Genomic DNA, 138499 nt, shown 5'->3' with positions numbered 1-138499 from the left:
ATTCCCAACCCTTCAACATGCTCATCAAAAGCTCTTGCCTTAAGGACCTTAGTGAAAGGATCTATAGGTCATCACCTGATGCAATCTAGGCGGCAACAACTTCTCCTCGTTTATACGATTTCTCGTATTGGGTGGTACTTTTACTTGCCTTGTAGACTTATGGTTTCTTTGAGTTTGCTACTGCACCAACATTATTACAATAAATTGTAATAATCTTTAGACAAACTAGAAATCATATCTAAGTCTATCTTGAGGTTATTGAGTCATTCAGCTTTTATGGCTACCTCAGAGGCTTGCCATATACTAAGCTTCTATGGTGGAGTCCATAAAAACACATATGCTTATCACTTTTCCATAGTTATGACTTTACCTCCTAAAGTAAACACAAAATCCCGAGGTTGACTTATTATTGTCCCTATCCGATTGGAAGTCAAAATCCATGGGACCAAATTAATCGCCTTGTAAGCTAGCATATAATCTCTAGCTCTAAGGTACTCTAATATATGCTTTATGGCTCAATGTCCTTGTCTAGGGTTACTTGATATCTGCTAACTATGCCCTGCGCAAAATTGATCTCGTGCATAGCATACATTAGATTGTCTAACTGCCGAAGCATAAAGAACTGTCTACATGTCCTCAATCTCCTTTGATGTCATCGGAGACATCTCTTTAGATAAAGACACTCCATGCTTAAAAGGTAAGAAATCTGTCGAGGAGTTTTGCATGCTTAAAACGAGCAAGAATTTTTCGATGTATCAAGCTTGGGATAAGTAAAATATATTTTTTCTTTCGATCCCTTATTACTTTGATCTCAAAAATATATACATTCTCCCAAGTCCTTTATATCGAATTATTTAGACAACCATACCCTTACTTCTGACAACATTTTGATATTGTTTCCAACTACCAAAAATGTTATCTACGTATAGTACAAGAAATACCACCACGTTTCCATCACACCTTTTGTATACACAAGACTTATCCGTTTACTCAATAAATCCATAGGTCTGGATTACTTTGAAAAACCGGATGTTCCAAGACCTTGAAGCTTTACCTCAGTCCATAGACTGATTGAGCTTGCACACAAGATGCTCTTAGCCCTTTGCAATGAACCCTTCTAGTTGCTTTATATGGATGCTTTCATCAAGACTTCCATTAAAGAATGATGTCTTGACATCCACTTGCCAAATAGATAAAAGAATTCGGATAGACTTAAGCATGACTACCAGTGAAAAAGTTTCCTTTTTCATCAAGTCTTGCTTTGAAAGTTACTACCTTCCTTTCTATCCCTCTTTTCCTATTATTGACGTTTTTACACCCAAAGGCTTTTACACCATTTGGTGGTTCTACAAGCTTCCAGATTTTATTAGAATACATATATTCTAATTCTGTTATTCATTACTCTTTGCCAAGATGTTGCATCTTTATCTTGGAGTGTTTCGTCATATGTCCGGAGATCAGGTTCATGTCCTCCAGGGATCGAGTCCAAAAACTCTCCCAAAACATGAATCTTTTTAGGTTGCTTAACAACCCTCCCACTATGACAAGGCATTTTCTGCAATTGTGTATCATTTGTGATACGTGTTGCAGTTTCCTTGTGGTATCTCATCTTGTACAGTTGGTACTAGATTAGACATGCCTTTTATTACTTCCTTAAGAACGAATTTTCTTATGGGCACATGGTTTATTACATAGTCCTTTTCTAAAAATCGGTTATTGATGCTAACAATGACCTTCTGATTTTTAAGACTATAAATCTACTTTCATTTCACTAGGATAACCCACAAACAAGTGAATTCCTGTCCAACTTATCATTGTCTCTCTTCTGCATATGTGCTGGACTACCCGAATCCGAATATGCTTCGAAATAAGCTTACGCCTATTCAGCAATTCTATATGAGTAGAGAGTTCTGACTTTAGAAGGTACTATATTCACTCTTGTTTCCAGAGTATATCCTTAAAATAATTTTGATAATATTCTTAATAACTCATCAATCTACTTATTTCCATAAGAGTCCTATACCTTCCTTTTCCTACACCATTCTGTTATGGTGTACCAGGTGCAGTTAGTTGGGATTGAATCTCTACTTCTGATAAATGACTCCTAAATTCTCCCAAGAGGTACTTGCCACTACGATCTTACCGTAGTGTCTTGATACTTTTACTTTGTCGTTTCTCCACATCAGCCTCGTATTCTTTGAACTAATCAAAGCACTTAGACTTGCGGCACATCAAGTAAATATATCCGTATCTCAAATAGTTGTCTATAAAATAGATGAAATATTTGAAACAACCTCTTGCCTGGATGCTCATAGGATCACACAAATCAGAATGAACCAATTCCAATATATCTTTGACTCCATACCTCTTAGACTTAAAAGCTTCTTGGTTATTTTTCCTTCCAAGTAAGACTCGTAGGTTGGAAAGATTTGCACTACTAATGAACCCAAAAGTTTATCAGCTACCAATGAATCCTACTCAAGTTAATATAACCTAGCCTTAGAAGCCAAAGATATAATTGGTTCATTTTCGAAGGTTACTTTCTCTTAAAGTTAGTAGATGTGTTACTAATTTCCATTTGTTGCATCGTGAGAGTTATTGGATTTATAAATTGCCAACCAACGTACCAGAACAGATAACTTCTCTCTTTTTCTTAATAACAATTTTGTTATTTAAAAGAGGCAGAATATCAAGTTCTTTGAATAGTTTAGAAACTGAAAACTAGTTCTCTCTAAACTTGGTGCGTAAAGACAATTACTCAAAAATCCATGTTTTATTCTTATCAAAAGATAAACATCTCCCACTGCAACATCTACCATTTTTACAGTAGTGCCCATGTAGATGGTGTTTTAATTTTCATTTAGTTGTCGGGTTTCTTGGAACTCTGCAATGAATTGCGGACATGATTAATGGTATTTGTATCTACACTCCAGGTTCTGGTAGATAACACCACTAAACATGTTTCAACTAATGAATTAAATACACCTATATTGTTCTTAGTTCTAAGAAGACAGTCTACCTTAATGTCCAAGTCCTATTTCCAATCATTACAATTGGGATTACTAAGTCTTTCTTATAGTATGACTACTAGGGGATTGACAAACATTTTAAAACCTAAGAATCACAAAAATACTTGGTCAAGATCAACTCCTTAAAAATCCCCATGAATTTTGTGTATACAAAATCGAAGAGGAGATTTTATTCATTAATTTTATTATCTCGTCAACTTTACTTTATAACGAATAAAATTAATAGTTGATCTGTCTTTGATCAAATATTTGGTCAAAAACTTTTGAATTTTAAAAAAAATATTGATTTCTCAAACAATATTATTTAAATTCACCAACACCTCAAACACCGTGAATTTTGCATGTCACGTTAGTGTGGACGTATACAAATTCAACATTTGTAAAAGGAGGGTTTAAACCCATTAATTTTATTATCTTGTCAACATAACTTTTTGACAAATAAAATTAATAGTTGGTATCATTTGGTCACACAAATAATAGCAGTGACTCCGATGAGGAGGATACTATTAGATATGTCTAGGTGTATACCATTACTTGACACTAAGTCCATTAATAAGATTATGCCCCTTCCGTTGGGGAAGATCACACGCTCTTAATTAACTTCCTATAGTCATCCAAAAATGGAAGTATGTTCTCGTGATCCACAAACAAGCTCATCCGTTATGGAGGAAGGCACTCAGAGCCAACGCGCAAGCTTGTTTGCATCACTTACAAACCAGTAATGGAGACCATGGGATTTACTTAAAAATCCCTCTCCCACTTAGTTATTTATAAATGAGGAATTTTAACAATGCTAGCCTACTAAATATGTAAACTAACATGCACACACAGCACAATATAAAAGCAATAAATAGAAAATCTAATTTTCAACTATTATGGCTTTTATCTCTTTTTGTCCTCCGTGTGTTGTCATCCCAAGCTGCTGCCATATTTGGCCACTGCCACCGGGTCTAGCTGTCGCATCCATCTTGCTCCTAGTTCCGCTGCGCCTCTGGTCCTCAAGATTCGATCCGCGACATAAATAGAATTTTACATTTTGATCCTATATTCCTCAAAAGAATGTACATGTAAACTAGATCGAATATAAAATAAAATTTACATCCATCGATCCTATATTCCATAAAAGGAATGTACATATAACTAGATCAAAAATAAAATCCTAATAAAACTAAATACGACTCTGTATTTTATAATACAATCATGCACACACAATAAAATGCCCTTGACATGTCCAAGGGTTCAATCACACACATAATAACTATAAGCCATAATAGTTGGATCCTGCATCCACAAAGTTAACACATCCTACTATTAACCTGCCTAAATTATGTATGACATGTGCATAATTAAACTAATACCAAATACACAGAGGCAAAACCCTAGCTCTGATACCAATTGTTGGTTGCTACTCGGAAAGCCTAGAGGTTCCACTGTACAAAAATTTTGTACAAAGGTCTGAACCTTTTCCTAGTTACCATGTGTTCTTTTAAATTAAATTTTGGATCGCCTGCGGAACTTAACACGTTTGATCGAAAACTTAATCTATTTGTTCTTTTAGGTTTTGACTTGGATCTCCTGCGAAACTTAACACGTTCGACCCAAATCACCTTAAGTTATTAATTCCATTAAATATTAATTTCCATAATCGGTTCCCAGTACTGACGTGGCGAGGCACATGGCCTTCTTGGATATGGGAGCAACCACCACCGACTAGACAAAACCTTTTATAGAAAGCTAATATTTAATTTCCTAAAATAACTTTAGGTTAACAGAAAAGAACAATCAAATCACAAGGAAAAGAAAAAACAAAAGAACACAACATCGAAAAACATATTCGAAATTTTAGAATCGTAAGCCTCTTGTATTTGGTATTATTTTCATAAATAACTAGTATGATGCGGAAAAGGAAAAACTACTAGTTATACCTTTTAGAAAGATCTCTTGATCTTCTACCGTATTCCTCTTCTAACCTCGGACGTTGTGTGGGCAACGATCTTCCGAGATGAGAAACCACCAACCACCTTCTTCTCCTCCTAACTAGGTTCGGCCACAAAAAGCTTTACCAAGGATGAAGAACAAAACATCAACCAAGCTCCAAGAGATGCTAGCTTTCTCTCCTTCTTATTCTTCTTCTTCTCCAAGTAGTATCCGGCTGCCACAAGAGCTCCAAGCCTTTGAAAGTTTTGGCCACCACAAAGAGGAAGAGAGGAAAAGGATGGTCGACCACTCCAAGGAATAAAAGAGGGAGAGAAAATAATAGAGGTTATCTCTCATGAAGGCACCCTCACCCCTTCTTTTATATTCCTTGGCCTAAGCAAATTAGGAAATTTAATTACAATAAAATTTCCTTAATTCCCTTGACATGATTTAATTGAGAAAAATAAAATAAAATTTTCCCAATTAATCTCTAATGGCCGGCCACATCAAAAGAGATAAATTAGACAAGTTTTAATCAACAATTAAAACTTCCTAATTTGTTTCCGAAAATTTTAAAAATTAAAATTTCTTTTTAAAAATCTCTTCATGGTTGATAAAAAGAAATTTCTATAATTTTAATTTTATCAACATGTGGATAATTTCAAAGAGAAAATAAAATATCTCACCAATCTACAAATAAGGAAAGAGATCTAATTTCTTTCTTTAATCTTTTGTAAATTTTTTACAAGAGAAATATTTTAATTTTAATTCTCTTTAATAAATTATTTCTTCCACATAATAAAAATTAAAATTAAAATTCTTTTTTAATTTAATTTGGTCGGCCCCCACTAGCTTCGGCCACCCTATTTTATACCTAGGCCGGCCCTAGCTTGGTTCCCAAGCTAGCTTGGCCGGCCCCTATTGTGGGTATAGAAGGTGGGTATAGGTGGGTATAGTACTCTATAAATAAGAGGCTACGATAGGGACCGAGAGGAGGAATTGGTTTTAGTCTCCCGATAAAATTAAGCATCCTGTGTTCGCCCCGAACACACAACTTAATTTTATCAATAATAATTCATTCGACTAGAGAACTATTATTGAACTACCGCACCAATCCCAAATTACATTTTTGGGCTCCTTCTTATTATGAGTGTGTTAGTCTCCCTGTGTTTAAGATATCGAATGTCCACTAATTAAGTGTGTTACTGACAACTCATTTAATTAATATCTTAGTCCAAGAGTAGTACCGCTCAACCTTATCATCATGTCGGACTAAGTCCACCTGCAGGGTTTAACATGACAATCCTTATGAGCTCCTCTTGAGGACATTATCAACCTAGTATCTCTAGGACACAGTTTCCTTCTATAATCAACAACACACACTATAAGTGATACCATTTCCCAACTTATCGGGCTTATTGATTCATCGAACTAAATCTCACCCATTGATAAATTAAAGAAATAAATATCAAATATATGTGCTTGTTATTATATTAGGATTAAGAGCACACACTTCCATAATAATCGAGGTCTTTGTTCCTTTATAAAGTCAGTATAAAAGAAACGACCTCAAATGGTCCTATTCAATACACTCTGAGTGTACTAGTGTAATTATACAGTCAAGATAAACTGATACCTAATTACACTACGACCTTCTAATGGTTTGTTCCTTTCCATTTTAGTCGTGAGCTACTGTTTATAATTTATAAAGTACTGATAACATCATCTTCTGCATGTGGCACCACATACTATGTTATCTACAGTATAAATTAATTGAACAACTACAACTAAATGTAGATAATTTGACCAAATATGATTCTTTATTCATAATGAATGTTTACAAAGCTTAGGCTTTCAGTATACACTCCAACAACTTGTTCATGAACGCTTGGTTCATTTACAATTTTAAGGGTCAATACGGAGAAGGTAAATCATGAGTAATCACTTTCTTGTCCATAATCCATGCATGATTAGCTCAATCGATTTTTTTTTAATATAAATATATTCTATATAGTATTTTTGGCCTAATTAAATTTAAAAAATATTTTAACACCTTATAATAATTATAGTAATTAATACAATTACATTGTAGCTCCTATGATAATATTAAAATAAAATATTTTTAAATAAAAAAATGGCAAGGTGTCCTTTGATTTTTTTTAAATGTACTTTCGAAAATTTAGTAATTAAGAGTGTTCTTTTTTTTTTTTCTTAAATTTTAAAGTTTTTTAAAAGAATTTACGCTGAGTGAGGCACACAATGCCATCCCGACGCAACTTGGCCACCATCGTGTCATACGAGGCTGAGATGATCATTAATTATTTGTTCTTCATTTCTGAGATTATTTTTGTCTTTTAGATTCAATAATTTGCCTGCTGAAAGTGACATTAAATACATTAGTGTTAGAAAGGAACACAGCAGAATAGAAGGGCTACAAAAATAGAGAAATCAAAGTGAACATTCGAAACTTGAAGTTTACTTAGTTTAATGAAAATTGACAAGTCAATATTCATATAGCCAAAGGAGACTCAATTATACAACTCTACCAAAAGAAAGTGGCACGAACTTATGACAGTGAAACCTTACAAGTTCCAGTTCAAGGTACATGTCCACCTCTCACCTCTCACCTCTCACCTCTCACCTCTCACATGGATTAAACTAAAGACCTTCATACTTGGCCAAGTTCTTTCTTTGTAGGCCAGAGTGAACCAAAGGGAAAAAGAGTAGAAACTTGAGAGGGAAGAAAAATTTAACAAAATCATAACTTAGCATATCGTTGAATTATCGGTAAATTAGAAAAAAATCTTCAATGGTAATCATAACTTTGCATGCAATCCCCATGCCTACAAAACTTTGTTTCCACTCCCTGCATGCAAATTATTACTTGTTGTTGGGATCTCTTCGTACGGCTAGAGAGGGGGTGTGAATAGCCGACCCCAATCTTTCGCGTTTCTTCCTACGATTAGGTTAGTTGCAGCGGAAATACAAGGAAGAAACTAAGAAGAAGAAAACAAACCTCAAACGCAAGGATGTAACGAGGTTCGGAGATGAACTCCTACTCCTCGGCGTGTCCGTGAGGTGGACGAGCCCTATCAATCCGTCGGTGGATGAGCCCCCGGAAAACCGGCTAATACAATATACTCCTTGTGGGTGGAGAAACCTCGCCACAAACGTTTGCAACAGCAGACTAGAATACAAGGAATACAAGTAGAAAGACAAGAACAATGTATAAACACTAACTCGCCTTCTCGCCGATCACCGTGAAGCAACAACTTCTGACAATGGCCGATCGGAAGCTCACACGGCTTTACCGGGAGAGCTCAACAAAGCTCGGATCGCTAGCAAGAAGCTAGAAGCAGAAGAAGTAGAAGAAGAGCTGCCTCAGAGAAGCTCTCACCTTTATACCGCCAAGAAGAAACAACGAAGAAACTAGCCATTGCGTCGCAACTAGAACCTCGATCGGTCGTGGACCGATCAGTAACATCCCTGATCGGTCCGCACTAATCGTGAAGAAGCCTATGCTTCGTTTCCTCGATCGGTCCATGGACCGATCAGAAACCTCCCGATCGGTCCACGCATCGATCAGAACCTCCGACGGCCTACGGACCGATCAGCTTCTTTCTCCGCCGCCATCGATCTCCTTCGATCGGTCTCTAGACCGATCGATAACCATCGAGCATATCGATCGGTCACCGATCGGTCACCGGACCGATCAGATGAGCCATGTATCATTGGATCGGCCCGATCCAAACCTTTCAACCCTAAACCTAAGGCTTCCACACCAACATCCGGTCAACCTGACTGTTGGTACATCATGCCCAGCATCCGGTCACCCTTGACCTGCTAGCACTCTCGCTAAGTGTCCGGTCAACCTTTGACCCACTTAGACTTTTCAACACCGTAAGTCCGATCATCCCGATCCATCTGGATTTTCCCTTGCCTGGTTTCACTCACCAGACTTTTCCAACCGCCTAACATTCCCGCTAGGACTTTCCCACCGCCTAACATCCCAGCTAGGACTTTCACCTGGCTTCACTCACCGGGACTTTTCCACGCCTGGCCTAACATCACCAGGACTTTCCTCGTGCTTTCCTCCCAGGACTTTCACATAGCTTCACTACTTGGATTTTCACCTGACTTTACTCTCGGATTTTCACTGCCAGTCTCCATACTGGACTTCCAGTGCCAAGCTCCTGCTTGGACTTTTCAGGTCAACCAGTCAACCTTGACCTACGATTGCACCAACAATCTCCCAAGTTCGTATTCTTGTCAACACATCAGAATACAACTTTTCTACTCTCGTCAAACATTGTCAAACATCAAAATACAACTCGAGTCAGGTCACCCTTGACCAACTCGAGTCAGGTCAACCAAGTCAACCTTGACCTAAGGTTGCACCAACAATCTCCCCCTTTTTGATGTTTGACAAAATCCAAAATCAAGTTAGGTTAACCTGATAACCTAACTTAGGTTTTCCAACCATCTTCCAATGTCCAATGTTCTTTCCTTGAACATTCTCTGGACATTCTCCCCTTAGGTTAACCCGATAACCTAACTTGGGTTTTCCAATAATTCTCCCCCTTTTTGACACACATCAAAAATAATTCCAATGTTCTTCCTTGAACATTCCATGACATTCTTCCCCTAGCTAAGGTTAACTCGATAACCTAACTTGGGTTCTCCAATAATTCTCCAATGAACACTCTCCCCTTTTTGACACACATCAAAAAGAAAAAGGAGGGTATCAAGGTCAAGAGTTTCTTCCTAATGAAAGTCTCATACCTTTCATTGAAACTCTTAATTTCCCCCTTGATACTAAACTCAACAATCAACTTAGTGATAATCCCATATCACTAATCCTCAAAAGTCTTAAGGAGTAAAAACTCCCCCTAAAAGTCAACTCCCCCTTGACAATTAGGTAAAGACTCCCCCTAAAGGTCAACTCCCCTTTGACCATTGCACCAACAATGTCTTGGAGAGTTTCAAACCTTTAGAAATCCACAAAACCCAACGTCCAGCTGAAATTTCAGACCAACAGCTGAAAATCAGAAACTGGCACGTACTGATCGGTCCCCAGACCGATCAGAAACCCCATGGATCGGTCCCCAGACCGATCCATGCTTTCTGGATCGTCACTGATCGGTCACCAGACCGATCAGGCCTTCGCCAGATCGCACCAAGCTCCCTGGATCTCACTGGATCGGTCTGCAGACCGATCCATGCTTCACTGGATCGGTCCACAGACTAATCAGGACTTACCTGGATCGGTCCCCAGACCGATCCAGACTCTGATAGGCCGATTTCTGAAATTTCCTTCCCGAAATTCAGAAACTTCTAGAAAATTCCAGAAAATTTCAAAAACTACGAAACTTTGAGGATACATCCCTCATATCATACACTATCATGGAAAAATAGTTTTCTATGAAAATAACTTCCATTTTTCAATCTTGATACAAAGTTCAAAAACTTTGAAATAGTTCAAAGTTAGCTCATCTTTGTATCACAATGTGCAATGATGAATGCAATCACTAAGATGACTTCATCAAGGTTTTCCAAATCAATTTCAAAATGATTTTAAACCTTTTAATTTAGGACCATAATCTTAGGGCTAAATGTACATGACTTGTACACAAGCTTTCCCTATGATCCTCCATTTCTTGAGTTAGGCTCATCTAGGCACAAGAACTATGCACCTTGATCCTAATTCATGATCCTAATATCTCACACACATCTAAGGTGTATCAAACACATCCATGGCAATTTTGATGTGAGATATGGGTTTAGGTATCTTAGACTAAGGTCTCATGCATTTTCTAAACACAAATTTGATCTCAATATCAAAATGTGTTTTTCATCCTTAAATCAATTCAATTGATTATTAATGCAAGAGATGATGACATGGCATATGGCAAACAACCATGGTAAGTTAACACAAATAAAATACCTAGATTACCTATCTAAGTATCCTTAATCACTTAGTTAACTTAAATTCTAATCCTAGATTGCCCAAAGTGCTCTAAGAAAATGTCAAAACCCAAATTGGCATTTCTTGATCTCTTGTTTGATTTATACCATTTAAAATTTTACAAGAGTAGCACTTCTAAATTAAGGCCCGGATTGCCTTGATTATCTAAGAGAATATCAAAATCCCAATTTGATATTTCTCTAGGTTTTTCCAAATTGTGTCAATTTAAAGTAAGATTAATATATTCTCACTTTGGCACACTTTACTCTTCCAAGGAGTGAATGATAAAGATTATTCCATTTCATTTTCAAAAGTTCCCAAGAACCTTGAAAATGCTCCTTGAGTATCAATTTCCTCAAAGTTGGGTTAACTACCCTTCTTATTGGAGTTGACACTCTCTAACCCATCTATGGGGTAGAGAAAATGCTCCTAGGAACCCAATACCTACTTGAGCTCATTGGGTTCACTAAAAATTCACTAGGGATAACTTCCCTAGCAACCCTCCTAATGGCCCTCTTAGGCTTTAACGCCTTGGTCATTTGGGTCTCATCAAGGTCAACTCTAGGGGTGACTTCCCTTGTGACCTTGGAGGTCTTCCTAGCCCTAGGTTTTGTTCCATAATCGAATGGAACATTATGATAAGTGGGCTTGACCAATTGGGACTTAGGTTTGTGACCCAAACCTTTCTTGTCCTTGGACATTGGTTTTTGACCCTTAAACCCTAGAGATGACTTCTCTATGTTTTTAAGAGCCTTTTCCAAATTATCAAGTCTTGACCTCAAGACTTGATTCTCCTTCTCTAATACCTCAAGTTTTAATTTATCATTGTTCTTTGAGGCATTCCTAGGCATGTGTCTAGTTGATTTAGGATTCCTACTTAGGTTATCCTTAGCCTTAGATGGGTTGATCCTAGGGTTAGCCTTTCTAGAATCATCCTTATCTAGATTCACATGTTTAGCTCCTAAGCACATGTATTGATTCCTAAGGTTATCATGCTTGTTATTATCGACAAGTGCAATAAAATTCCTAGCATGCATTTTATTAGAATTGCAAAAATGAACCTTAGAGGTTACCTTAGGGTTTGCCTTAGCTCCCCCTTTACATGTGTTTGGCCTCTTGTCCTTGTGAGGTTGCCTCCCCCTTGGACATTGACTCCTATAGTGTCCCCTTTGCTTGCATTGGAAGCACACGATGTGCTCCTTGCCCTTGCGTTTCGGGACTCCGGCTTCCTTGACCTTTGGCGCCGGTGGAGTCTTTCTTACCCTCTTTGGACACTTACTCTTGTAATGTCCATGTTCCCTACACTCAAAGCACATAATGTGTAATTTAATTGAACTTAAATTGCTTGAGTTACCTAGGGTTGAGGGTGGATGCGAGCTCTCTTCTTCATCCCTTTCGGAGGTAGAAGCTTCTTCTTCTTGCTCCGAACTTGAAGAAGAACTCTCCTCCTCTTCGTCTTTAGATGTTGAGTAACCCTCAACTTCTAATTCCTCTCCTCCATGATGTGAGCTACTTGATGACTCACTTGTCTCCTCTTCATGATTTGAAGTGGAGCTCTCCTCATGGTACTTGGCCAAGTTATCCCATAGTTCCTTGGCATTGTTGTAACCTATCTTACACAAGATGTTAGTAGGCAATGAAAATTCAATTATTTTGGTTACCTCATTATTGATTTCGGATTTGTGAATTTGTTCTTTGGTCCACTCCTTCTTCTCAAGTGGTTTTCCTTCCTTATCCACCGGAGGGGTAAAACCTTCTTGTACACAAAACCAATTCATTATGTTAGTCATAAGAAAGTACTTCATCCTTACCTTCCAATACGCGAAGTCGCCGCATTCGTAGAAGGGTGGAATGGTGACGTCTTCTCCATAGAGATCCATTCTCTAGCTTTGCTCCCACGGGTGTTGATCCGATGAAGAGCAACCTCGCTCTGATACCACTTGTTGGGATCTCTTCGTACGGCTAGAGAGGGGGTGTGAATAGCCGACCCCAATCTTTCGCGTTTCTTCCTACGATTAGGTTAGTTGCAGCGGAAATACAAGGAAGAAACTAAGAAGAAGAAAACAAACCTCAAACGCAAGGATGTAACGAGGTTCGGAGATGAACTCCTACTCCTCGGCGTGTCCGTGAGGTGGACGAGCCCTATCAATCCGTCGGTGGATGAGCCCCCGGAAAACCGGCTAATACAATATACTCCTTGTGGGTGGAGAAACCTCGCCACAAACGTTTGCAACAGCAGAATAGAATACAAGGAATACAAGTAGAAAGACAAGAACAATGTATAAACACTAACTCGCCTTCTCGTCGACTGCCTGTGAAGCAACAACTTCTCGGACAACAAAGAAGAATGGTCGATCGGAAGCTCACACGGCTTTCGGGAGAGCTCAACAAAGCTCGGATCGCTAGCAAGAAGAAGCTAGGTGAAGAAGTAGAAGAAGAGCTGTCCCTCGAGAAGCTCTCACCCCTTTATACCGCCAAGAAGAAACAACGAAGAAACTAGCCATTGCGTCACAACGGCTAGAACCCTGATCGGCCTGCGGACCGATCAGTAACATCCTGATCGGTCCGCAGACCAATCGTGAAGAAGCCTAACTTCTGGTCCCCGATCGGTCCATGGACCGATCAGAAACCTCCCGATCGGTCCACGCATCAATCAGTGGAACCTCCCGACGGTCTACGGACCGATCAGCTTCTTTCTCCGCCATCGATCTCCTTCGATCGGTCTCTAGACCGATCGATAACCATCAGTAGATATCGATCGGTCACCGATCGGTCACCGACCGATCGATGAGCTATATCATTGGATCGGTCTCACCGATCCAAACCTTTCACCCTAAACCTAAGGCTTCCACACCAACATCCGGTCAACCTTGACTGTTGGTACATCATGCCTAGCATCCGGTCACCCTCGACCTGCTAGCACTCCCCGCTAAGTGTCCGGTCAATCCTTTGACCCACTTAGACTTTTCAACACCGAAGTCCGATCATCCCCGATCCATCTGGATTTTCCCTTGCCTGGTTTCACTCACCAGACTTTCCAACCGCCTAACATCCCAGAGGACTTTCCCACCGCCTAACATCCCGCTTAGGACTTTCCCACCGCCCGGTTTCACTCACCAGGACTTTCCACACCGCCTAACATCCCGCTTAGGACTTTCCCTCGCCAAGCTCCCCGCTGACTTTTCAGACTCAAGTCTCCATACTTGGACTTTTCATGAATCAGCTCGACCTTTTCCAGTGCCAAGTCTCCATACTTGGACTTTTCCAGTGCCAAGCTCCCTGCTTGGACTTTTTCCCGAATCAGGTCAACCAGGTCAACCTTGACCTACGGTTGCACCAACAATCTCCCAAGTTCGTATTCTTGTCAACACATCAGAATACAACTTTTCTACTCTCGTCAAACATTGTCAAACATCAAAATACAACTCGAGTCAGGTCACCCTTGACCAACTCGAGTCAGGTCAACCAAGTCAACCTTGACCTAAGGTTGCACCAACACTTGTTTCAACTCCCTCATGCAAATATTGATACCTAAATTGTCCCTCAGATTTTTAGGTACAAAAAATCCAAAATTGAGTACAAAAAGTCTGAAAACGAGTATAATTCTTCTTAAAGTCAGTACTTTATATTAAAAATCGAGTATATTTTCTATCAAAATTGTCCCTCTTATTTTTTAGGTATAAAAAGTCTAAAAATAAGTATAATTCCTGTTAAATTCAGCACTTTACATTATAATCCAGTACTCTATACTAGGATCGAGTATATTTTCTATTGAAATTAACCCATATTTTTTAGGTACAAAAAGTTAAAAATTGAGTACAAAAAGTCCGAAAATGAGTATAATTCTTCTTAAAGTCAGTACTGAATTTAAGAGGATTTATACTGATTTTTGGACTTTTTGTACCTAAAAATATCATGGGCAATTAGGTAAATATGTTTGGCTGGGGAGTGAAAAGAAAGTTTTTTATGGATGGGGACTGCATGTAAAGTTATGTTTGCCAATGGGGAGTGCATGCAAATTTACCCTTGAATTATTGGTAGATCATTGACTTGGATAATAATCTGATTTAGTTTTGCAAAAGTTCTTGAAAAGGTTCTTTGAGTTTACCTAATCCTATCCGAAAGTGATAAATGTGACTGGCTAAGAACATGACTCTGAAGTTGACCAAACGAAAATTCCTCACTGTCCTGCTTGTCAGGGAGCGTTAGCGACCGGGCCAGAGAGAGGGTCTTCGGCGCTAACCCTCCGACACTCAAGTCAATGATCGATTTTTAGGAAAGGAACAATGAAACGAATAGTAGTAATGAGCATGTAAAATTATGTAGCCTCGCGTACCTCCTCTACCTGTGAATGAAGACTTTCTTTTAAAATGTCACTGTTGTGTCTACGTATGAATTTCAAAGTATTCCAAAAAAAGGACAGGCTGGAAGGTTCGAAAGTGTGATTTATCTATAGAATATTTTCTATTCTTTGTGGCACAAAATGTCAAAAAAGCATATTAATTTGTTGGGATGTGGGGTCTGCAATAGACTACTTTGACCAACCAATCGAATTAATAATATAATCCGACCAACCCTTACTCCCAAGAGGTACCCGATTGGTATTTATGAATACAGTTGGTGACTCGGCTTTCACTCAACTTCTTTATTTGAACCGCAAGCAACCAGGTATGTAGCATGTTTGATCATCTAGAGCACTCGGTCGGGATAAATAATACTTGGCTCCATGCTTCATCATTGTTTATGAAATCGGGCTTCGAGGCTTGACCAGTTGGATAGCCCGATCGGGCAAGCCCCTAGCTTAACACTCTGTTCGTGCACAAGATTGGAACTCAAGGCTCGAAGGTCTGGTTGGGTGTTCTCATATTTCGAATGATATTGACCACCCTTTGATTTAGACTTCCATGTCAGCTGGAATCCTAGACTTTGACCCTATCAGAGAGACCCACTTTAAACACCACACATCATTACTAACTTAAAGTGAAATCCGAGTAGTGAGATATTGTTCTGTGTTTCACCTTATTAGCCACTGAGGTGTCATAGCTTACATAATGAGTAATGATATGTAGAGGGAAAAAAATCATAGGGAAAAACTCAAGGATAAACTCATAAATTCATGGTCCACCATTGTCACTTTTGTGGACCTCATCACTTTATGTGTCTATCCTTAAGATTTTTCCCCCTCTGCATATCATTTTTTTATCAGTATATACGTTCAAATGTTGAATCAAAAAGGAGTCACCGCCCAACATCAAGTTCCGACCAATAGTTTGACTAGACTCTTCTTTGGCGTCGTCTTCTTCCAAGAGTCGGTCAAATGTTGGCTGATCTGACCTATTCATTCGGCCAAATGTGGATGGACCTCTTTTTGGTGCCACTAGATTGCAATTGTCCTTGGGCACCAAATCGGGCAGTGGGTTTTTCTCATATCTCGCGTTGTCTCTTCCCTTTAGCTAGTACCAAAACAGAGATGCAACTTATGGCTTTGCGAAGTCGTCTTGAAGACAACTTAGCATGGATACTAATAGAGGCTAGCTAAATGCTCTCTTCATTGTTCAATTTCAAACTCGAAGGTATAACATCTAAACAAAGTTTTAATCTACGGATATGTCTTGCACATGTATGATCCTGTGGTTTTGTTTGATGCGTGTTATAATAATTTAAGAAATTATTATGCTTCCGGTTTATGTTTTTTGAAATCATATTCTTGCACATGCATAGAAACACCCAACACTTTTGGCTAGAGTCTTGCAAGGAGTCAAGAACTCTATGTGATGAAAAGCAAGAACAAGAGGAGGAAAAAATCCTTAAGAAAACCTTAACTCTCTTGTTCTATGAAGAAGTATTTATAAGCCTCTTCATTAAGACTTGGATAACAAGTCATAACCCAAGCCCAAGCCCAAGCCTACATCATATATGTGTTAGGACCAAAAGTAGCTAGAGGGGGGGGTGAATAGCTCGTCGCGTTCGCTCGTTGCTCGACGTTGCTTGTTTCTTCAAAGATGTGCAGCGGAAATAAAAAGAAACAATCACACAATGCTAACACGGTTGGTTTACTTGGTATCCACCTCACAAGAGGTGACTAGTCCAAGGATCCACACCACGCACGCACCCTCCACTATGAAAACACTCCTTTTCGGTAACTACCGAGGGCGGAGAAGCCCTACAAGACTCTCAGTACAAGAAGAAAGGAAAGAGAAACAAAATACAAGCGCAAAGCTTACAATGAGTACAGAAAACCCTAACCCTAGCTTCTCTTCTTGCCTTTGATCCGCCTCTTGACTTGGAAAGCTTCCAAGATCCTTCAAGAACTGGCGATCTGATCTTTGAGAGCGCTGTGGAGGAGTTGGCGAGAGATCTGAAGTGAATCTGCGAAGAGCTGCCGAAGACAACGTTCGCCTGCGGCTATAAACCCGACGCAACGGTCGGATCCCGATCGATTAGAATGTTCCCAATAGATCGGGGAGGCTTTGGATCGATCCAAGGATCGATCCAAAGCGCCTCTGTGCTCTGGGAAAAATGCCTGGATCGATCCACGGATCGATCCAGCGCTTATCGCGCGAAGCAGCATCGTCCCGATCGATTCACTGATCGATTGAGACATCTGGATTGATCCACGGATCGATCCAGAGGCTCTCTGTTCGCTAGAAAAGGCCTGGATCGATCCACTGATCGATCCAACACTTGGTTTTTGCCCAAAACCAAGTTCCAAGCCTCTCAAACCAACATCCGGTCAACCTTGACCTGTTGGTACATCATGCCTAGCATCTGGTCACTCCTTTGACCTGCTAGGACTTCCCACCAAGTGTCTGGTCAATCCCTTTGACCCACTTGGACTTTTCTATTCATGCCAAGTATCTGGTCACTCCCTTGACCTACTTGGACTTCCATCAGATGTCTGGTCAATCCCTTTGACCTATCTGTATTTCCTCATGCCAAGTATCCAGTCAATCCTTTGACCTACTTGGACTTCCCAACACCAGATGTCCGATCATCCTTGATCCATCTGGATTTTCCCTTGCCTGGCTTCACTCACCAGGACTTTCACCTAGCTTCACTCACTAGGGTTTTCCATCTGCCTAGCTTCACTCACTAGGTCTTTCACCTGGCTTCACTCACCAGGACTTTCACCTAGCTTCACTCACTAGGGTTTTCCATCTGCCTAGCTTCACTCACTAGGACTTTCCTTCTGCCTGGCTTCACTCACCAGGACTTCCATTCTACCTAACATCCCAGTTAGGACTTCCCAGTCAAGTATCCGGTCAACCTTGACCTACTTGACTCATCTTCAATCAATTTCTTATTGTCAAACATCTAAACTCAAACCAAGACTCAGCTTGGTCAACCAGGTCAACCTTGACCTGAGGGATGTTGCACCAACAATCTCCCCCTTTTTGATGTTTGACAATACCACAATAACACTTACAATACCACATGTAAGTTAGGCTAATCCTATAGCCTCAATCCTCATGCCACTAGGTAATGAACACATAAATTAAGCTCTTCATTCTCCCCCTAAGAGGGCACACTCCCTCTAGGTAATGAAAGCCTAACTTACACCCATTCACAGGTCCTTTCATTCTCTCCCTATTGGCACACATCAACCCATCTTCGGGCACACATCAACTCATGCCCCAATTTTGGATACACATCAACAAATCCATTTGTTGACGACTCTCCCCCTGAAGAGTTGCTCATCGTTGTTCACAACATCACTCGTTGTGATCAACACGATAAAGAAGGTTCCATACCCTTCATTTATCCTTAACTTCTCCCTCATTGTAGACAAATACTCAACCTTGAGCATTTTCTAACCACGTGAGTTCCCACTTGAAATAATGAGGATATCCACTCCCCATTTCAAGTTCAAAAGCTCATACATGAACATTTTCCTTAAAAGAAGGTTAACCACCTTCCAAGGTTCATGAAAAATAATTTTTCATGTCTTTAAAGAGTCCCTCCCCCTAAAGACATGGTGGTAACTTCTGTCATTGCACCAACAATGACTTGGAATCCCTAAACCTTTAGGAAACCCAAATTTAGAAGTTTTGAGGTTCAAATACTCAAAATTTGAAACAAATCTCAACCTAAACTTCAATGAAGCCTTCCTTAACCAATCCATCCTTGTTTTCACATGAAAACACCCTTTGTATGTATACAAATGTATTTTAGGGGTTTAGAATGGTTACCTAGACTCAAAGAGGTTCAAAGATGCTGAAATCAGGCCTTCCCGGCCAAAATCAGCAACTTGGATCGATTGGAGTTGGGTCCCAATCGATTGAACCTTTCTGAATCGATCCACTGATCGATTCAGACTACCTGGATCGATCGGCTGATCGAGCATCTTCTCGCGGGAGAATTGCCTTCTGAATCGATCCACGGATCGATTCGGGCACTCCAATCGATCCATGGATCGATCGAAGTTCTGATAGTTGCTGAAATTCCATTTCAGTCAACTTCAGAAACCCCTAGAAAATTCTACAAAAATCCAAAAATCATAAAATTTCGTGTAGACATTATTTAGGGCATACTTAATCATGGAAAAATAGTTTTCTATGAAAATGCATCATATTTTCAAAAATTGACACAAGCTTGAAAACTTGCTAAAACTTTAGCGTTTTCTTCAAGTTTGTATCTAACTATTCAATGGTGATTACTATCAAAAGATAGCCTTCACCATGGTTTTCCAAAAGCATTTTAAAAACATTTTTAAAACCAATATCCCATCATATTCCTTGGGCATAATGCACATGACTTGTACATTAGCTTTCCCAATGATGGGAAAACACATAACTATGTGTTTTGATGAACCTAAAACTCAAAAGAATGCACTAAATCAACATCTTGAGTTTTGTTCATCTTCCTAACATCTCACTTGTATTTAATGTGCACTAAAGCACATACAAGTCACCTTATAGTCTTTGTGAGATGTAGATTTTGGTTTTGCCCTAATCTGGGGATCATGCACGTCTATCTAGGCATTTTAAAGATATTAGGCATCCACCTAGGATGTCACTTGTTAATAAGTGTTGTTAAATGCCATTTGTCCTTAATTACAAGGAAATAAACTAATGCATGATAATGTTATGGCATACATCAAAATAAAATAACTTTCAAAAGAAAGATTCCTATAACTACATGGTGTATGAATGTCATGACATGGTATTTTTGGATTTTGCATAATAAAACATGAATGCAAAAATAGACATGATGTCATGGCATATGATGGGCAAACAATCATGGCAAGATTTTGCATAAATAAAGTATACCTAGATTAACTATCTAAGTATCCTTAAAATCTTAGCTAAACTTACAACTTAAACCTAGATTGCCCTAAAGTGCTTCAAGAAAATGCTAAAAGCCTAAATTGGCATTTCTAATTCCCTTGATTAATGTATGTCAATTGAAAGTAAGCATATCCTCAAATGTTGGCATATTTCATTTTTCCACATGAGTAGCACTTTTAAATTAAGGCCCGGATTGCCTTAAATTTCCTAAAAACATACCAAAATCCCAACTTGGTAGTTCTTATGAATTTCCCAATATGTGCCATTTAAGATTAAAATCAATTCTTCCACCATTAGGCACATTTTACTCTTTCAAGGAGTAAATAATAATTCCATTTCATTTTCAAAGATTAACCAAACCTTTAAAATGCTCCTTGAGTGTCAATTTCCTCAAAGTTGGGTTAACTACCCTTCTAATTGGATTTGACACTCTCTAACCCATTTATGGGGTAGAGAAAATGCTCCTAGGAACCCAACACCTATTGGTGCTCCTTGGATGCTCTAGGTACTCACTAGGGATAACTTCCCTAGATACCTTCCTAATGACCTTGTTGGGCTTCTTAGAAGCCTTGGTCACATTTTCTAGGTCAACTCTAGGGATAGCCTCCCTTGTGACCTTGTTTGTGACTTTCTTAGACTTCTTAGAAGCCTTAGTCACATTTATTGCAAAAACACTCTTAGGGATGACCTCCTTAGTATTTTTGACTTGCCCACTAGACCTAGGGTTTGTTCCATAACTATATGGAACCCTATGATAACTAGGCACATCCTTCTTAGCCTTTGGTTTGTATCCCAAACCTCTATTGCTATTGGATGGCTTTGATTTTCCTAACCCTAAGTTATGCTCATTTTGCCCTAATAGGATATTTTTCATCCTTTTAGGGTCTTTTCCATTTTATCAAGCCTTGACCTCAAGACTTGATTTTCTATCATTAAGTCCTTAGTCTTTGGTTTTCCATTAAATTTATGAGCATTTTTATTTTTAGGCTCGTAGATAAAATCCTTAGAGTTTTTGCCTAGACTTTTACCTACATTCTTAGCCCTAGATGTGGTGGTTTTAGCATGAAAAGCTATATGTTTTTCCTTAACACTATCATGCTTCCTATTTTCATGGTAAATAGCATTAAAATGATATAAGTTAGAACTATCATGCTTTTTACCATAATTTAACGGGGTAGGCTCAATAAAAGTTACCTTCCTTTTTACCTTAGAGGCTCCCCCTTGACTTGAGCTTCCTCCTTGAGTCTTGACCATCTTCTTCCCCTTAGGGCATTGACTCCGATAATGCCCCTTTTGATTGCAAGAGAAACACACAATGTGCTCCTTGCTCTTCTTTGTTCCGGGGATGGTCTCCTTGGGCTTCACCTTACCTTTTTGTGCCACTTGGCCCTTCTTCTTGGCCAATTTAGGGCACTTGCTCTTGTAGTGCCCATGTTCCCTACACTCAAAGCATATAATATGATTTTTATTTTTAATTGAAATATTTATACCTTTGCTTGTAGGGGTGGCATCTTTTCCTTTGGATCCGGAGGTAGAAGCTTCCTCTTGATCGGACCTTGATTCTCCTCCATTTGATTTTTCTTGACTTGTGGAGGTAGAATCTTCTTCCTCCTCTTCATCTCTTGACCCGGATGTAGAAGCTTCTCCTTCTTCTTGATCCGGCGTCACCAAGGATTGCTCCCCCTCAATCCTAGAGGTGGAGGCTTCATCATCTTGAATATGAAACAAGGAGTATGCTCCCTCCTTGTTCCCTTCGTTGCATTCCCTTGAGGATGAAGCTTCTAGGATTTCCTCTTCTTCGAAGGTTGAGCATCTCTCAACCTCGGAGTCCTCCTCTTGGTCTTGCTCCAAAGAGTCACCCTCTCTGGATTCTTCATGATCTTGTACAGTGGAGGGGATCTCTTCATGAAGCTTGTCCAATTTGCTCCATAATTCCTTTGCATCTTCAAATTCTCCAATTTTGCAAAGGATGGTGCTTGGCAATAAATTTACCAAAAGCTTGGTCACTTTGTCATTGGCCTCGCACCTTTGGACTTGCTCTTGGCTCCACTTGCTCCTCTTGAGAACTTTGCCCTTTGAATTTCTTGGAGCCTTGAAGCCTTCCATTAGAGCAAACCATTGCTCTATCTCCATCATAAGAAAATTTTCGATTCTTGATTTCCAAGAATCGAAGCTTGTGGATGTGTAAAGTGGAGCCACCCTTGTGTCAAATCCAAGTCCATCTTGGAATTGCATCTTAAAGTTGAGCTTGATAAAGTCTTGAACTTGAAGAATTTGCTCCAACTTCTTCACCCTCTAGCTTTTCTTGTTATGCTTGACCCTTCCGACGATGATTCCGGTGAAGAGCGGCATCGCTCTGATACCACTTGTTAGGACCAAAAGTAGCTAGAGGGGGGGTGAATAGCTCGTCGCGTTCGCTCGTTGCTCGACGTTGCTTGTTTCTTCAAAGATGTGCAGCGAAATACAAAGAAACAATCACACAACGCTAACACGGTTGGTTTACTTGGTATCCACCTCACAAGAGGTGACTAGTCCAAGGATCCACACCACGCATGCACCCTCCACTATGAAAACACTCCTTTTCGGTAACTACCGAGGGCGGAGAAGCCCTACAAGACTCTTAGTACAAGAACAAAGGAAAGGGAAACAAAATACAAGCGCAAAGCTTACAATGAGTACAGAAAACCCTAACCCTAGCTTCTCTTCTTGCCTTTGATCCGCCTCTTGACTTGGAAAGCTTCCAAGATCCTTCAAGAACTGGCGATCTGATCTTTGAGAGCGCTGTGGAGGAGTTGGCGAGAGATCTGAAGTGAATCTGCGAAGAGCTGCCGAAGACAACGTTCGCCTGCGGCTATAAACCCGACGCAACGGTCGGATCCCGATCGATTAGAATGTTCCCAATCGATCGGGGAGGCTTTGGATCGATCCACGGATCGATCCAGAGCCTTTTGCTCGAAACCCAGATCGATCCACGGATCGATCCAGCGCTATCGCGCGGCAAAGCTCGTCGATCGATTCATCGATCGATTGAGACATCCGGATCGATCCACGGATCGATCCGGAGGCTCTATCGATTAGAAAGCCGGATCGATCCATCGATCGATCCAACACTTGGTTTTGCCCAAAACCAAGTTCCAAGCCTCTCAAACCAACATCCGTCAACCTTGACCTGTTGGTACATCATGCCCAGCATCCGGTCACCCTTGAACTGCTAGGACTTCCCACCAAGTGTCCGGTCAATCCCTTGACCCACTTGGACTTTTCTATTCATGCCAAGTATCCGGTCACCCTTGACCTACTTGGACTTCCATCGATGTCCGGTCAATCCTTTGACCTATCTCAGATTTCCTCATGCCAAGTATCCAGTCAATCCTTTGACCTACTTGGACTTCCCAACACCAGATGTCCGATCATCCTTGATCCATCTGGATTTTCCCTTGCCTGGCTTCACTCACCAGGACTTTCACCTAGCTTCACTCACTAGGGTTTTCCATCTGCCTAGCTTCACTCACTAGGTCTTTCACCTGGCTTCACTCACCAGGACTTTCACCTAGCTTCACTCACTAGGGTTTTCCATCTGCCTAGCTTCACTCACTAGGACTTTCCTTCTGCCTGGCTTCACTCACCAGGACTTCCATTCTACTTAACATCCCAATTAGGACTTCCCAGTCAAGCATCCGGTCAACCTTGACCTACTTGACTCATCTTCAATCAATTTCTTATTGTCAAATATCTAAACTCAAACCAAGACTCAGCTTGGTCAACCAGGTCAACCTTGACCTGAGGGATGTTGCACCAACAATATGTTGGCTTAGTCCACCTATAAGAGATGTGAACCAAAACCAAACCCATGTCTCATTAGCCCATTATCCCTTTCATCGTAACTAAAGTCAAAACTCTTGTAGGTCTAATTTGCCTACAAGAGGCATGGCCCATTAGCCCTTTAGTTGTGACAAATACTTTTTATATTTGTCATCCGTTTGGTTTAACCAAACTTAATCTTTTTCTTTCTTTGAGAATCTTATTCTTAACTTACTTTTATGTTTTTAAGACATAATTGTAATGTGTGTGACCTAATAGGTTCCTAATTATATTGACTATTTATAATTAATCATTAATTATGAATTGATCATGAATGACACCTAGTAGTACATCATGATCTACAATTTATCAAAAATCATAGTTGATTTTAGAATATCATCTAAACCCTGCAGTAACTACAGTTATTAGTGTCTCTGTTCCTTTCACTCATATACATTTAGTTTAGTTCAGGACATTGTCTATGTGTCGTTCCCACTAGACTGACTATGTCACACCTTGCCCAAGTAATTGCTCCTTGTTCTGTGGATTCTAATTACTCAAAAATATATGTCCAAGAAGACTATCCGTAAGTACCCCAAGTTGATTTTAATGTGATCAACCGAGTTAAATTAGATCCTGTGTCTTTTTGATGTTTTGTGTCTAAGTGTGTAGGAATTTATGAACACAAGAAGTCGAGCGGAAGATGTGGCGAGCCAGAAGGGTGGCTCGGGAAACAAGTCGACGAGCTCAGTGTATCCGAGAGATGAAAAACTATGGAAGAGTACACCAGTGGACGAGAAGGATGCGTGTACAGTGTTCAAGGGATGACAAGTCGGGGAGAAAGTTTGCTTAAGGAGAAGATCAGAGTTGAGTTTGGGTGAGCTCAACTCCGGATGATTAAAGCATCACCTAAGCAATTGGAGTTATTTATTCTCAAATGAACAGTGTTCGAGGCGCCTCAAAAATGCTTGGAGGCACCCTCACGTCTCTGTTGGAGGCGCCCTGGAGCTTCCATAGAAGTGCCTCTAATGAACAGTAATCATTGGCTGACCGTTGAATAATGGATAAAACTTTATCCACTTGGAGGATCCCTAAATGGCTTTGGAGGCGCCTTCAAGCAACGATAACTTATTCCAGAAGGCTATACAAAGCCCCATAGAGCTAGGAATTAGATATCGATTATTGTATTCAACTTCCTAGCTATTTCTAAGCTTTTAAAGACTGTAAGAAGCTGATCTACCTTCATGAAGGAGATTTTGGATGGAACTTTTAACTGCCTTGGATTAACAACCACCTATATGTTAGGACCAAAAGTAGCTAGAGGGGGGGGTGAATAGCTCGTCGCGTTCTCTCGGTGCTCGGCGTTGCTTGTTTCTTCAAAGATGTGCAGCGGAAATACAAAGAAACAATCACACAACGCTAACACGGTTGGTTTACTTGGTATCCACCTCACAAGAGGTGACTAGTCCAAGGATCCACACCACGCACGCACCCTCCACTATGAAAACACTCCTTTTCGGTAACTACCGAGGGCGGAGAAGCCCTACAAGACTCTCAGTACAAGAAGAAAGGAAAGGGAAACAAAATACAACCGCAAAGCTTACAGTGAGTACAGAAAACCCTAACCCTAGCTTCTCTTCTTGCCTTTGATCCGCCTCTTGACTTGGAAAGCTTCCAAGATCCTTCAAGAACTGGCGATCTGAGCTTTGTGAGTGCTGTGGAGGAGCTGGCGAGAGATCTGGAGTGAATCGGAGAAGAGATGCCGAAGACAACGTTCGCCTGCGGCTATAAACCCGACGCAACGGTCGGATCCCGATCGATTCGAATGTTCCCAATCGATCGGGGAGGCTTTGGATCGATCCACGGATCGATCCAAAGCGCCTCTGTGCTCTGGAAAAACGTCTGGATCGATCCATGGATCGATCCAGCGCTTATCGCGCGAAGCAGCCGCGTCCCGATCGATCCACTGATCGATTGGGACATCTGGATCGATCCACGGATCGATCCAGAGGCTCTCTGTTCGCTTAGGAAAGGCCTAGATCGATCCACTGATCGATCCATCTCCTGGATCGATCCACTGATCGATCCAGCACTTGGTTTTTGCCCAAAACCAAGTCCCAAGCCTCTCAAACCAACATCCGGTCAACCTTGACCTGTTGGTACATCATGCCTAGCATCTGGTCACTCCTTTGACTTACTAGGACTTCCCACCAAGTGTCTGGTCAATCCCTTTGACCCACTTGGACTTTTCTATTCATGCCAAGTATCTGGTCACTCCCTTGACCTACTTGGACTTCCCAACACCAGATGTCCGATCATCCTTGATCCATCTGGATTTTCCCTTGCCTGGCTTCACTCACCAGGACTTTCACCTAGCTTCACTTACTAGGGTTTTCCATCTGCCTAGCTTCACTCACTAGGGCTTTCACCTGGCTTCACTCACCAGGACTTTCACCTAGCTTCACTCACTAGGGTTTTCACCTGGCTTCACTCACCAGGACTTTCACCTAGCTTCACTCACTAGGGTTTTCACCTGGCTTCACTCACCAGGACTTTCACCTAGCTTCACTCACTAGGGTTTTCCATCTGCCTAGCTTCACTCACTAGGGCTTTCCTTCTGCCTGGCTTCACTCACCAGGACTTCCATTCTACCTAACATCCCAGTTAGGACTTCCCAGTCAAGTATCCGGTCAACCTTGACCTACTTGACTCATCTTCAATCAATTTCTTATTGTCAAACATCTAAACTCAAACCAAGACTCAGCTTGGTCAACCAGGTCAACCTTGACCTGAGGGATGTTGCACCAACAATCTCCCCCTTTTTGATGTTTGACAATACCACAATAACACTTACAATACCACATGTAAGTTAGGCTAATCCTATAGCCTCAATCTTCATGCCACTAGGTAATGAACACATAAATTAAGCTCTTCATTCTCCCCCTAAGAGGGCACACTCCCTCTAGGTAATGAAAGCCTAACTTACACCCATTCACAGGTCCTTTCATTCTCCCCCTATTGGCACACATCAACCCATCTTTGGGCATACATCAACTCATGCCCCAATTTTGGATACACATCAACAAATCCATTTGTTGACGACTCTCCCCCTGAAGAGTTGCTCATCGTTGTTCACAACATCACTCGTTGTGATCAATACGATAAAGAAGGTCTCATACCCTTCATTTATCCTTAACTTCTCCCTCAATGTAGACAAATACCCACCCTTGAGCATTTTCTAACCACTTGAGTTCCCACTTGAAATAATGAGGATATCCACTCCCCATTTCAAGTTCAAAAGCTCATACATGAGCATTTTCTTTAAGGAAGGTTAACCACCTTCCAAGGTTCATGAAAAATAAATTTTATGTCTTTAAAGAGTCCCTCCCCCTAAAGACATGGTGGTAACTTCTGTCATTGCACCAACAATGACTTGGAATCCCTAAACCTTTAGGAAACCCAAATTTAGAAGTTTTGAGGTTCAAATACTCAAAATTTGAAGCAAACCTCAACCTAAACTTCAATGAAGCCTTCCTTAACCAATCCATCCTTGTTTTCACATGAAAACACCCTTTGTATGTATACAAATGTATTTTAGGGGTTTGGAATGGTTACCTAGACTCAAAGAGGTTCAAAGATGCTGAAATCAGGCCTTCCCAGCCAAAATCAGCAACTTGGATCGATTGGAGTTGGGTTCCAATCGATTGAACCTTTCTGAATCGATCCACTGATCGATTCAGACTACCTGGATCGATCGGCTGATCGATCCAGCGAGCTTCTGCTCGCGGGAGAATTGCCTTCTGAATCGATCCACGGATCGATTCGGGCACTCTAATCGATCCATGGATCGATCGGAGCTCTGATAGTTGCTGAAATTCCATTTCAGTCAACTTCAGAAACCCCTAGAAAATTCTACAAAAATCTAAAAATCATGAAATTTCGTGTAGACATTATTTAGGGCATACTTAATCATGGAAAAATAGCTTTCTATGAAAATACATCATATTTTCAAAGATTGACACAAACTCGAAAACTTGCAAAAACTTTAGTGTTTTCTTCAAGTTTGTGTCTAACTATTCAATGGTGATTACTATCAAAAGATAGTCTTCACCAAGGTTTTCCAAAAATATTTTAAAAACATTTTCAAAACCAATATCCCATCATGTTCCTTGGGCATAATGCACATGACTTGTACATTAGCTTTCCCAATGATGGGAAAACACATAACTATGTGTTTTGATGAACCTAAAACTCAAAAGAATGCACTAAATCAACATCTTGAGTTTTGTTCATCTTTTTAACATCTCACTTGTATTTAATGTGCACTAAAGCACATACAAGTCACCTTATAGTCTTTGTGAGATGTAGATTTTGGTTTTGCCCTAATCTGGGGATCATGCACATCTATCTAGGCATTTTAAAGATATTAGACATCCACCTAGGATGTCACTTGTTAATAAGTGTTGTTAAATGCCATTTGTCCTTAATTACAAGGAAATAAACTAATGCATGATAATATTATGGCATACATCAAAATAAAATAACTTTCAAAAGAAAGATTCCTATAACTACATGATGTATGAATGTCATGACATGGTATTTTTGGATTTTGCATAATAAAACATGAATGCAAAAATAGACATGATGTCATGGCATATGATGGGCAAACAATCATGGCAAGATTTTGCATAAATAAAGTATACCTAGATTAACTATCTAAGTATCCTTAAAATCTTAGCTAAACTTACAACTTAAACCTAGATTGCCCTAAAGTGCTTCAAGAAAATGCTAAAGCCTAAATTGGCATTTCTAATTCCCTTGATTAATGTATGCCAATTGAAAGTAAGTATATCCTCAAATGTTGGCATATTTCTTTTTTCCACAAGAGTAGCACTTTTAAATTAAGGCCCGGATTGCCTTAAATTTCCTAAAAACATACCAAAATCCCAACTTGGTAGTTCTTATGAATTTCCCAATATGTGCCATTTAAGATTAAAATCAATTCTTCCACCATTCGGCACATTTTACTCTTTCAAGGAGTAAACAATAATTCCATTTCATTTTCAAAGATTAACCAAACCTTTAAAATGCTCCTTGAGTGTCAATTTCCTCAAAGTTGGGTTAACTACCCTTCTAATTGGATTTGACACTCTCTAACCCATTTATGGGGTAGAGAAAATGCTCCTAGGAACCCAACACCTATTGGTGCTCCTTGGATGCTCTAGGTACTCACTAGGGATAACTTCCCTAGATACCTTCCTAGTGACCTTGTTGGGCTTCTTAGAAGCCTTGGTCACATTTTTTAGGTCAACTCTAGGGATAGCCTCCCTTGTGACCTTGTTTGTGACTTTCTTAGACTTCTTAGAAGCCTTAGTCACATTTATTGCAAAAACACTCTTAGGGATGACCTCCTTAGTATTTTTGACTTGCCCACTAGACCTAGGGTTTGTTCCATAACTATATGGAACCCTATGATAACTAGGCACATCCTTCTTAGCCTTTGGTTTGTATCCCAAACCTCTATTGCTATTGGATGACTTTGATTTTCCTAACCCTAAGTTATGCTCATTTTGCCCTAATAGGATATTTTTCATCCTTTTTAGGGTCTTTTCCATTTTATCAAGTCTTGACCTCAAGACTTGATTTTCTCTCATTAAGTCCTTAGGTCTTGATCCATGAGCATTTTTGTTTCTAGGCTTGTATCTAAAGTCCTTAGAATTATTGCCTAGATTTTTACCTACATCCCTAACCTTAGGTGTAGTAGTCTTGGCATGTAGGGCCACATGCTTTTTCTTAAAGCCCTCATGCTTCCTATTCTTATGGTAAATTGCATTAAAATGATAAAACTTAGAACTATCATGCTTTTTACCATAATGTAAAGGGGTAGGCTCAATAAAAGATACCTTCTTCTTTACCTTGGAGGCTTACCCTTGACTAGTGCCTCCTTGAGCCTTGGCCACCTTCTTCCCCTTGGGGCATTGACTTCTGTAATACCCCTTTCGATTGCAAGAGAAGCATATGATATGCTCCTTGCTCTTCTTTGTTCCGGGAATGGTCTCCTCGGGCTTCTCCTTGCCCTTTTGCGTCACTTGACCCTTCTTCTTGGCCAAGTTGGGACACTTGCTCTTGTAGTGCCCACTTTCCCTACACTCAAAACATATTATATGATTTTTATTTTTAATTGAAACATTTATACCTTCTTGTGTAGGGATGACACTTGCTCCTCCATTTGCTATTTCTTGAATTTCGGAGGTGGCACCATCTTCTTCTTCTTCACTTGACCCGGATGTAAAAGCTTCTCCTTCTTCTTGATCCGGCGTCACCAAGGATTGCTCCCCCTCAATCCTAGAGGTGGAGGCTTCATCATCTTGAACATGAAACAAGGAGTATGCTCCCTCCTTGTTCCCTTCGTTGCATTCCCTTGAGGATGAAGCTTCTTGGATTTCCTCTTCTTCGGAGGTTGAGCATCTCTCAACCTCGGAGTCCTCCTCTTGGTCTTGCTCCAAAGAGTCACCCTCTCTGGATTCTTCATGATCTTGTACAGTGGAGGGTATCTCTTCATGAAGCTTGGCCAATTTGCTCCATAGCTCCTTTGCATCTTCAAACTCTCCAATTTTGCAAAGGATGGTGCTTGGCAATAAATTGACCAAAAGCTTGGTCACTTTGTCATTGGCCTCGCACCTTTGGACTTGCTCCGGGCTCCATTTGCTTTTCTTTAGAACTTTGCCCTTTGAATTTCTTGGAGCCTTGAAGCCTTCCATTAGAGCAAACCATTGCTCTATCTCCATCATAAGAAAATTTTCGATTCTTGATTTCCAAGAATCGAAACTCGTAGAAGTGTATGGTGGAGCCACCCTTGTGTCAAATCCAAGCCCATCTTGGAATTGCATCTTGAAGTTGAGCTTGATAAAGTCTTGAACTTGAAGAATTTGCTCCAACTTCTTCACCCTCTAGCTTTTCTTGATATGCTTGACCCTTCCGGCGATGATTCCGGTGAAGAGCGGCCTTGCTCTGATACCACTTGTTAGGACCAAAAGTAGCTAGAGGGGGGGTGAATAGCTCGTCGCGTTCTCTCGGTGCTCGGCGTTGCTTGTTTCTTCAAAGATGTGCAGCGGAAATACAAAGAAACAATCACACAACGCTAACACGGTTGGTTTACTTGGTATCCACCTCACAAGAGGTGACTAGTCCAAGGATCCACACCACGCACGCACCCTCCACTATGAAAACACTCCTTTTCGGTAACTACCGAGGGCGGAGAAGCCCTACAAGACTCTCAGTACAAGAAGAAAGGAAAGGGAAACAAAATACAAGCGCAAAGCTTACAGTGAGTACAGAAAACTCTAACCCTAGCTTCTCTTCTTGCCTTTGATCCGTCTCTTGACTTGGAAAGCTTCCAAGATCCTTCAAGAACTGGCGATCTGAGCTTTGTGAGTGCTGTGGAGGAGCTGGCGAGAGATCTGGAGTGAATCGGAGAAGAGATGCCGAAGACAACGTTCGCCTGCGGCTATAAACCCGACGCAACGGTCGGATCCCGATCGATTCGAATGTTCCCAATCGATCCACGGATCGATCCAGAGCGCCTCTGTGCTCTGGAAAAACGCCTGGATCGATCCATGGATCGATCCAGCGCTTATCGCGCGAAGCAGCCGCGTCCCAATCGATCCACTGATCGATTGGGACATCTGGATCGATCCACGGATCGATCCAGAGGCTCTCTGTTCGCTTAGGAAAGGCCTGGATCGATCCACTGATCGATCCATCTCCTGGATCGATCCACTGATCGATCCATCTCCTGGATCGATCCACTGATCGATCCAGCACTTGGTTTTTGCCCAAAACCAAGTCCCAAGCCTCTCAAACCAACATCCGGTCAACCTTGACCTGTTGGTACATCATGCCTAGCATCTGGTCACTCCTTTGACTTACTAGGACTTCCCACCAAGTGTCTGGTCAATCCCTTTGACCCACTTGGACTTTTCTATTCATGCCAAGTATCTGGTCACTCCCTTGACCTACTTGGACTTCCCAACACCAGATGTCCGATCATCCTTGATCCATCTGGATTTTCCCTTGCCTGGCTTCACTCACCAGGACTTTCACCTAGCTTCACTTACTAGGGTTTTCCATCTGCCTAGCTTCACTCACTAGGGCTTTCACCTGGCTTCACTCACCAGGACTTTCACCTAGCTTCACTCACTAGGGTTTTCACCTGGCTTCACTCACCAGGACTTTCACCTAGCTTCACTCACTAGGGTTTTCCATCTGCCTAGCTTCACTCACTAGGACTTTCACCTGGCTTCACTCACCAGGACTTCCATTCTACCTAACATCCCAGTTAGGACTTCCCAGTCAAGTATCCGGTCAACCTTGACCTACTTGACTCATCTTCAATCAATTTCTTATTGTCAAACATCTAAACTCAAACCAAGACTCAGCTTGGTCAACCAGGTCAACCTTGACCTGAGGGATGTTGCACCAACACTATATTGTAATCAAGTAAAATACTTTTATCCTTTTACTTATTTGTTTATGTTTTTTGTGTTTAATTAATATTGTGTCCTTACTCTTTTCAAAAGCAAGAGATTATTCTAACTTCTATTCAGGGCTATTCACCCCCTCTGTCGGCTCAATTGGTCCTATAATTGTATCAGAGCCAAACTGTTTTAGAAGGACTAATCACCCACTAAAGCAAAAAGACAATGGATGGATCGAGCATCTACTCGCCAAAGTTCGAGGGAGAGTTCGCGCTATGGAAACACTGTATGGAGATATTCTTCAAGATTTATTTTGAAATTCTTCTTACGATCAAATATAGTCTTGTAGCACTTAGATATCAACACGGAGAGGAAAAAAGAACACTTTTGGAGAAAAGGGAGCAAAACGACTTCATGGCGAACGACAAAGCAAAGTTCTATGTTGGTACAGTTGACACCAATGATCAAATCTGAGTTTTGATGAATAACAAATGAATTAAAGTTATATGTGTTATTGATCTAATCTTATTACCGAGTTCACAGGGTTGACTAACTTAACAGGTCAAGAGGACTCGAAACCAGGTAGGAAGTCCAGATGTGTGATTCTGGTAGAAGGTTGGGATGTTCGATTTCCCACGGGTAGAAGTCTGGATGTATGATTCCGACAAGAAATTGGGATGTTTGATTCCCGATTGGAGAAGCTCAGATGTTCGATTCTCGATTGGAGAAGCATCAAAATGAATTGGGATGATAGTACGCCAAGAAAATTTTATCGAAGGCATGCCTAAGTTAAATTATATGGTTCTACCTGGTGCACTAAACCTAGTGGATCTGACTGAAGCTACCATAATCAAATATGAACTAGTTAAACTAAAAACTAGTATTTAGTTCTTTAGGAGGGTCATTTTTAGGAAGTTATCTTAGATATGGTTACTGATCCTGTCCGAACCAGAAGTCAACAAACCAGAAGTCAACAGACGCTGGGCACGTGGCGCTCTCCGGCTCGCTGATGTAGATCTCCAACTGGTGGCGCGATGCTCCGGCTAACCTGCACAGAAGTCGAGCCGGGAAGGGGGTTCCCGGCGGCGACCCTCCGACGCTCAAGTCAGGTAAATTACGATAAACAAGGTGGCTCCCAAAGTCTCAGAATACGTAGAAAATCTTACCTCCGGCGAAGTCTGAGGTTCTTTATATAGAGCTGTGAAGGGTTTGGGCACGTGTACCGAGGTGCATACGTGTCCTCTGTCCCTTCCTAGGTATGCGGCTGTCAGAAAGCTTACTTGACCCATATCGCTACAGTCAAAGCATGCCCTTGATGGGACAGCAGAATCCCCTGTCACAAGATTTGGAGCATGACACACACGTGAAACCTACCGGTTGTCAGAGAAAGAAGTCCCCTGTCCTTTTCCCTTGCTCCAAACTTGTCGTCCGGGCGGACAGCTCCCTCAACATCCGACCGGACATCCGCAGCGGTTTACTTGTGCTTTGTGGAGACTAATAAACAGGGGTGCTTTATGACTTTGATTGGTCAAAAGGTCAGCTCGGTCCATGACTTTTTCAACTGAGCGTCGGAACCCCGATTTGACAGGGTGCCTTCCAACCATAAGTGCGAGCCGGCCGGACCCACCCGGGTATTCGATTCCATCGGCCGGCCGGCAGTCCGGTCGGACCGGCCGTCTACGGCCGTCCGTCCGGTCGGACCACACTCTCCCCGGATGGGCGGCTGCTCCGGTGACTTCCACTTGGCATTGACTTTACAGGGGGGGCCCGCTCTTACTACCAGATCAGTTACTTTAATGATGTTCATTGTGACTCACCATAGTCTAGAAACTTATCCTATAAATTCCTTTTTATGAACACAAAGCTATGTTTGAATTTAACAAGGGCCAAACAACCTTTTTTTTTAAAGACATCTTAATAATATATTCAAAACAATTTAATTAATCTAACTTCAATTGAAATAATCTTAATCAATACTCAAAACAATAATAAACTTTAATTAAAATTAGATAATTAATCAAATAATTACATTAATTAATTAAATTTGAATATAAGAAGTGGCATTAATTAATTAAACAAAATAGTGATTAATTCATATAATAATAAAATTATAAAATAATTATTTAATAAATTCAACTAATTCTAAGCGTAAAAAATAAATAATAAATTACTTAATATTAACTTAAAATAAATAAATAAATTTAATTAATTTAACTCGAAATTAATTAATAATATTAGATTAATTAATCAATAAATTATTCTCATTAACCCAAGATAATAATAAACTAATTTTTTTATCAACTTTAAAACTAAAATTCTAACTTAATCTTTAACTCTTAATTAATTAATTCCAAATTGATTTTACCTAATTAATTTTGACTTAAACTTAATACCTAACCAATTAATTAAATCAATCCTTAATTGACAATAATTAATAATCAATTAATCCTTAACTAATTAATTATGAAACTTTAATCAACTATTAAACTAAAATTTGAACATAATTGTTAACTTAATACTAAACTCTTAATTAAACACAACCAAAAATTGAATTAATTCAAATAAAACCTTAATCAAATTACTTAACTTAATTCTAAAGTTAACTTAATCAAATTAATTATTAACCAAATCAAAAACTTTACATTAAACTTAATTAAGCTAATAATTTTAAAAAATAATTATTAATTCACTTAATTTTACATTAAACTTGACATAATTTTTGACATTCTTTGCCATTTTATAATTACGGAGATTATGAGAGGTGATATATAAAGGAGGAATCCTCTCCGTTGACAGGGTATGTTCTCTGAACATATGAAGTTTACTCTTACACACACGTTGATCCGGCAGTAAGAACAGGGGACCCCGTCCAGGGGAGTTAACGCCGCGTGGAAGTCAAAGTGGCTGGTGTTCGTCCGGAGAGGGAGGGGTCCGACCCGCCGACCGGCCGTCCGGGGTAGACAACGTCCGGGTAGGAATGGGTCCGACCGGCCGGCGACTGCCGGTATCTAGCTGATGGTTAAGGGCGCCCTGTCGGAAGTCAGGGTTCCGGCGCTCAGTGGAAAAGGTCGCAGGGCCGAGCGGACTACACGCTCGGCCAAAGCCATAAGGTAACATACTGCTAATGGTCTCCACAAAGCACATGATTGAGAATCTCCCTAAGTAAACCACCGCATATGTCCGGCCGGATGTTGGGGGAGCTGTCCGGCCGGACGTCAGATCTGGAGTAAAGAGGGAAAGGACGAGGGACACCTTTTTCTGACAGTAATTATGTTTCACGTGTAGGTCATACTCCATATCTTATGACAGGGGGTTCTGCTGTCCCATCGGGGACATACTTGGACTGTAGCAGTATGGGTCAGGTAAGCTCACTGACAAACCCTTGCTGGGGTATGGGCCACGGACACGCGTACACCTCGGTATGTGTGCACTCGTTTTTCCGCTGCCCTATATAAAGGCCCTCATTCTTCGCCGGAGGTATGCATTCTACAAGTTTTGGAGCCACTTTTTCTCTATTAAGCTTCGCCTGACTTGAGCATCGGAAGGTCGCCGCCGGGAACCCCTTCCCGACCCGACTTCTGTGCAGGTTCGCCGGAAGTTCGTACACCGAGACGAGGACCCACGTCATCGACTAGGAGAGCGCCACGTGCCCGGCGTTCATCGATTCAGCGATTCGGACAGGATCACACGTTATTTACTGTTCTTCATTCACCTGTCCGGATTTGTACTGACTTGAGCATTGAATGGTCTTTGCCAGGGACTCCCCTGGTCTGGGCGTTGGCGTCTACAGAGTAAAAAGTCTTCTCTGAGTCAACAACCAAGTTACCGTTCCCAGCGCGCCATCTCTTTAATTTTCAAACAGGATCATAAACCACATATTCACCATACTTCCATCTACATAGTGTCCTATTTACCCCTACTCAGATTAAATAATAATTATTAGCATAATCCTCAAGGACGGGGATTTAATGCCCGAGGACGAGGATTTAATTCTTGGGGGCGGGGATCTGCTCCCATCCCTGCTCCGTTGTCATTTCTGTGACGGGGATGGGGTTTAATCCCCGTGGATTCGAGGACGGTAATTCTCCGATTAAGTAGAACGGGAGATGAAAATGGGAATTTACTTCATGGACGAAGATAGAGATGACAAACTCATCTCCGATCGATTCCATTGCTATCCCTATGTATCAATTTGAATAATCCTCAAGGGCAGGGATGGGAACGAGTATAGGATTTAATCCTCATAGATTTGAGGATGGTAATTCTCCGATTAAGTAGAGTCGGAGATGAAAGTGAGGATCTACTTCATGGATGGAGATAGAGATAACAAACCCATCTCCGATCGATCGATTTCATTACTATCCCTATATATAAGTTCGATCCGGTCTTCAAGTTACCTGTATACATTCCGGTGATAATTTTTCTATTGCCTAGAATTAATGTCAATCGGCTCGATCCACTTTTAGAGTCGGTCAGATACCTTCGAGCGACTAGAACATAGGGTCGCTCGGATCATATGGTCGCCGTGAGTCGCACATTTATCATCTGATTGCCCGGAATATCGGGTCTCCCGGACATTTACCCGATCGGATCATGTTGTTTTCACGTCTGACGTGTCCCCGTCTGTATGACTGACGCGTCCTGAAGTCTCGACTTCCTCTCCAAGAAGGCATATTTATATCCATTCATACAAGGCACCAGATCGATTGATGTCCTATTTTATGCATCTATTTTTTCTCCCCTTCTTCCTCGAAGTCTCGAGCAACCCTAGCTCACCTTTGATCTCATGGCGGCACGGTTCGGACTCGGCTCCTCGTCGGCGGCAGATCTCTTGACCGTGGTGAGCACTCCGAGCCAAGATCTCGCACTGACCAACTTCGCTTACTGCGCCCCGGCAGATCTGAGCAAGTTCGCCTCCCCTGGATCGAGCGACATCTACGCCCTCATCGGCGATTCCATCGTACTTACGCTACGATATCCTTCCATTTGTCCGTTCGACAGTGTTTTCTTTGAGACGGACACTAATTAATTCTATAGTTCTTTCTAAACAGCGTTGAATTTCTATGTTACATTTCTTTGGTTGGTATACTCTTACATTTTATAAGAGGAAAAAAGATCATTCTGTAATAGCCTTAACATAGAAATACTGCTCATCAGAACATTCCTAGCAGTCATGTAGCTCTCAATGCAATCCAACGTCGGCATATAAGAGTTTCCTCTGGTGATCAAATCTCAGTTAGCAGGTATGCACTCTTGATCGTTTTCAGTAAATTTTCGTTAATTGTTTTGCTACTATACCGTCTTAATTGCCCATATGTTTTTCAGATTTGTTACTCCTGATAACTTTAATCTAGCATTGCTTAGGCTTGATCTGGATTTTGTTAAAGGAAAAACCAATAGAACTGAGCAAGTATGATTTTCATTAATTTTGGTGTTTGGTGTTGATTGTACTTCTTGTTTGACTACTTATATATATTGTTTTCATGTCGTAGTTGGATGCTGTAGTTCTTGCACAGAAAATTCAGGAGAAGTTCGTTAACCAGGTAGAATATCTCAACAGCCTCTGGAATCTGCTTATTTTACTAGAAATAGTCCCGTGATCTTTTCTATGATTACTATTTTTTGCATGAAGGTCTGATTTTTGACCAATTTATTCATTTTGGTTAGATGTCAATACAGTTTTCCCATTGCAGAATATTAAGTTAATTGATTCTACAAAATGATTGTCTTATTTTAATTTGCTGCCAGTTTGTATAAATTAAACTAAATCGTTCTTCATACTGATTGTGTCTTCTCAACTTCTTTAGATAATTATCTGTTCGGGAGAATAATGGAATATGTTAATATCAATATTTAGTAATTTGTATGCGAAATTAAAGGACTTACTGATGATTTTGAATGTTACCAAGTTCAACTTTAGATGTCATGCTGTATTTTCTCACTAGTAGTTTTGATTACATGATGAACACTATCAGGTATGTGAAACATTCTTAAATATTCAGTATTTCAACTCAACTATTTTTTTTTGTGAATTAAATGAATTGGCTATTCTCACCTAGGGTAAAAGGATGCAAGGCATTAGTTTCATGGCTTGAGTCATCTTACTTTGGGAACTATGTAAATGCTCTTGCTCCACGGCCTGCCCATTTTTTAGCAGTCTATAATGCAAATGTTACACTATTGCTATATTAAGTTTGAAAAATGTTCCGCAAGTCATACTCATAGGACCGTAAAGCGCAATTTGGGGGGGGGGGGGGGGGGGGGGGGTTGAATATTACTCGTTTGAAATCTTTCTTTTCTTTTACGAAAACAATCACAGAGTTGTAGTAGAAAGCTAAAAACAAAAACACGGTCGATTACTTGGGTTCATAGTCTAGTGACTGCTACTCCAAGGCCCATCCCTTGGACCGTTTTCAAATGGGCAAATCACTAATATTCTCGTCTTTGAAAAAGCTTTCAGTGAAGGAGGAAAACATACAAACGATGAAAGTGATAGTAACAAACTACTATCCCGTTTAATGTAAGTCAAGTAATAAATACTACTGACAACTTTGAGAGCCTCTCGGCGTAGTAGCAGCAAGAGAGAGATGAATCAATGAGAGAATTGATTGCTAAGTCTCGGATCTCAAGGTTTCTTTTGTAAACTTTTCATTCGGTTGATCAAACCACTTCTTTAGAAAAAGCCCGGGTTTGAGTCAAGGTTCTAAAATTCGCTAAGTGCTAGTCGGGCGCCAGACCAGCGCTTAGGCCGCTTAGGCAGGGGCTGGGCGAATTCCACGGTATCAACATAAATTACATAATAAATTACGTTTTATAACTACAACGCAATAACATCAAATTTAAAATAAGTTTAAAATTATACAACTAATAAAACATCATAAATTTATTTTACTTTTTCTCCGTAATTTTCAATAGGTCTGCAAACGAGCCGAGCCAAGGTTTAGGGTGTTCAAGTTTGTTTGATAAGGTAACCAAGCCGAGCCGAGCCGAGCTTAAAATGAACCAAGCCTTTGAAATGATTGTTCAAGTTTGGCTTGGTTTATTTTTTATGAGCTTGAGCTTGTTTGGAGCTTAGCTTGAGTTTGGTTCGTTTAGATGTTATCGATCTCTCAATTCAAGTTTGGCTTGAGCTTGGTTCGAGCTTGGTTTGTTTAGATGTTATCAAGCTCTCAATTCAAGCTTGTTTGATTGTTTGAAATTTTTACTTGCTTGATTGGTTGTTGAGCTTGATAATTTAAATTTTTTTGTTTATTTTATTTTATTATTTTTATTTATTTAGCATATTGATAAGAATTTTATTAATGAACATGGTTTGTAGACATTGTTCATAAACGTTGTTCACGAACATTAACGAGCTGAACACATATGTATTCAAGCTCATTTGTTTAGTTTAACGAGCTATTCAAGCTTGTTTATTTAATTGATCTTGTGTATATTGAACAAACATAAACAAGTTCTTACCTAACCAAATACCAAGCTTGTTCACGAATGCTTGATTTATTTACATGCCTACTTTTCAACAACTTGTTTTTCATCGAACACGAACTCAATATTATCATTATGATCCTCCCATTCTTCTTTGGATGCAAAATCATCCTCGTGAAGTTCTTTCACTCTAGTTTCTTTAAGGTTGTTTGATGAAATGATATTTCTAAAGGATGAGGCTTTGGCCAACCGTCAATTCAATTGCTTCCAAGTCGCTCAGTTGAGGAAAGATCAGACAATAAATTTTTCTTCAAATCAATTTCTTCAGCCTTTTAACTATCTGATTTATCAGAAATGTCGGCTTTTTCATTTGCTCTAATTTCTCCAGCTTTGGTTACTTAGTATGATGAAGATAAAATTTGGTGCTAACCGCTAGGGCAAGCCAACAAATTGATTTTTTTGTTGGACCAAAGTTTAGAACTTCTAAACCTTAAGCACAATACAAAATAAAAGGTTACATTTCCGATTTTTTTAATTGGGCTTTAAATTTAAAAGCCCAAGCTAAAAACAATCATGAAAACCTTGCACTATTTCCGTCGTGCCGGGACGATTTGATCGATTAGTTGGTGCCTAGGGTCGCTTAATCCCGCCTAGACGCCAAGGCTGTCTAGGTTGACCGACTAGCATGTTTTCGGTGCGGTTAGCTGACACCTAGCACCTAAGCGGCGTCTAGGACAATTTTTAGAACACTACTTTGAGTCCAGGTTCACAATATACCCAGATCGTATTTTCCATGAAATTTGCTTGATCGGTCGACTAGACTAGATATCGGAACTTCCTTTCATGCTTGATCCTATCTTAATCTGATTTGCACTTACCATATATATTCGGTCGTTCAACCCCATAATTGGTTGACTGAACCCTTGAGTTTCCTTTGTTAGCTAATTTGAACCCTTGAGTTTCCTTTATATAATTTAATTATATCTAATTTCCAGTTACCAAATGACAAGTGTGTTCTGTGATCAACTAATCTATGCCTATCTGCTCGACCAAACCCTTTAGTCAATCAAAATTTTGTTTTATGCAAAATAAAGTTAGCACAATGAAGGTTTATCAGCTTTTTAATGAGTGGTGGAAGAGATATTTTCATCAACTTTTTAATGAAGGTTTAAATAACCAACTTAACTTAGGTAAGCATAGAAATTTTATTTTTTATCATAGAATTCAAACTTCAGAAGTAGAACAAACTTTAAATGAGATGCAGAGAAGTCGTTGGACCAGATGATATTCCGATAGAGGTATAGAAGTGCCTAGGGAAACAAGGTATTGAATGATTTACAAAATTATTTAACATGATATTGAAAACGAAAAAAATGCCTGATCAATAGAGGATAAGTACTCTGGTTCCCTTATATAAAAACAAGGGAGATGCACAAAATTGTGCGAACTATAGGGGTATTAAAGTAATGAGTCATACTATGAAACTTTGGGAAAAAGTAATAGAAAAAAGATTAAGGAAGGAAACCACAATGACCGAAAATCAATTTGGATTCATGTATGAAAGGTCGACAATATAAGCTATACATCTTCTTAGACAATTAATTGAAAAATATTGGAAGCAAAAATAAGATCTACATATGGTATTCATTGACTTAGAAAAAACTTATGATAGAGTTCCAAGAGAAATTATATGGAGAATTTTAGAAAAAAGAGGTGTTAGCATAACATATATTGAACTAATTAAGGATATGTATGAGGATGTAACGACCAGACTAAAGACTTTAAGCGGAGTAACTGAAACATTTCAATAAAGATAGGGTTACATCAAGGATCAGCTCTAAGTCTCTATCTTTTTACACTAATTATGGATGAATTCACTGCGCACATTCAAGACACAGTACCGTGGTGCATGTTGTTTGCAGATGATATTATTTTGGTAGATAAAACACGTGGAGTAAATCCTAAACTAGAATCTTAATGAGAAATATGAGATTTAAGTTTAGCAATATTAGAAGTAACGAAACAATTGTTAAGATAGGAGAGGACGAGTTGTCTGGAACTGAGAGATTTAAATATTTAGGATTATTTTTGCAAAACGATGGAGGGATTGAGAGAGATGTCTTACATAGAATACAAGCATGATGGTTGAAATCGAGGGGAGCGTCGAGTGTATTATGTGACCGTAAAGTACCTCTTAAACTTAAAGGTAAGTTTTATAAAATCACAATTAGACTTGCTATGTTATATGGAGCTGAATGTTGGGAAGATGAGAGTTGCAGAGATGAGGATATTAAGGTAGATGTGTGGACATACGAGGATGGACAAAATAAAAAATGAGAGCATTAGAGAGAGAGAGAGTCAGAGTTGCATCTATTGAGGAAAAACTCCGAGAGACATGTTTAAGATGGTATGGACATGTACTTAGACGACCAATAAATGCGTTAGTTAGGCGATGTGAAACTATAATAAACATGTATATTTAACGAGGAAGAGGAATACCAAAAAAGACTTGGGTAGCAATAATAAAATAAAATAAAATTTTATTTATATATAGATGATGATATAGTAGGAGATAGAGCTCAATGACGTAAAATGATTCATACAACCGACCCCACCTAGTGGGATAATGTTTGGTTGTTGTTGTTGTTGTTGTTGTTGTAAAGTTAGCACAATGATAACAATAATAATTGTGCAATACAGAGTAAGAAACAGATAATATTCATAAGTTATTTAGATAGTTAAGACTATTTGATCTCGACTTAAAAACCTTCGTTGGTTTCTTGAGTCGGATCACCGCCTAAGGTGTCCCAACTGGGACACATTCTCACTGCCTTCTAAGATTGAAAGGTCTCTCTAGGACTTACCTTACTCGCCAATATCTATTCCTTCAACCTATTTGGGCTTTTTCTTCTCAGTGGCTAATCGTTCTGATACATTAAGACTTTCCTGCAAAACCGAATTAGCACAATATATAACGCAAAACATATTATCAACACTGTAGTTCATTTTACGAAATACGCTGGTCCGGTCGGAACCTTGTTTCAGTCACACTTGCTTAGAGTGCATTCCTCCAAGACTTTTTACTATTCACTCTCCTGAGGTTTTCTCTTTGCTTGAAATTTTCTACTCCAAGACTTCTCACTATCTAGGGTTTACTCCCGTAGGATTTTCCCTTTGTTTAGAGCTTACTCCTCTAAGATTTCTCACTACCTAAGGTTCACTCTTTTAGGATCTTCCTCTTACTTGAAGTTTGCTTCTCCAACGCTTTTCGTTATTTAAGGTTCACTTCCTTAGGATTTCTCTTGCCAAGTATTTAGTTACCCTTGACCCGCTTCGACATTTCCTTTGCCTAGGTCAACCTTGAGCTGTCATCACTTCTACCTTTGTCTAGGTCAATCATGACCTATCAGGACTCTTTTCTTGCTAGCCTTGCTAGTCCCTTGGTCAATACCTGACTAGACTTCTCACTTGTCTAGGTCAACCTTAACGAGACTTTATTTAATATATTGTCAAACAAATATCAAAACCCTGGAGGTTGATTGCACCAACAGTACTTTCTTAACCTATCTATTACCCAAAGTTGATTTGAGTATTGTTCAGATCAGGCACAACTCGATCTTCTTAGAATTGGTCTGAACATACTTGTTGCGATATGGTATGTCTATATTTGACTAAATTGTAATAACTCTGTCTATTTAGTACCCAATATCTTACTATTGCTTGTAGATTTGATATCTTCTGGTGGAATTTGTGATAAATTTTATTCTTGGAGAAAACCATTAGAAGTTAGAAGGTGGTATTCAAAAAATTTTCAACTTTAGGTATAAGTCTAATGGGTCAGCTTTAGTGAATGTCATATTACTCTAGAAAAGGAATCTCTCATTTCATATTAGAAATTTACTTAATACAAGAGGCTAGTCAAAATTGGTAACTTTTGATACTGAAAATTTTTGTTTTTCAGTTTCTTTCACTTCTCTTCTAGAATTGTGTAGGTATTTGCTCCAACAATATACCTTGAGCTGTTATTGTAAGCCTTAACAGGTCAACAATTACTAGGTAGCTTTAGTGACCAAGTTTACTGGATGAACTTTCTTCACATGGAATATCTAGATTGCATGGGAATTCTAGTTTTAGTTCCGTATGACCTCTGTATCTCCCCAACAGCTAGTTGTTTCACTTTGTTAGCAAATGCTTTATAAGTTCATGGTGATGCCAATTTACTGAAGTTGTTGATCTCATGAAGTGTTTCTACAATTTACTTATGAAACTACTGATATTGCATAATTCAACATATCCTCTGTTTTCTCCTTGAAAGTGTGGGATGTGGTGCTACTAGCAGAGTTCCATTATGCCAAATAAAGTTGCCTGATTTGAGCAACCAATTTTCAAACCTTTTAAGATTACAAACTTGCAGAGAAAAATATCCCAATAGATAATAGGCTTTTTCACTTTTGGTTATTAGAAGTCTGTTCCTTTCTCTTATGCCTCAAGTTTTTCTTGTTTGGTTTATGTATTTTTTAACTAGGAGCTATTTACAAATTTGTTATGCAGGTTATGACAACTGGGCAAAAGGTATCATTTGAATTTTGCGGAACAAATTATATTTTTACAGTTAATCAAGCACTTCTAGAAGGCCAAGATGATGCCAAAGGCTTAGACAGAGGAATAATATCTACTGGAACCTATTTTGTGTTTGAAGCTTCTCCAAATTCTGGCATTAAGGTTCAATTTCTCACACCTTCAAAGATTTTTTAGTAATTCTTTAAGAGGAATTAGAAGTAATTTTTTTACTCTAACTAAGTCAAAATTGGTTAAATTTGACTATTTGATGATTTGTGTTTTTTACATAGATCATTAATCAGCGTGAAGCTGTTGGCAGTAAAATATTCCGTGAAAAGGAGTTTGATCTTAAGAAGCTGGGAATAGGAGGACTAGATACTGAATTTATAGAAGTTTTTCGAAGAGCATTTGCCTCTCGAGTTTTTCCTCCCCATGTTGTTAATAAGTAATTTCAATTTTACATTAATTAAACTCTTGAATTAGTCATGAAAATAAAATTCATGAATCTGGAATTCCTTTCTTACTGCTATGATATGCAGATTGGGTATGAAGCATGTTAAAGGGATGTTGCTCTATGGCCCCCCTGGTACTGGAAAAACACTTATGGCTCGTCAGATAGGGAAACTATTGAATGGAAGGGAGCCAAAGGTTTGTCTTTGTTGTTCAACATGTTACTCTTGTTTACCTACCCATTTGAGAGAGATAATAACTAGTCTGATTGGTGCATGTTACTTAAGAGAGACTATTTTTTGAACTTTAGATTGTCAATGGTCCAGAAGTCCTAAGCAAATATGTTGGAGAATCAGAGAAAAATATTAGAGACTTGTTTGCTGATGCTGAGCAGGAACAGAGTACCAAAGGTAGCACATTTTGTTTATTTCTATGCTACATGATTTTATTTTGTATCTTCTAAACATTCATATATTTGGCTGCTTCCAGGTGAACAGAGCGACTTACATGTTATCATATTTGATGAAATTGATGCTATTTGTAAGGTACACTCTTATAGTTGATTCTTTTTAGAAAAAAGGGAAAACAATATTTTATGATCATTTTGGAGCATGACATCTGTCATAAGCAAATTTTGGCTTCATAGGCTACAAATGCTTCCACAGATTATTTTGTTAGTCATCTTTCGAGTATTTTAACTGAATTTATCATATGTACTGTTTTGTTCTACTTTTTAATTGCTTGAAATTTTATGAATGCTATTTTCTTTTTCTTTGTCATTCATACAGTCATTTCTAACTTAATGGCATTAGATTCTTAGGTGAGTATAGATTAATATTATATTTTTTTATTTCTCCAGCAATCTGAAAATTTGTGCATGGTGGCAATTGAATATAAGATGCATTCCATGCACTTCTGTCTAATTTTGCCCGTGGTTAGACTAATATTTTACTGTTTGTAATTACGTTTTTTTGCAAGCTGGATCTGATGATTAATGGAATGCCATCTGTTTAGTTCGTGGTTGTGGAACCAGAATATTTTTTAATGGTGCAATATTGCACTATGAAAAATATATAAGTTCTATTGGTCTGTCAATACATGGCATCGATTATGTATGCATATGAAGTAAAAAAAAAATCATTTCATTCTTGGGGTCAACTATTTAGTTGTTAAAATACTTGTGGGGTCAATTGACCGCACATTTTCCAATGTGTCTCTGTCCCTGATTAAAGAAGTGAAACAAATTTTCATTTTCTCTACTCCTTGCTTCAATGGGGTGTAGACTTAACCTGGTTCCTTGTCCTAAGCTGCCAAGAGAATATATCACATAATTGTGGTTGAATCAGATGATAACTTTACATACATGTAAAGGTTTTCCCAATTAGGTTCTTCTCATAGTAGATATTGTTGCTAATATTTCTGGAATTATGATTGCAGTCAAGAGGTTCTACTAGGGATGGTACTGGAGTTCATGATGGCATTGTCAACCAGCTTCTTACAAAGGTGATTCTTTTAATCTTACAATGTTTCCTTGCAGCCTAGCACTGAATGCTAACCAAATGTATTCACATTCTAGATAGACGGCGTTCAGTCATTAAACAATGTATTGCTTATTGGAATGACCAATCGGAAGGATTTATTGGATGAAGCTCTACTAAGGTTCATTGCTTAAACTGTAATTACTTGTTTTATTGCCTCTACTTAATTCTGCCACTTATGCTCCGAGTATTGTATTGATTGTTCAATTTTGTAGTTAATATATGACATACTCTTTCTTCTAGGCCTGGGCGATTAGAGGTTCATGTTGAAATCAATCTCCCTGATGAGAATGGCCGTTTCCAAATTCTTCAGATACATACTAGTAAAATGAAAGAAAATTCTTTTCTTGCTGCTGATGTAAACCTTCAACAGCTCGGTATGTGCTTATTCTTTTCAGATGTTATTTGGTTTATGCTAACGAACTAGGCAATACCAAGTACATATTGCTTCTTCGATCATTCTTAAGACATATCTGACCACATAAAATCTCCTTGATTATATGAAGGCCTATATACCCCTACTAAATCATTTAAATGTCTTAAATGGTTTGCATTTTCAACATACTTGGATCTGGATGCTTCTAGAAAACTTTGCAGGACAGTAGTATCTTTATTTGCTTGACTAGTCGGACAATGATGAATATTCTCTGTGTTCTTTGTTTCGTCTTTTGGAGTTCAGTTGTTGCCGTAAATGTGATATTTGTTAGAGAATGTCAGCATCCTTGTGAAGAGTTTGAGTGTTTTGCTTACTGAAGGAGTGAAACTGTTACAAATGAATAAGAGAACCTGCCAATGTTTTTAAAATCTCATTGTTCAAACAGTTTGAGACTTCATAGGCTATATTTTGTTGCTGATTGATGTCTTAATTTTTAATAACTTTTATTCTTGTGGTTGTTGCCTTCTGATTGGGTTACTTATATTCAATTAGAGGCAAACTTTTCTCCACGCTTTCTTTTGTTTTGGATACTCAGATATTGCAGTTTTTGTTCTTGTTTTGTTCATCATCTAGGTATTCCAGTTTGATTTTTGGTTGCATACATTTTCAGATCATTTGGAGGTTAAATGACAGACTTGTTAAGCTGCATATTTCCTTACATGTAGTTTTTATGTACTTACTGCAGCTGCACGAACTAAAAATTACAGTGGGGCTGAACTGGAAGGTGTTGTTAGAAGTGCTGTCTCATATGCCTTGAATCGACAGATAAGCTTCGATGATTTGACCAAGCCCTTGGATGAGGAGAGCATAAAAGTCACTATGGATGATTTTTTGAATGCTCTTCATGAGGTTGGACCAGCTTTTGGTGCATCAATGGATGATCTTGAACGACGCAGGTATGTTCAAGTTTGACATTGTCTCGGTTGAAGCTGATTCCACATCCTTGAAAGCAATTCTACTTGGGGATGTTCAGGAGAACCTACAGATTTTTGTGCTCTGAATTTTGTTAATGTTACATAATGTGGCATTATCTTTAATGTGCAAATGGCTTTTAGGCTTAATGGGATTATCGATTGTGGTGAGAGGCACAAACGGATCCAAGAGAGAGCCCTGCTTCTTGTGGAGCAAATCAAAGACAATCAGAGCCCACTTGTTACATACCTTCTGGAAGGTCCAAGTGGCAGGTAAATTTACAACCAGCTTTCTAATTGATTAATCTGACTTTTTTGCTGATTCAATCTGCTATTTATTCTTTTATGTCAGTGGCAAAACTGCAATGGCAGCTACAATTGGTATAGAGAGTGATTTCCCATATGTCAAGATTGTAAGTTGTGATATTATTGATGAAAGAAAAATAATTACCTCAGTACCATCATGTTAAATGATTAAATCCTCTCATTATTAGATATCTGCAGAAAGCATGATTGGTCTCGGTGAAGCAAGTAAATGTGCACAAATTGTCAAGGTGAGTTGAATGCTAGAACAATTTTAGTAAAAGTTCTCAATTTATTAAATTGTAAATGTGAAAACATTTTAAGTATTTATCCTACTAATTTTGTCCATGCATTAGTAATATCCTACTTTTGTTTAGAATCATTTGAACTTCCATCTACCTATTTTTTCTTGCCATCTAAGCTGATCCTTCAATTGTGTTGTCCCATTTCTGTAACCAAGTATTGTCTAACACAGGTTTTCGAGGATGCTTACAAATCTCAACTGAGCTTTATAATTCTTGATGATATTGAGAGGTAACTTCTAATCTACTATAATGTCTCTTCACTTGGCTTGTATTCCACTTGAGTGGTTCTTGGTTGGTAAGGAACACCTGTTGGCCATGTTCTTGTTATCTCGTGGCATGACACAGCTTGCCATGTTTCCATGTTTCAGGCTGTTAGAGTATGTACCTGTTGGGCCACGTTTTTCCAATTTGATTTTGCAGACATTGTTGCTCTTTCTTAAACGGCTTCCTCCAAAGGTTTTCTTCTTTTACTAAATTCCTAGAATTGTTGGAGTGGTCTTTGATAAAAACAAAATTGCACAAGCTACTAAATTGAAATTTCATGCCGAATGCATAGATAACTGCTAGTTTTTCCTGTGTTGTATTCGACAGGGTAAGAGCTTGATGGTGATTGGAACAACGAGTGTGATGGATTTCTTAGAGACTGTTGGTATATTTGGTGCATTCTCAATTTCAGATCATGTTCCGAACTTGGACAGGGAAGATGTTAAGAAGGTAAAAGGCATTTCTGTTTCTCGTTTTGGAGTATCAAGCTTAAGAATCATAAATTCGCACCTTGTGAAGCTATTTGTTTATGAATTAACTAATTATATTACTATTCTCTAGAATTTTATGGTTTTGGTTCATCGAGTCCTTTTTGTTGGAAAGGATGATGTTCTAATAAAAACATTCAGTATGACAGATGCTTTAAAGTCGTGCAATATTATAGATTTTCAAATGTGCCATTTGGAGTATGCTGTTCGATCTTATTTTCAGCATGTCTGCAGGTGCTGAAACAGCTCGACGTATTCTGTGAAAATGAGCTTGACTATGCTGTTGAAGAAGTAAATGAGGTAAGTTTTTCATCCTGAAAGGTGAAACTTTCTTATGATTCTTTGAACATTGAATTCTCTTGGTTATATGATCATACCAATTATGTAATCTATCTCACCTCGTCTTAAAATATGCTACTCCAAATAGATGAAAGAAGGTAATTTCTGTGTATCTGGTTACAGATATCAATCAAGAAGCTATATATGCTAGTGGAGATGGCCGCAGTAGGTCCAAAAGGAAAAAGTGCAAAAGCAATTCAGTCCGGGCAAGAGAAGATTGATCTCAACTTTTTCTCGAGTATACTGCGTGACATATGCAAGAACCATGTTTTCTCTTCCTTTTGACCCATGTTTATCTACTTGCTCCTAAGAACAACAAAAGATATCTACTTTTTTTTTTTCCTCATTTAAATTTGTGGCAAGATCTTTGTCGGGTCTAACCATACGATCAAGTTGAAGTTTGTGTTTATGGGTCAGTATTGCAAAATTGATATCTATTTATTTCTGAGCGATGATGGTGTCTGAATGAATCCTGACCTCCAAAGCAAGTATTCATATGTTTCATCATTCTTTTTGAGGGAAAAAGAAGGCCAAAAAAAAGCTCTACCCCTGTATTTGTTTATGCGTATCTTCATATTGTGGAATGGAATGATTCCTTCTTGTTTCGAGTTGTTTATTTTGATGGGGGGAAAATTCCATTTTGATTGATCCGTCATATGCTCCTCTGCGTATTTTCGTTGATTGGTAGGTGTTTTGGCCTTGTGCCCATCCATTTCCATCACAGTGAATTACTATCCTGTCAAACTTAAAGTTGTTTGAAGCTTATTGATTATTTTATAGGAAAAAAAAAGAAAACCTTCATAATTTTTATTAATCAAAATGATATTTATATAAAAGCAAAGTTTAGAATGATAAGGAAGAAAAAAAGGTTACTGGCACCATCAAGGAAGAACAAAGTTGCTAGCACTGCATTCATGCCAATCCAATAGGACCTTGACGCTTATCTTTCGTTCTAGTGTACCGTAGAGAAGAACAAAAAGTCCTTATTTTAAAGGATAAAAAACACAATCAAGATGGAAAGAGTGTGAACTGATTTAGGGAATATGAAGACCACTTCAAACTGCGTCACGGCACTATTATGGGCTTCTCAACCAAGCATCATCAAAAATGGCTTTAAAGCATAACCAACACGAAAATTAACTTGACATCAGAATTTGATATAGAGCAAAGTGTCAAAAATAGGCGACGGTTAAATGCGAAGAGCAGCGAATATGAGTTACTGGGGATATTACGTTCGATGCGACGGTGGATGGGTATAGTAGGAAGCAATCGCCGTCCCTGTCATGGTGGTGCATTCTCCGGAGGGGATTTGGTCATTGGAATGGAACTATAGAATGATAGTGACCTAGGCCGTGATTAAAACGGCTCGGTCCAATGATGCACTGATTTAAGTTTTGAGCAATTGTCTAAAAAGAATCTTGATTTTGGCAAAATAACTAAATAGGACCCTCATGTTTCAAATCACACCTCTTGTTTTTGGACCAAATTACTCTTCCTTGTTATACGAAAAAAGTCTTAATTCAATATCCATTGAATTGAAGATTTTGTTTCCTTCTATTTTATAAAAATGTTGTCTATTCAATAAGAAGAAGAAGAAGCGAACTCTCATTTTATAAAATTAATGGATTGAAATATTTTTTTTAAAAAAAATATAAAGGTAAACTTTTATTCAATTTTATAATTAACCATTTTTAACTTTTGAAAATGCCATGACAGATGGTTAAATAATCAAAATCCTCATTCACCAACTTGTATGATCACATATATAGCCTGAGAGTAAGATATGGTGATTAAACCCTCTACCGATATATCATTGAAGTTTGAAATTTAGTTACAATGTATTATGAATTTTTTTTTTTATCTGTGTGTAGTGACCCAAGAATTGTTAGGATGGGTCTATATGTGCTTTTTTGATTTATTTTGATGATCAATAAATTTTTTTCATAAAATCGAAACGATTATCCTAGGATTATTGAGTAGATAACTGGTGCCAACTAAACAAAATCACATGCATAGATGATATATCATAACTATATTAACAGCTTCCGTTCAACAGATCATCCAAGTTCTCAACAAATCGACAATAGAGTTATAGACCGGTGGAACAGAGCCTTCAAACTTTGAGAAACCTGTTTGGAACTTTGAGCATAATAACTATCAGATAGTCTTGGAAAGACATACCAGCTGAACTAGAACCAAATGTTTGGCAATTACGGAGTTAAAATTTCAATATGATTAAACAACATACCTAATGAATGTTATGCAACAATGAATGACTTGGGGTTGTATTTTACTAGAAAATACAAGCGGATGGAAAATGCAGTTGAGTATTATTATCATGAATCCATGGGAACGTAACAAAATCATGCATCATACAAATCCAAAGATATCTTTGTGAAATCCAATGAGACTATGTTGCAAATCTTTTAATATCTTTTTTCTATTCCTTGGTGCACGAAGCTCCCATCATATAGGGTCCTGAGGAAGGATCCATTGTACACAACCTTATCTTGTTTCTAGCATATCATTGCGGAAAGGAGCTGGTGCGAGAAGCTCAACCAGAAATTCATTGCACTCTCTGCGTTGATCCCTGACCTTAAAAAGGTAATTAAGCAGATCTCATGTTTAGTGGCAAACAATATTGGTTTCTCTTTCTCAGGGTTTGTTGTATTTTTAGTGAGATTACATGAAATAGTAGCTAAGGTGTGTGGAAACATAGAAATATTTATTGATTTATTGTACTTTAGAAGCATCAAATACAATCTATGAGTGAGAGATTATTATCTTTCTTTTATCTTTTATTGAAACCATAAGTTTCGATAAACTTTTGTTCTAAATAAGTTTTGATCATTTAAATTCATTGCATATGTAAATGTACATCTTTTAGGCTGACAAAGCTTCTGTTCTTGAAGACAGTGAAACATGTGAAAGACCTACAAGAAAAAGTGAAAGCCCTAGAAGAGCAAAACATGGAGAGGACTGTCGAATCCGTGGTCCTCATCAAAAGTCCCACATCTTGGTCACTGATGACGGTGGTTCATCATCGGACGAGAACAATCTTGACGAATCATGACCGTCACAACTTCAACCTTTCCCCGAGATCGAAGTGAAGGTGCACGAGAAGACCGTGCTTGTAAGAATCCATAGCGAGAACCACAAAGCTATCCTTGTGAATGTCTTGTCCAAGACTGAGAGCATGAACCTCATCATAACCAACACCAATGTTATGTGCCTTGTCTTGGCTCCTCTATCAATATAATCGTGACAACATAAGTCATAGTGTTGCCATCATGAGGTCTGGGGTTCGAATCTCGACAAAACCGAGGTAAATGTCTCTCTTATGTACTAGTCATTATTCCAAAGACTAGTAGCCGCCCGTGACTTACCTCCTCCGTGTTAGCCCTGGGATAGGTTGGTGGGGGCGCTGAGGGCGAGCGTATTCACCTTTTGCCATTGTGACAACACAAGTCATACTATCGAAACCAAAACCCTAATTCTCATGACCTCTATCAATACAACTATGACAATTTCATTTTTTTGGGGTGTAATGGAAGTGGAGTTCTCAATGACTGTAAGGGTGCGTTTGGTTTAAGTTATCATGTATAACCTTGGTTATGTGATTACTAGTAATCACATAACCAAGATTATAGGGAATAAAACATAACCAAATGTTGTTTGGTTCAACCTAGGTAATGCAACAAAAACTTGTTTGTTTGAAGGTTTTAATGAATACCTTAGTTTAATATTTTACCGTATTACCCTCAGTTACAAAATCAACTATACATAATATTATTATTTATTTTTTATATTTTTTTTACTTTTCTTTTTCTTGTATATTTTTTTTTAACTTTTTTATGTGTTTTTTTTTATTTTTTTAAATGTTTTTATATTTTTTATATTATTCATATTTATATTTTTTTTATTTTTTTACATTTTTAAAATTTTAATTTTTATTTATTTATTTTATTTTTTATTTTTTAATTTTTAATTTTTAAAATTTTTAAATTTTTTAAAAAACTTAAAATTTTTTTAAAAAAAATTTAATTTTTTTAAAAAAATTTTAAGTTTTTTAAAAAAATTTTTAAGTTTTTTAAAAAAATTTTATTTTTTTTTTAAAATTTTTAATTTTTTTTTAAAATTTTTAATTTTTTTTTAAAATTTAAATTTTTAATTTTTAAAATTTAAAATTTTAAAATTTATATTTTTTTAAAAAAAATATTTTTAAAAATTTTAAACATTTTTTAATATTTTTTTTACATTTTTTCTCTTTTTTTCATGTTTTTTCTTATCGGAGGGTATTTTTGGTATAAAAAATTCGTTAACCCCGGAATCAAGAAAAACCTTAGTTTTCTGAGGTTTTTCGATTCCGGGCTGCATGACCCTTTTGCTGACATGTCGGGCATGGAACATTACTGGGGAATCATCGAATACCTAAATCAAACAAGGTTTTTGTTGATAACCTTGGATGGATAACCAAGGTTATCAAGAATAACCCCGAACCAAACGCACTCTAAGGGTATGTTTGGTTCAAGTTATCATGTATAACCTTAGTTATGTGATTACCAAGTAATCACATAACCAAGGTTATGAGGAATAAAACATAACCAAATGTTATTTGGTTCAACTTAAGTAATGCAACAAAAATTTGTTTGTTTGAAGGTTTTAATGAATAACCTAATTTAATATTTTACTATATTACCCTTAGTTACAAAATCAATCGTATATATCCTTTAAACTCCATTTTTTTTTCTTTTTCACGTTTTTCTTTATTTTTAAGGGGTTTTTATTTCTTTTCAGTTTTTTTTCCATTTTTTTATTTTTTAACAAAAAATTAAAGTTTTTTTCCATTTTTTTATTTTTTACATATTTTTATTTTTTTTACGTTTTTTATTTTTTAATGTTTTTTTAAAATTTTTATTGTTTTTTCTATTTTCTATTTTTATATATTTTTAAAATTTTTTAAAAGTTTTTTATTATTTTTTTACGTTTTTTAAATTTTTTACATTTTTTCTAATTTTTTTTTTTATTTTTCCCCCATTTTTTTACATGTTTTCCTATTTTTTAAATTTTTAATTTTTAATTTTATTTTTTTTATTTTTGTCTTTACATTTTTCTTTTTTTATCATATTTTTCTTTTATTCAAGAGTATTTTGGGTAAAAAAATTTCATTAACCTGAGAATCAAGAAAAACCTCAGTTTTTCGATTTCGGGTTGCATGTCCCTTTTGTTGATGTTTCGTGCATGGAACATTACTCGACAATCATCGATTACTTAAACCAAATAGGGTTTTCGTTGATAATCTTTGATGGATAACCAAGATTATTAAGGATAACCCTTAACTAAATGCATCCATCTTGAAGGATATTATAAAACCTGCTTTGGTTTAGCTCAAAATATGATCCTTGTTCCATGCATGAAGTGAGATTTTTGCACGCATGTGGTAGCTTAGCAACTCCCTTTTTATATTTCAAATGGCTAATTAACTAGCAACTTGTTATTTTTCATTAGGTATTAAGATCATAACAGGTTGGCTGAGGATTCTGTCTGTGTCCATGATCAAGTTTGATCAACTTTTACTTGCATTTTAATTTTTTTTCTCTCATAAAGGTCTTAGTACTGCTTACCAACTAGAGATATCACAATCTTCTAAAGAAACATGAGCTCTTTGTGCTCTAGTATAGATGATCTGTGTCATATATGTACTTGAAGAAGTGATAGCTCACGCATTGTCTACTTCCTAAGTGACGTATCAATGATTTTCTAGTCTATAATATGCTACCTACATTCTATGGTGATGTGAGAGTAACAACAATAATAATAACTAAGTTTTATCCATGAGATCGAATATATAAATCCCCCAACGTTATTGAGCTATTCTCCAATTATATCATCATTTATCATTATTAATCTAATTTTCTTTAGATTTTTTCTTTTTTAATATGAATATTTATCATAATTTTATATCATCTCATAGAATATTATGCATTGTTTATTGTCTAATATAGTGTCAATGATTATTTTAGCTTGTAATATGCTACATGCATAGGACTCTTTTAGGGGTAATGGGTACTTGTTTCATATATATATATATATATATATTCTTCATTTTTCTCTCCTATATAGTAAGGAAGGAAGGGTAGAGCATGTGCTTTACCTTGATTTTAAAAATGCTATGATGATATGAAAGATACATAAGGTGTCTAATACGGATATCACTTAAGGATAGAGGAGGAATTAGGAGAAGGAATGGAGGTATTTTGATCATTATACTGTAGCATTCCTTTTAGGGCACTGTTCATAGTGAGCGAAGGGGGGGAGGCGGGGCTTCGTGGGTTTTCTTCTCCGCCACCAAGGACGCACAACCCTTCTTTGTGCTTTCGCCGCGCCACCAAGGATAGGGTCATCTTCTTCCTCCCTCTCACGCTCCTCTCCTCTCGCCGGCAGAAGTCTCCAACCGCCAACATCTCACGCGAACGCCAACCACCTCCTCTTCGCGTCGCCATTGCCGTCTTCTCCTTTCTCATTGGTAAGCCACCACCCCTCCTCTCCTCTTTCTGGTATCCTCCGCCGTAGGAGGACAGACACTGCCGCCACCTTCTCCCTCATCGTTGGTGAGCCACCACTCCCCCCCCTCTCTCTCTCTCTCTCTCGCTCTCGGCTGCATTTTGGACACCACCACAGGTGGAACGCAAGCTCCACCGGAACCCATCAGCCGACGTCGGTAGCCGCTCCCCTTCTCCTCCTCATGTTGCCGCTGCCATCAAATGGACTCAACACAGCCTTCATCACGCTGCCACCTCCTCTTTCGTTGATCTCTAATGCCAGCTGCCTCCTATGCCATTCGCCATCGATGCCTATCGCCGACACGACCAGACCACCCCTCTCTTCTCTTCCCCTCTCTATGGCGGGCGTCGTTGAGTCTGGCGGCTGCCATTGCATTTGGCCACCAGGGCACACCTAGTCGTCGTTTCCTGTCAAGCGAGCAGCACCCCTTTTTCCCTCATGCATGCCACCGACTCCCCTTCGTCGGTTTCTTCGCTCCATAGCCAACAACCACCTTCTAGCGACAGCCAACGACCGACCCATCACCTTGGTCGACCCATTGCATCGGTTCGATATCAATCCATCACTCCTCAGCAGTCGACCCCACTGCCAGCACCTCAGATCCGTCAGTCCGATTTTCCAGCTCTCGATTCGCATAGCAGTCTGCCTCTAATGTCGATCAGGCCCTTGAGCCCTCACTGTCATTATGTTCTGACCTAACTTTGTGATGTTTTATGTTTCGGCCTTCGTGCCATTTTGTATCCTGATTTGCGTGCTGATGTCTTATCTCGGTCTACGTACCGATGTCTTATCCTTGCCTGCGTGCCGATATCTTATCCCGGTCTACGTGCCGATGTCTTATCTCGGCCTGTGTGTTGATGTCATAGCCCGGTCTGCGTGCTAAGGTCGCATCCGGTTTCGTGCTATCGCGTCTGGCTCCGTGTCATCAGATCCAGCTCTTCATCCGGCTCGGAGTCATATGCTCTTCCGAGTCCTGACAACTCGAGCAGCGCCCCAACTAGCTTACCGATTCACCCGAGGGTGCCCCCTGGGTCAGGGTACATTCTCCATTCTTATTCTATGCATATTTCATTATTTTATGTCTTAATCTATTACTTATATATTCGTTGGATCTGCCTCGAGCATCAGGGTACCAGGGACCGGAGCGACTTGGTCGCTGGCTGCAGGTAACGTTGACCAAAAGACTTCTGATGACTTGGTCAACATAGAAGTCATCTCGGCATAACCCTCATTCGGGATGTCACGATTGTGTCAACATTCTATCCACTTCATCCGACGATCCGTCTGACTTAGATTCCAGACAAGATTAGTATCTATTGAAAAGAGATGAGCTTAACAAAGATGTTACCTCTCGATAAAACATATATCGAACAAACGTTAAGATAATACAACAGTGTAGTACACCTAGACTTGACCACGGTTCGGAACCGACGGTTCGACGGTTCGGAACCGCCGGTTCCAGGCAGGTCGACCCTTAACCTTAACCGCCCAAGACGGTTACGGTTCACGGTTCAGAACCGCCGGTTCACGGTTCGGTTCACGATTCGTCACGGTTCAAGATTAATATGTTAAAAAAAATTAAAAATTAAAAATTAAAAATTAAACATTAAAAATTAGAAATTAAAATTTATTAAAAAAAGGACTTGCACTTATTTAAGTTGCCTACGTATCCCTTTAGGGGAATCAAAACTCACGTAGTTCTTTTACATTTTTATCCTTTTATATTTTCATTCACTTCCATTTCCTGTTCCTGTTGTATTTGTTCCTTCAGTATCAAAATCTCCAACTTCGTCATCTGAAAGTTGCATTCCTTGGATTCTTTTCTCCGCTCTGGTCCAATCGTCCAATAATGCTTGGGCTTCCAATGAGTCGGGAGACAAAGTTGATCGTCGTTCATCTAATATGTTGCCGTCGGCACTGAACGCCTGCTCCACAGCAACAGTTGACTCTGGACAAGCTAAAATTTCTTTTGCGATCACGGAGAGAACGGGAAAGCTTTGAGCCTTCTGTGACCACCACTTTAAGATATCGAAGTTTTCACTATCTACTTCATTAAAATCAAAAGAAGTCGTAAAATAATTCTCAAGTTCCTGTGTGGAACTTGAGGATCCCCGTGGACGTTTTGTCCGTTCTTTTAATAAGAGTTGTGCTTTTGTAAGTTTTAAATTACTACTAGTAGTTTGTTGAATTTTAGAAATATTAATTTGTGTTCCATATTTTGCATAATATTGATTATAAATATCATATAAATAAATTCTAACATTATATATAATATTAACTGGATCAGGGGAAGAAGAGTCTTTAATTGGAATTAAAGCATCATAATATAAAGTTAACATTTCTTGTAAAACTTCTAATTTAAATCTAGGATCTAAAGCAAATGCAATTAAATAAATTTCAGGAATTAAATAAAAATATTTTTCCCATTTAGTTTTCATAACTAAGATGCAAGGAGATAAAGATTCATTATTAATATGTTCATTTAAAACTAATACTATATTAGAAAAATTTTCTAAAACTAATTGAGCAGTGGGATAATAAACACCAGAAAGTTGTTCGGTTGCATCATTAAATACTTTTAAAATTTCACAAATACTACTACAAATATTCCATTGTTGTGAAAATAAATATATATTAGTATTAGTATTTTGTGCAAAAAATGAACATAATAATTCTTTATATTGAAATGAATCTTGTAATAATTGGTATGTTGAATTCTAACGTGTTGGTACACCACGTGGAAATTTTTAGGTCTCACTCCATTAATTTTACAAAACCTACCTCATTGTTTCATTATAGATGGATGAGACCATAAATAAGAAATTACAATTCTAATTGGTTTAATATAACTTTCTAAAATTTTTAAACCATCTTGAACACACAAATTTAAAACATGGCATACACAACGAATATGAAAAAATAAACCTCCAATAATAGGTTGACAAACCAATTTTAGATCATCTATACAAGCGGTATTAGAACTAGCATTATCTAATGATATTGAAAATATTTTATGAGTTAAACCATATTCTTCTAAAATTAAACATAATAATTGTGCGATATTATGAGCATTATGTGATTCATCAAAAACTCTATAAGCTAATAATCTTTTTTGGAGGTTCCAAGAGTTATCGATCCAATGGCAAGTCACACCCATATATGAATGTGTTTGCCAATGATCACTCCAAATATCGGAACATAAAGAAACTTTATTATCTAATTTACTAAATTCATCAATTAAATTCTTTTTTCCTTGTTTTACTAATTTTTTAATTGTACGAGTAAGTGTAGTCCTAGGAACACGTTTAGCACATGGATTAAGAGATTCTTTACAAAAATCTTCAAATGTGCATTTAGATCCAAAACTAAAAGAAAGATGTTCTACGGAAACAAATTTAGCTAATGATTCTCTTAATTTATTATCTGAATATAAAAATAAACCGGAATCGGTACTACCGCTAGTTGAAGAAAATCTTGATAATTGTGTTTGAGAACGGTCGAGTCCATATTCCGTCGGGTGCTTCGTTTCTACATGTCGTTTTCCGCCGGCTTGGAATTTGTAGGAAGCATTGCAGTGCTTACATTTTGCACGCATTTCTCTCGACGGAAGAGTGACCTTCTCAAAATGTTTAGTAAAAATAGAAGACTTTAGAGGAGGAAGTTCCCGAACCTTAGAAGTAATTGCATCGGTACTTCCTTGTGTGTCGGGTGTCGGATTCGGAAGATGCTCGATCTCATCATCGGTGGATTGAATGTTGGGGTCCTCCTCCCGCGGATTCATTATTTGCTTTCCCTTCCGAGCTCGAGATGATGCACCTTCACGGCCTCCTTCCATTGTAATTGAAAATTGAAAACGAAAGCGTGTAGAGATTAGAGAATACGAAAAATGAGATTAAGAGTAGAGAAGATATATGTGAAAAATGATGAAATAAGCTCTCTATTTATAGAGTTTTGATAGTAACGGACACTAAATCATAGCCATTGATCAAAAAACGGTCAAATGATCCTAACCGTTGAAAAAAAATACCTAAAAAACCCTCCCAACGACTACGAACCGCTGGTTAACCGGCGGTTCCAACGGTTATGAACTGCCAGTTAACCGGCGGTTCAAGCCGTTTAAAAAAAAAAAAAAAAAATTTTGCGGCTGAACCGCCGGTTTTTACACCCAATGAACTGGAACTGGCCCGGCAACTTGCCGGGCCGGTTCCGGTTCGACCCGGCGAACCGGGTCAACGGGCAACCGGCCCGTTGACCCGGTTACGGGCCCGGGCCGGGTCCGGGCCAGACCCCGCCCGAGGTCGGGTCTACTCCTAAGTCACTTCAGAGTTTCTTGCTTCAGACTTCACATTCGAGTACCTAGATTATCAAGAAGAATATAAGCAAAGATAGGATTGGACGAGATGATAGATAAGAATGTTAAATGTGTTGACTGGAAAACTGATGTTTATGATTATGTTGAGAGGATAGTCACCCATACTAACTCCACGCAATCCACCCAAAGAAGTCTCTGTTCAACTGGAAAAACACCATAAGTGATCAATTGTGCAAAAGGCCAAAGCTTCCACCCTGCCTGTAAGCCAGAACAGTTAGCCATTGATGTTTGTGCCAATGGTTGTTACATAGATAACATGGGGAAAGCCACTTATGGCCAAAATGTAGCCTTCAATTCACTAAAGATATGATTCACACTGCAAGAAGCCCAATACTACATAGTAGATACTATTCCATAAGGCAGACCATGCAGTCTGGTCAAACACCACCTTAGCAGGTACAACCCACCAGTCTTGGAAAGGAAAAAGTGCCTGAAATGCAGAATTACCACATTAGATTGGTGTTGCAACATAAGCAAAAGAATTGATACTCGTGGTATAAGAAGAAAGTATGGCTAACAAATATTTGATAGTAGAAAATTCAACAACCTCACAGAAGTGATAATAATAATGAGAAAGTGACCCATGAAGAGAAAATCCTACAAGTCCGGATCTGAACATGCGAGCTCGATCAAATTCAAATAGTGGTTTTCCTTCATAGCACTGCAACAATATTTATGAATTACATAATAGAGAAGGAATACATCTGAAATGACCTTTAACTTGTAAAACACTGAAGCATGAAATCAACCTGGGCAATCCAATCGCCTAGAGAATAAACAATACCACTTATCAGCATTTTGGCGAGAACTGGATGTGTTTTCAAAGATTGTTCATAAGCGACCCAGTTATGCAATGGTGCATACCTAAGTATCTCATATAATGTCTAACCCTGAAATAGATCAAGAAGGCAAGAGACAACAATGAGCATAACTGCCACGAATTACATACACTAGGCACAAGGGAAACCAATGGCAATAGATAGTACTACATTGTTTTTTCTGTATTTTCTAACAACAAAAATCATGTCAACACAGTGAACTACCTTCTTCAAATCAGTGGTGCATTAAAAGTTCAAGCCCATAAACTAACTCTCTAATTATTAGCACGTGATATATTCTGAAACTTGTGTGACATTGTTTACTAAATGAACAAATCTATTCCTTGTTGATGATACATAAAAAAAAAAACAAGAACGCATCTTGAACCACCAAATGGAACAGAAACCGAGTCTCAGGAACTGATTCACTAGATGGTGTTAACCAGCAAGGCTATTACTGTTCAAATTCTGTCTGGTTCTGTTGATTTGGATGAAGATCATATGGGAAGCAAGAATCATGTATAGTTGCAACACAAGTCATCTTCTTCGATGTGCAACTGATCACAACTTAAATCTAGCTAGTGATTTTTCAGCATTAGCTATACAAGTGTACTAATAGAGATCACGGATTTGATAAAGGAATATGGAAAAAAAACAAATTGAGATTAATGAATCAAATGGTTGGTAGTGATTCATGAGAATTCAATTATAAACTACAAATACAATCTTTTACTCAAGTGCACAGGTTTTGTTTCTATTTTGGTTGAAATCAATAGGCAACCAAATTCCAAGCAACAAACAATCTTCTATTTAATAATTAAATTCTTCCTACAAAAGAGATGTTATGCACAAAGAAGAGAATTACAATGCTTTTCAGACAAATTTGAAGAGCACCATCCCTCGAACATAAAAGACTTGTTATGAATATAAATTAATGTTAAGGAATTATTCATCCATCAGGTTCAATTGGCATTCTTAGTGCTTTTTACTAAAGTTTCTGTCTTACCAAGATTGCTCCTACCGTTCACTTTATCATAGAGTCTACTAGTTTCTTCTTGGCCACCAAACTACAAGTTGTTTCCATCTGAGCACCAACAATCTTGGTTCTTAGAATGTTCATCGAGTATAGTTAAGGAAGTTCAATCAAAACTCCATTCGACAAGATCTAAGTCCCAGAGCAACTTAACCCACATGCCAATAGTCGCTGTCGATGGTGAACAGCTTCGTGATGGCGAAAGTCCCAGCATCTAGAACAATAGCAGCGTTGACAGCCCGATTCAGCGACTTACCAATGTCTTGCTCATCCTCCAAAGAGGAAGAGAAGCCTAACACCACCACTTCCCCACCGCCAACGACTCTGCCGCCGATATCGAGAGCCAAGGCCCGGACTTGGTTGCCAAGCTCCTCAAGAGGCTGCTCCTCCTGCTGCTCCCTCACGGAGGAGGCAATGACCCCGTCCTACTGGTCCGTCGAGTCGCTGCTCTGCACCGGGATGGCATCGAGGTCCTCCTCCGCCAAGACCGAGGCGGCGAAGAAGGAACCCCGTCTCCTTCTGTTGGATATCTTGGGTAGAGAGATGCATCGGCGGCGGGAGGGGCACACAGGCGATGGGATGGGGACACTGGCGGCGTTGCGTAAATAGGGAAGGTAATTTCATCCGAACCCGAACCCGAACCGGAACCGGAACCGGAACTCGATGAAAAATCCGATCCGAATATCCAATAAAATAATATATATATTAAAAAAAAATTTTCTTTTCCTAAAATCAATTTACTATTTTTTTAATAGTAAGAGGAGAGTATAGATGTTTATTTTTTAAAATATATATATATATATATATTTTAATAGATGATTAATTTTAATATATTTTTATTTAATGATAATAGTTGTAATGAAAGAAAAAAATTATAACTATAAAAGATATCCAATCATTTAATGGGTATAGGGTATATCCATCGGATATCCCATACCTGATGAGTATGAGAACGGAAGATATAAAATCTGATCTGAACTTGACCCATTATCATCCCTAGACATAAATACCGTATAATTCATCTCATATATTTGTTTCTTATAACAAATTGATAGGAGTATTTATTAATGAAGTTTGTTAACATAAATAAATCAAATCCAAATTTAGTAATACTCGATTCATTAATTTGTGAATGTATTAATTCTTATAAATTAATTTTTAAATAAAAAAACAATAATTTTAATATTAAATTTTTAGATTTTACATTTTATTTATAAAAAATATAAATAAATATATTACATTTATTTATTAAAATAAAATTATAAATTTTAATAAAAATATTATAATTTTCTTTAAATATATAATTTAATTTTTAATAAATATTTAAATTTATAATTTATATTTATTAAATTTATTTAGATTTGATAAAAATTTAAATAAAATCATGAGTCATAAATATATTTATTAAATAAAATTTGAACTTGACTCATATTATAAACTAATAAACTTCAAACATTTAAGAATTTATTCAACCCAGTTCAATTACACCTTTACAAATTACAAATTGATAATAAATCTTATAATAAACTAATAGGACCGAATTACTATCATAAAAATCAGAGTTTGAATCTAGGTCATTTTCAAACTGACCAACGACAGTTTTTTAGATGGTCTAAATGAAACCGCTGGAATGATGAAATGGACGAATTGACTGAGCGCTGAATGAGCTTTCACTTTTTTTTACCTTAATTATCCATTAATTTCGCCCTCTTCCACCTCGCCGGCCGCTCCAGCCTCTTTCCTTTCCAGCTATCGGATCCTTCACGCTTCACTTCAACCCGCCTACAGTCAGCTTTTGTCCCTATCCATCTAGCACTCTATTCTCTGCCCCTCCCCTGTCTGTCACGCCTACTCTCGACGAAATACCTAAAACACCCTCCCCCTATCACTGTCACACCTTGGCATGTCAATGGCATTGTCGGAGTTAAAGAGAAAGTTAAGGGTAGTAAAGCGAAAGCAGCACTGTGCTGGATGACAGAGGGCCCTTCGGCTCGCTGCGCGCCTCAGTCGAGGGACCGCGGCGGTCGCAGGTCGATCGTCTCTCAGGCTTCAAAAGTCGCTCCGCACACTCACTCTCTCTCCTCCTTTTGCCTCTCGCACGGGAGGCAGCAGCGAAGCGAAGCGAAGCTAGATCGAGGGGTGATGCGCACGGGGAGGTTATTTTGAGCTGGAAGGGAGAGGAATGGGGAAGCTAGGTTGCTGCTGAGGGATATGTTATGCGAGGGCGATGGAGCGGATCGGGGGCCGGCGATGGCGCCGCTGAGGGCGGCGACGGCAGCGGAAGCAGTGAGAGAGGAGGTTAGATGGCGGCATTTTGACAACTCAGTGAACGCCATCTCGTTTGGGTTCGTGGCCACCGCCGTTCTCATCTCCATGTTCCTCGTCATGGCCATCTTCGAGCGCTTTCTGCGCTCGAGGTCGCCGCTCGCGGAAGATGGCAGGGGAGGCGGCGGCGACGCCGACTTTTGGGAGGCGGATGGGGTCGTCGCCGGATCCGGAGGTGCATGCCAGCAAGACGGAGCACTCGTCCCATCCCCTAAGGTATTTACCGATCGCTACTCTCTTTGTTTTCTTCCTGTCCAAAGCTGTCATGAAGCCTAATCTCTGCTTCGGAATGTCTTCTTGTCCTTTCTTGATTTGTTCCCCTCTCATCAACAGTAATTTGAAACAACAAAACTAAGGCAAAATGTTCTTCCACTACTTCTAAATTCTACTTTTAACGTGTAATTGCTGAACAGTACAGTCGACAACATCATTTAAGATCCTTTTGCTTCTTGCATTTTTTTTTCTCTTCTTTTGGTCCGATCACCGATGACTTTGGAAAATGCTTGAATAGGAGATATGTTTATTGTCCTATCCTTATTCTCAACAGATAGCTGACAATTTTTATGTACAACAATAAATCCATTAAGGAAGATCCTTGTTTGAAGGACAACATGAATTCTACGTTCTGTGCTGTTTTTCATATCAGATGCAATTAAGAGAGGTTTTGCACTAGTCAAGGACAAGACAGTGAACGCCATTTTGGCATTTCCAAACAAAGAGGAAATCATCTTTAGAAAATGAAATGACCTCCAGTAGGGTCCAAAGTTCACTAACAAATAATGTTTGGAGTCTCCATCCTAAACTAATCATTCCATGGCTGAGGCATATGCATGGTTCGATACAACATGGTTCTACTAAAATCTATACATCAATTTTATGATTGCTATATTTATTATTTAACTTATGGACAAATAATTATTTTATACATTGGTGATACATATCGGAGTCCATCAACGCAGGAAAAGGAATGGGGTTATTATGTAGGGAATTTGCATAGTGGGAAAATATTTCCTACCACTATGTTACTCCCCATGCTTTGTGCCCAGTGAATCTTGCCTACTATGATCGTGCCGTTCTGTTTCTTTTAGTTGTTTTGCCTAATGCATTATGTCATATCTTCCTAAGGTACGGTTTGTTATGATCTGATATTGGAACGATGACGGTGATCTTTGGAGGTATAGGATAACTCCATTTTGTTGTCCCTTTTAGCACACGTGTTGGTGGTCCTAGATGCCATTCTCAAAAGAGTAATTCAATCACTTCAAATACATATTTATAAACTAAATCATCATTCTGAATATCTTTGCAATTGCTACCTTTTAAATTGAAAGTTAAATGTGCTAGCCAACTTCCAATTTGGTTGATTTTATCAGTCAATTACTGATGGTTGATAAGAAGTCTAATACAGTACTGAAGGTGTCCATTTCCATTTTTGTACAGTAATATTGTCATTGATTAAGTTCAGGCCTTAAGATTAGATATATCGTTATTAATATTATTGCTGCTTAAACTTGTTATAACAGAAGTGTTAATAAACATTTTCTAATGTTTCGGGGCTTGGATCATAGAAGTTTAATTGATAAGCCTACTGAGGCGGGTGCATCCAGTATGATATTATTCATGTTTTCATGTCCATTAATTCAGTTGGAAATGATCCCTAAGTATAGAAATTGTCTCTATAGAATAGCTATCACTATATACCGGTTGATACGGGTTGTGATGAGTGAGGCTTTAGGTGAAGTGAGAGCTAAAGTTAAGAGGATGGGTTGATGCCCGAACTTGATCGAGCATGAGTTTCCCGGCATAGGACCGGACGGGAAGAATCGGCCGGGCCTAGAGATGCTTAGCCTTAGTTAGGATATAACATATGATCGGCTGGGCAAAGACCGACCGAGCGAAATACTTTCTGTGTGCACTCGACCGGCAAGGTTGACCGAGCGAGCATAAGAGCGCTTAGCACTATACAAGGTTCTTAACATATGATTAGCTGAGCGAAGGCTGATCGAGCGAAATACTTTCTGTATGTCCTTGACCGAGCAAGGTCGACTGAGCGAGTATAAAAACACTTAGTACCATACAGAGTTCTTAATATATGATTAGCCGAGTGAAAGCCAATCGAGAGAAATACTTTTTGTGTGTGCTCGACCGGGCAAAGTCAACTGAGTGAGCATAAAAGCCCTTAGCACCATACAGGGTTCTTATTTCTTAACATATGATTAGTCGAGCGAAGGTTGACCAAGTGAAAGACTCTCTGTGTACGCTCGATTGGGTAAAGCCGACCGAGCGAAATACTCTCTGTGTGCGCTCGATCAGCCAAGGTCCGAGCGAGCATAAGAGTGCTTAGCACTATACAGGTTCTTAACATATGATTAGCTGAGCGAAGGTTGATCGAGCGAAATACTTTCTGTATGCCCTCGATTGGGCAAGGTTGATCGAGCGACTATAAAAGTACTTAGTACCATACAGGGTTCTTAATATATGATTAGCCGAGTGAAAGGCAATCGAGCGAAATACTTTCTGTGTGCGCTCGATCGGGCAAAGTCAACTGAGTGAGCATAAAAGCACTTAGCACCATACAGAATTCTTAACTTATGATTAGCCAAGCAAAGGTTGACCGAGTGAAAGACTCTCTGTGTACGCTCGATTGGGTAAAGCCGTTCGAGTGAAATACTCTCTGTGTGCGCTCGATCGACCAAGGTCCAAGTGAGTTTTAAGATACATTCAATTGAAGGTACTCTTAATACACGATCGACTTTATGACCGACCTAGATACATTCAACAAAAGATACTCTTAATGCACGACCGATTTTATGACTGACTGAGATATATTCAATAGAAGATACTCTTAATGCACGACCAGCTTTATGATCGACCGAGATACATTCAACAGAAGATACTCTAAATGTACGACTGGCTTTATGACCGGCTAAGATATATTCAATAGAAGATACTCTTAATGCATGACCAACTTCATGTTCGGCTGGGATACATTCAATAGAAGGGGACATTCTCAAAATACGATGGGTTTAATGATCGACCGATATACATCTAAATAGACAAGCAGTTGATAACTTTATGATAGCCTGGCAAACTTGTCGGGAAATATTCTCTTGAAGCTTCTTCGTTCTTTAAGTGATTACAACGATATACTCTTTTGCATATGTCATCATATCAAGGATTCAAATCATAAACGACAAAGAGAGTACATCTGTGGTAGAAAAAAAATTTCTCAGAGGATTATTGTACGAAGTCCAACTTGTATTTTTCTCATCTTCTAACAAACTCTAACAGACCGGAGACCACCTCACGATCGCGGAGGTTATGTGAGGTGATATAAAAAGGAAAATTCTCTTTGCTGGCAAGGTACGCGAACACAAACACTTGCATCTGAAACTAGTCTTCCTGGCATTTTTCGTTACTATTCTTCTTCCACATTTGAGCAAGGAACTGACTTGAGCATCGAAGGGGCTAGCCAGGAATTCCCACCCTGGTCTTAGTTCACTAACGCTTTGTTTGATTGTTTGAGTGTGTGCAGTATCATCGGGGGGTTCCTTCAGATCTTGAAAAGCTTACTGTTTCTCAGTCACCGGAGCCAGTGCCCAATCTCATCGCGTTCAGACAGGATCAAATTTAGCACCGTTTGTGGGAACATTCGCCTGAATCTGAAGCTTTGCGATGGAAGAGGCTGGAAAACTCAATTCCGTAAACTTAATGCAAGAAGATCGGGAGATACTCATCAATGCCAGAGCGCAAAAATTGCTTCAACAACAACAACAAACTAATACTGGTGGCATGCTACCACCACTAAATTCGGAAGTATCAAGCAACGCTCTTCAGAGGGAGAGGGGGGGCGGGGTACAAGAGGAGGGTCTTACTCGCTTGCTCCCTGCGCCTCTCTCACCAAATCAGCGTCTTAGAGCATTTTTTTTCGTACACCCTTAGAACAGATGGGCCAAGGAATAATCCCTCAAGAGTCCTCTAGAGAAGTGCTCGTACGAGATCGATATAGAGGAAAAGCTGTAGCTAGTGATAATTCTCCTGAGCGAATTGTCACTCCGTTCTCTCAAAGGGTATTGGATGATCCCTTACCCAAGCGATATCAGAACTTGAATATTGGAGAATACTTGGGAACGACTGATCCAGAAGATCATCTCTTCAAGTTTGAGCACGCTACTCTTCTTCAACAATTAACGGACGGTGTAAAATGTTGAATGTTCCTCAACATCTTTGGCGGAGCAGCTCAACGATGGTTCAAACGATTGTCAGACAATTCCATTCACCGATTCAAGGATTTTCGCAAAGTATTTTTCCACTACTTTTCTAGTAATCGACGATATCATAAAACTCCTTAGAGCCTCTTCTCACTCAAATAGGGGCCCAAGGAGTCCATTCAAGCCTACATCAAAAGGTTCAATCAGGTGGTTATGAATGTTCCTACTGCTACCACAGAGGTTTTGGTTAATGTTTTTTCCAATGGGCTTAATGATAATGACTTTTTCAAGATTTGGTTAGAAAGCCTCCAGTCAACTTTGGTCTACTAATTGAAAGAGCAACTGAATTTATTAATGCGGAAGAGACCCATTCTACTCGAAAGAAGGCTATCACACCTATTCTTGCCCTCGAGTGCCCTATAGCACCTGCTCCTCCGCCTAGAGGACCTCGGGCGGGTCCCCAACATCGTCATCCTGAGCCAAGGCTTCAAGCAGTACAATATGTGGGAGTTCCTCGAGAAATCCCAAAAAATGGTGCACGTATCATCAATCAACTACTCATAGCACGGAGGAGTGTTGCACTCTTGAAATCAGAGAGAGGGTAATCTCAGATATCGTCGGCATTCCCCAACCCCAAACCACCAATTGTATCGAAGATAAAATAACTCGCTCAAGATTGAATATTGGGTGACCGAGCCACAACCGTGAACTTTACAAATCTTGGTCGAGCAAGACTAAGGGCCCGCTTGGGCACAATTAGAGCAATCATCAGCCCGACAAGAGAAAAATCGCAATAATATCCTCTGGGGTAATATTCATATGCTAGCTGGGGGATCCACTGATGATGACTCCAACCGAGCAAAGCAGTCACATGCTCGGCGTTTGGTCATCCACGAGGTCGGATGCAGTGCTGAACGAGCAGCCGGACTAGAGATAAGCTTTGGATCCAGAGATCTAGAGTAGGTAGAAGTACTCCATGATGATACATTGATAATTAAGGCTGTGATAGTCAATTATAATATCTCTCGTACTTTCATTGGTACAGGTAGTTCTGTTAACATCATTTTCAAACTAGCTTTTGATCAGTTGTAGATTGACCCGAGCGAGCTCCAGCCTATGTCAACTCCTTTGTATGGATTTACGGGGAATGAAGTTTAACCGCTTGGCCAACTCAAATTGGCTATATTTCTTGGAGAAGAGCCTCTGATTAGGACACGCTGATTGATTGTTATGGTTGTGAATGCACCCTCTGCATATAACATCATTTTTGGTTGATCGACCTTGAATGAATTCCGGATGGTCGTTTCAACTTTCTACCAGAAGATAAAATTCTCCGTAGATGATCAAGTAGGGAAAGTTAAAGGTGATCAACTCATAGCTTGCAAATGTTATGTGGAGGTAATAAAAACAGAGGCTACTGCCGCTCGAAATATTCAGAGGATAGAAGTCAATATCATTCAAGAGAAGCTGCCTGTCTAATGTATGAAGAGAAGGAGGAAGTACAAATTCAGGCTGGCCGATCGGAAGCAATCATGCACATAGCTGCCGACCTAAATCCTAACATTAAGGCTGAGCTGGTGAATTGCTTGATGAGCAACAGTGATGTGTTTGCTTGGACGCCCAAAAAAGTGATAGGTGTGTCTCTTGCGGTCATGGAGCATGTATTGCATGTCTACCCCGATGCCCGTCCGGTCAAGCAAAAGAAGAAGGATTTTGGGGCCGACCAGGACAAAATCATTAAAGAAGAAATAGAGAAGCTTTTAGAGGCAGGATGCATCCGAGAAGTGCAATTCCCAAGCTGGTTGGCTAACGTTGATCTAGTTTCTAAACCTGAAAACAAATGGAGAGTGTGTATTGACTTAGGGATTTCAACAAATCTTTCCCAAAAGATTATTATCCATTACCTCGAGTAGATCAAGTGGTAAATTCTTCTACTAGTTGTGAATTCATATCTATGCTAGATGCTTATCAAGGATACCATCAAGTTCCTCTCGCCAAGGACGATCAAGAAAAGCTTAGCTTCATAACTGTTGAATACACTTATTGTTATAATGTTGTATCTTTTGAACTAAAGAATGCAGGAGTTACTTATCAAAGGCTTATGAAAAAAGTCTTTAAAAAGCAAATTGGGCGAAATGTGGAAGTTTATGTGGATGATATCTTTTTTAAATCCCTTCGAGTTGTAGATTTATGTGTAGACATAGAAGAAGCTTGCAGAATTTTAAGGCACTATGGGTTAAAGCTTAATCCCAACAAATGTTTGTTTGGAGCTAGAAGTGGAAAATTTCTGGGCTATATGGTAACTGAACGAGGAATAGAAGCTAATCCCAGTAAAGTCCGAGCGTTACAAGATATGGTCCCTCCACGAAATTTGAAGGAGGCACAAAGATTAATTGGCTGAATTACTGCCTTATCTCATTTCATTTCTCGATCGGTTGATCGGAGTCTTCCCTTCTTCAAATTATTGTGTCGAGCGATCAAATTCTAATGGGATGAGAACTGCAACAGGACATTTGAGGAGCTAAAAAATTATCTCTCTACTCTTCTTGTATTAGGTAAACCAATAGTGGGTGAAACTTTGTGGATTTACTTGTCAGTCAATGAACATATTGTTGGTTCAGTGTTAGTGAGGCAGGAGGAAAAAGAGCAACAATCTGTATATTTTTTAAATCATTTAATAAAAGGAGTAGTGCCGCTATACTATACCCGAGAAGTTGGTTTATGGATTGGTCTTGGCTGCTCGAAAGTTGTGTCCTTACTTTTTATTGCACTCAATTATAGTATTAACTAATAGTGCTTTGAGTTGAATACTTGTCAATATAGAAGTGTTCGGAAGGTTGATTAAATGGATGACTGAACTTAGCAAATATGATATACAGTATCAGCCTCGAACGACCATCAAAGCCCAAGCTTTAGCCGATTTCATAACAGAGGTGCAAGGTCTATAGACGGAAGAAACTTGGAAAATATATGTCGATGAGTCTTCTACTTGGTAGGGAAGTGGAATATGGATCCTTCTTATATCACCTAGGGAAGATCAGATGCATCTATCCGTCCGATTAAATTATGGAGTCACTAACAATGAAATAGAATATGAGACACTAATAGCAGGATTGCAAGTTGCGCGACACGTAGGATTTTAATCTATTCTGATTCTTAGTTAGCAGCACAATAATTATCTGGAAAATTTGAAATCAATAATGAAAGACTCAAGTTGTATGCAGAGGCATTTGACAAATTGAAGGAGGAATTTTTAGAAGTGCGCATACAGAAGACTCCTCATTCAGATAATCAAATAGCAGATGAATTAGCTAAATTGACCTCTGCCATAATTCTCTGGAGTTTGGACAGGCCTGTAGAACATACATTATTGGTGGCTTCTATTGAACAATAGGCTGATATGGAAATATAAGGTGATTGGAGGACACCGATCATTCTATTCTTGCAACATAGCGTTCTACCCACTGATGGAGAACAAGTGTGTATACTCAAGAAAAGAGTCAGCCGGTTTACTATGATTGGAGATTGTCATTATAAAAGAGCTTTCTCTTGTCCTTTATTTAAGTGTATAGGATCTGATGACATGCAGTATATCTTATACGAGGCACATCAAGGCTCTTGTGGTAATCATATGGGGGGTCGGTCTCTTGTCAGAAAAATATTATTAGCAGGATATTTTTGACCCACTTTGTAAATAGATGCTATGCAATTGGTGAGAACATGTTTATTTTGTTAGAAATATCAGAATATTTCTTATCACCCTACTGAGTTATTGAAAACTTCCATTGTATCCTGTCCTTTTGATCAATGAAGTATGGATATAGTAGGATCATTCTCTATTGCGCTTGCTCAGAGAAGATTTTTATTGGTAGCTGTAGATTATTTTTCAAAATGGATGGAAGTTGAACCATTGGCCAAGATTACTGAATAGGTGGTAATTAAGTTCTTATGACAACATATTATTTGCAGATTTAGTATTCCACATAAGTTGATTCTGATAATGGAAGATAATTTCAAAATAGAATAATTCGAGAATGATGTTTGGGATATGACATTACACAAGCTTACACCTCTGTGACATACCTATATAGAAATGGGCAAGCTGAGATAACCAACAAGAGAATTTTGAAAAGATTGCGCAATTCTCTAAGTATAATTGAAGAAAAAAGGAAAATGTAAAATAATAAACTAGATAAATAAGTATTGAATATTCATTAGTGAACTTGAGAAAATTCCCATAAGCATGACAAGTAAGTGAACAAAACTAGAACTTGAGTCTACTCAGTTGGTTACACCTCCTTCGACTAAACTTGAGGGAGAGGTTAGTGATACAGGTTATGATTAGCGAGCCTTTTAGGTAAAGTGGGAGCTAAAGTCAAAAGGATGGGTTGATGCTTGAACTTGATTGAGCATGAGTTTCCCTATATAGGACTGGATGGGAGGAATCGACCGGGCCCAGAGATGCTTAGTATTAGTTAGGATATAACAAATGATCAGCTGGGTAAAGGTCGACCCAGAGAAATACATTCTGTGTGCGCTCGACCGGGAAAGGTCGACCGAGTGAGCATAAAAGTGCTTAGCACCATATAGGGTTCTTAACATATGATTAGCTGAGCGAATGTCGACCGAGCGAAATACTTTCTGTGTGTGCTTGATAGGGCAAGGTCGACCGAGCGAGCATAAAAGCACTTAGTACCATATAGGGTTCTTAACATATGATTAGTTTAGCTAAGGCCGACTGAGCGAAATACTTTCTGTGTGCGCTCGACCGGACAAAGTCAACTGAGCGACTATAAAAGCACTTAGCACCATACAAGGTTCTTAATATATGATTAGCCGAACGAAGGCTGACAAAGCGAAAGACTTTTTGTGTACCCTCGATTGGGTAAAGCCTACCGAGCGAAATACTCTATGTGCGCTTGATTGACCAAGGTCCGTGCGAATTTTAAGATACATTTAACAGAAGGTATTCTTAATACATGACCGACTTTATGACCGACCTAGATTCATTCAACAGAAGATATTCTTAATGTACGACTGACTTTATGACCGACCGAGATATATTCAATAGAAGATACTCTTAATGCACGACCAACTTTATGACCGGTTGAGATACATTCAACAGAAGATACTTTTAATGCACGACCGGTTTTATGACCGGTCGAGATATATTCAATAGAAGATACTCTTGATGCACGACCAACTTCATGATTGGCCGAGATACATTCAATAGAAGGGGGCATTCTCAAAATATGACAGACTTAATGATCGACCGATATATATCTAAATAGACAAATAGTCGATAACTTTATGACAATCTGGCAAACCTATCAGGAAATATTCTCTCGAAACTTCTTCTTTCTTTAAGCGGTTATAACGATATACTCTTTTGCATGTGTTATCATATCAAGGATTCAAGTCATAAACGACAAAGATGGTACATCTGAGGTAAAAAAAGATTTCTCGAAGGATTATTGTACGAAATCCAGGTTGTATTTTTCTCATATTCTAATAAATTCTAACAGACCAGGGGCCACCTCATGATCGCAGAGGTTATGCGAGGTGGTATAAAAAGAGGAATCCTCTCCGTTGACAAGGTATACAAACACAAGCACCTGCATTTGAAACTAGACTTCCTGGCATTTTTCGTTGCTGTTTTTCTTCTTCCACATTTGAGCAAGGAATTGATTTGAGTGTCGGAGAGCCTAGCTAGGGATTCTCATCCCGGTCTTAGGTCACTAACGTTTTGTTGGATTGTCTGAATGTGTACATGATCATCAGAGAGTTCCTTTAGATCTTGAAAAGCTTGTCGTTTCTTAGTCGTCGGAGCTAGCGCATCATCTCATCGTCTTAAGACAGGATCAAATAAATAATGCCGGATTGCTCACTTCACAAGTGGATTCCTTTTTTATTCTTTTTGAGGCAGTTTGTTTTCCGTTGTGTTGCGTCCGAGTCACATGGGTGGTTTGATTTTCAGTTATGGTCTCCCATTTTTTTACCTTAATATTTCACTTGCTAATTCTCAATTCTTTACACCATAAAACTTGCCAAGCAAAAAAAAAAAAACGATGTTATTCATCTCCTGCTCAACAATGTTACAAAAATAGTGGCATCTAGTGTTTGTTTGTTCACAAATTGCAAATTGTCGTATCAAACTCTATATAGAACGCATTTGCTTGGAAATTTTCACATTGTAGGAACTGAGATGTCGACCTGTAACTTCAATATGTGAAACTTCTCCATATTTTCAGATTTCAATGTATTCAAAGGAGGTATCTGTGCTGATGCCTGGCCATAGCACACCAACTTTCATCGCGTATCCTGCTCCTGCTCCCTGCCCACCTTCTCACGAGCATTGCTAGTTCACCGAAAACCAGAGTCCGCCAAGTCCCCAGAATCCAGCGAACACGAGTTCCACTTAGCAAATCTGAACTCTCTTGTGCCTGGGAGCCACCTTGACTATTTGGTAATGTCACACATTGTGTATAGGTCTCTTTATGAACTTCAAAGAAGCATGCTGCTGCCCCTGTTGCTCTCACGGCAGTAGAGAGGTTGCTTTCTCAAGTATTGACCTTATGTTTGAATCATTTCGAGATGCCTTTCCAAGCTTTGGTCCAGCTTGATATCTCACAGATACAACGTAGCACGTGAATGATGGCAGGCTCACGCATTCTTCAATTAAGAGATGGACGGTGCCATGTACGCGGGGGGCGAACGTAGTCGTTCTGCCACCATGGACGGTGCCATGTATATTGGCATGGCCTTCTTGTCAGGCATTGACTTGTCCTCTCCTGGGAGTCGTCGAGTTAACTTCCCTCCCTGAACGTCGTTTTAGTTAGGACTTGGGTTCAACTGCAAGCAGCCTCAAATTTATTCTAAAATTTCAAAGGAATATGAAGATTATGACAATATTAAAAAAAATTGAAAATTTTATAATGGGGGAAATTTCAGCCCACGATCGAACGCTCCACTTTCTTGTCCATAATCGAAAGAATTTTTTTAATGTAAATATATTGTATATAGTATTTTTGACCTGATTAAATTAAAAAAATATATATTAACACCTTTGATAATTATAGTAATTAAAAAAATTTCATTGTAGCTCCTATGATACTATTAAAATAAAAATATTTTAAAATAAAAAAATATGACGTCTTTTGATTTTTTTACGTCCTTTCGAGAATTTAGTAATTAAGAGTGTTTTTTCAATGTTTCTTAAAATTTAAAGTTTTTTTAAAAGAATTTACGCTAAGTGAGGCACACAATTCTATACAGGGGTATAATCGAGTCGAGCAGAACTCTTGGATGTTTGAGTTTGACTCGTTTATAATCGAATCGAACTCGAGCTTTATTTAACGAATATATTCATGGCTCACGAGCTTATTCGAACTTTTATCGAGCCTAAACGAGCTTAATAAATATAAATTATAAATTTAAATATTCATTAAAAATTAAATTATATATTTTAAAAAAATTATAATATTCTTGTTAAAATTTATATTTTTTATTTTAATAAATAAATTTAATATATTTGTCTAAGTAGAGTGTAAAATCTATAAATTCAATATCAAAACTATTATTTTTTTATTTAAAAGTTGATTCATGTGTTTAACGAACATATTCACGAGCTAACGAGCCGAATATTGTGAAGCTTGAGCTTGATTTGTTTATCTTAACGAGTCTCATTAATCGAGCTCAAACGAGTTTTTATCGAATCGAGTTTCGAATAACTCACAAGCGGCTTGACTCATTTACACTCCTAATTCCATGTAGAGATGATCCTTTTCTTCGAACTGAAGGATTTGATATTCGACTCCGAAGGGCACGAAGGAATTATATATTTTTTTGATGTTATATATATATAAACTTTATTTTCTTAACTCTGGTATTTTTTTTAATATTAGAAGTAGATTATTTAGATATTTAATTTATTTTTTAATATAATATTAATTTTAACATGAATGATGATAGTTAAATTAAAAGAAGAAAAATATTAATATAGAAATATAGTTTTTTAATATATATGAATGTGAGCATGAATATCTCATACACAATAAATATGAAGATAAAAAAATATAAAATTCAATTCAAATTGAACCCATTACCCCCCTCTAAATCTATCCCACACAACTTGCCACCATAAAATATCATGAATCGGGATATTTTTAGTAGACATGAGTAGATTTGCTATTCCAGTAATTAATTAGATTAAGGCCACCAAATTGAGTAAGAAAACGGCAATTACCCTCCTCTTTCTTTCAATTAGAACGGCGTTCTTGCAATTACAAAACCAGATCCAACTCACGGTTTCAATTCCAAACCCTCTTCCCCTCCCCTCCCATCTTCTTTCGAGATCTCCATCCTTCTCCACTTCATCTGCTTCTCTTCTCCGGATCCGGCAGAAGAGTTCCCTTAAGCGCATGGCGAGGCGTTATGATAGCAATCCCTTCGAAGAGGAGGAGGAGGTTAACCCTTTCTCGGTGAGTCGAGTTCGCAGTCGATCTTGCCGCATTGCTCTCTCTTGACGAGTTTGTCGTTCGTGATTCCTACTTTTTTTTTTGAATTTCTTATCCCTCATACAGTGAATCTCTAATTCTACGAAGCGAAATGCATTATGAACAATTTGATTGATTTTAATTTGCCGACTCCGATTCGGAGAATGTAGTTGTTTGGTAGACGTGCTCGCGTCTTTTACTTTCGATCTGGTTCTCATCCTTTTTTTTTACCTTTGTTTGAAATTAAACTTATGGGAACGTGGTCAAGTTTTCGAGATATTAGGTTTTAGAAACCTTCTGCTGCAGCTGTCGACTATATTTTAATTGGTTTCTGGAAGATTAGGACCTTGTAGATGTTGCTGGTTAATAGCTGCCATTCCAATTATATAAATTGAATCATTATAAACCTTTATTTATTAGCTTTAACCTTTAACAACCGATATGCAGTGATTAGTCAACATCAAAATGCATGATCTATTAGGCATACAATGTAGAGCCTAGAAATGCTTCAGTTATACATTTCCAGACTTTTGGTTTGCAGGATTTTGCCTTGAACAATATATCCTGATTAGCCAGAGTTGAAAGGGATAAATATTGTGTTGTTGTTCAAAAAAGAATTGTTACATCATATTTATATGTATGCTAAACCATAATACTCTAACTTGATATGTGAGCTATGCCGGACTTGTTATGTAGGTCATGCTTAGCGCGGATCTTTGTGCATGACACACACTTAGTATGGGTCATGTCAAGCACTTCACATGTGCCAACTGTGCTTCACCTAGCATGAGCCTATGCCTCTGGATGTGTCATGCAGGGTCTTTAGCAACTCTACTCATTTAGCACATCTATTTGCAATATGATTGATGGGTGATGAGAGATCATACTGTTGTGATATGATTGATAGGTTGAGGTTAGCACCCTCTGTGATACAAAGTTGCAAGGATAAAGATCATATTATTATTGACTAGATAACTATTACACCATATATGTAGGACTTGATCATTATACCCTATAATTAAATGCTCAATTTGGGACTAAACCTATTCAGGGCATGTTTAAAAAATCTAGTAATTCTTAAAAGTATTTCTAATAATTCAAAAACTCTTCTTTTTTCTTTTTTTTTTTTTTTTTTTTGGAAAGACTCTTCAACATGATTTTGTTCTTTGACAATTTGTCATTGATGTAAATTATACACTGCTAAATGCATGTGGTCATAGTCACTATAGCTGATAGAATGTTCTTCATTTCTGAGATTATTGTTGTCTTTTAGACTCAATAAATTTCCTGCTGAAAGGGACATTAAATGCATGAGTGTTAGAAAGGAACACAGCAGAATAGAAGAGCTACAAAAATAGAGAAATCAAAGTGAACATTCGAAACTTAAAGAGTACTTAGTTTAATGAAAATTGACAGGTCAATACTCATAGCCAAAGGAGACTCAATTATACAACACTACCAAAAGTAAGCAGCACAAACTGACAGTGAAACCTTACAAGTTCCAGTTCAAGGAACATGTCCACCTCTCACATCTCACATGGATTAAACTATAGATTCTCATCCTTGGCCAAGTTCTTTCTTTGTAGGCTAGAGTGAACCAAAGGGAAAAAGGGTAGAAACTTGAGAGGGAAGAAAAATTTAACAAAATCAAAACTTAACAGATTGTTGAATTATTGGTAGATCATTGACTTTGATAATATTCTGATTTGGTTTCACAAAAGTTCTCAAAAAGGTTCTTTGAGTTTACCAATTTAAAGTGAAGCCTGAACAGTAGATATTTGTCTGTGTTTCACCTTATTAGCCACTGAGTTACCATAGCTTACATAATATAGTAATTTATTGGAGGCCCATTCTACTTCATTAGAAATATTATCAAACTATCCTTCATAGTCTATTTAGATAGTTTAATTATTTGAATGTCGGTGAAGAAGCTATCTTCTCAATTAAATGAACTTACTTCTGTTTGCATCTTCTTTTTTTTTTTCAATGTTTTTGCTAGAAATTTCTTATTTTCAAGCTATTCTAATCCACCAATTTATTTTCCAACTCTTCAGAACTCAGCAAGTGTTCCTCCGGCATTAAACACGAGGCTATCACCTCTTCCTCCAGAACCTGCTGATTTCTACAATGACCGCCTTGGTGCAACAATAGATATTCCCATGGATACAACAAAGGTGGACATAAATCCATGGTTACTTGTTGCGTTTATTTGTAAGGGATAGGATATCATGTTTGTAGCTGTAGGCTTCTTAACATTTAAAATTTTAAGTAAACTCGCCTGTGTGTTGCAAAAGAGTTACTTCATCCATACTTTTATGTTGAATTGTAAAAAAATTGTTTTCTAATGATTGCATCTTTGTTGGCATCATAACATCTATTGGTTATGACAGTGTTGGAATCTGTAGGATATTATCTATTTATGTAATTCTCATGTTTTCATCTGTCCATGTAGGATCTCAAGAAAAAGGAGAAGGAACTACAGGCCAAGGAAGCCGAGCTCGATAAGAGGGAAAAGGTATGTCTTTGACCTAAATGACGATGCCTACTACCTTGCATTAAAAATGTCCAGCAAACTTAGTTTGACCTCTTCCAGTGCTTTCTCTTCAAAGTAAAGGTTATCCTTTTTTTCTTTCTTTCTTTTAATATATACTTTTATGTTGCCACACTATTTTGTGATGGATGCGGTTCTATTTTCACTAACATTGTTGATAGCTATAATTTTGGATCATATGCTATTTCTTAAATATTAAGTCTACAATTTTTGCCTTTCCTTATAACTTAACCTTTTGATATCTGGGTAAAAGCTTTTTTGGGGTCTGAAAGCAGACCTGTCGGTCTGAATATTATTGCTTAACTTTTGGAAATGATAGACTTTTTATCCACTCCCTATTTACTTCTGTAAATGAGTTGGAGGATAGAGGCATATGTTGCATCATGAATACACTATTAGTTTTTTTTTCTTTGGACTTCTTTGCTTAACCCATCCGTCTCATGATTCTGTCTTGGGAGGAGTTCACATTCAACTGTCCACTCCCTCAATAGCCGGTCTCTAACTTTCTTTGCAGTTTTTACACAAATCAGATGAATGTTCTCATACTTCTCCATGCTTCTGCTAGCCACCCTGCTATCAGTATATACTTTCAAATGTTGGCCACCTATTTCCCACGTGGTTTCCATCCCTTCGCTTATACTCACCAGCTCTGTGTCTTATATTGCACTAAATCGTAAATCTTAACATAAAATCAAGCATGGTCATACTCATAAGTTCAATGGTTACTTTTCCCTATTTGTTTTCATATCATTTCTTTAATCACTAGTCATGAGTTTGTGCACAAGCTTGTCTAGTTTTCACTAGGACTTGATGCACTTCATAACAAGTTCAGACCGCCTTGACTGTGAAAGTGTAGCTAAACTATAAGTCTAAATCTTAAGCTCTTTCCCAACAACTTAAGCTTATGGGATAAGGAGTCACCCAGTCAAATTTTACATTAGTTGTTCTTATTAGTTGTAGAGACTAATGATGTAAAAGACTCTAGACTATGCTTGGAATATCTTTCATTGAACTACCAGTTTTCTATCATATTTTCTATAACTGTCTTTGTAAGCTGCTCTTTCTTCCTTCTAGGATCTTAAACGTAGAGAAGATGCTGCAGCACGAGGTGACACTTTCGTAGTCTCATCTTTTGATTGCTTGGTTTACTTTAGTTAATTACCACATCTTTATGAAGATGAGGAAGTCTTCTTCATTTGCAGCTGGTATTGTAATAGAGGAACAAAATTGGCCACCTTTCTTTCCAATTATTCATCATGATATTGCAAATGAGATACCAATCCACTTACAAAGATTGCAGTACTTTGCGTTCGCATCGCTGTTAGGTATGTTTTGATATATGCTCTCTGACTGTTCAATGTTACTTTAATAATGAAAGAATTTGTACTGCAAAACTATGATCATGCAACAATAATCTAGATGTTTAGCATCACCATGTATTCCTTTATCTTGCTTTTTTTATGAGCTTTGATTCCTGGTCACAGAATTGTGCCCCAATAGAGTAATTGATTGATAAAGGATTCACATTTTAGCATGTCTATCATCAATTACCCAATACACGGTTATTTCATGTTTGTAGTGGTATGAGTGCTAATGTCTAGCATGCATCGATATTTATTGAAGGTGGCATGGGGAATGTATTCGTCAATTGACATAAATATGAAACTAAGGGAAATTTTAATTAATGTTTAGGATGCATTAGTGAAGGTGCTTCCTAAAAGAACCAAATCATTTTGATGGGTTGATCTTGTACAACTCAGTAGAATGCTTATTACTAATGCTTTGCAAAAATCTGGAACTCATCAGTATTTTTATCTTGCAGGATTAACTGTATGCCTGTTTTGGAATATTCTAGCAGTTACTGCAGCTTGGATTAAGGGAGAAGGTACTAATGAAGTTTGATTCCATCCCCCATTTGACATTACTGATTTATGTGTAGTAAATCACATTATAAGACAATGAAGCTGATATTGCTGCTTTTTTTTTTTGGTTAGGTGCCACAATCTGGTTCCTTTCCATCATCTACTTCATTTCAGGTGTACCAGGAGCTTATGTATTGTGGTATAAGCCTCTTTATCGTGCCATGAGGTATTATTATCCAGTCTTGTTTTTGAAATATTTTTCATATACCAATAGTTGTATTTACCTTTATGAATTATTCATATCTCATAACATATTCCATACCAAAATCACAATCTGCTAGCGACTTCAAAATTTTTGTTGATTTTGAGTAGGTTCATACTGGCCTGTTACTACCTGTGCTATGCTTTTGCGGCCTGGCCCATTGGGACATGGTCAATTACTACTTTCATTGTGGAATATGGTAGCATCTTATTTATTCTCAAAGTAAGAAACTTACATTGAAAACATTTTGACACTTGTAATAGGACGGAAAGTGCCTTGAACTTTGGATGGTTTTTTCTATTTTACCTGGTAAATTTTTTATTTGTCTACTTCAGCATTTTGTAGTATTACAGGTGAATATGGAGTCCCTTGTGACTCATCCAAGTTCAATTGTCTCTTCTGCAGCTTCATATTGGTTTTGTGATCTATGCTTCCGTGGCTCCTCCAATTATTTTCAAGGGAAAATCATTGACGTAAGTAATTCTAGAAAGCCCTTTTCCAATAAATCTCCTAATGTGATAATAGTCGTCTTCTCTTTGGTGTGGCAGAGGAATTTTGCCAGCGGTGGATATCATCAGTGAGCATGCCCTAGTTGGGGTATGTTCTGACTCATTTGGAAAATGCAATTACATAACTATATGCACTAAGAAAATTTACTAGAAGGCAGTATCAACATATAACTAAGAAGCACCTCGAACCTAGTGGTTCTTTGTCCCTGTAACAAGTTAGGCCAAACTATTGATAAACAAATGGGAATCACCCTCCCTCAGTGCTATTACTGCCAGTTTTGTCATGCCAAACAGAGATGAGCTGAACTACACTGCAACAATTACTTTCCTTAAGTTATACAGTAAGCTAGTTATCACTCACCAGCAAAGGCACAATGAGGAGATATGTGTCGTCTCTACTAATTTTCTGATTAAAACAAATCATTTGCTTTGCAGTTACTGTTAGAGAGGGACAGTAGGCTGTTATGCTTTGGCCTGCGAAAAATGAAAAACTTGTTCCATTAATGTTGAGAGCCGATTCTTTCTTTATTTCTAGCTTTGTCTGAACTGAATCTCTAACTCTTTGCTTGTAGATCTTTTATTTCATTGGATTTGGTATGTTCTGCCTTGAATCACTGCTCAGTGTCTGGGTTATTCAGGTTACCTTCCCTAACTCATTCTGTATCTGCTCCATATTTGTTTATTTCAACAGCATATATTCTGTTATTAGCTCACATAACATTTAGTATACGTCATGTGGAACTTCGCACACTAATAAAAAGTTCACGATATCGAGGTTATATTGCTGATTCCTGTTTCTTTCCAATAGATGAGATCTTTAGCTGAAAAAGATTTCCACTTTTTTAGTTTTTTTCCCCACGTATTTAACTGTCTTTTTAGTTAGAGATTCATTCATGTTATCATCTTTGCAGCAAGTGTACATGTACTTCCGAGGGAGTGGAAAAGAAGCAGAGATGAAGAAGGAGGTAGCACGGGGAGCTTTAAGAGCAGCGATATGATTTATTGCATCATTTCTTATCTGGATTGTGTGTAATATCAGGCAAATCAATCTTCTTTTTTTTTCAATGTTCATGCAAATTTGAGCTCTCGCTAGTCCCATGTGACTTGGGCCTTCTCTTTGAACCATATTTTCATATTTGTACACTGAAGCCATTGGAAACACTACTACAGTTTCTCATACTGAACAATACTTTTTCATAAAGTGAACTGAGATGCAACTAGCATCTTGTAGATTGTATCGAAGATAGAACTTGATGTTGCATTCACTTGAAGATCATTTTGTTCGATGGTAATCTGGGTCAGTTTAGATTCAATTAGCAGTGATCAAAGTTAATATCTGTATCAAAAACAGTAGTAAGTTATGGGTTATCTGTGAAGGCATTTAGTGCTGAAACTATATGTAGGCTAAACAAAGGCTGATCGAGTAAATTGAGCAAGTTGGATGGGCCAATCTAGCAAAAGGATATGGCTAGAGAAATTGGCAAAGTAGATCAAAATAGAGGAATAAAAGTGTACTAAATAGAGGAAATATTAGAAGTGTACTAAATAGACGAAATGATCAAATTGATTATATGAACTGGGGAGGCTAAGACTAAATGAACCAAGGTTCAACTTCTTTAGTTGTGAAGAAATTTTAATTTTTGACTTGGAATCATGTTAATATTTTGATGTATAAGGAAGAAGATAAAGGAAAAAAAATATAAAAAACAATTATATACTTGTAACTGTTTTCCATCTAAAATTATAAAATTCTATAAAAAAAATAATATTATCTAAATTCATGAAAACTTGTATTGTATAAGATATAAAGAGATATCCAATATCGACATCGACATGATATAATACTCATTGATATAGTTACACAAATATCGTATAAGCCACTATTCGTCGGCACATTATTAAATTTTGATAGTATCCACGAGGATACTTAGTTGATTAGAAGGTGACAATTTTATTATAATAGGACAAGAGTCAATTTTCAACGGAAGCATATCCTTAGAAAAAAAACTCTTTCATTCTCTAATCACTTGGCAGTTGACATTCCATAATTTATCTTTCTTTATATAATTTGAGGACAGATTGTAAAGGAGGATGAATATAATCACCTTTGCTCTAATTATTAAGTTTTCATAACTCATTCAAATGATACATTTTAACTGTACTGCCCAACACAGTAAGAGACTTAAAAAACAAAAAAAAACATTTTCATATCATAGTTCGTGATGAAGGAACTAGAATCCAGTGGTTTAATAGCTCTTTGATCTTGGTAAACTTCATGTTAATAAAGATTATTCCTTTGGTAACAATTACAAGGGCGGATCTAGAATTTTAAATTTAGGAGAGCCGCATGCTAAGTGACAAAAATAATTATCGTCAGAAATTTGTACACCCTTGAACAATCTCCGAATTCTCAATTTATCATTGAAATCGAGGTCAAAATTTACCTAGAAATCACCGTCCTAGGTTACCGTGGTTGACAAGACAACAATAACAAACAAGTTCAAATGTAGCTCCGACACGAAACAAGGGCCAACGACCCTTCTCAAGTTGCGATATTACTTCAAGATTTTGGTATCAAACTACCAACAGAAAATTTAGGTTGCGGACTTTTTAAATATGTAATCAATTTTGAATTCTGGCGATCGACGATGCTACAATTGACAATGAAAGCAACAATAATGATTTTGATGTGAATTGGGAGATGTCTAGCCATAGGAGAGAAAATGTCTATATCATAAATTAGAAAAGATTTTTATATAGTAATAAACTAATAATATTATTACTAATAATATTTGTATACAATTAATGATCAGTAGTTTCCTTTTGTTAAATTTTTTTTTTTTCCAACATAATTCCTATCAGGTAAATTAAATAACACCCAAGAGAAATATTTTTCTCTAAAATTATATAGCATATTTAATAGATATATCATCGATTATATTAAAATATATTAAAAAGGAAAATTAATTTCATCATCGTACTCCTTCACCATTCTAATTATATCTATATACTATATATATATCCTAGTATATATATAATATATATATATATATATATATAAGGAGGATTTACATGGAGACTTGGGGGGGCCGTGGCCCCCCCCAAGCCCCCTTGTAAATCCGCCACTGTTAACAAAGCACTTAAACCCATTGTAGATCCGTTACATTAATGACCCCCTTAGTACTGATTTTACGGATATGAAGAGAGGTACATACAGGTATATAAACGTCAGGTGTATAGTGGGATAAACCTCAGGTGGTCAGTTCTTGAAAATCGACCCCTGACCATTATGTTAGAGATGTCATGCACCTATCGCTTTACTACGCCGTGGGGAAAAAAAACTGAGAACATGCCTATCGCTACATTTCTCAATGCTTTTCGGGACCATCAGCTTCCAACACAGCCAAATGAAAACAGCTCCGTTACAACTATTCTGGCATCCGTTATCACAAGCAGTCGACAAAATGGTGGTAATTTTAAAGTTTCTTTCTTATCTCTTGGAGAGCAAGGTCATAGTATCTCATTCTCTCAATTGAAGCGATAGCATCATCAATATCTCCACTGGTGAAAGCTTGGCTGAATGATCCGGAATATGTCTCAAAATTTTCTTCTACCTAGATTAGGAACCAAGTATATGTTTATGCAGTTCATAAGTTGTGAAGCATAGAACAAATCAACAAATGGAAACAGCCAAGAACCTCGGCCTTTATCTTCTTCAGTGTCGGTGAATCATTTGCTTCATCGACATGATTCATCGACAGTTTCTCGCATTTCCAACATAAATGATTCATCGACAATTTCTCGCATTTCCAACATCTGCAGTTAGCGTAGCAGAGAAATAATGATTAAATTCAATGACATTGTTTTTCAGGTAAAAAGAATCGAGCCATAGGAATAGAGACATTCAAACTCAACCAAGATATTTGGATAATTTACCTCGGCCAGCATATCTCGATCTGTGATAGTTCTCTCTTCATCCACATGTTTTCCTCCCAGTTTTAACTGTCAAATTAGCATATAAGATATTTGTGATCTTTTTTCGAGATGAATAAGGATGAAGGACAAAATAGGAACTCAATAGAAATCCTAGAAGCAGCTGGTTTGAACTTGAATACAGAGAAAATGAAACATTTAAATAACCTTAATATGGTAACAAGACAATTCTCCACTATTAATTTGATCCTAGCATTCCAAACATGGCAAAAAAAATTCTTTAGCATAAAATTTGTTTTGAGCTTTCACCCCTTCACAAGGATATTATACCCAGTTAGAACTTAGAAGTCTAGACGTTTCCAAGAGTAAAGGGGCCATGACCTTCCATTTGAAATAGCTACGTGTTTCTTAAACAAATGCTCAACGTGTCATTGAAAGCTTCACAGAGAGGACATCAAACACTCAAAATAGCTCCTCGTACATCTTGTGATCATGTTCCAGTGAGGAGTTTATTAATATGAAATCAACAGACACCCTAACTCGCAGGAGCTTTACTTGAAAGATGAATAAAAAATGGAGAGAGTGCACATCTCTCCTGATTCACAGCTCGTACAAAGACTCAAGCATGAAGACACGCTAGTCCTTTCATCATGAGCAATCACATTAATTTAGGATGATTTATTGGGGGGGGGGGGGGGATTTATATATCAAGAGCTGTCTTGCATTGCATACTGTAAGAGGTTAATAATGAAAGGTGAAGCAACTTTATGTCAAAAAAAGAAGACAGTTTATCAGCTATTATCGCTCACTTTTTCAAAACTTAAATCAAACTGATTGAACAAAATACCAGCTCCACAAAAACTCCGAGTATAGTGCACCCTTAACAAATTGCAGTACTATAAAGTCAAGTTCAACCCCCCCTCCATTTAATCAGTATACTAAAAAAATTGTTGTAATCAGAAGTGCCTTCTAATTACAACCAATGGAAAAGCACAATCTGCTTTTAGCTTGAAATAATGCAATAAGAAGGATTAGTAGAAAATTTGAGCATCTAATTTTAGTTACCAAAAAGGGATAAGGATTAGGCACATCAATGATAATAACAATAATAAAAAGCTCATCAAATAACCAACAACAGCAAGTTCAACATTGAAGAAGCATACAAGATGAACAACAAAGCAACAAAGCTTACCAGGTATATTGCTCTCAGCAATGGCTTCCTTAAAGTTTGATACGCATCAATGACTAGAGCTGACTGCTCAGCCGCAAACATCTTTTCCTTATAAATCATGAAAGATATGGATTTAGAGCTAAATGTAAAAGTAAAGTGAATATAAAAAAAATGTCCTCCAACCTCCAACTTTTTCTGCCAATCTTTTTACTTCCCTTCCAGATTATCATCCTTCACGGCCTTTCTCTATACAGAGAAGGAAACTTCAGAATTTAAACAATTTGATGTGCAAGATGAGTTTTGACAAGCTTCCTAACAATTTATAGGGCACTTCTATATTAGCTTATAGGCCAAAGAACTCCTTTTGGAATCACGACAAATCAAATATTATCAAAAGGACAGTTCGGTGCATGAAATTCCTGTCATGCGGGATCTCGGGGAAGGATCCATTGTACACAGTCTTACCTTACTTTTTGCAAGAGGCTGTTTCCAGGATTCAAACCCGTGACCTTTTGATCACATGACAACAATTTTACCATTGCACCAAGGCTCCCCTTCAAACCAAATATTATAGAGAAAAAACTTGGGATAACAAAACAAACTGTCCCAGATAAAGACCAGCATTAGTGCCATAACACAAACTAAGACTCTAGTTCAGACTATTCATAAATTTCATTACCAAGGATGTTTACATTATAGGAACTTTATCAATTTACTAGTTTATGCAACACAAACTCAAAACTATTAACACTCATGTCATATTGATATCCTAGCAGCCTGAAGATAGTCATATCTAGACTTATTAAAGGTGCAAAATATTAGAAAATTTTCATAATCATTCAGAAGTAACAGCTTATTCTTCAAAAACACTAATTTAGAAGTGTGACAGTTAATCAGAAGAACATTAATTAAAATAACTTAGTATCCAGCAAAAATAGGAGTAACTACAACATTTTCAAAGAACCTATTTAATTAGAAGATATAGAAAAATATTTTTATCAAAGAAATGATTGCTATGATGACCTCACATCATCCAACAAAGTAACGAGATGCAAAAATTGAAGACTAACTAAATCTGAAAAGAGAAAGTTGGGGAGAAAAGCATAAGCATAGTTCCATCCTTCTATTGAATTTGTGAAAGAAGTATGGGCTAAAACCGGTCACAAACTTAAAAAACTATCAATATAATATCATTAAAACACAAATCGCAATTTCTAAAGAACTTACAACCCAAAAATAGGAAAGAAATCAATAGATAGATTCCTGGGCTGCACACTTCCACATGATTCACAAGCCAAGAATGGGATAGATGTTGGAGCAGTGCCACCACAGTTCCAACACGTAGGTAATTCTCCACTACAAGTACCTGACGAGTAGAATGATCGATCCAAAGCCTTTGTTTCTTGTAAGACATGCTGATCAAGAACCGCCACAAAGAACAAAATCTCTCATGAGAACACCGTATGATCTATTACATAGGAAAAACTCTGAAGGAGTCAAGGAATGGAAGTGAGAATTCCCAAGAATAAGGCCTGTGGCAAAGAAACGAAGTCCCTGCTTTGCTGTTTCCTCATAAAACAGCTGATCTCAACATTAAGAACAGAGAATAATTCTTCCTTGCTCTCATTATAATCAAATAAAGGTTTATTTCCAGAATGATCTTCTGAGAACAAAAATAAAAAGAATCCAATTAGCATATGAAGGCAGGACATCGTTAGACACCTAGGACAAACAATTAAATTAAACAAATGGAGCAATATAACAAACTGAAGGAATTCATGCAATTGATCTAGGGCCATATAGTCCATTTTATCAATTTTGTATCATTCAAAGTAATAGAAGAGATTTTAATCATATAACAAAAAAAAACATGTTACATAGAAATCATTCCCATTTCCATATGGTTGTAACAAACTTGCAGATTTGACTAGGTAATGAAGGAGAATGAAAAAATTATCATGCAAAGATAATGTAATTGATTTCAGGATACTAAACTAGTGAAAGTTTAAGCTATGAGATGGATGCTCACAACTTACAATTTTGGTCTAGAATCAAGAACTATGCCAGTGAGAATCTAGCAATGAGATAATAGCCACTAGAAAAGCTTATAACAAGAACATAAACTTCAACTTGCATACTCTTGGTTTACATAACTGACAAACTATAAGTTTTTCATGGAACACTAACAAATTTTTTACTCTAATTTGACATAAAATAGAATCACTCCCTGTTAGTTAAGGTTTCAGCAGTGACCACTCTAACACACCAATGCTTGGATCTAAGCTGGGCTGGGTTTGTTGAGTTTTGAGTTTAATTCAAACTATTTCATTGTTTTTTGTAATGCATAGATGTATGCATTTAGTCCCACATTGCTAAACAAGGAAAGGTTGGAAGGCCTTATATATGGAGCCTTTCCATCCTTGCTTAACAAAGTTAAGGGGGCCTACACGCATGCGCGGGCTGAGCCCAAATCAGGTGATTTCGGGGGGTTCAAGCCGGAAATCAATAAACCTGGCGCGACGCACGCGCGCAGGGGGGGGGGGGTGCAAAACCCCAGCTCGTGGGCCTCGCGCTTGTAGGCGGACTGGTTTGTCTTTGCCAGTCTCTGGTTTGGTCTACTTGGGTTTGGTCCGCGCATAAGAAGCGACGCACCCGCGCGTCAGGAAGCAGTCTGTACTCTTCCTTTACCGAGAGTTTGTCCTAAGGCTTGGCTTATAGCGATCTGAGGTTGAGTCCGAGTGCGCCGTTCGTCTTGGAGTGCACCTACGAACGACGCGAGTGGTTGTCGGATCTTAGGAGAATTTTGCCAGAGAGCCTCTGCACCGTGGGCGGTAATAAATTCTCTAAAGACAGTCGGCACGCCGACGCTTCAACCGGAGATACATTTTCTCGACCTCTCTTTTATTTACCTGCTTACTGCATGCTTGCTGTTTTGGTGCAATTTTACTACTGTTAGTGCTCGCATTATAAATAACAATTTTAGAGAATTTATTGTAAGCATTAGTAGACATGATGAATGATAGGGTAATGGGTTCTGATGAGGCTAGTGCCAGACCCGAGAAATTTTTCGGACAAAACTTCAGACGTTGGCAACAACGGATGGAATTTTGGCTTACTACGCTAGGGTTATTCTCCGTTATAGAAACAGATCCTCCTTCACCTACTGAAGAGGAACCTGCCTATAGTGCTGCCTTACAGAGGTTTAAGCAAAGGGATTATCTCTGCCATGGGAGGATCCTGTCTGCCCTCTCAGACGCACTATTTGATGTATACTGCTCAACAGCTTCGACTAAAGAGCTATGAAAATCTTTGGATAAAAAATACAATTCCGAAGATTCTGGTTTAGAAAAGTACACTGTGGCAAAATTCCTAAACTTCAAAATGGTTGAAGGGAAATCTGTGGTTGAGCAGACACATGAATTCCAAGTTCAAATTCATGGTCTTGCTGAAAGAGATATGTCATTACCCGAAAAATTTCAGGTCTTGTCTATCATCGAAAAATTGCCTCCGAGTTGGGAAGATTTTGGCATGACTCTTAAACATAGAAGAGGTAAAATCTCTCTAGAAGATTTGATGATTGCCTTAAACATCGAAGAAGAACATCGGAAGCAACATAAAAATGATGATATAAAAATGCCTATGGATTTTATTCCAAAGGCAAACGTAGTAGTCTCATCTGATAAGAAAAAAATTCAAAAATCAGAAAAATGAAGAACAAGATGAAACCCAAACCAAAGATTCAAAAGAAAAATGGAACCAAGCCGTGCTGGGCATGTGGGCAAATTGGACATTATGCCAAATTCTGCCCTAAGAAGAAAAACCAAAGCAATACGTCCAACACCAAGGCACAAGCAAATGTCGTGACTGCTAGTGAGGACACCAGCAATAGGTTTGTTACCTTCAAACCCGAACTAAACTTGATCTATTAACCTAATGAATGGTTAGTTGATGCAGGTGCTAATGTGCACTGTTGTGCTGATTGTTAGGACCAAAAGTAGCTAGAGGGGGGGGGGGTGAATAGCTCGTCGCGTGCCCGGTGTTCGGCGTTGCTTGTTTCTTCGAAGATGTGCAGCGAAAAATACAGAAACAAATCACACAACGCTAACACGGTTGGTTTACTTGGTATCCACCTCACAAGAGGTGACTAGTCCAAGGATCCACACCTACACACACACCCTCCACTAATAAAACTCTCCTTTATGGTAACTACCAAGGGCGGAGAAGCCCTACAAGACTCAATACAAGAAGAAAGGGAAAGGTAATGAAATACAAGCTCACAAGCTTACAATGAGTGCAAAAGCCCTAACCCTAGTTTCTTCTCCTTGCTTTGATCCGCCTCTTGACTTGGAAGAACCTCCAAGAACCTTCAAGAACTAGCGATCTCGAGCTTGAGAAGAGCTGTGGAGGAGCTGGTGAAGATCTGAAATGAATCAATGAAGAAGTGCCGAAGACAACGCTCGCCTGCGGCTCAAATACGACTCAACGGTCGGATCCCAATCGATTCGATTATTCCCAATCGATCGGGGAGGCTTTGGATCGATTCAAGGATCGATCCAGAGCGCCTCTGTGCTCTGGAAAAACGCCCGGATCGATCCACGGATCGATCCAGCGCTTATCGTGCGAAGCAGCAGCGTTCCAATCGATCGGTTGATCGATTGGGACCTCTGGATCGATTCACTGATCGATTCAAAGGCTCTCTGTTCGCTATGAAAGGCCTGGATCGATCCACTGATCGATCCAGCTCTTGGTTTTTTGCCCAAAACCAAGTCCCAAGCCTCTCAAACCAACATCCGGTCAACCTTGACCTGTTGGTTCATCATGCCTAGCATCTGGTCACTCCCTTGACCTTCCAGAACTTCCCAACACCAGATATCCGATCATCCTTGATCCATCTGGATTTTCCCTTGCCTGGCTTCACTCACCAGAGCTTTCACCTAGCTTCACTCACTAGGGTTTTCCATCTGCCTAGCTTCACTCACTAGGACTTTCACCTGACTTCACTCACCAGGATTTCCATTTGCCTAGCTTCACTCACTAGGACTTTCACCTGGCTTCACTCACCAGGGTTTCCTTCCAATCAGGTATACCTACTTGACTCTTCTTCATTCACACTGATCAGTCCCTGATCAGAATCTCCCCATATGAACAACTGCACCTGCATTGTCCATGTGTCTACATGTATTGTTAAACATCGAAACTATGACCAAGACTCAAGCTTGGTCAAACCAATCAACCTTGACCTAAGGGATATTGCACCAACAATCTCCCCTTTTTTGATGTTTGACAATACCTTTAAGTTTGGACCATTCTGAGTTAAGCTAATCCCATAGCCTTAACTTCATTCATGCCAAAGTATGAATGTTGGTTTCCTTCATTCTCCCCCTATGACCTCCCCCATAGGTAATGAAGACCTAATTTAAACCACACATTCTCCCCCTATTGGCACACATCAACCCATCTTTGAGCACACATCAACCCGTGCCTCAATTTTGGGCACACTTCAACAAATGCCCCATTGTTGAAAAACTCTCCCCCTGAAGAGTTGCTCATCGTTGTTCACAACTTCACTCGTTGTGACCAACACGATAATGAAGGACCCATTCCCTTCATTTTTAAATAATTCTCGCTCTGGAGCATTAACATGGTCTAATGACCCAAATGAAGGTCTCATACCCTTCATTTATCCTTAACCCTACATTCTTCCTCAATGTAGGCAAATGCCCATCCTTGAGCATTATCCACTTAACGGAAGGTTAACCACCTTCCAAGGTTCATGAAAAATAATTTTCATGCCTTTAAAGAGTCCCTCCCCCTAAAGACATGGTGGTAACTTCTGTCATTGCACCAACAATGACTTGGAATCCCTAATCCTTTAGGAAACCCAAATTTAGAAGCTTTGAGGTTCAAATATTCAAAATTTGAAACAAACCTCACCCTAGACTTCAATATAGTCTTCCTTAACCAATCCATCCTTGTTTTCAACACGAAAACACCCTTTTTATGTATACAAATGTATTTTGAGGGGTTTGGAATGGTTACCTAGACTAACATAGGTTCAAAATGCTGAAATCAGGCCTTCCCAGCCAAAATCAGCAACTTGGATCGATTGGAGTTGGGTTCCAATCGATTGAACCTTACTGAATTGATCCACTGATCGATTCAAGCCTTGTGGATCGATCGGCTGATAGATCCAGCAAGCTTCTGTTCGCGAGAAGCTTGCTCCCAATCGATCCACTGATCGAATGAGACCCTCAATCGATCGGTGGATCGATTGAGGTCTGATAGTTGCTGAAAAATGAATTCAGTCACCTTCAGAGGCCCCTAGAAAATTCTACAAAAATTCAAAAATCATGAAATTTCGTGTAGACATTGTTTAGGGTATACTTTATCATGGAAAAATAGTTTTCTATGAAAATACATCATATTTTCAAAGATTGACACAAGCTTGAAAACTTGCTAAAACTTGAGCGTTTTCTTCAAGTTTTGTGTCTAACTATTCAATGGTGATTACTATCATAAGATAGTCTTCACCAAGGTTTTCCAAAAATCTTTTAAAATAATTTTCAAAACCAATATCCCATCACATTCCTTGGGCTTAATGCACATGACTTGTACATTAGCTTTCCCAATGATGGGAAAACACATAACTATGTGTTTTGATGACTCTAAAACTCAAAAGAATGCACTAAATCAGCATCTTGAGTTTTATTCATCTTCCTAACATCTCACTTGTATCTAATGTGCACTAAAACACATACAAGTCACCTTATAGTCCTTGTGAGATGTGAGATTTTGGTTTTGCCCTATTCTAGGGATCATGCATATCTATCTAGGCATTTTAGAGATATTAGACATCCACCTACGATGTCACTTGTTAATAAGTGTTGTTAAATGTCATTTGTCCTTAATTACAAGGAATTAAACTTAATGCATGATTATGTTATGGCATACATCAAAAGGAAATAAATTTTCAAAAGAAAATATCCTATAACTACATGATGTATGAATGTCATGACATGGTATTTTTGGATTTTTCATAATAAAACATGAATGCAAAAATAGACATGATGTCATTGCATATGATGGGCAAACAATCATGGCAAGGTTTAACATAAATAAAATATACCTAGATTTTCTATCTAAGTATCCTTAACCACTTAGCTATTTCCACTTGTTTTAACTTAAAACGTTAAACCTAGATTGCCCTAAATGCTTCAAAGAAGTGCCAAAACCTAAATTGACATTTCTATTTCTCTTGATTTGTTTATGTCACTTAAAAATTTAGCATATCCTCAAATGTTGGCATATTCCATTTTTCCTCAAGAGTAAACACGTAAATTAAGGCCTGGATTGCCTTAAATTTTTAAGATAATACCAAAATCCCAACTTGGTATTTCTCTAGGTTTTCTCAATTTATGCCATTTAAGATAAAATCAATTTTTCCACCATTAGGCACATTTTACTCTTTCAAAGAGTGAATAATAATTCCATTTCATTTTCAAAGGTTAACAAAAACCTTGAAAATGCTCCTTGAGTGTCAATTTCTTCAAAGTTAGGTTAACTACCCTTCTTCTTAGAGTTGACACTCTCTAACCCATCTATGGGGTAGAGAAGATGCTCCTAGGAACCCAACACCTATTGGTGCTCCTTGGATGCTCTAGGTACTCACTAGGGATAACTTCCCTAGATACCTTCCTAGTGACCTTGTTGGGCTTCTTAGAAGCCTTGGTCACATTTCCTAGGTCAACTCTAGGGATAGCCTCCCTTGTGACCTTGTTAGTGACTTTCTTAGACTTCTTAGAAGTCTTAGTCACTTTGGTTGCAAAGATACTTCTAGGGATATCTTCCCTTGTATTTTTGGCTTGCCCACTAGACTTAGGGCTTGTTCCATAACTATATGACACCCTATGATAACTAGACACATCCTTTTTGGCTTTGGGTTTGTATCCCAAACCTCTATGGCCATTGGATGGCTTTTGTACCCCTAGACCTAGGCTATGCTCATTTTGCCCTTTTAGGATATTTTCCATCCTTTTTAGGGTCTTTTCCATTTTATCAAGCCTTGACCTCAAGACTTGATTTTCTATCACTAAGTCCTTAGTTTTTGGTTTTCCATTTAATTTATGAGCATTTTTATTTCTAGGCTTGTAGCTAAAATCCTTAGAGTTTTTGCCTAGACTTTTACCTACATTCCTAGCCCTAGGTGTGGTAGTTTTAGCATGGTAAGCTACATTATTTTCCTTAATTTTACCATGCTCTCTATTCTTATGGTAAATAGCATTAAAATGATATAAGTTAGAACTAGCATGCTTTTTACCATAATGTAAAGGGGTAGACTCAATAAAAGTTACCTTCCTTTTTACCTTAGAGGATCCCCCTTGACTTGAGCTTCCTCCTTGAGCCTTGACCATCTTCTTCCCCTTAGGGCATTGACTCCGGTAATGCCCCTTTTTATTGCAAGAGAAGCACACAATGTGCTCCTTGCTCCTCTTTGTTCCGGGGATGGTCTCCTTTGGCTTCTCCTTGCCCTTAGGTGCCACTTGGCCCTTCTTCTTGGCCAATTTAGGGCACTTGCTTTTGTAGTGCCCATGTTCCCTACATTCAAAACATATAATATGATTCTTATTATTAATTGAAACATTTATACCTTCTCATGTAGGGATGACACTTGCTCCTCCATTTGATATTTCTTGAATTTTGGAGATGGCCCCATCTTCTTCTTCTTCACTTGACCCGGATGTGGAGGCCTCTTCTTGCTCCGGGTTCATTGATCTACACTCCCCCTCAATCCTAGAGGTGGAGGCTTCATCATCTTGTACATGGAACAAGGAGTATGCTCCCTCCTTGTTCTCTTCATTGCACTCCCTTGAAGATGAAGCCTCTTCTTGGACTTCTTCTTCGGAGGTTGAGCATCTCTCAACCTCGGAGTCCTCCTCTTGGTCTTGCTCCAAAGAGTCACCCTCTCTGGATTCTTCTTGCTCTTGTATAGTGGAGGGGATCTCTTCATGAAGCTTGGCCAATTTACTCCATAATTCCTTTGCATCTTCAAATTCTCCAATTTTGCAAAGGATGGTGCTTGGCAATAAATTGACCAAAAGCTTGGTCACTTTATCATTTACCTCGCACCTTTGGACTTGCTCTTGGCTCCACTTGCTCCTCTTGAGAACTTTGCCCTTTGAGTTTGTTGGAGTCTTGAAGCCTTCCATAAGAGCAAACCATTGCTCTATCTCCATCATAAGAAAGTTTTCGATTCTTGATTTCCAAGAATCGAAGCTCGTTGAAGTGTATGGTGGAGCCACCCTCGTGTCGAATCCGAGCCCATCTCGGAATTCCATTGTAGAAGTTGAGCTTTTGAATTTCTTTGACAATTTTGCTTCAACTTCTTCACCCTCTAGCTCTTCTTGTTATGCTTGACCCTTCCGGCGATGATTCCGGTGAAGAGCGGCCTCGCTCTGATACCACTTGTTATGACCAAAAGTAGCTAGAGGGGGGGGGGGGGGGTGAATAGCTCGTCGCGTGCCCGGTGCTCGGCGTTGCTTGTTTCTTCGAAGATGTGCAGCGAAAAATACAGAAACAAATCACACAACGTTAACACGGTTGGTTTACTTGGTATCCACCTCACAAGAGGTGACTAGTCCAAGGATCCACACCTACACACACACCCTCCACTAATAAAACTCTCCTTTATGGTAACTACCAAGGGCGGAGAAGCCCTACAAGACTCAATACAAGAAGAAAGGGAAAGGTAATGAAATACAAGCTCACAAGCTTACAATGAGTGCAAAAGCCCTACCCTAGTTTCTTCTCCTTGCTTTGATCCGCCTCTTGACTTGGAAGAACCTCCAAGAACCTTCAAGAACTGGCGATCTCGAGCTTGAGAAGAGCTGTGGAGGAGCTGGTGAAGATCTGAAATGAATCGGTGAAGAAGTGCCGAAGACAACGCTCGCCTGCGGCTCAAATACGACTCAACAGTCGGATCCCAATCAATCGGGGAGACTTTGGATCGATTCACGGATCGATCCAGAGCGCCTCTACGCTATGGAAAAACGCCTGGATCGATCCACGGATCGATCCAGCGCTTATCGTGCGAAGCAGCAGCGTCCCAATCGATCGGCTGATCGATTGGGACCTCTGGATCGATCCACTGATCGATTCAGAGGCTCTCTGTTCGCTAGGAAAGGCCTGGATCGATCCACTGATCGATCCAGCTCTTGGTTTTTTGCCCAAAACCAAGTCCCAAGCCTCTCAAACCAACATTCGGTCAACCTTGACCTGTTGGTTCATCATGCCTAGCATCTGGTCACTCCCTTGACCTGCCAGAACTTCCCAACACCAGATATCCGATCATCCTTGATCCATCTGGATTTTCCCTTGCATGGCTTCACTCACCAGGGCTTTCACCTAGCTTCACTCACTAGGGTTTTCCATCTGCCTAGCTTCACTCACTAGGACTTTCACCTGGCTTCACTCACCAGGATTTCCATCTGCCTAGCTTCACTCACTAGGACTTTCACCTGGCTTCACTCACCAGGGTTTCCTTCCAGTCAGGTATACCTACTTGACTCTTCTTCATTCACACTGATCAGTCCCTGATCAGAATCTCCCCATATGAATAACTGCACCTGCATTGTCCATGTGTCTACATGTATTGTCAAACATCGAAACTATGACCAAGACTCAAGCTTGGTCAAACCAGTCAACGTTGACCTAAGGGATATTGCACCAACACTGATCGCTCTGCCTTCCTTACTTATAAGGTAATTGAAGGGACTTCTGTGATCATGGGGAACCATTCTGCAGCCAGGGTGTTTGGGATAGGACAAGTTGACCTGAGGTTCACCTCTGGAAAAGTCCTGTCACTGCATGAGGTGCATCATGTTCCAGCGGTCCGTCGGAATTTGATTAGCGGGTCAAAGTTAGTCCGCGCTGGTTATGAGTTGAACTTTAAATGTAATAAAGTTATAATATTACATTTAGGAACCTTTATTGGAAAATGTTACCTTAATGAAAGTTTATTTAAACTCAATGTAGAAAATGCTACCTTAAATAAATCTACTGATATTGGTTGTTCATATAACATTGAGTCTTATGATATATGGCATGACAGATTAGGACATGTCAATTTTAATACCATAAAAAAGGATGATGAATCTAGACATGATTCCTAAGCATGCTATAAATGATAAGAAAAAATGTGAAGTTTGTATGTAATATAAATAACCCCGTAAACCTTTCAAATCAGTTGATAGAAATTCTAATATTTTAGAATTGATTCATACTGACTGTTGTGAGTTTAACGGTGTAATAACAAGAGATCATAAACGGTATTTCATTACCTTCATTGATGATCACTCTCGTTATTGTTATGTTTATTTGCTGAAAACTAAGGATGAAGCTTTAGATAAATTTATGATTTTTAAATCTGAAGCTGAGAATCAAACAAATAAATCTATTAAGAGGTTAAGGTCTGATAGGGGTGGAGAGTTTACCTAGAACCTGTTTCAAAAATTTTGTCAAGATGCAGGTATAATTCACAAGGTAACTGCTCCATATAGTCCTCAATCCAACGGTATAGCAGAACAAAAAAAATCGAACCCTTGAAGATATGATTAATTCCATGTTAGACAGTTCTAGGTTACCCAACTTCATGTGGGGGGAAGCTCTATACACTGCATGTCATGTGTTAAATAGAGTTCCCATGAAGTCTAGGGATAAAAGCTCATATGAGCTTTGGAAAGGCCGGAGGACAAGTTTGAAATACCTTAAAGTGTGGGGGTGCCTTGCAAAGGTATTAGTACCTGAACATAGAAGGAAAAAAAAACTTGGTCCAAAGACCGTAGATGGTATCTTCTTGGGTTATGCTCAAAATAGTATTGCATATAGGTTTCAGATTATTAAATCTGAAATTTCTGGAATAGATGCAAATACTATTGTAGAACTTCGTGATGCTACATTTTTTTAGAATATATTTCCTATGAAGACGAGAACACTTCAGTCCATATCTAGTATTCCTCCTAGAGATATGCCTGTTTCCGTAGAGGCCCCATTATCCGTAGAAGGTACACCTTCCTCAAGTCACTCTAGACTAGATGAATCTAGTGAGTATACAGAACTGAGAAGGAGCAAGAGGCAACGTGTGTCTACGGATTTAGGCCAGAACTTTATCACCTATAATATAGAAGGTGACCCTGTGACATATAGAGATGCTATGGCTTCTCCTGAAGCTAAACACTGGAAAGAGGCCATTAAAAGTGAAATGGACTCTATTATCTCTAATGCCACTTGGGAGTTGGTAGATTTACCTCCTGGGTGTACCATTATAGGATGTAAATGAGTGTTTAAGAAAAAAACTAAAACCTGATGGGTCAGTAGATAAATTCAAAGCCCACCTAGTTGCTAAGGGATTCAAACAGAAAGAAGGGATTGACTATTTTGACACTTATTCTCCTGTTACCAGAATTACTACAATCCGAGTGTTAATAGCATTGACATCTATATATCATCTTGAGGTCCATCAAATGGATGTCAAAACGACATTCCTAAATGGAGATTTTGAAAAAGATATATATATGGATCAACCTGAGGGACATGTAATATCTGGAAATGAGAATAAAGTCTGTAGGTTAGTCAAATCTCTTTATGGTTTGAAGCAAGCCCCAAAGCAGTGGCACGAAAAATTTGATTGAGTTATGCTATCGTTTGACTTTGAAATGAATGACTCTGATAAATGTGTATATGCTAAAATGAAAAGTGATAATTGTATTATCTTATGTTTATATGTAGATGATATTCTACTTTTTGGTTATAACCTTTCTATTATTAATGAGACTAAGACCCTCTTAAGTGGTAAGTTTGATATGAAGGATATGGGTTGTGCTGACATGATTTTAGGGCTGAAGTTGACTCGTTCAATTGATGGAATAGCAATTTCTCAGTAACTCTATGTTGAGAGAGTATTAGGGAAATATGGCTATAGCCAAGTTAAATCTATCGTCACACCCTATGATCCTTCAAAAACTCTCCACAAGAATAAGAGTGGTGTGACAGTGTCTCAATTAAGATACTCACAAATAATAGGTAGTGTAATGTATTTAGCAAATTGTTCTAGACCTGATATTTCTTTTGCTATAACGAAATTGAGCAGGTTTACCAGCTGTCCGGACAGAACGCATTGGGATGCATTAGACAGAGTACTCAGATACCTAAAAGACACTATATCCTTGGGCTTGTGGTATGAGAGATTCCCTGTAGTCTTGGAGATTCAAAGGCAGTCCGGAATAGAGAACGCGGTAGTGATTGTTCGCTGCTGTGATGGACTGGTCGGCGACGAAGGCGGCGTGTGAGGGGGAGTGGCGCGCGGATGATATCGGGGAGATCACGTGGATGACTATGGCTGGGTCCCGAATCGGAATGGGTAGGAGGGGCAGATTAGGATTTTCATTTGGAATGTTTCTCTTAGTTTGGTCCGGTCTTATAAAATTTACCTCCTGTAAATTCATCATAATTGAAAATTAAATTATGAGTATATGATGATAATTTAAATATCTTGTTACTCCATAGTCAGAGGGGCTTTTATTTTCTTCTTCATATTGAATCTACGATATATTAATTTATGTGGATCCCATTTGCTATAATGGGATTCTCGGACTACAGTACAATAGATGGACATTAAATTATTATCAAAATATATGCGATTTGATCCTCATTTTTTTCCAAATGAAATGCACAATTACAAGATCTGAATAACTCATCTCCAAATTATACGAAAAGAGATATAACCAATCTTTATCCTATTATAATAAATTTACTATCTTCTAACCAACTAGAAGATTATTGGGCCTCTCTCAAGTAAAATGAGAATTAAATGTGTTTTTTTAGGGAACAATCAAACTTAAATATGTCGGTCTTTTGGGAATTCAACGACTTCCCTTTGAGAAATCACTGTATAATAATAATAAAACCTAGTGAAATATATGAAAAAATTGGTCATCTAGTAACTAGAGCTTACAATTATTGTAAAAGTATTTATACTCATTCCAAATACTCATCGTAGTTCGTCTCCCGATTTTATAAAGAGAGATAAATAATGGAATGATTAACTTATAGTCAACTGTTAAGTGATTAAAAGGTGGAAGAAATTTTTCTAGGAGTACATATGGTCGTCATAAATTGATCCCTATTATATTATAGTAAATCTATATATCATCCTCTAGTCAATTTAGCACTATGGGGACAGCCGCTAGTGCATACAATTGTAACAAAAAGATGATTATATTCATGTCAAGTCTCCCGCATAACTTGTCCTAGGTTATATGAAAGAATTTAAATTACGGGTCAACCATGACTCGAGAGTGGAAAGATTTTTTTTTTCTCAGGATTTAGATATCCTATTGGTGATGATTTGGTTACCTGGAGAAATAAGTTTCTCTTTTACTCAGCTGAGTGTATAAATTTTTCTATTAATGTTTTTAACTATTGGATGTATTTATGGTAGCAAAAAGATGAATACACTCGTCTCCAACGTTCTTGCCAATTTATTTTAGGACCAACACGAGGAGGTAAATTAAGTACGACTACTAGCCTTTCGAATAGTGACTAACATAAAAGGGAAGTATTTATCTCGGCTTTGTTAAAATTCAAACCCTAGACCTCATGATGATGATACTTCATGCATTAGCCACTAGACACATCCGAGAGATGTATTGGAGGTATTTATATGCGTATATATGATGGAAGATGGTTGATTTTCCCTAGTTATTTTGAAGAAGGATTAGGTGTTTCCAACAAGTTTGATTAGTGTATAAATTAAGCGGCCCACGGTCCGTGGACCGTGGGGTTTCTCTCGATTTGGGACGTTTCAACATTAATAATTTGTGTAGTCATTTTACACTATTCTTGTGATTTATCATGCTCGGTTATTTTGATTGGTTTGCTTTATCTATTTAATTGCATAAAGAGGGAAAAATTATTTATTAGCTGTCTGGTTTTCTGAATCAAATATCTATTCGCCTTTTCCCAATAATGGTATTCTTATGCTAATTAAATGGCGGAGACGGGTAATAATGGTAATACAATAATTAAACTCATGATTACTAATTACTTAATTTGGCAAAAAAAAAAAAAAAAAAAAAATGGAACCGCCACCCTAACGGCCCCCTGGCCCCGACCCCATAAGATTCCAGAGAGAGTAAATCACGATTCATGCTGGGCAGGATAGGTGACTGAGGGTCAAAGGAATTTTTGGCATAGAGATCAGGATTTTATCCCCGAATGTAACTGACGATCTTCGACCCCATAATTTCATTGGTAAGTTACATGCACCTAACCTAGCCCGTAAGGGCACTAATTACTCAATTTGGAAGTGACAAATGGAGGACTGTTTTGTTGTCTTGATTACGAAGGTACACTTTTAGATGATATAGCTAGGCAAATTAAAAGATACGTCTCATCACGATTGGGTCAAGTTGAACAGGAAAGCAATTGGTAAAATTCGACACGGTTGACAATAATGTTTATTAGCATATCGCGAATGAAACAAGACCTAGTGCGGTTTCAGAAATTGTAAAAGAATTATACGAAAAGAAAAAAATCACAAAACAAAGGTTTTCTTTTTAGGAAATTGATGTATCACCGGTACACAAATGAAACTTAAGTTTTTGATCATTTGAATGTTTTTGAATGGATCTCGAATCAGTTGGCATGAAGTTAGATGATGAGATTCATGCTTTATGCTTTGATCAGCACCTATTTGCCAGCATACCAACAAAGTAAAGTCTTTGTTTTAGCCATCCAGTAGAAACATATTGCAGTATAAACTGACATGAATTAAACAAGAAATGAATCCTGTGATATCTTACAAATTATAACTGAAAAAAAAAACAGTCAATCAATTTGAGGAACGTCTAAATGATCATTTAGACAATCAAGATTAGATAATGACAATACTTCACTACAAGTTTAGCAACACCGGGCACCCAACTGCAGGTTGTAGATTGAAAGAATAATTTTTATTAATAGCAAATAGTAAATTGATACAAAATTATTCTCTTTTATCAATACTCATCATAATATGACTCAATATAACTTAATCTAAATCCTAATATATTAAAAGGAATAAAAGAAAGACTAAGTAATATTTTAATTTATTTAATAAAAAAATTCTAATTGATCTATTTAAAAATTTATGCCAAGAAAACTTTAGTTATCCCTAAAGATAAGGACAGAGTGGTGGTGATTCTTTGATATAGGTATTTGATACTAATGGTATTTTTTCTAATCGTTTGGGCTCCTCCTCTTCAGAAAACTATTGCTTTTTCCAAATTCACGAGATCCTGTAGCCTAAAAGGTAACATGAGTTAAAGGTTGGCTGGCTTTATCGGCGTAGTCACTCCGATGTTTAAGTTAGTCATTGGTAGAAAAGGACTAGGGTTTTGCCGAAATATGAAACTAGAGAAAACAAAAGAAGAAGAAAAAAAAGAACATGTTAGTCGAGAAGAGTTGCCTCTACTGGTAAGAAAAGAAAATCCTCATACCTACGACTTACCTCCAGTATTTATATAAATGCCAGAAGAGGATCCCCACGTCAAATGTCGTGCATTCCTTTGTTTTCCTTGTATGAGCAAGTGAATGAACCAGATTTGACAACTGTTAACTGCTTTTCCATTCATTAAGCACTGCGTATTCAAAGGAAGGCAATCAGGAGACCAAATCTGACAACCATTAAGTGCTCCATTCATCAGGCCTCGCATATTCAAAGGATAGCAACCAAGAGATCAAATCCAACATCCACTACGAACCTTTCCATTTAGAAGGCCCCCCACGTACTTCTCGATAGATGATTCAAAGTCCTATACCCGAAGGAAGCTGATGTCTGACCATTAATAACAGAGGTTCAAGGAAACTTGCACTTGCAATCCAAGAACAAATGTTGGATGCTCGGCGAATCCTAAAAATGACTAATTAGAATTGATGGAAATGTTGGATGCTCGGTTAACTGTCCGGAGAATTGGAATCTGAGCATTAAGGCAAAGTGCTTATTGCAATCAATACCCTAGCACCAAGTCTAGCTAGGTGTTTAGAAAGTAACTCGAATATTATCATATATCCCTCATTCAAGTTGGATTGAGGAGGGTAAAAGTTCGATTAAATATGAAGTTCTCCAACTTAATTTCCTACCCCTTATTATCTTTCCCACTCTGGTTGCATTGGGCAGTCAGCCTCAATGCTCGGGAAATAATCCAGATATCATCATATATCCCTCCTTCAAATGGGGCTGAGGAGTTTAATTGAATGAAGCCCGATTTTAAAAAGTTAGTAAGATAAATAGGTAAAAAAAGGAACTTCACCCTTCATAAACCGGAGAAAAACTCCATTAGATGAATAATTAGATTCCCCTTTGATAGCCAAGAAAATCTCAATTATTATTAATAACAGGAATCGCTCTCTCTTCGAAATGGGATGAAGAAATCCTGTGCCAGGAATACTATTAAAAAACTGAAAATGTTTCATCCCTTCCGAAAACAATATTAAGGAGCTAAGCTAAAACGTGAGATCAATCCAGGCTTAGGAACAACATTGATAAAATGAGAATGTCTAGTCCATCTAGGGATATTATTCAGGAGACAAAATAACATATTAACACATGCTCGTGAATAAAACTGATAAATTGAGAATGCCCAATCCTGATATATTACTATGGAGATATAATAAGACTAAAACTAAAGATCCTTGTCCTGAAATATTACCAAAAGATGTCCATGAAATACTGACAGCACGTTTCATTGGAAGATGCAATTTAATAAGGTTCAAAAACCCTAAAAAACAATCCCGTCTGGAAAATATGATAAATAAGACAGCTAGGGACTGTTATATCTCACGTGGAGGCGGTAATACGTTTTCTAACCGTGACAGTTATTGTTTGTCCAGAGACAGAAATAAATCTGGCGCATGGACCATTATAGTTTGCTCGAGACGGAAATTCTTATATAACACATTAATTGTTATAATTTATCCAGAGGTGAAAAATCATAGACTTAGCATATTGGTTGTTATGGTTTATCCAAAAACGAAAAGTCCTATGTTTAGAACATTAATTATTAGAGCATCTCTCTCAATTTTTCTAAATATAAAATTTATCTTAACTTTTATATTTTATATAAAAAATTCCTGGTATTAGTTATCTTATCCATTCCTAAAATTAAATTTAGATTTGAAGAATGTATTTCTTAAATTTTGAGAATAAAATATATTCTTTAAATATTAAAATATTATTTAATTTAAAGAGAAGAAAAAAATAAAAGGAATAGATTGACTAATGAAAAGTAGATATTATATAAAAAAAAATAATAAAAAAAGTGAAAGAGAAAAGAAGATAATAAAAAAGTAAAGATAGTGAAAATTTTAAGGTAGTTAATGTAGTGTATAGTGAAAAATGATTATTTAAATTTAATAAAATTGATGATTTATTTTAAATTTTAAAAATATTATAAAAAATTAATGTGAATACTTTTTCACCCCAAAAGAGATAATAAAACACTTGACACATGACCATTATCAATTGCGCAGAGGTAATCATAATATATCTAGTCTCTACATGATTACATGATGATAACCTTGCTTGTACAATTCATTTATGAAACAAAGTTAGAACATGGAGAAAATGAGTTGAGATCCTCTGTCCCAAAAATGATATGTCCCCGTGTCTCCTCATCAATCAGAGGGGCTAGATCACACATCTCAAGGATGCAGTGCACATCATGAGGATGTCATGATTATCCAATCGATGAAGAGACACGGGGACACATTATTTTTAGGATAGAGGATCTCAACTCAGAGAAAATAAGATAGTGATCACCATCTATGATTCACATTATCCCTTCACCATCTATGGTTCACATTATCCCTTCTTTGTTAATAATTTTCCCGATCTGCATAATTTATCAAACTGATCAACTTGGACAATTTCTCCCTTACACTTCCACTAGGCAGTCGAATCGTCTGTCAATACTGTGCGGATCCGCAATATTATTCCTTTTTGAATGATTTGGGCCTTGAACCTGGCACCTCCTTCATTAATTTTCCCATGATTCTTCATTTCACACTTTAATAACGAATTCAACAAACCCCCTTAAAGAAGAGGCATGATATTATAAAGCACCACAAGATTCTTCATTTCATTTACCTCCCTGGTGATAACCTTGGGTTGGGTGCGACGAGTGCACTGGAGGTGAACGATTTCACCTTTTTACAGCAGATGATACTATAAAGCACCACAAGACTCTTCATTTCATTCACCCCTAACCTTTCTCTTAAATCGATATGAAAAAACATCCCCGAACTGATTGCGAGCTCAGTTTCTTATAATTTCTTAGTAACTTTTATATATATATATATATATAAATAAATAAAGATGACTCGACCAAAAATAGGTTAAAGCAATAAAGAACAGTGAACATGAAGGTTAAAGTTAAATGGTCAAAATTGTAGGACCGGAGTGTAAATCAGGCAAAGTTGGTTGAGCGGACTAGTAGAGCCGATTCGACATAAAAGGCTAACAGGGCCATCGTGATGTTGCGAGTGCTCAGTGGTAGAATGCAAAAGACTAGGACCCTATAAAGGGCGTAGTCCTGGACTCGAAGGGCAACTGACCTAAACTGGGTCACAGTGGGTACTCGCTCGCCCCCAAAAAAATACGAATAAATCGTATCAAGAGTAATATGCGAGTAGGGATCTCCAAATGGTAGATCCCTGGGAGGATAGCACTGAAAGGAACAGGTGGATGACCGAACCTCCAAAAAGTCCTGGATGGTAGTAGGGGACAGCGTGATATCAGTGCCAGCTGCCCTAGTAGTATAGGTAAGGTCGTCTACTTTCACTAGGTTGTTATAAAATTCGGCACACAAACTTATGTTTACTGGGCTAGTACATTTAACAAGGTTCTGCAAGTTATAGTGGTTTGTAGCCTATATAGCTGGAGCGCAAGAGCGTAAAAAGAACGCTCTATCTACACATTTGGTCCTAATGGCCATGTAGATGGTCGACTCAAACTTAATCCTAAGCTCGTTAGTAGGAAACCTAGGGTCAACACTGGGAGTAGAGGGCCCAACACCAGATTTAGAACGTTTCCTAAATTATGAAACAAAATTATACTAATTAAAGAAAATAAACATGCAACAAAATTCTAAAAATTTAAACAGAAGACAAGAATTTTACCGAGGAGCCATTGCCAAAATATTTTTAGAACTGACGACCTCGGTTGATTCACGACCGCGTATTAACCGTAGAACGAGAAAAAATGTACTTTTGAATGCTTTCGTAGTAAAACTTGGAAGAAGCTTGGACGAAAGCGAATGGAGGAGGTTCAAGTGGAGGGGGCGCCCTTGCCCCCCTATATATAAGGGACTCTAGGCGCCCGGATCCCTTCCGGGCGCCCCTGGTCCGTATACCAAGGGCGTCCGCCCCTGGTTTTTGACTCCGTTTTTTTTTTAATTTAGTTTAATTTTAAAAATAATTTTTAAGTTAAAAAAAATTAAGTTTTAAAAATTTAAGTTTTAATTTTTAAAATAAATTTTTAAGTTAAAAAAAATTTAAGTTTTATTTTTTTTAAAAAATAAATTTTTAAGTTAAAAAAATTTAAGTTTTAATTTTTAAAATAAATTTTTAAGTTAAAAAAAATTTATGTTTTAATTTTTAAAATAAATTTTTTAAATAATTTTAAAAAAATTTAAGTTTAATTTTAATTTTAATTTTAATTTAATTTAATTTTAATTTTAATTTAATTTAATTTTAATTTTAATTTTAATTTAATTTAATTTTAAATTTAATTTAATTTTAATTTTAATTTAATTTTAGTTTTAAGTTTATTTAATTTTAATTTTAATTTTAATTTAATTTTAATTTAAAGTTAATAGTCATCTCACCCGATTTATGTTTTCAATTAGGGAATCCTATAATTTTGTGAGATGAATTAGATTCAATTTTAGGGTTTATTTTTAACTTGTTAGATTTAAGTTTAGCGTTGGGTTCAACAAATAGACGTTCTCTGGATAAACTTCTGGGCTATGGGGAGTCACTTGGACATCATTAAAATAACCATGCCTTCGAGGTTTTCCAAATAGTCATATCTACTGGACTTAGTACAAACCCTTGGTCTAACTGGTTAGGATCCATAAAGGGTAGCTTCGGTCAGTTCCACTTAGCCAAATGCACCAGGTCGAAGTCATATCTTCCTAGACATGCATAGACTAAGCTTCCCTAACGTACTATCATCCAAAATTTCACCAGTACCATTTTTCAAGTTAAACTTGAACCCTTTTTAACTAATCCTAATTACCCTGTTGAGTAAGTTGGTTAGGGTTACCCTGCAGGGTAGGTTAGTTTTGGAGGTGCTATTCTGGAGCCTCCCCTGAATTAATGACTATTAATTTAATTTTTAGTTCTCGGTTTATGTCTATTTCTTTTATAATTATATTTTACTTGGTGATAGTTTGAACTTTGTTGAGTTCTAATATATTTAGATTTTAAATTTTTTCGTTTAGGTTTGTATTCTGGTTTTTGATTTGGTTTATTTGACTTTACGTAATATATTTTATCTTTAGGGCTATAATATTGGTTAGGTCCTATTTGCGTGGTTAAACACGCTTTCGGAACCCAGGCTTTATTCGTTGGTTTGTATTGGGTTATTAACGATTTAAAAGTTTTATTTGAGTTCGACTTATATTCGAGTCCGGTTTTATTATAACATGTTTTTTGATTATTTAGGATTAAGTCTAAATTTTTTGATCTGGTTGTAAATTTTTCTAACATATTTTTTAAATTACTAATTTCTGATTTTAATGATGAATTCTCCTCCTCAAGTGTTAGATCATGAGTTGGTTTATTATTTACAACTTGTTCCTTGAGGATTTGATTTTCCTCGAGGAGTAATTTGTTTTCATTTTCTAATTTAACTAACTTATTATTTAAGCAAGAAATGATTTTAAAAAACTTTCGATTTAAGGTTAGGAATACCTCTTCGGAACCTTCGGAAACGAGTACGGACTCGTGGCTCGATTTGAGTTCGGACCCGTCTTCCGATTCGTCTTCCGACTCTGCTTCGTGGGCCATCAGCGCGAGGTGGCTCTGGTGCTTCTGATCTTCTGCTTCTGATTCATCCGAGGAGGATTCATCCCACGTCACTTTAAGGGCCTTCTTTTTGGTCGGCTTCGGTTTGTCAATCTTCAGTCTTGGGCACTCGTTTTTGTAGTGCCCCTTTTTGTTGCATCCGAAGCACGTCACACTCCTCGATTCGGTTGGAGAATTGATATTTTGAAGGTCCTTCTTGTTGAAGCTTCTTTTCCTCCTGGTGAACATCTTCCTTACCAGGTTCACCAGGTGTTCTTCATCTTCAGAGTTCTGGTCAGAATCTTCTTCAGGTTCAGACTTGTTCTTCTTTTCTTTTGAGGAACCTGCAAATAAAGCTACACCTTTCTCGACCTCGGCGTTAGTTTTCTCATGCAGTTCTAATTCACAGAAAAGCTCATCTAGTTTTAATTTTGATAAATTTTTAGATATCTTGTAGGCATCTACGATAGATGCCCACAAGCTGTTGCGTGGAAAAGCGTTTAAGGAATACCTTATTAAGTCCCGGTTCTCCATTTGTTGTCCTATTGTGTGGAGTCCGTTGAGAATATATTTGATTCTTGCGTGAAGTTGGATGGCCGTTTCTCCTTCTTGTATTTTTATGTTAAATATTCTATTTAAAAGCAAGTCTCGTTTCGTTACCTTAGCGTCGCTCGTTCCTTCGTACAACTCGATCAGTTTGTCCCACAGCTCTTTAGCATTTTTATGTGGTCCGACCCGGTTCAGTTCCTCTCTTGTTAACCCGCACTGTAATGTGTTGATTACCTTGTTCTCTGTTAATGCCTTCTTCTTTAAGTCTGTTGTCCATTCTTCAGGATCCAATAGATTCCCGAAGTTGTCTACTGGTATTTTGTAGGCTCTTGTGACGCTCAGCCACTGGTCGAAATCTGTCTTGAGATATACTTCCATCCGCTTCTTCCAGTACGGGAAATCATCCCCGTTGAAAAGGGGAGGTCGCATTGTGCTGAAGCCCTCGATCTGCGACATTTTTAATCTACACAAAAAACAAATGGAAAGGTTCCAAGACTTGGTCTTGGATTAGTAGTGCGGGAAGAATTAAATAAAAATAACTAAATTAATGTTGCACCAATTTAGATGTAATTACTACGGAAGGAGATTTCCAAAAAGGTAATTATACCAGTTTGGAATTTTACGAAAAACTGAAATCCGAAAATAATAAAAAAATTTAAAACAAATCACCCCCTTGCCTGATTGGTGGTTGCACCAAATCAGAGCGGTACCTGCTCTGATACCACTTGTTGGATCGTGATGTTTCGATAGAGGGGGGGTGTGAACATCGATTACGAAAATTCTTTCGAAAAGAGTAAACGCTTCGGAAAAAAAATAAGCAATGCTAACACAGACCAATTTTACTTATTTCAGAGCCTGTGTCGACTCCTACTCCAAGGCCCGCACTCGTTGAGTGCTTTCGGTGGGCAATCACTAGCAGTTCAAAAATTATTACAAACTAAGTACAGAGAATGCTAATGAAAATCAAAGCAATACCGACAGAGGAATAAATCGAAAAGGAAAGCGTGCTTTGTTGGATCTTCGCTAGCGTCGCAGGAGCGCAGAGCAAGCAGTAGAAGATCTTCTTGTCAGTTGTTGTTTTGAGCTCCACCCTTGACCCTTCTTTTATATGAGGCTCGGGGCGCCCCGGATCCCTTCCGGGTGCCCTGGTGAGACGTGGCAGGTCCAACCAGCGAGCTCCACATGGTGACGACGCGTTCAGGATAAAATTACCTCCCAGGCGCCCGGACCTCCGGGCGCCCGAACCTTCGGGCGCCCGAACCTTCGGGCGCCCGAACCTTCGGGCGCCTGAACCTTCGGGCGCCCGAACCACCTTTCTCTAGAGATTCCTTCTCCTGCAAGACAAGGTTAGTCAGAGGAAAATATATAATATGTTTTCTGTAAAACAAAGTGTTAGCACAGTTTTATAAATTCAATATCAAGAGTATGACTTAGATTCCGTCTTTCCGAGACCGGAATCTAGTCACGATCTCGACTTAGATATCCTAAATGGATCTAAGCCGGATCGACGCCTAATGTTCCCTTCCCTGGAATGCGTCCTCACAGTCACTCCCTTCTAGTGACTTACCTTTACTCACCTGTCAGACGTCTGGTCAGCCCTTCGACCCATGTGGATTTCTCGCCAGCTATCCGGTCAGCCCGTCGACCTAGCTGGACTTCGTGCCAAGCGTCCGGTCAGCCTTCGACTCGCCAGCTATCCGGTCAGCCCGTCGACCTAGCTGGACTTCGTGCCAAGCGTCCGGTCAGCCCGTCGGCCCGCTTGGATTTCGTGCCAGACATCAGGTCAACCCGTCGACCTGTCTGGACTTAACCTGTACACTCGATCAGAGTGTTAGATAACGACAAACCTAACTTAACCTGATTTGTCATTCATCAAAACCTGAGTTAGATCATTAGTGCTAACCGCACCAACAGAGTGTTCCCTTAGACTTTACAGTTTAGATTTTCCAAGTAGCATTTTAAAGTACCCCATTTTTAATATGATCAAAAGGGGAGTAGCGAAGATTAAGTCTAGGAGGAGGGTAGTACAAATTTTTTAAAATTTTTTGTACTTGTAAATATTTATAACTGTTATTTGTTTGTAATTTACCCTAACTTAACTTGGGGTTGCTTACATCAAAAAGGAAGAGATTGTTAGTACTCTTAAGGTAGTTTTGATGTGATCAATCAAGTCAGGTTAGGTCCTATTATGGTTTAACCCTTGTGTCTAAGTGTATAGGAACTTAGGAGCACATGAAGTTGAGAGAAAGACGCAGCTAGCGAGAAGGACGACATGGGAGAGACCTGACAAGTTCGGTGCATCTGAGGGGCAAGGCGCTACGGAAGAGTACTCAGGTGGATGAGAAGGAGGCGCGCCACGTTTCCGAGGGACGAAAAGCCAAAGCGGAATGTTACTCGAGAAGGTCAAAAAATGGGTTTAGGTGAGCCATATTCCAGATGACCAAAATCATCTAAGTGAGTGGAACAAGAGCGGAAGACCCGAACAAATACGAGGGCAACCTGAGTGGAAGACCGGGATCAAAAAGTCAACAAAATGTTGACTTTTCGATCCAGGGCACTCGGATCTGGTCTAGGCTCCCGAACTTGGTTCAGGCACCCTGATCCCCAGGACAGCCCGGAGGCACCTTATTTCGGCATCATCGCTGATACAGGTTCAGCACGGTCCGAGCGCCTGGAACTGGTCTAGGTGCTCGGACTAGAAAAATTATCCAAAAGCAACGTGGCTCATCCCATTGCGACGAGGATAAAAGTCTATCCCCCTCCAGGCTCCTGGAACCCTTCCAGCCCCCCCCCCCCCCGCCCGATTAGGGCTATAAATGCAGCTCTAGACCTAGAAGGTCAGAACAATAATTATAATTGATTACTCTTTAGTTTTGTTCTGTAATTGAGTGGTTCAATTATTGTAAGAGACTTCTCTGCCTGAAGGAGATTGTTTGGTGAGCTTCAACTTCCTTAGATTAGCAATCCCCTTATTGCAAACCAAGTAATCCTTTTGTGCCTCTTCTTTTTCAGTCTCTTATTTTTTTGTATGCAAGTGTAGACTAATAAAGCTATAAAGTTCAAGAAGGATTTTGTTTATTTTTACTGTGCAGGTTATTCACCCCCCTCTAACCGGTCGCCAAGGGACCAACAGGATCACTCCTAATACTTGAAGCTCATTTGACATAGGCTCCCCCATATTCTTCAAAGAGGCAATCATGCTCGACTTATGCATTAAATGATACTTCATAGTATGATCAGACTTCTTCTTATGAGTTATGAACACATAGGTCAGTATCCTCAACTTAAGAACTGGCAGGGTGTCATAATGCTCTTTAAGAGCATGCCAGACTGACACAATAGTAGGATACTGCTCATAAATCAAGATTAGTTCATCATGCATACTACTAAGAAAAATTATCCTAACTTGGTCATCCTTCCTTTTCCAAGCATGATATACCACATCCTTCCTTTTCCAAGCATGATATACCTCCTAATCCCATCTTGTTTGTGTTGTGGTACCTTTCTCGGGGTCCACCATCTCGTACTTAAGAACCTCCCCGAGTTCTTATTCCTCGAAAACAAATTGAACCTTCCGATGTCAAATTTCATAGTTATCACCATTCAGCATGTCTCCCTTCACGAGATCCAGTATAACATTATTTGTTGTAGCCATATCTCTATTACATAGAATAGAGAGACATTAGTGACATTTTGATGATTAATATCTCAACTTTATGTACCACAAATCATCTTAATTCAAATTACTCAAATACAAATTCCAAGATGAGAGTATGAGTCAATAGACACCGTACACCACAATATGAAATTGTCTCTCACCATTCGGATTAAGATAATGTACACAAGTAGTCACATTATACTCTTAAGGCTAACCTATGTGCCACAGTGAGTCCACACATCATTAAACATTGATAGCGTTATGTCACACGTCTCAGAGTTAGACTTCTTCGTCTTACCCTGAGACACTCGGTTTAAGCCAAGGTCATGTGGTTGTCTCCCACTTTGAGTCATAAATCAAATGTAATTCAGATAAGTGTCAAGCGATGCGCATGCTGCATAGCACTTCGTGTTGAGCACCTCTACATACCGAGCACTACAGACCTCTGCTCCTAAGAACCACACCCATGTGCAAAGAACCTAAGCATCGTAGTTCTTCCCTAGTTCTTCTTGAGCACCGCGGCTCAATCTCGTTCCCGATCACCTACGCTGACAGTGCGATTAAGAAGTTTTACACACAGCTGAACAAGCAAGCTGAGCATTTCTTCTCAGGCTTCCTGAGAATCTCTACATGTCCAGACATCCTGAGAATTCTATGCGCGCAATTTTCAACCGGGTTCATGAGTTTTTCACTAGCAAATTCATTAATCACTTGGTCAACGAAGTGCATCAAACCAACTTGGCTCTAATACTAATGTTGGTTTTTAATAAAAGTAAAACACATAATTTGTTTATACTTTACACAATTAAATTTATACCTTGGTTAGTGATGCACTAATCTCTGATACCACAAACCTTCAAAATTATTATGAACGCTAGTCACAGACTGCTCAAAGTGAAAATGATAGTCACGTATCTCGAACTATCAATGTTATGTCACAACGTTTCAACCATTAATCTAGTGATGTATGATGATAGCTTTCTTTTTATTCTTCTCAACAAGGTAGAGACTACAACTCTCTTGTTTCTTCAATACCCTTCTCTTATTTTTTAACCTTACCCATACTTCACACAAAAAGTATGAATTTATAGGAGAAGATAAGAATATAGATAGTCATTCCATTATGAAGTTACTAACATTCACTTATATTAGTGGAGTTATTTATGTTAGTAAAGTCATGAGATGGTACTAATATTTACTTATGTTAGTGGAGTCATGAGATAATTACATTATCCCATTTGAATGCCCTATAGTGGGCATATATTACTAACGTCATATAAATGCCCCCATAGTGGACATAAGTTACTAACACTAAACTTTAAAAGTTTAAGTTCTTTCTTGCATCTCGGTTGTTGAAAGTTATTCTGATTCATCATTAGTAAATTTATGATCAAGATCGATATTTAGAATGGTTATTACCTTCCCTTTCCAATACCGAGATGAACTTCTTTTCATTAGAATTGAAACATTAAAGTTGAAAGCAATAGACATTTCAAAATTCAAAGATATGAGTTGAGAAGTTATTGTAAAATTAATGAAATAAACAGTCTATTTATATTTATAGAGTTTGACAAATAATGACCAGTTAATCATAGTTATTAATAAAAAAAATCAAATATTTCAACTATTTAAAAAATAAAAGTATAAAAGTTATTTTAAATGGTCGAAACTAGGGATGTAAATGAACCAAAGAGTTCGCGAGCTATTCGGAGCTCGATTCGGTAAAAAGCTCGTTCGAGTTCGTTCGTTTATCTTATCGAGACGAGCTCGAGCTTGATTTCGAGCTTGACAGTTTTATCGAGCCGAGCTCGAGCTTAAGGATATTCGGCTTGTGAGCTCGCGAACATGTTCGTTTATAGGCTCACGAGCCAAAAAAACGAGCCTTAAATCGAGCCTTAAACGAGCCTTAAAACGAGCCTTAAACGAGCCAAAAAATGAGCTCTAAAACGAGCCTTAAAATGAGCCAAAAAAATGAGCTCTAAAACGAGCCAAAAACGAGCCCGAAAACGAGTCCGAGCTCGCTTAACGAGTTAGGCTCGTTAACTTTGATAATCGAGCTAATAACGAGCTGAGCTCGAACTGTTCGCGAGCCTGATAATTCTAAAACGAGCCGAGTTCGAGCCTTGTGATAAAAGTTCGATTCAAGCTCGAGCCGAGCTCGAGCCCGAATATAACTTAAACGAGCCGAGCTCGAGCTTGATACTGTTCGGCTCGATTCGGCTCGTTTACATCCCTAGTCGAAACCGTCAATTAACTAGTGATCCCAATGGTTAGAGGGGAACCCAATAGTAACAAAAAAAATAAATAAATAAATAAACACTTGAGTTAACGGTTGGAACCAACAATTCAATCCGTCAGTTAACAATTAAAGAAAGGCTAGCCTTTCTAGGACAGGCCAATTACAATTCTAGCCTAATTAACTAGGCGCCGATCCATTTACTTGATTTTGTGTCCAAGCCAAGTCTGATTCAGACCAGGCCCTAATCAGGTCTATCACCATGTTTATTTTTCATAAAAATACTCTTTTATGAAATATTGTAAATAAAAAAGAATAACCTATGTTTATTTTTGAGAAAAAAATTAAAAAGATGTTCATAATTACGGAATCAATAAAAGAGCGTTTCTCTTTTCTAAATATTAAAATAATGCCCCTATTTTAAAAACACATATTGTAACATTATTTTAGCTACTACAATATATAATAAATAATTTTTTAATTTAATTTAATAAAATACTGTATATAACACTTTTATATTTTTTAATCAAATTGATCAATATTATTTAATTTTAATTAAAATCACTTAAAAACAATAAAATCATCATAAAAATATGAAAATCACGTTAAATAGTTAACCGTTATATATATATATATATATATATATATATATATATATATATATATATATATATATATATAATTTTTTTTTTTGACGGAGTTGTACTGATGATTTGCCAAGGATACGCTTATTATGGAACTCTCAAATGATGCACTTGTTTCTGATAATACTCCTCTCGCCTTTCGGCTTTAAACCAATGTAAAAAAATTGATTTCTTGTAAGAGACTCGTAATTTCATATAGAAGGCTCAGAACGAGGATTGCACATCATATCTATCTTATATATACTCCATTTTCATATTTCATAATTCTAAATCTTCTACATCCATCAATTAGTTTAGGTCAAAATCCATTGATGACCTTAGCCGACTCTAATAGGATTTAATCCAAATCTTGTAAGTTTCTATAATGCTCCTCAATCTTATTGTGACCTAAAGTCTCATATTCAAGACTTTCCTAGCTATGCATGTTTTACATAATTTAAATTGGGATGCCAATTGACACTCATAACTTCATGTAGATGGCTCATAATCAAGATTACACATCATATCTATCTTCTATACATTCTACTCTTCCACTTCATCTCTAAATTTCAGAATTTCAAATCTTCTATGTCCATAAATAAGTTTCGACCAAAATTTATTAATGATGTTAGCCAACTCTGATGAGATTCAATCTAAATCCTATAGGTTTATACAGTGCTCCTCAGATTCACCATGATCTAAAATCTCATATTAAAGCTCTTCCTAGCCGTGCATAATCTATTTTTAAAAATTCAATCGACATGTAAATTGGCACGACCCATAACTTGATGTAGGAGACTCAAAACTAGAATTGCATATCATATTTATCTTATATACACCCCCTCTTGCACATCATTTCCAAGTTTTCTCATCTAGGTCAATCAATAAGTTTTTAACAAAATCCATTAATAGCCTTATATAACTATTATGGGGCTCAATCTAAATCCTTTCGATTTCTATAGTTCTCCTCAGTCTTATCGTACCTTAAAGTCTCAGATTCAAGGTATTCCTAATTATACATAATCTATTTTAAAAAATTTAGCACAATCTATACGTGGTGATGCATTGAAAAAATAAGGACTAAGTGTTGAGACCGAAAAATAGCTAGAGGGGGGGGGGGGGGGGGTGAATAGCTCGTCGCGTGCTCGTGTGCTTCGTTGCTTGTTTCTTCAAGGATGTGCAGCGGAAATACAAAGAAACAAAAGCATACAACGCTAACAAATGGATTTTACTTGGTATCCACCTCACAAGAGGTGACTAGTCCAAGGATCCACGCACACACACACCCTCCACTATGAATAACACTCCTTTATGGTAACTACCAAAGGTGGAGAAGCCCTACAACACTCTCAATACAAGAAGAAGGAAAGGGAAACAAAATACAAACAAAAGCTTACAAGTTATGCAACAAAAACCCTAACCTTAACTTCTTGTTGTTGCCCGCCTCTTGATCTTGGATCGCTAGCAACCTTGCCCCAAGAACCCTTCAAGAACTAGCGGTGGAGTGGAGAAGAAGTGTGGAGAGCTGCTGGAGAGGATCGGAGATGAATCGTATAAGCTCTTGGGAGTTCTACCGAAGAAGACGCACGCCAACGACCTTTATCTGCGCCAACGGTCGGATCTCGATCGATTGAATTGCTCCCAATCGATCGGGGAGGCTTTGGATCGATCCACTGATCGATCCAGAACGCCTCTGTGCTATGGGAATTTGCCTGCATCGATCAACGGATCGATCCAAGGCTTATCGTGACAAAACGCGCCACCCCAATCGATCCACTGATCGATTGGGGTCTCTGGATCGATCCAGAGGCGTTATGTGCGCTCTGCGACTTGCCCACTCGAGGCTTGTCGCAGGGACCTTCCCAATCAATCGATCGATCGATTGGGCATCAGCCAATCGATCGGCTGATCGATCCAGACTTGGTTTTTGCCCAAAACCAAGTCCCAAGCCCCCAAACCAACATCCGTTCAATCCATGACCTGTTGGTTCATCATGCCTAGCATCTGGTCACCCTTGACCTGCTAGGACTCCCTCACCAAGTGTCTGGTCAATCCCTTTGACCCACTTGGACTTTTCCTTGTCGTGCCAAGTATCCGGTCACTCGCTTGACCTACTTGGACTTTTCCCTTCTTGCCAAGTATCCGGTCAATTCCTTTGACCTACTTGGACTTTCACCAAATGTCTGGTCAACCTTGACCCATCTGGATTTTCCCATGCCTGGCTTCACTCACCAGGACTTCCCTTCTGCCTAGCTTCACTCATTAGGACTTCTCTTCTGCCTGACTTCACTCACCAGGACTTTCACTTAGCATCACTCACTAGGATTTTCTTCTGTCTGGTTTCACTCACTAGGACTTTCACCTAGCTTCACTTACCAGGATTTCCTTTTGCCTGGCTTCACTCACCAAGACTTTCATACTACCTAGTTTCACTCACTAGGACTTTCACCTGGCTTCACTCACCAGGATTTTCCTCTGCCTGGCTTCACTCACCAGGACTTTCACCTAGCTTCACTCACTAGGATTTTCCTCTGCCTGGCTTCACTCACCAGGACTTTCATCTAGCTTCACTCACTAGGATTTTCTTCTGCCTAACATCCCAGTTAGGACTTCCCAATCAAATATCTGGTCAACCTTGACCTACTTGACTCTTCTTCAACCAACCTGATCAGACCCTGATCAGAGGGGAATTGCACTAACAATCTCCCCACATGAACAACTGCACCTGCATTATTCATGTGTCGTCTGCATGTATTGGCAAACATCGAAACCATGACCAAGACTCAAGCTTGGTCAACCAGGTCAACCTTGACCTGAGGGATATTGCTCCAACAATCTCCCCCTTTTTGATGTTTGACAATACCTTTAAGTTAGGCTAGTCCCATAGCCTCAAACTTCTTTCTCATGCCACTAGGTAATGAGAGCGTAAGTTACAACCTATATTCTCCCTCTAAGAAGGCAGACTCCCTCTTAGATAATGAATGCCTAACTTAAACCCTATATTCTTCCTCTATTGGCACACATCAACAAATTCACTTGTTGACAATGCTCCCCTTTGAGACTCTCCCCCTGAAGAGATGCTCATCGTTGTTCACAACTTCACTCGTTGTGATTAACACGATAATGAAGATCCACTGATCCCTTCATTATCATCAATGCTCACCCTTGAGCATTAACCACTTGAATAACCCAAATGAAGGTATCATACCCTTCATTTACCTTTAACCCTATATTCTCCCCCAATGTAGACAAATGCCCAACCTTGAGCATTTACAACTTAAACAATGAAGATATCCACTCTCCATTGTAATCCAATCCTCAACCTTGAGCATTTTTACTAAAGAAGGTTAACCACCTTCCAAGGTTCATGAAAAATAGTTATCATGTCTTTAAAGAGTACCTCCCCCTAAAGACATGGTCGTACCTTCTGTCATTGCACCAACAATGACTTGGAATCCCTAAACCTTTAGAAAACCCATATTTAGAAGTTTTGAGGTTCAAAAGTTTAAAATTTGAATCAAACCTCAACCTAAACTTCAATTTAGTCTTCCTTAACCAATCCATCCTTGTTTTCAACATGAAAACACCATTTTTATGTATACAAATATATTTTGAGGGATTTGGACTGGTTACCATGGTTCAAAAATACTGAAATCAGGCTTTACCAACCAAAATCAGCACCTTCGATCGATTGGAGTTGGGTTCCAATCGATCGGACCATGCTGAATCGATCCACTGATCGATTCAGGAGGGCTGGATCGATCGGTGGATCGATCCAGACGGCTTCTGTTCGTGAGAAGCCTATTCTCAATCGATCGGGTGATCGATTGAGGTCTGATAGTTGCTGAAATTTCATTTCAGTCAACTTCAGAAACTCCTAGAAAATTTTACAAAATTCTAAAAATCATAAAAATTCGTGTAGACATTATTTAGGGTGTATTTTTTCAAGGAAAAATAGTTTTCTAAGAAAATACATCATATTTTCAAAGATTGACACAAACTTGAAAATTTACAAAAACTTTAGTGTTTTCTTCAAGTTTGTGTCTAACTATTCAATGGTGATTACTATCAAAATATAGCCTTCACCAAGGTTTTCCAAAAGCCTTTTTAAAATGATTTTCAAAACCAATATCCCACCATGTTCTTTAGGCTTAATGCACATGACTTGTACATTAGCTTTCCCAATGATGGAAAAACACATACTATGTGTTTTGATGAACTTAAAACTCAAAAGAATGCACTAAATCAACATCTTGAGCTTTGCTCATCATCCTAACATCTCACTTGTATCTAATGTGCACTAAAACACATACAAGTTACCTTATGGGTCTTTGTGAGATGTAAAATTTAGTTTTGCCCTACTCTAGGGATCATGCATCTCTATCTAGACATTTTGTGGATATGAACATCCACTTAGGATGTCACTTGTTGATACACTTGTACCACTTGTTATCAACTTGTTGCCACTGTTGATACTTGTTGATAAATGCCTTTAGTCCTTAATTTTAAGAAAATAAACATAATGCATGATAATGTTATGGCATACATCAAAAAGAAATAATTTTCAAAAGAAAATTTCCTATAACTACATGATGTATGTATGTCATGACATGATATTTTTGTATTTTTCATAGTAAGTCATGAATGCAAAAATAATCATGATGTCATGGCATATAATGGGCAAGCAAATCATGGCAAGTTAGCATAAATAAAATACCTAGATTACCTATCTAAGTATCCTTAATCTTGGCTAACTTAAAATCTAAACTAGATTGCCCAAAGTGCTTCAAGAAATTTTTCAAAACCTAAATTGACATTTCTAATTCTCTTGATTTATTTATGCTAATTGAAGTTAAACTTATTCCTCAAATGTTGGCATATTTCATTTCTCCACAAGAGTAGCACTAAGAAAATACCAAAATCCCAACTTGGTATTTCCTTATGTTTTCCCAATATGTGTCATTTTAAAATAAGATCAATACTTCTCAAATTTGGCACATATTACTCTTTCAAAGAGTAACTCATAAATCCATTTCATTTTCAAAGGTTAATAATAACCTTGAAAATGCTCCTTGAGTGTCAATTTCTTCAAAGTTGGGTTAACTACCCTTCTTCTTAGAGTTGACACTCTCTAACCCATCTATGGGGTAGAGAAGATGCTCCTAGGAATCCAAAACCTATTGGCGCTCCTTGGATGCTTTAGATATTCACTAGGGATAACTTCCCTAGATACCTTCCTAGTGACCTTGTTTGACTTCTTAGAAGCCTTGGTCACATTTTCTAGGTCAACCCTAGGGATTTCTGTTGGAACCCCAAGGTGTTTTGATGTGATCAAACAAGCTAAGTTAGGTCCTGCGTTTGTTTAACCCTTCTGTCTAAGTGTGCAGGAGCTTAGGAACACAGGAAGTCGAGCGGAAGACGCGGCTAGCGAGAAGGACAGCACGGGGAGAGAGCCGACAGGCTCGGTGCGTCCGAGGGACGAGGTGACCGCGGAAGAGTACACCGGTGGATGAGAAGAACGTGTGTGGCGTTCGAGGGACGAGAAACCGGGAAGGAAGGCTGCTCGAGGAGAAGGCCGGAACTTGGGTTCGGGTGAGCCCTATTCCGGATGGCCGAGATCACCCAAGCTAGCGGAGCCGGAGCGAACAAGACCCGGACCGAGACGAGCTGAACCGGAGGCGAAAAAGTCAACATTGTTGACTTTGGGCTCTGGGGCGCCCGGAGCCCTCCTGGGCGCCCGGAACCCTTCCGGGCACCCGGACCTGGATTTTGACCAGGATCACGTCAAATGCGATCTGATCGTTGGGGGATAAAATTTTATCCCCCCTGGGCGCTTAGAACCCATTCGGGGCGCCCCGACCAGTGCTATAAATATAGCACTGATCTGCACAGTCAGTACAATGAACTTGTAATTCATTTCTTTCTGTGCTTTCTATTCTTTTGTACTGTCAACGCTGTAAGAGGCTACTCCGCCCAGAGGAGAATCAGATAGTGCGTCATCTTTGCCTTGGAATAGCAATCCTCTGATTGCAAATCAAGTAAATCCTCTGTGTCTGATTTCTGTTTATTTAGTCTCATCCTTTTATTACAAGTGTCTGTTAATTAGTTAAATATCCGAGAAAAGTTTTTTCGTTTATTCTTATAGGGCAATTCACCCCTCCCCTCTTGCCGGCCTCCAAAGGGACCTACAAGTGGTATCAGAGCAAGGCACTTCAGGAGGACTAACCGCCAATTGAAGCAATGAGATGGCTGGACCAAGCATCGTTCCACCAAAATTCGAGGGGGACTTCACAGACTGGAAGCGACGTATGGAGGTATTCCTAAGAACTGATTTCAAAATTCAGTTTATTATGAAATATGGTTTTGTAGCTCCAATGAATCAAGATGGAGAAGAAAAAGAAGAGAGCCACTGGACAAAGAAGGAGCAGAATGAGTCTGTAGCAAACAGCCGTGCGGAATATCACCTGCTGAGCGTGTTACCGCCTCAAGAGGTCAACCGCATCGGAAGCTATTCATCTGCCAAAGAACTCTGGGAGAAGTTCCTGGAACTCCACGAAGGCACGTCCGAAGCGAAGCTCGCTAAAAGAGACATCCTCCGGAACAAGCTAATGAACATCCGACTGGAGAATGGTGAGAAGGTAGCTAGTCTACACGCAAAGGTAAAAGAACTGATTACTGGTCTCGAGAACCTCGGAGAAACGGTAACAAATCGAGAAACAATACGCTACGCACTCAACGCGTTTCCCAGAACATCAGATTGGACATCAATCATCGACGCCTACTACATTTCGAAAGACCTGGAGGTAAGTGTTGGTGCGGGAAGCATCCGACGATCGAACTCGTGTTTTGATAACGGCAAAGAATTCAAAGTTAAGATGTTTTGTAGTCTAACAAGTCTACTTGAGGATTTCAGGAAAGTCCTAGCTGCGGTTAGGCAAAGGGAAAACCCTAGGGGGCGGTAACCCTAGGTCATAGGGGGTGGTAACCCTATGCGGAAAGTCTTGGCAGGTCGATGGCTTCAGGCAAAAGTCCTAGGGGGTGGTAACCCTAGGTGAAAAGTCCTGGTGTCGCGAACCAGGTGAAAGACTGGACTAGCCGGGGAAGCGGATGTCCAGCAGAAAGTCCAGAAGCATCGAGTGCTGAGCAAAAGTCCAGTCGATCTGGAGGATCGACTGGCAACAGGTAAATCTCCTGAGTGGAGTAGGTGATGACGCGTTCCCCGTAGAGGGAACAGTAGGCGTCGGGTCGACCTAGGGTTTCCGGTTGGAAACCCAAAGTCAGACTCGGACAGTCCGAAAACTGTCTATACTTCTTTTATAATGTTTATTGTGCTAACTTTGTGTTGCAGGTTAGTGTTTGGGACTAACGCATCTTGCAGGAGCAAAGGAGCAACCTAAAGCCTCGGACACTATTCATCCGAGGCGCCCCCATGGAGCTTGGAGGCGCCTCGGGTGCAAAGGCTGAGCTGGCTGCGAAGCACCATTGGAGGCGCCTTGGAGAAGGCAGAAGGTGCCTTGGAAGGCGCCTTGAGAGGGATATAAGGCGCCTTGAATGGATGAAATTCGACCAGGTCAGTTTTGATCCACGCGGAAGACCAGGCAGCATGGAGGCGCCTTGAACATCCTTCAAGGCGCCTTGAACACCCTTTATAAGGGGGTTTCGACCAGCACTTTAGTACAACGAATTCCAAGTGATCTTTCATCAACGTGTTGCTCCAAAAGACACTCCGAAGTGCTGCTACAAGTGCCCGACGACCCGAAGCTTCAGAATTAGCATTTCTTGTTGTCGGTATAATATTTATAGCTTTTATTTGTACTCATAATTGTAATCTTTTAACGAGCTTATAGTTGTTGCCCACCGGAAGCGATCAAGGATCGCGAGCCTTCGAGTAGGAGTCGATCAAGGCTCCGAACGAAGTAAAAATCCTCCTGTCTCTGTGTGCTTACTTTATTTTATTCCGCTGCTTAATTACTCCGATAATTCTTACGATTCCGATAATCGAACAAGATAGCCACGAGCGCTATTCACCCCCCCTCTAGCGCTTCTCGATCCAACAATTGGTATCAGAGCGGGGTCGTCTTGAATCAGTGCAACCACTATTCGAGACAATTTTTTCGTGGTTTTGTTCGGAGTCGATTAGAATTTAACCTCATAGCTATATTCTAATTTCTTTTTACGAATCGATTTTCTGCTCAAAGTTGGTCAATACCACTTGAGCCTGTTATTTTTTCCTTCCTCCCTCACTACTAATCCAAGACTTAGTCTTGGAATAGATCTTGTTGTTTCTGTTTTTTATAGATCTAAATGGCCCAACAAGAAGGATATAGCACCGTTCGTCCCCCATTATTTTCCGGAGAAGACTTCGGATATTGGAAGGGGCGAATGGAGATATATCTAAAGATCCAGTTCAACACCTGGATGATCGTCAAAATAGGACTGCAACTACCAACTGGTACAGACGGTAAGCCTACATCCTGTGAGAACTGGGAGCCCGCATTTATCAAAAAAGTGGAAGCCGACGCCAAAGCCACCTGCACCATCCAGTGCGGTCTGACCAAAGAAGAGCTCAACAGAGTCGGTCCATTCTCCTCCGCAAAGGAACTATGGGAGAAACTGATCGAACTTCACGAGGGCACCTCGGAAACCAAGGTAAGTAAGCGTGATCTGTTACTTAACAAATTATACAATTTGAAAATGCAGGAAGGCGAGACGGCAAGTTCTTTACACGCTCGAATCCAAGATATTCTGAACTCCCTTCATGGAATCGGGCAAAAGGTAGAAAACAGAGATATAATAAGGTATGCTCTTAACTCATTTCCTAGGAGCTCATTGTGGGCATCAATGGTAGATGCCTACAAAGTCTCTAAGGATTTGTCTTCCTTAAAATTAGACGAATTATTTAGTGAATTTGAACTCCATGAACAAACTAATGCACAGCCATCCGAGAAGGGCATTGCTTTGGTTGCAGGTACAAGTCGAATAAGGGAATCAAGAGTACTACGAAAGATTGAATCGGAATCAGAAGACGAACCCGACTCAGAAGATTCAGAGGATGAACTGACCAGCGAACTAGTGAATCTCGTGAAGAAGCTCTACAAGAAGAAGAAGGGATTCAACAAGAAAGATCTAAAGAAGGCAGTTCAATCCAAGGAGGCTCAACAGAACTCAAAGGCAAAGTACGAAGTCACTTACTACGGGTGCAACCAGAAGGGGCATATAAAAGCTAACTGCCCCAATCAAAAGGAAGCCAAGAAGCAAAGAAGAAAGAAGGCCCTAAAGGCAACCTGGGACGAATCTTCTTCGGAGGACGAAGACGACGAACTCGACTGGACCAGATCATCGAATCCGAGAGCGAATCAGAAGTCGACTCCGAGCAAAGCCACGGATCCGCATCCGTTTCCGAAGGGCCAGACTCCGCTGTAAGTATTCCTAGGCTTAATAACTTAGTCAATTATTTACTTCGCAAATTAGCCAAATCAAATTTGAAAATTAAGTCACTTCTAAAAGAAGTAACCATTCTTAAAGGAGTAACTAACTCAAAATCTTTACCTAATCAAGTTCAAACTGAAGATTCAACTCAAGTACAACAACTTGAGAAAGAAAATTCAAATCTGAAAAATCAGTTAAAAGATTTAAAAATTACTTTAGAAAAGTTCTCTCTGGGCTCCAAGAATTTGGATCTAATTCTTGGGACACAAAGAGCCGTCTACAATAGAACTGGGCTAGGATATAAAAGTAAAAAGAAATATAAATCTTATTTATCCTTAATAAACAAACAAAGTAGTAAATCAGTCCAAGCATGGGTCCCCAAGTCCAAATTGATCAATCAAATTGGACTTGGCCAATACTGGGTTCCGAAGGATCAAATATACTACCTCGACAGACCATATCGAGGTCGTGATCCAGGGAAAGCTAAAATGAAAACGATCTTAATTCAAAATTCAAAATTAAATTACAAATTCAAAATTCAAAATTCGAAATTAAATTAAAAATTCAAAATTAAATTACAAATTCAAAATTCGAAATTAAATTAAAAATTCAAAATTAAATTAAAAATTCAAAATTAAATTACAAATTAAAAATTCAAAATTCGAAATTAAATTAAAAATTCAAAATTAAATTACAAATTCAAAATTAAATTACAAATTCAAAATTCAAAATTAAATTAAAAATTCAAAATTAAATTACAAATTTAAAATTCGAAATTAAAAATTCAAAATTAAAATACAAATTCAAAAATTCAAAATTCGAAATTAAATTAAAAATTCAAAATTAAACAAGTAGAAATTATAAAAATGAAAAATAGATGGAGGATCCAAACTAGCTGGCACCTCCAACTGAACTACCCGACAGGGTAACTGAACCTAATTTACCCGGAATGGGTAAAACAAGAATAGATTACCCGGCAGGGTAATTAAGGTTAGATTAAAACGGGATAAGTTTAACTTGAACCACAGTACTGGTGAAGTTTTTGGATGATAGTACGTTAGGGAAGCTTGGGCATCGCATGTCTAGGAAGATATGGCTTCGACCTGGTGCATTTGGCCAAGTGGAACTGACCGAAGCTACCCTTAAATGGATCCTAACTAGTTAGACCAAGTTTTAGTATTAAGTTCAATGGGTAGGACTATTTGGAAAACCTCGAAGGCATGGTTACTTTAATGAGCTCCTTGTGACTCACCATAGCCCAGAAGTTTATCCAAAGAATGCTTACTTGTTGAACCCAAAGCTAAACCTGAATCTAACATAAGACTAAACCAAACCCTTAAATTGAACCTCAATTCATCTCACAAAAATTATAGGATTCCCTGATTGAGAATTTAGATCGGGTGAGATGACTAAGTAATTAAAATCAAACTGATAATTAATTTAAATTTCAAAAACTTAAATTTCAAAATTATTTCAAAAACTTAAATTTCAAAATTATTTTAAACTTAAATTTCAAAATTATTTTAAAAACTTAACTTTCAAAATTATTTTAAACTTAAATTTCAAAATTATTTTAAAACTTGAATTTCAAAATTATTTTAAAAGCCTAAATTTCAAAATTATTTTAAAAGCCTAAATTTCAAAATTATTTTAAAAAACCTTAAATTTCAAAATTATTTAAAAAAAAAAACTTAAATTTCAAAATTATTTTAAACTTAAATTTCAAAATTATTTTTTTCAAAATTATTTTAAAAACTTAACTTTCAAAATTATTTTAAACTTAAATTTCAAAATTATTTTTAAATTTCAAAATTATTTTAAAAACTTAAATTTCAAAATTATTTCAAAAACTTAAATTTCAAAATTATTTTAAACTTAAATTTCAAAATTATTTTAAAAACTTAACTTTCAAAATTATTTTAAACTCAAATTCCAAAATTTAAAACTATCTTTAATATTATTCCAAAGTTAACTAACGTTATTATTCTTGTCAAAATTTAATTATATCAATTCAAAACTTCAAAATAGGTTTAAGTATTTGCTGAATTACTTCAAATATTGAGTAAAATAGAAAATCTAAGGAGTCTACTTCAAATAAGCCATCTTTAAATCCATTTAAATCCAACTCAAACTCCTTCATGTGTAGGAGTTAGATCAATGGATATTGGATAGCGGATGCTCTAGACATATGACTGGAGATAAGTTGAAGTTTACTAAACTGAAGTACAAAAAGTTAGGATAGGTTACATTCGGCAATGACGGTAAACTTAAAGTAATCGGAAAAGGTAATATTGAACTTAGTTCCGATTTCATTATTCGAAATGTCTTATTGGTTGAAAATTTTAACTTTAATTTACTAAGTATAAGTCAATTATGTGACAGTGGATATCTAGTCAATTTTGACAGATCTGGATGTTTAGTTAAAAACATAGAAAACTCTGAAATTAGACTTAAGGGACTTAGGAAGAATAACATCTACACGATTGACTTGTCAATATCCTCAATAAAATGTCTCTTGACACAACAAGAGGAAACCCAACTGTGGCACAGAAGGCTAGGTCACACTCACACTAGACTCATTTCAAAAATGAGTCACAATGGTCTAGTTAGAGGTTTGCCCAAATTAAAATTCATTGAAAATTCAATCTGTGATGCGTGTCAAAAAGGAAAACAAACCAAGTCAATCCACAAATCAACCAATCTAGAAAGAACCAACACAATACTCGAACTTCTTCATATTGACCTATTTGACTCACATGGAGCCAAGTCACTAAGCAAGAACCAATATTGCCTAGTAATAATTGATGACTACTCCAGGTATGCATGGGTAAAATTCCTAAAAACAAAAGATGAAACCTATGAAATATTTAGTAACTTTTGCAAATTAACGGAAAATGAAAAAGATACTAAAATTAAAAGAATAAGAAGTGATCACGGGGGAGAATTTGAAAAGCATAGGTTTACCGAATTTTGTAAAATAAATGGATACCAACATGAATTTTCATGTCCTAGAACCCCCCAACAAAATGGACTAGTAGAACGTAAAAATAGAACACTACAAGAAGCCGCTAGGACAATGTTAAACGAATATGAGTTAAGTCACCAATTTTGGGCTGAAGCAATAAATACGGCAAATTATATTCAAAACAGAATTTTAATAAACAAATATCACAACAAAACACCGTATGAACTCTACTATCATAAAATTCCCAACCTAAACTATTTAAAAGTATTTGGTTGTAAAGTTCATATTTTAAATACTAAAGACTACCTAGGAAAATTTACACCCAAATCTAATCAAGGAATATTTTTAGGATACTCCTCAACCAGTAGAGCCTTTAGAGTATATAATCAAAACACCTTGAAAGTTGAAGAAACAACTAATGTAATATTTGATGAAGAAAACAATTTACCTAATATAACTAACAATGCTGACATTCATCCAAGAGCTACAGAAGATGATGAAATCCAACCTAATCTTAATGAGACAGAAAAACCAGTACTTGAACCACAGCCAAGACCAACTAGAATAAGTACTTCTCACCCACCTGACCAGATTCTGGGTGACCCAAATCTAGGAGTCAGAACTAGGTCATCCCATAGAAACCTTAGTCAGATTGCCCTCATTTCTAAAATTGAACCTAAAACTATAGAAGAAGCTCTTCCTGACCCAGATTGGATCATTGCAATGCAAGAAGAATTAGCACAATTTGAGAGAAACCAAGTCTGGGACCTCATACCTAAACCCATAGATAAATCAATAATAGACACCAAATGGGTTTTTAGGAACAAGTTGGATGATCACGGTGAAATAATAAGAAACAAAGCTAGGCTAGTAGCCAAAGGGTTTAGTCAAGTCGAAGGCTTAGACTATGATGAAACCTATGCTCCGGTAGCTAGACTCGAGTCTATTAGGATGTTACTAGCCTATGCAGCAAATAAAGGGTTCAAGTTGTACCAAATGGACGTTAAGTCAGCCTTCTTAAATGGTTTTATCAAGGAAGAGGTCTACGTAAGCCAACCTCCAGGGTTTGAAGACATAGACTATCCTAACCATGTATTTAAGTTAAAAAAGGCATTATATGGATTAAAACAAGCCCCTAGAGCATGATATGAAAGATTATCTAATTACCTAATATCCAAAGACTTTAACCAAGGTCAAATTGATCCGACCTTGTTCGTGAAAACTATAGAAACAGACATCTTTATAGCCCAAATCTATGTTGACGACATAATTTTTGGCTCAACTAACTCAAAATTTCTAAAAGAATTTATTAAGTTAATGGAAAGTGAATTTGAAATGAGCATGGTTGGGGAACTCAACTTTTTCTTAGGCTTACAAATAAAACAAACCAAAGATGGAATCTACATTTATCAAACCAAGTATGCTAAGGAGTTAATCAAAAAATTCAGCATGGAAAATTCAAAAATTATAAATACTCCAATGGCAACCAACATAAACATTGACTCTGACCCTGAAGGAAAACCTGTAGACCCAAAATACTATAGGAGTGCCATAGGGAGTTTACTTTATCTAACTGCAAGTCGACCTGACATACTGTTTGCAGTAGGTATGTGTGCAAGATACCAATCCTGTGCAAAAGAGTCACACCTAACATATGTTAAAAGAATACTGAGGTATATTAAAGGAACTCTAAATGTAGGACTTTGGTATCCAAGAACTTGCACTTTTGACCTTTATGGCTATTCTGATTCAGACTATGCTGGGTGCAAGTTAGATAGGAAAAGTACAAGTGGTAGCTGCCAAATTCTAGGTCAGTGCCTAGTAAGTTGGTCAAGCAGAAAACAACAATGTGTTGCTCTATCCACTACAGAAGCAGAATACATAGCTCTAGGAGAATGTGCATCTCAATTGTTATGGATGATGCATACACTAAAAGACTATCAACTAGACTATAAAAATACTAAAATCTTTATTGATAATATCAGCTTAATTAATCTGACCAAAAATCCTATACACCATTCTAGGACCAAACACATAGAGGTAAAACACCACTTTGTAAGGGATCATGTAGCTAAAGGTGAAATTGCACTCAACCACGTTGAGTCCAAATCAAACCTAGCTGACATTTTTATAAAACCCTTACCTGAACTTGAGTTCAGTGGACTTAGAAGGCAAATAGGAATGTGTTGGGTAGAATAGATATCTTACTATTATTTCGTTTATTGTTTTTTTTTTCAAATTCTAGGAAAAACAGTTTTCAAAACTCCAATTTTGCTAGATTCTTAAAATTTTATGGAATTAGCCTAGGGTTTCCCCCTAGATATCATGTTCCCCTAGAATTAAGCCAGAGCATCTCACAAACACCTAGGTTTACCTTGAGTGTGATTGAAGAACATAGAACGGCGTGAAATGCATAGGGTATAGCCTGGACTCAAGAATTCTTATATCTGTGCATCAATATGAGTCTGGGCGTTAAATATGCAATAAACATTAATCAAGTTAAGTTCTCCAGCTCTAGTCAAGTCTATCTGGACTAAAATAACTTAACTTGACTAACCTAGTAAAAGCTATTGTCCTATAGACAATCAGCAAGTAACTAAAGGTTAGACAGTTAACAAAAGATACTCGATTTTTTAGTTAAGAATGTTTTGTTCTCTATGGTTCTGATACCTAATATATCAATCTAGTGAACATGACTTGTGCTTGGACTTAAGGACCAACTGAACTTAAATGAATAATCTTGTCCTAAAAACTTAAAATATTAATCCAATTAACCTTAACTTTCAAACCCTGTTGAACATTGCTAACCTTAATCATGTACAATTCATTCAAACACATATTATTGCCCATTTTTTAGTTATGGCAAAGGGGGAGAGTAGCAAAAATGTAAACATAAAATTCAAGTTAAAAATTAAGGGGGAGCAAAAGTTAAGGGGGAGCATATAGGGCAATTAGGGCAAATTTGCTTTAGTTACCTTGTTCATCTATACTCAGCAGATTTGCCTGTGTTAAAAATGTCTATCTATTCGTTTGTTTACTTAACTTTGAATTTGTGTTACCATAATCAAAAAGGGGGAGATTGTTGGTGCGGGAAGCATCCGACGATCGAACTCGTGTTTTGATAACGACAAAGAATTCAAAGTTAAGATGTTTTGTAGTATAACAAGTCTACTTGAGAATTTCAGGAAAGTCCTAGCTGCGGTTAGGCAAAGGGAAAACCCTAGGGGGCGGTAACCCTAGGTCATAGGGGGTGGTAACCCTATGCGAAAAGTCTTGGCAGGTCGATGGCTTCAGGCAAAAGTCCTAGGGGGTGATAACCCTAGGTGAAAAGTCCTGGTGTCGCGAACCAGGTGAAAGACTGGACTAGCCGGGGAAGCGGATGTCCAGCAGAAAGTCCGGAAGCATCGAGTGCTGAGCAAAAGTCCAGTCGATCTGGAGGATCGACTGGCAACAGGTAAATCTCCTGAGTGGAGTAGGTGAGGACGCGTTCCCCGTAGAGGGAACAGTAGGCGTCGGGTCGACCTAGGGTTTCCGGTTGGAAACCCGAAGTCAGACTCGGACAGTCCGGAGACTGTCTATACTTCTTTTATAATGTTTATTGTGCTAACTTTGTGTTGCAGGTTAGTGTTTGGGACTAACGCATCTTGCAGGAGCAAAGAAGCAACCTAAAGCCTCGGATGAACAGTGTCCGAGGCGCCTCCATGGAGCTTGGAGGCGCCTCGGGTGCAAAGGCTGAGCTGGCTGCGAAGCACCATTGGAGGCGCCTTGGAGAAGGCAGAAGGCGCCTTGGAAGGCGCCTTGAGAGGGATATAAGGCGCCTTGAATGGATGAAATTCGACCAGGTCAGTTTTGATCCACGCGGAAGACCAGGCAGCATGGAGGCACCTTGAACAGCCTTCAAGGCGCCTTGAACACCCTTTATAAGGGGGTTTCGACCAGCACTTCAGTACAACGAATTCCAAGTGATCTTTCATCAACGTGCTGCTCCAAAAGACACTCCGAAGTGCTGCTACAAGTGCTCGATGACCCGAAGCTTCAGAATTAGCATTTCTTGTTGTCGGTATAATATTTATAGCTTTTATTTGTACTCATAATTGTAATCTTTTAACGAGCTTATAGTTGTTGCCTACCGGAAGCGATCAAGGATCGCGGGCCTTCGAGTAGGAGTCAATCAAGGCTCCGAACGAAGTAAAAATCCTCCTGTCTCTGTGTGCTTACTTTGTTTTATTCCGCTGCTTAATTACTCCGATAATTCTTACGATTCTGATAATCGAACAAGATAGCCACGAGCGCTATTTACCCCCCCCCCCCTCCCCTCTAGCGCTTCTCGATCCAACAGTAAGTACTTTAGAAGAACTGTTCTCCACTCTTGAATTGCATGAAACCAGGTGTGTAGGAACAAAGGAATCAAGCCAGATGATTGCGCTAAACGCAACCAAAAGGGATGAACCCGAGTCAGACTCAGAGGATGATCAGGAAGCATAAATGGTAAGAAACTTTAAAAAGTTTTTTAGAGCTAATAAATTTAAAGAAATGCAAAATAAAAAGAATCCAAGAAATAGAAGAAAAGTGCGCTGCTACCAGTGTCAAAAGGAAGGACACTTAAGAGAGGATTGCCCAGAACTAAAGAAGGACAAAATGAAGAGACCCAAGAAACACAAGAACCTAAAAGCCACTGGGACGACACTTCCTCATCTGAGTATGAGATTCAAGAATATGCAGGGATTGCACTGATGGCAAGCTACGAAGGACAAAGTACATCAGAACCCAGCATCGATGAAGGGGGAGCGACCTCAGATGGAAGTAGCGAAGCAGAGGGAGATTCAGGCTTTAAGTCTGATATGGTAAGTGAGGTATGCCTCTTACCCCCTGATGAACTTTACTTTAGTATTAAGGCAATGGCTAAATCCATGTATAAATTAGAAAATAAAAATACCAAATTAGAAAATGAAATTCTAGAAACAAAAAGAATTTTGGCAAGATCATGTCTTATAGAGGATTTTGAAAAATTGAAAATTGAAAATGAAAAACTAAAAGAAGAAATAAAAATATTGAAAAAATCTAATGGTTCAAATATTTCTACTTTTAGAAATTATAGAGGTTTAAATTGGTATTATAGATTTCATCAAAGTCAAATTAGAAATATATCAAAAATCTATGTACCTAGGAAATACTTGGTTAATCCTGTAGGTAGGAACCTCTACTGGGTTCCAAAAACCTGTTTAATTTAAAATTAAAATCAGACTTAGCATTTTCAGCAAGGAAATTAAACAACTAATTTCATTATGAGGATTTGTCTAAGGAAGTGGTTGTTGCTCCAATAACCAAGAAGGCCTAGTGTCTCGCCATAACCTGGAAGTCAAGTATCGAAATGAAAAGTTTAATTGACTAACTGAAAAAACATTAATTTAAATTACTTAATGCTTTAAAAGAGTTATTCAATTTGTGTGAATTTTTTTGTTTATGAAAGTTAACTTGGAATATTTTTTTGCCTTAAGACTTTTTAAAATATATATATATATATTGACTAAGAATTTTTTATGATAATATTGCGTTATAATTTTTCTTAAAATTGACTTAGAATTGTTTCTTATGAATATTAACTTAGAATTTTTTTTAATTAGAAAATTATTTTTGGGGAATGTTGAAATAAATTTCAAACTTAAAATTTTTTTTAACACTTATGACTGTTTTTATTTGAAAAATATTTTACTTAAATTTTTCTCGAAAGAAAATTTCTGAAGAGTGTCTTCACTTAGACATTTTTAATATTTTACACTTTAAGTTTTTTTTAATTTACCTTAGACTTATTTATAACTCCACTTTTTATGCGATTAAAGGGGGAGAAGTATGTTAAGTCTAGGGGGAGGTAATATAATTTTTCAATTGAAAAATATTTGGATTTATTTGAATATAAATTATTTTTATTGCATATGTTTACTCTAACTTAACTTGGGTTGCTCACATCAAAAAGGGGGAGATTGTTGGAACCCCAAGGTGTTTTGATGTGATCAAACAAGCTAAGTTAGGTCCTGTGTTTGTTTAACCCTTCTGTCTAAGTGTGCAGGAGCTTAGGAACACAGGAAGTCGAGCGGAAGACGCGGCTAGCGAGAAGGACGGCACGGGGAGAGAGCCGACGGGCTCGGTGCGTCCGAGGGACGACGTGACCGCGGAAGAGTACACCGGTGGACGAGAAGGGATGACTTCCCTAGTATTTTTGGCTTGTCCACTAGGCCTAGGGTTAGTTCCATAGCTATATGGAACCTTATGGTAAGAAATTACATCCTTCTTGGTTTTAGGTTTGTATCCCAAACCCTTATAATCATTGGATGACTTTGATGCTTCTAGACCTAGGTTTTGACTCTTGGACCCTTGTGTCATATTTGTGATTTTTCTAAGAGTCTTCTCTAATTTGTCAAGTCTTGACCTCAAGACTTGATTTTCCTTCCATAATTCCTCAACCTTAGATTTTTCACTAAAATCTTGATTTTTCTTTTTCTTAGGCAAATACCTAGAATCCTTAGGGTTCTTGCCTAAATTCCTATCTACCTTTCTAAACCTAGGTTGAGAGGTTTTAGCATGAAAAACTACATGATTTTCCTTAACTTTATCATGCCTCCTATTTTCATGGTAAATAGCATTAAAATGATATAGGTTAGTACTAGCATGCTTTTTACCATAATTTAAAGGGGTAGACTCAATAAAAGTTACATTTCTTTTTACCTTGGAGGCTCCCCCTTGAATTGAGCTTTCTCCTTAAGCCTTGACCACCTTTTTCCCCTTGGGACATTGACTTCGGTAATGTCCCTTTTGATTGCACAAAAAGCACACAATGTGCTCCTTGCTTCTTTTTGTTCCGGGGATGGTCTCCTTGGGCTTCTCCTTGCCCTTGGGTGCCACTTGGCCCTTCTTCTTGGCCAAGTTGGGATACTTGCTCTTGTAGTGCACATTCTTCCTACACTCAAAATATATAATATGATTTTTATTATTACTTGAAATTGTTATACCTTTTTGTGTAGGAATGGCACTTTCTCCGTTGGATCCGGAGGTAGAGGCTTCCTCTTGATCCGATAATGATAATACTCCTCCATTTGATTTAGCTTGACTTGTGGAGGTGGAAGCTTCTTCCTCCACTTCTTCTCTTGACCCGGATGTAGAAGATTCTTCTTGCTCTTGATCCGGTGTCACCAAGAATTGCTCCCCCTCAATCCTAGAGGTGGAGGCTTCATCATCTTGTACATGAAACAAGGAGTATGCTCCCTCCTTGTTCCCTTCATTGCATTCCCTCGAAGATGAAGCTTCTTCTTGGACTTCTTTTTCGGAAGTTGAGCATCTCTCAACTTCGGAGTCCTCCTCTTGGTCTTGCTCCAATGAGTTGTCCTCTTTGGATTCCTCTTGATTCGGTACAGTGGAGGGGATCTCATGAATTGATGTCAACTTGCTCCAAATCTCCTTGGCATCCTTGAACTCTCCAATTTTTCCAAGAATGTGGCTAGGCAATAGATTGACCAAAAGCTTGGTCACTTTATCATTGGCCTCACATCTTTGGACTTATTCTTAGCTCCATTTGCTTTTCTTGAGGACTTTTCCCTTGGAATTTGTTGGAGTCTCGAAACCTTCCATGAAAGCAAACCATTGCTCTATCTCCACCATTAGGAAATTCTCGATCCTTGATTTCCAAAGATCGAAGCTTGTTGAAGCATATGGTGGAGCTACCCTTGTGTCAAATCCAATTCCATCTTAGAATTGCATCTTGAAGTTGAGCTTCTTGACTTCTTTGACTTTGATAATTTTGCTCCAACTTCTTCACCCTCTAGCTTTGCTCGTTTGTTTGCCCCTTCCGGCGATGATTCCGGTGAAGAGCGACCTTGCTCTGATACCACTTGTTGAGACCGAAAAGTAGCTAGAGGGGGGGTGAATAGCTCGCCACGTGCTTGTGTGCTTCGTTGCTTGTTTCTTCAAGGATGTGCAGCGGAAATACAAAGAAACAAAAGCATACAACGCTAACAAATGGATTTTACTTGGTATCCACCTCTTGTAGCATACAACGCTAACAAATAGATTTTACTTGGTATCCACCTCACAAGAGGTGACTAGTCTAAGGATCCACGCACACACACACCCTCCACTATGAATAACACTCCTTTATGGTAACTACCAAAGGCGGAGAAGCCCTACAACACTCTCAATACAAGAAGAAGGAAAGGGAAACAAAATACAAGCAAAAGCTTACAAGTTATGCAGCAAAAACCCTAACCCTAACTTCTTGTTGTTGTAACACCCCAAATTTCATGATTTGGAGTCTTAAAGGACTTTATTAAAATCTAGAAATGCTTTAGAAAAAATTCTAGAGATTTTTAGGAATTTATAGAATATTTTTATGTAATTTTTGGAGGTCGTTTAGTATTTTTACTAAACGAAAGAAGTTTCGACAAAAAATGTCCAAGCTGAGGCTCGAACCGGCAACCCCTGACCTGAGCAAAACCCAACTAACCAACTGGGCTAGCAGTTATTATTGGATCTAATAAAGGAAGAATTTTATTTAAGTAATAGAAGTTAATAGCGAGAAATAATAGGAAGAAAATAAGTTGCAACCGGGATTCGAACCCACAAGCTGCGCCTTAAGCCGAACGCGACCAACCAACTGATCCAACGATCGTTTCTTATTAAAGAAGGAGAAGAATTCCATTTAAGCAGAAGTTGGAACATTTAAAATAAATTGGGAAAAGGTGCGCGGTTGAGGGATTCGAAACCCAGACCTGTGATTTGGTCAAAACCTGGTTGACCAACTCTTCCAGCGGATGGTTCTGTTTAGAAAAGGTAGGAAAATTTATTTAACAAGTTAACAGAATATGGAGATTATAAAGAGGGATAAGTTGAGGAGGTAAAATCCCGAGCCCTAAATTTCATCCGACCCGAAACCTTTTCCTCCTCCTTCTCGCGGCGCGACGCCGTTCTTCTCTCACGGAGGAAACGAAGAAGAAGGTGTTAGGGCTCGATCTCCAACGCCGGCGAAGGGTTTTTCCGGCCGGTCTCCACCCGTGTGTGAACCACCTCGACGAGGGGAGCTCGGGAACACCAAGAAGCCGCCGAGATCTTCACTTCTCCGAGCCCTAGAAGGCTCTCTTCCGGCTGTAAGACCAAGAGTCCGATGTAAGTAGCTTCCTCACCTGCAGTAAGATAGCTCCGAAGCATATTTTGTATTCCTCTCCTGGTTTTCGAAGCTTTGCTTGAATTTTCTTGCGTTTCAGCTTTTGGATCTGTTTGTTGCCGTGAGTTTCAAAGGAAGGAAGTGATTAGGTGAAGCATGTAGGGTTGCTGCCATGTAATTACTTCT

At 38.2% G+C, this 138499-nt stretch overlaps 3 protein-coding genes and 2 pseudogenes across 4 annotated transcripts; 3 read left to right on the top strand and 2 right to left on the bottom strand.

Moving 5' to 3' along the window:
- Window positions 1–37153: 37153 nt before the first annotated feature.
- On the top strand, window positions 37154–49965 carry LOC122023529 (vesicle-fusing ATPase-like). 2 transcript variants are annotated; one of them, XM_042581662.1, is made up of 21 exons: window positions 37154–37450; window positions 37624–37719; window positions 37802–37886; window positions 37969–38019; window positions 44453–44623; window positions 44752–44906; window positions 45001–45109; window positions 45222–45321; window positions 45401–45456; window positions 46349–46414; window positions 46488–46570; window positions 46693–46826; window positions 47571–47781; window positions 47941–48069; window positions 48149–48209; window positions 48291–48350; window positions 48575–48633; window positions 48773–48860; window positions 48996–49118; window positions 49391–49456; window positions 49619–49965. In XM_042581662.1, exons 1-21 carry the CDS (start codon window positions 37263–37265, stop codon window positions 49778–49780), a joined length of 2253 nt encoding a protein of 750 aa, XP_042437596.1. In that variant the 5' UTR covers window positions 37154–37262; the 3' UTR covers window positions 49781–49965. The 2 variants fall into 2 exon arrangements, with proteins under 2 accessions (XP_042437596.1, XP_042437597.1); XM_042581663.1 differs by lacking the exons at window positions 37154–37450; window positions 37802–37886.
- A 10634-nt stretch (window positions 49966–60599) lies between these two features.
- Window positions 60600–63270, bottom strand: LOC122022938 (annotated as a pseudogene).
- A 1016-nt stretch (window positions 63271–64286) lies between these two features.
- On the top strand, window positions 64287–75424 carry LOC122025713. Its single transcript, XM_042584563.1, has 2 exons — window positions 64287–64823; window positions 75070–75424. The coding sequence occupies exons 1-2, from the start codon at window positions 64494–64496 to the stop codon at window positions 75178–75180; spliced, it is 441 nt and encodes a 146-aa protein (XP_042440497.1). The 5' UTR covers window positions 64287–64493; the 3' UTR covers window positions 75181–75424.
- Window positions 75425–77036: 1612 nt separating this feature from the next.
- On the top strand, window positions 77037–83734 carry LOC122024555 (secretory carrier-associated membrane protein 3-like). The gene is made up of 12 exons (XM_042583212.1): window positions 77037–77298; window positions 79368–79487; window positions 79766–79828; window positions 80939–80972; window positions 81067–81189; window positions 81687–81749; window positions 81859–81952; window positions 82252–82297; window positions 82394–82461; window positions 82537–82585; window positions 83070–83135; window positions 83409–83734. Exons 1-12 carry the CDS (start codon window positions 77239–77241, stop codon window positions 83493–83495), a joined length of 873 nt encoding a protein of 290 aa, XP_042439146.1. The 5' UTR covers window positions 77037–77238; the 3' UTR covers window positions 83496–83734.
- A 2239-nt stretch (window positions 83735–85973) lies between these two features.
- LOC122022937 lies at window positions 85974–110629 on the bottom strand (annotated as a pseudogene).
- Window positions 110630–138499: the final 27870 nt, after the last annotated feature.

The sequence above is a fragment of the Zingiber officinale genome, chromosome 9B (genome assembly GCF_018446385.1).
Source record: "Zingiber officinale cultivar Zhangliang chromosome 9B, Zo_v1.1, whole genome shotgun sequence".
Lineage (NCBI taxonomy): Eukaryota > Viridiplantae > Streptophyta > Magnoliopsida > Zingiberales > Zingiberaceae > Zingiber > Zingiber officinale.
The sequence above is the reverse complement of the archived record's forward strand: the minus strand, read 5'-3'. Positions and strand labels throughout refer to the sequence as shown.

What these genes read in the sequence shown, in the direction of transcription:
- LOC122023529 (XM_042581662.1), top strand. Translation starts at nt 37,263, where the DNA reads ATGGCGGCACGGTTCGGACTCGGCTCCTCGTCGGCGGCAGATCTCTTG. An exon ending in CTGGAAGGTCCAAGTGGCAG is followed by an intron (nt 48,070 to 48,148) that starts GTAAATTTACAA and finishes CTTTTATGTCAG; the next exon opens with TGGCAAAACTGCAATGGCAG. An exon ending in ATTTCCCATATGTCAAGATT is followed by an intron (nt 48,210 to 48,290) that starts GTAAGTTGTGAT and finishes TCTCATTATTAG; the next exon opens with ATATCTGCAGAAAGCATGAT.
- LOC122025713 (XM_042584563.1), top strand. Translation starts at nt 64,494, where the DNA reads ATGTTATGCGAGGGCGATGGAGCGGATCGGGGGCCGGCGATGGCGCCG. An exon ending in CACTCGTCCCATCCCCTAAG is followed by an intron (nt 64,824 to 75,069) that starts GTATTTACCGAT and finishes CCATATTTTCAG; the next exon opens with ATTTCAATGTATTCAAAGGA.
- LOC122024555 (XM_042583212.1), top strand. Translation starts at nt 77,239, where the DNA reads ATGGCGAGGCGTTATGATAGCAATCCCTTCGAAGAGGAGGAGGAGGTT. An exon ending in TTCCCATGGATACAACAAAG is followed by an intron (nt 79,488 to 79,765) that starts GTGGACATAAAT and finishes CTGTCCATGTAG; the next exon opens with GATCTCAAGAAAAAGGAGAA. An exon ending in AGCTCGATAAGAGGGAAAAG is followed by an intron (nt 79,829 to 80,938) that starts GTATGTCTTTGA and finishes TCTTCCTTCTAG; the next exon opens with GATCTTAAACGTAGAGAAGA.